The sequence below is a fragment of the Syngnathoides biaculeatus genome, chromosome 16 (genome assembly GCF_019802595.1).
Source record: "Syngnathoides biaculeatus isolate LvHL_M chromosome 16, ASM1980259v1, whole genome shotgun sequence".
Lineage (NCBI taxonomy): Eukaryota > Metazoa > Chordata > Actinopteri > Syngnathiformes > Syngnathidae > Syngnathoides > Syngnathoides biaculeatus.
In genome coordinates this window covers 20,221,841-20,366,019 of record NC_084655.1, presented here as the reverse complement: position 1 = coordinate 20,366,019, position 144,179 = coordinate 20,221,841, and the positions used below count along the sequence as shown (strand labels likewise).

Sequence of the window (144,179 nt, the reverse complement as noted above, 5' to 3'; positions counted from 1 at the left end):
CCTGAAAATGTATCTAATACCCTCAATGCCATAATTTACAAAAAAGCTCGAGCTTCTTTATTGAAATTCCCAAATGTGAGGCATTTGTGTTATTCAGGCTACCATGATATGTTGGAATGCAAAGCATTGTGGGTATTTAATTAGCAGGAAGTATGTCCCCTCAGGCAGCTACTTCTGTTTGACCCAGTTTTAAATCTGCTTTGTCTATAATTCACTAAGACCGCCATTTTACCGTCGATTAGTTGCCAACACTCACTACTTTTGAGGGTTTGTTACGTTGACAGCCATGCCGCAGCGGTCGGGGGAGGTCTTCGCTAGTGATGTAGGTAAGCCTGAGAAATTCCAATGACATGAGTTCAGGCCTCTGGGCAGAGAAACGTCTGGAGATCGGGAATGTGTGGATGATTTGATTTCATCTTTCATGTTTACTGAGGCACCATGTAGCCAATATAATATCACAAATACTAGGAAAAAGTTGATCTGTTGACATATCGGACCTTGAATACAATCGGCATTTTGTAAATTTTGGGCAAGGTTGTTTGTCAGTTCACAATGTTACCAACACGTTGTTTCAACAGCTCGAAAAAAAGACAGAATTTCTTTCCCTTCTTGAGTTATACGTTGCAGCACGGTGACGCAGCTGGTAAAGCGTTTGCCTCACAGTTCTGCGGTGCCGGGTTCAATCCTGGACCCTCCCCGTGTGGAGTTTGCATGTTCTCCCCATGCCTGCGTGGCTTTTCTCCGGGCACTCCGGTTTCCTCCCACATCCCAAAAACATGCAACATAAATTCCACACTCGAAATTGCCCCTAGGTGTGATTGTGAGTGTGGCTGTTTGTCTCAAGGTGCCCTGCGATTAACTGGGAACCAGTTCAGGGTTTCCTCCGCCTCCTGTCCGTTGACAGCTGGGATAGGCTCAAGCACTCCCCTCGACCCTCGTGAGGATAACCAGCAAAAAAAATGGATGGCATTATGGGTTTTATATATTTTTTTCCATTTATTTTTTTTCCCCTAAAGTTTGTACAGTATCTGTAGTTCAGTTTAAAAGAGTCTGAGTACGCACGTACCACAGCTCGGAGCTCACAATGAGCTGCAGTGGCTTGATGAATCGGGCCTGCCACGTGCCCCCACTCAAGTCAAAAGCGAGCAATGCCCCTATAATTACTTCTATCAAATATTTATGCATCGACTTTTGTAGGCACTTTACAGCCCATCACACTGATGCTCCTTCGGCCTTGCCACCGGCAGCGTTAGGGGCTCGAAATAATGGCGAAAAAAAACACATCCAAAGTTTCCCCTCATCTCCATTTATACTGTAAATTTATTTACTCTGGAAACAGTTTCTTGCTCCACGGGAGCATTTTAAGTATCGGCCTTGTCAAATAGCACCCTTTTAACGAAACTTTATTTTCAGCAAGAACACTCCGCAGCGCCAAAACCTTCACCAACGCCGAATTGTAGACAAAAAAAAAAAAAAAAAAATAGCTACATCTACCAACATGAATCGTTGATTTGTTCGGCTGAATTAACAACTATAAGGTAGTCAATCTTGTAAGGAAGGTTTAGGTACATGGAATATTACATTTTGAAATCTCTCCAAAATGTAATGTTTTCCTCCTTGGCCTGCAAGTGAACAGAAAAAAAGATTAGTAAATAAAATGAGAGGAAAGAAAGTCAATATCAAAAGAGTATTATGCACGTATGTGTACAATATATATAAAGTCTTGCAGCCGAGGTCTAGGAAATAGTGCATCTCTTGACCTGTGGCAAAGATTATGATGAAAGTTACATTTAATTGTGGGTAAGACTACTTTGGCACTGGAACTCAACTGGAAAATTAGAAAAATATCACCGGTGTTAAAAGTTTGGAATTGAAAATGCAAGTTGCATTGGAGAGCTAAATTGACTTTATTCTAAGGTCCGTTTATCTTTGTTTTTCTTTTATTTTGGTTTTAGAAAAGTAACTTTTACGTGATGATATTTGCCAAAGGGAGGATCCTATTTGCTTTCGTTCACCCCGTGATTTGTTCATCCTTTGCAACTTAATAAGGGCAACCGAGTCACAGATGAAGACAATTTTTTGAGAGAGAGAGAGAGAGAGAGAGAGAGAGAGAGAGAGAGAGAGAGAGAGAGAGAGAGAGACACATTTGTAGGCTGACATGATAACCAGCTGAGCTAACTGAGGGGGGGGGGGCTGACCTTCAACAATGCTTATCCAAAGCTGGTTCTCAGGGGCAGCCTCATGCTGCCATTGGATTATTGCTACATTCCTAATTAGTGCACGCAGGCGTCAGATGTGTTAACCGCGGAGGTGCAGTCATGCAAATATAATGATGGGAATCTAAACCTCGGTGGCAAGTACGCAAGAATGTTTCTCACTAAAAATGCATTTGGACAAACTATACCAGGTCATGTTTCCAGACGGCAGCAAAAATGAAATCACTCTTTGACATCCATCCATCCGTTTTCTTTGCGGCTTATCCTCACAAGGGTCGCGGGGAGTGCCGGAGCCTATCCTAGCTGTCAACGGACAGGAGGCAGGGTACACCCTGAAGTGGTTGCCAGCCAGTGGGATGTGGGAGGAAAGCGGATCGCCCGGAGAAAACCCACGCAACCACGGGGAGAAAATGCAAACTCCACACAGGGAGGGCCGGTGTGACGGTCTGAGTGCTCCCCTGTGCTGAGAAGTCTCCTTGTGATTAATGCGCATGCGTTACTAACAGGGGAACTCTGGGTACGTAGGTGACGCTTACTGGGAAATAGTCATAGTTCCCCTTCTTCTACATAGAGGGAGCGAACATACGTTATATCCTAACCCTAACCTAACCTTAAAACAAAAGTTGATAAAAAGATATACAGATATATATGTACGTTTCCCTAGCAAACATGAACACTCGGCGATAAGTTGTCGAATGGCACACGTTGAAGCATGGATGGGGATGTTTCAGAATGGCCGGAAGTTTACAAAATATAATCGCAGACCGTCACACCGGGATTGAACCCGGGTCCTCAGAACTGCAAGGTCAACGCTTTACCAGCTGATCCACGGTGCCGCCCTCTTTGATGTCATCCTGTTCATTTTTTTGTGTATTATTATTGACTGAATCAAGTGTCGCACATGTAGGTACATAGTCATTAATGGCCCAAATTCTTTCCTTTGGATAAAGGTCACCAAAGACCCAATTATGGGTTGTCCCTAAAAGATGATTCTGAGTGGCTTGGGATGTTCAGGTTTTTGTACGAGCAACAAAAATGGAAGTGGTTGTCATGTCTCACAAGTCGCTCATTTTCAGGCAGTCTGAATTCTTTGTGGGCAACATGTTGCTTCTCACAGTTGGAGATGTGGTTTTGTGTGTGCGTTGCTGAGCTCAAGAACATCACGCACTATAAGATCAGTTTGAAGTAGCAGCTGCAAAGCTCAGGTTTTCTTTTTTTTTTAAGTCGGTGCTAATTTGAGAAAAGTGTAGTAATAAATCATAAGAACACATGATTAAAAATGCAACGGACTATTACGCTGAGTATAGTGGTTGTAATTCATGTGAGTACTGCGCTTGGTTCTCTTCGAGTCAGTCGGTCGCATCTCGTTCCATTGCATAGCGTGCTAGCCCGGGTATATTAAGCATTAATCATATCTCTGTTTTTTCCCTTTTTGTATTTTGCTAGTACTTTTATTAGATTTGAGGATCAACTCGCATATTTTGAAAGTGACCGTAGTTCTGGTCTCTTTTTTTGGCCAAATGTTTTCACACATTTTTAGCACGTGGCCCGACAGTGTACAGCTACAGGTGTTACAAAATTAGCGCAAAACGACACAAATGTTGAGATATCGTTGCGTGTTGTATGATGAATAAAAGTCACGCTGGAAAATAGTCGTTGCCTGAGCATTATTGGATGTATCATTTTCTGTGAGGAAGATGGAGCTTCGCTTTACGCCACTGAATATTTTAAGACTAGACTCCCGTCGGACTAGCGCGAGCTGAAGCTAACGGCTACGCTCAGTATACTTTCACTTCAACACAGAAGTGTGAACACCCTCGGTCACACATACCAACGATTTACCATTCCGGCCGATTTAAATCACAGCAAAATCACGCAGTCGTTGCCTCGGACAAACTCAGTGTTGACCGCACACGGGATTTGGGATCATACACCGCAGGCTAATCGCTATATGGATAATCTTGCAGATACATCCGACGATGACAAGTTTGCTGACCTTGATGGCGAAGTGAGCAAAATGCTCAAAGTTGGCCTGATTATTGGTATGTACATACCCCACTTTCGAAATTAGACATGTGCATTGTCAAAATGGCTGCCTACACAGTGACATACTGCATGAAAGAGAGACGTTTTAATTTTCAAAGAATTTGCTGTGTCATCTTCGGATCAAACTTTTTGATCCCACGGCCGGTGATCCTCGGGGGCGTAGAGACTGCGATGTGAGCGGGGCCCGTGCTTTTGATCAATGTTTTTCCACATCGACTGAGTTAACAGCAGGCAGCAGTGTGCACCTGCGGCCCGGCGTTCAACCCAGCGCCCCCCCCCCCAACCCGACCCCCCCCCCCACTTCCTCATCAGCTCCCTCTTCTCAGCTGACAGCCTCGCAACTCATCATTTCGCTCACGTGTCTGCCGTACAGTCGGCCGCACACGCACATTAGAATTCCAATATCCTGCCCTGTCTCACACCGGGCACGGGGAATATTGTTCTGGGGGGGACGCTTTGCCACCCTCCCTCCGGCCGCTCTTGGCTTACTCGGTGACATCACAAGTGGAGCTGAGATGAAGTGGCTTAACGGCAGAGGAAGCATTTCTCATTGGGGGGTTGATGGAGCGTCTTTCAGACGTGGGTGTTGGGCCCTTCATGCACATTTGATTTGTTTTGAACGATTATTTTAAACACAAAAACAATAGATAAGCTCTTTAAAAAAAAAAAAAAAAAAAAAACAGCAATAGACCGACAGAGATTTGTTACTAAATACAGTGAAGAAAAAAAAGTATTTGAACACCCTGCTATATTGAGAGTTCTCACACTTAGAAATTATGGAGGGGTCTGAAATTTTCATCGTAGGTGCATGTCCACTGTGAGAGAGAGAATCTAAAAAGAAAAATCCAGAAATCACAATGTGTGATTCTTTTAACGATTTATTTGTGTGATACAGCCGCAAATAAGCATTTGGACACCTGAGAAAACCAATGTTAATATTTGGTATAGTAGCCTTTGTTTGCAATTACAGAGGTTAAACGTTTTCTGTAGTTGTTCAACAGGTTTGCACACACTGCAGGAGGGGTTTTGGCCCACTCCTCCACACAGATCTTCTCTAGATCAGACAGGTTTCTGGGCTGTCGCTGAGAAACACAGAGTTTCAGCTCCCTCTAAAGATTTTCTATTGGGTTTAGGTCTGAACGGCAGAACCTTGATTCTTGCTTCTTACGGAGCCCTTCCTTGGTTTTCCTGGCTGTGTACTTCGGGTCATCGTCATGTCAAAAGATCCACCCACGACCCATCTTCAATGCGCCGACTGAGGGAAAGAGGTTGTTCCCCAAAATCTCAAAATACATGGCCACGGTCATCCTCTCCTTAATACAGTGCCGTCGTCCTGTCCCATGTGCAGAAAAACACCCCCAAAGCATGATGCCCCCACCCCCATGCTTCACAGTAGGGATGGTGTTCTTGGGATGGAACTCATTATTTGTCTTCCTGCAAACATGGTCAGTGGAATTATGACCAAAAAGCTCCATTTTGGTCTCCTGTGACCACAAAACCTTCTCTCATGATTCCTGCTTTCTGTAGCCCTTTCCAGCCGTGTGGAGTTGTACAATTTTGTCTCTGTTGTCTTTAGAAAGCTCTTTGGTCTCGGCGCTGTTACAAGTTTGAGTCCTTCTGATTGTATGGGGTGGACACGTGTCTTTATCCAGCTAACAACCTTACACAGGTGGATCTGATTCAGGATGATACATGAAGTGGAGGTGGACTTTGAAAGGTGGAGTAACAGGTCTTTGAGGGTCAGAATTGTAGCTGATAGACAGGTGCTAAAATACTTATTTGCAGCTCTATCACACATAAATCGTTAAAAAAAAAATCAAACGTTGTGATTTCTGTATTTTTCTTTTTAGATTGTCTCTCTGACAGTGGACATGCACCTACGATGAAAATTTCAGACCCTTCCATGATTTCTAAGTGAGAGAAGGATAATGCCTGAAGACTGAAAACTATCTCGTTGTGAATTGGGAAGATAAAGTGTTCCTGTTCTTATACCCTTTCCTTTTTAGTTTTTTTGGGGGCATGGCTAAAACGACATGAAATCACCATCTGCATAAAAACTTATCTGGCACAGGTGTGATGTGCCGTTAGCCAGCTAGCTATGCCGACACTTTTCAGGTAGTCTGCTCACGCGGCAGCTTTAGAGCGCCGCGTTGTTCGTACGTGTTGTGCATGGACATGATAAAGAGAGATTTGGAAGCAAGAGTGAGAAGGGAAAAATTGCTGAAGTCAAACTTGACAGCCAATGTTTGGATCGTGGGTTCGGGCTGGTACGGCCGCTTCATAACGCCTTGTTGTCAAGCACTAGTGCATGCACGTCACAGAGCGAAGCCATCAGAGGCTTTGTGCGGATACAGTACGTGCTGCTCATGTAGTTATGTGCAGGCATATGAAAAATGCGAGACAGAGTAGTATCCATTTCAGGTAGTAGTACATATACGGTATTTGATTAATACTTGAGCGGGGCATGGTTTCAGCTCATTCAACGGACACTCTAACAGTATTTGAGACGAGGCAGAAAGAAGCGTGATTTTTCACAATTCTGAAAACCTCATTTTATATACTATATACTACAGTTTTTGTCTTTAAATCATTCAAATTCGGCAGGGTTGTTAACAATACTCTTGAGTGTTAACTTCAGAGGAGACTTTTCTTTTCACTTTACCGGGACTTTGAAACGAGTTGTCCGTGGCCAAAAAGGAGCGGAAAGTGGTCACGTTCACTTGCGGAAGCACGCACGAGTCCCTCTGCGTCTGTCTGATTGCGTTGCCTCCCCAAAGCTTGTGACTGATTGTGGTTTCACCCTTGGCTGCTCTGATTAAATGTTAACGCGCTCAATTAATTCATTTGTGTCTCTTACATAACACTGATTGCATACATGTCATGACTTGCAGTCGGGCAAGCGTAGATCTGTTATTACACCTAGACAAATATTGCCTTTTCATTATATCGCTTACACATGACTACGTAGCATGTGTACCCTCAATGCGGGCTAAAAAAGTGTAGTGTAGAGATGGCATGATTGATATTGATATTTTTTTTATAGTGCTTTTCCTGAGCTAATGTGGTTTGATTGTTTAGCGGCGGCATTTTAAAAGGTACATGATAGCAACCCACGCCATGTTTGTATATATGCCATATGGACAAAAGTATAGGGACATTGGCAATAGTTTTGTTTTTTAATCAATTTATCAATTGTTTTCTGGGACCTCCTCACACTGGAAAATCTTTTTCTTTTCCTATCGGCTTGTCCCATTAGGGGTCGCCACAGCGTGTCATCTTTTTCCATCTGAGCCTATCTCGTGCATCTTCCTCTCTAACACTCAGTTGTCTTCATGTCCTCCCTCACCAGATCCATCAACCTTTTCTTTGGTCTTCCTCTCACTCTTTTCCCTGGCAGCTCCATCCTCAGCACCCTTCTACCGATATACTCCCTCTCTCGCCTCTGAACTTGTCCAAACCATTTAAGTCTGCTCTCTCTCTAACCTTGTCTCCAAAACATCCAAATTTGGCTGTCCCTCTAATGAACTCATTTCTAATCCTATCCAGCCTGTTCACTCCGAGCGAAAACCTCAGCATCTTCATTTCTGGTACCTCCAGTTCTGCTTCCTGTTGTTTCTTCAGTGCCACCGCCAAAAGTCTTGACACCCTCTCCTTGAGCCGTCACCTTATCGTGGTGAAGGGGTTTGTGTGTCCCAGTGATCATGGAAGCTAAGGTGACTGAGGCTTAACGCCACTGGCAGGGTCACCCACGGCAAACAGATCCTGGGCGAGGGACCAGAGAAAGGGAGTCCTGTCGCGGGTTGGGGGGTGGGGGTGGGGGTGGGGGGAGGTGCTTGACAAGTATGGGGTACCAAAATCCTTTCCAGAGTAAGGATGAATTGGTTGGGACATCTGTTTAGAATGCCTCCCTGGTTGGGTGTTCCGCGCATGTCCCACCGAGAGGAGACCCCGAGGACAAACTAGGACACGCTGGAGAGACCATGTCTCTCTGCTGCCTGGGAACGCCTCTTGATCCCCTCGGAGAGAGATGGGAGTCTAGGCATCCCTGATAAAGTTACTGCCCCTGCCACCCGACGTCGAACAAGCGGAAGAAAATGAATGAATGGATGGATTTGATGTCTTGACAAAATAAAAAAATGAAGATTAAAGTGGAACTAAGACTCTTTGCTCACTGACTGTTGGCCACACTCTGCTCCTAACATGGGCAACAAGCACAAAATCAACCCGATGGAAGTAATTAAGTGCACTATTTGGCTGCGATCAAGCTTTAGAATTTTTTTTGCTGTCAGAAGAACATCACCTCAGTGATTGTAATTTGTGCATCCACATTTTGGCAGAAACATTATTTTCTGCTCAATATGATGCCGGCAGGTAAACTGGAGTGCAGAAAATGTTGAGAAATGTTCCCGCTGCCCGAAAGTAACCATTAGTTTGTCTTTTAATTGTGGATTTTTTGAAAGAACTTTGCAAACTCACTCGGGAAATAAGTCTAAATGGACCAGAATGTCGTCATGACTCATTGGCTCCAAACTCGTGGCCTGACAGCGAAGTAGCTTCCCTCCTGCATGAGCGCCGGTTAGTCCATTTCCTCGCGTCAGGCCCGCCTGCTCGTTTCTTTTTTTTTTTTTTTTTTTTTTAATGCGTCGACATCCAGTAGGGTGTCAAATAACGTCTCTGCATTCCGCCCGAGCAGTAAACTCCTAAGTGCTGCGACTGTGGTAATGTGCATCAAAGGAGCAGCTCTAAATAACCAAGCACTATTTTTTTGTGTCATTTTCACGTGATTTTCTTTTACTTAAGATGTACGCCACCAATAAAGGCGACGTCAACACGACTGATAGTGCTTATAAATACATAAAAGGGGGACCTTTGATTTACTCAATTAATTGTCTTTGTTCAGCATTAGATATGAGGAAATAAAGGTCAGGTGGCGTCCTCCGACGTCCTGCTTCTTAATCGTACATTTCCCTTTGAACGCACCACAGAGGATTGGGTTAATATTGCTTCTGCTGGTGCGGAACATTCCGTCGTATGCCCGATATTGCTAGTAAATCCCACTCCGTATACAAGAGTAAACCCGCTGTCGAAATGAGGAGATGAGAGCTCGGTGCGAAAGCACATGTCGTTTTTGCAGCTCTGTGGACTACCTATGACCTCCAGCGAATGTGGAGGGCCCCTCCCCCACCCACCCACTTCAGGCACTGTTCGCCTTTGGATCTAACTCATGTGAAATTGATATGTCGGCAGTCACTGATCCATTCCAGAATGTGACAGCACCCGAAAACATCCATCCATCCATCTTTCCCACCAGAGCCTGACCATTTCCTCCAGTCAACCTCTCCGAGCTGGCGAGGGGCGAGAGGTCATATTTTCGGTAGCGCATAACATTTATGGTGTATCATGTTAATCAGCATCTATCCATCCATCCATACATACATTTTCTTTGCCGTCCATCCTCACGAGGGTCGCGGGGAGTGCTGGAACCTATCCCAGATGTCAACGGGAAGGAGGCGGGGTACACTTTGAACTGGTTGCCATAAATCAGAAACTGCTAGAATTATATGACACAGTCAATATAATATTTTTTTCAATTGAGGAAACTAGCTTACAAAGTACATGACGTTTAAAAAGCACTAATACTCCTCACCCCGCGCTCACGTATGCCCCTATGAACTCTAGAGTGTAGACGCCAAGACCGTTGGTTGACCTGGTGTCAGTTTCAGTGCTGCCCACTGTCTGTTCATGTGACGCTGTTAGCTAAGTATCACATGATCTTTTATACCAATGTATACCAATGTAAATCCATCCTTCCGTTCATACATTTTCCATGTGGCTTATCCAGTTTAGGGGCACAGCAGGGACTGGAGTGCAGCTCACTTGTTTTTGTTTTCCTCTGTTGCTAGTTGCTCACATATAATTTGGGGACGTTGCCGGTTGTTTTAAGCCAGTTGCACACAAATTGACACATATCATTGAACATTTTATCCATAACCTGTGACAAAACACCTTCCACAAACCAAAAGATAAAGATTTGTGTCCCAATCTCTTGAAGTGACTGACTACTTCCTTATCAGACAGTGTTTTTGTACAACCACTTATGACATCCACTCAGTTTGTAGTCCTCACCCTCAGCTTCCTCTGCATTAATTTTCATTTTTTTTCTTTTTTGGAAGCAAACGAAAGAAAAAAAAAAAAAGCCAAAAGATCCTAAAGAATATCTGCTGGTGCAATCCCAAACCCAACACGTTTTTTTTTCCCCATTGTCTGTTCCTGGTCGACTGTAGTCACTCGGGTTCTGCTACCTGGAAGTGCAACGGTCCCTTTTATTTACAAACATGCTGAGAAAAGCTTGAATAAAAGATGGTTTCAAAACCTTCAATAAAGCGGGGTGGCGGTTGGGGGGCACCCTGTACAGCTTTGCAAGTCTACTGTCTTCGTAAGTCCCAGGGTCCTATCGTGAGTAACTTTCCAGTCATTTATATATAATGAACTAAATGTGAATCTTAATGATGGCTCTGATATTCAAGGCAAATAAGCGACATTGTTTGGGCAGAGAGAGAAGAAGAGAGAGGGCGGGGAGGCGGGGGTGAGGGACAGCTCTCTGTTGTGTTGAAACATTATCACTCGGCATCTTTTCGCATGGCCGACTTCTGTGATGAAGCCGCCGTTGCCCGAGAGCAGCGGTGCACTTTGCTGGAAAGCAGCCTTTTATGCCACCGCGCCTGTATCAGTAGGCAGCAACGGATGATAATCTTGCTGGAAGGATAATCAACTCGCTTACGGCCATCGCGAGAGGGGGAACAATGCACGTGCCGCCACGGCGAGGCCCTTTAATTATTGACGCTCCGGCAGCGGCCTCGTCTGCACGGACGACGCCGTTTACCGTCCGTCGGCGAGCGCCCATCGCAAGCTCTCGAGCTGGAAAAATGCAGACGGCTGAGAAAACGTATTTCCGTCATTATTACGAGAGGGCTCATACAAATTGGAGCAGGAGTAAATGAACCCTCCATTCGTGTTCACTCCCATCTGGCCTACTTGTAGCCAACCTACACAGTCAACTCATTTCAACTTCTTCCTTTGTTGTTGTTTTTTTTGTCTCGATACTTAACACATCCCCAAGTTGCAAGTCCAACGCGACGCTTTCCAACAGGCTTTAGGATTAGGTTTTGTCATCATTTTCACCAAACAAAACAAGCGACTTGGAACTTTTAGACAAGAAAACTTTTTTTTAAAGACCTTGTGGAGTGAGTTGAGAAAGTTGTCTCTAAATACAATACATTACACATGTTTGAAGAAAATGAAAAACTGAGAATTATGGAGTACTTTAATGTGAAGCTGTAGTGTTAAAGAAATTTGCAACATTTCAGTTTACCTGATTTCTCAAGGATGGCTAAAGTGTCGCCATGTTGCCCCTCCCTCACTGGATAAGAACTTGAACCCTTTTCGTCTTGCCTCATTCCTCGGAAAAACGAAGTAAATGCAAAACGCTGGCGACTAAAATATAGTCAGCAAAAACAGAAACTCACACTTAGTTTTCATGTTTTTCCAAGACTTTTCCAACGGTATACATATAAGACATTTAAGCACACCTCTGCACCAAGATTGGAGCGGTATTTTATTTCTCTTGGGACTTTTGCGAGAGTCGAAAGTTGCTAGAAGATGCAAACCGTCGTAAAATGAGTTCCCGCCGTGGAAAACAAAATTAACACAAAAGTATACCTTTTTACAACTCCTGAGGGCTCGATAGTGAATAAATGTTAAAGTAGAATAACAGACTTTGCTAAAATGTCTGCAAGAGGCCTCAACAGCCTCTACCAAACACACACGTTTTCCTTTTTCTGGTTTTCCTTGAACTAACCAGTATGCCATGCTATCGTTTCCCCTCTGGTCAATATTTGTGAAAGAATTTATAATCATTTTAAGTCTTTTCCCTCCTACAAAACTTCCAATTTGCGAGGATGTGACCTATGTTACCGTACATACAGTTTGTACATTTTCAGCAACGGCAAGATATGCGTTCCATTTCGTTACATACGTACACAAAAGCTGCATGATCAGAATGTCGTCCTCTGCATGGACTTACCAAATTGTGAGCCGATCTGGATTTCTTTTCTTTGTCATCGAGAACAACTTTTGGTCATTGCAAGGTTCTCTGATGGCTGCTGCCTGATTTTCATGTCAGCCACGGTGTACACAGGACTGAATGATTACACACACACACACACACACACACACACACACACACACACACACACACACACACACACACACACACACACACATATTCCTATAGCGCACTGTATTAGCAGGCTAGCTGCTACTTGCACTTTCGCTCAATATGCCAGCCCCCTTTCATTGACGAATTATTCAGATTAGTTTATATTCCAAAAATCACAATATTAATCCCAGTACCTGTCTTGACCAATTCAGACTCATTCAATGTCATTGAAAAAAAAACCCAAAAACAAACTGTATGTGCCATATAAAACAATATTGGGAGGTTTAGTTTCCCCTTACTACAGTTCTTGTTGTTGTGACTTGGCTTCTCAGTAATTACACTTTAACTACACTTTAATTACACCTTAAAGCACTTTATTTCTCTATATTCTCTTCTGATATGTTTTGTGTGTTTATAAAATATAATGTAGTTTTTCTGTAATAAAATCATACAACTCTTTATGTTGATGGGAGGGGAGAGTCTCAAAGAGTGACATTTCAGTTCATTTCAATGGGAAATACGGATTTGCTATACCTGTAAAGTTAGTTCAGCTTTGTCCTAAAACACATGAAACTATTATTCTCATTTTTTTGAACGGCTGCCTCAGAGGCCACCCTTGCAGGCTAGTCAGCCCGTGGGGCCGCCGTGGCGATCGCGGGACTTAGCAGCTCTCCATCTCCGTGACAGCTGTCTGACAGAATAATTCATAAATACACATCAGGATGTCCCTTTGTTGTTAGCGGCGTTCAAGTCAAATACAATACAATCTCAAAAGTCGGTGGGGGCAGAGCCGGAGGAGAAACATGAAAACCTCAGTGACAGCTCAATTATCCACACATCAATCAGTGTGGGGTGTGATTGCTTGTGTAAATGGAGTTGCTGTGGTGTGTTACGGCAGATCAATGGCCCAGCGCGACGTTTCTTAGACAAGTCCATTGCCGCCATCTTAGCCGAACCCCGCTGAGGTGCTCGCGTCCTCTTTCTCGGCATGCTGCTTTACCAGCCAATGATGTCGTTTGCGAGTCGTATCTAAATTAAACGTGCACCCCCACCGTTTGTGCCCAAACAAATGGACTAAGAGTCACACAAACTGCGATTTGCTCTGCATTTAGAATTCAATACAGAAAGAAATACGCGTGCAAATCCGGCTCATCTCATCACACCATTTGTATTCACATTCAGTTGCAGTTGTTGGAAGCGAAATGTAACATTTCCCATTATCTTCAAATACATATCTAAAAGGGACATCATGCACTTCTCAGGTGTGTTAATGTCTGTTCTTCTTTTTTTTTCCTATCGGCTTGTCCCGTTAGGGGTCGCCACAGCGTGTCCACTTTTTCCATCTAAGCCTATCTCGCGCATCTTCCTCTCGAACACTCATTTGTCCTCATGTCCTCCCTCACCAGATCCATCAACCTTTTCTTTAGTCTTCCTCTTGCTCTTTTGCCTTCTACCAATATACTCACTCTCTCGCCTCTCAACATGTCCAAACCATCGAAGTCCGCATTCTCTAACCTTGTCTCCAAAACATCCAACTTTGTCTGTCCCTCTAACGAGCTCATTTCTAATCATGTCCAACCTGCTCACTCCAAGCAAGAACCTCAACGTCTTCGTTTCTGCTACCTCAAGTTCTGCTTCCTGTTGTTTCTTCAGTGCCACCATCTCTAAACCATCCATCATGGCCGGCCTCACCACCGTTTTATAGACTTTGCCCTTCATCCTAGCGGGGACTCTTCTGTCACATAGAACACCAGACACCTTCCGCCAACTGTGTTAATGTCTGTTATGTCATCAAAATAGCCCAAGAGTGAATCATTACAGCACTTGCTGTCCACTTTTAATACCATTTCTTAAGTCACTTTCTCAGTCATGCAAATTTGCCACTTCTCATACCAGATCTCCCGTGGACCACTAGAGGCAGAGGTTAAATGCCGGCTACTTGTTGAGCCGGAACAAGTTCCGAATAGTACGTGGCATTGGCCCCCCAGTAGAAGGGCGCGGGGTGAGCAGGTCTGTCGGACACGCTGAGATTCACCCCGTAATCTTTGTCTTCGACTCAGAAGCTGTGCTGATCTCAGTTCCAAAAGCGACACAACTCTGCCATCTATCGGGAGACAACTGGGAAGCCGGGTGACACACAGTTCCTCGACTACTTGTTTAAAAGCAGTAATACTCACGTTTGGATTCCACTGAATGAATTTCAAAGTCAATGGCTGCGAACGTGTCAAAGGCTAGGTAGGCACGCCAAAGTCGCGACTATTTTTCATGTTATCACAAAGTACATTTTCCATCATACGACCACTTTAAAACCACTTTGACCACCTTGTTTTTCATCCACACGTAAAGTTTTTCAAAGTACAGTTCACACGACAGCTGGTGTCACGTAGCATCTGCAGTGTTGTTTTTCTCGTTTTTGTCGGCTGTTGTTTCCAAGCTTTCCAGCGCGTGTGATCTCATGGCAGGGGTGAGGGGTGATCAGCGCCGATGCCATTATCAATTGTGTTCGGAGGGCTCTCTCATATCAGCACCAGGCGGCTCCCTCTGAGCGCTCGGCGTCCTTCTGATGTCGCATTTCGCTGTGTGTCACACAAGAAACAAGGCGCTGCTTTTAAGGAGTCATTTGCAGTGCCAAACTAGATCTGGAAGCGAGGACCTGCTGGTTCTGCCACTCAAAAGTGTCTCTGATCAAAGCAGGGGGTGTTAAATCCACTTTTTTGTCACAACGCTTTGGATGTTAACGTACCGCCACTCTGGCGAGATGGGATGTGCAGAAAATAGTCTTCGTTCTGTCTTTGGACAAAAGTGCCTCAGGTTCATCGGATCGTTGTCTATAACGTTTTCAGACGAGGAACTTTCAGAAGTCTCAGTTTCCACCTTCGCCCGAGTAACAATCAAATACCGCAGGTGGCGAGGAAACACGAGTCTCGGCAATCATCTCCATTGATGTGTCTTAATAGCTCATCAGACTAAATTGTTCTAATAGTTGCTTTTGAAGAGTCGTGATTGTACCAACGTCTAATAAAAGACGCGCGTGTAATCCCTGAGCATCCACTCTGCAGTTTTCTAATCTCATGCAATAACACCGAGTGAAAAGTGAGAACCGTCGCGCCGTTACGGGTACCGCGTCGCGTTCCCTCCAAACGCAGCAGATGTACGCTGAAGTAGTGTGTTTTCATCCAACGCGATGGCTGTTGCACCAAGTCTGGCCGAAAGCTGCGAAACCTGGCTCGGGTTCCTTGGCCGGCAGCCTCGCGACGTGAGCCAGGGAGAGCAGAGCCAGATCATATTCTTCACTCGCTTGGAATGATCCCTTCGCTTTTTGCACAAAGTGGAGTATTTTAAGTCGATTTGCTGCACGCGTGTTTGGGAAGGGGACTGCAGAAGGTGCCTAGAACACGGAGGGGGCCATAAAAAAAACATCTACAAGTGAGAAGATTAAGTAAATTGCATAATCACATTACATGCGGGGGAAAAAAAAAAACGACAAAGGGCAGCAGCCGAGCGATTTTCTTTTTATATCACTGCGCAAGTGCTACAGGAACATGCTTATCTATAATAAATGAGAAATACCAGAAATGGGGACGTTAATAAGGTGTAGCGTGTACCCAGAAACATGAATCGTCCCTCATATATAATTTAATTCCTTATAATGAGTGAGTTCTCATTGGAGGTACTGTTTGTGGATATTCCCATCTTTTTTTAATGTTTATATTAAAAATAGATTATGGACAGTGTTGCCAGAAAGTGTTAATTTCATAGCCTACTCATTATCCACGACGCAGAGGTTGATGCAAAATTATGACTGTGAAGCTTTTGTGTTTTAAGGTTTGCTTAATTTCTGGGAAAGGAATACATTATTGTTTTTTAAATTCAGGCATATGGAGAGCATATCTATAAAGTTGGAGATTCAAATTTGATTTATCACTTCCCTAGGAGGATTTTGCACTGGCAGTATAGCAGGACATGTTTCTTCCTTGCGTGCAGATGCTGTGGGTTCGATTGCCAGCCGATGCACCAATACCCAGCCACTGCTGGTCCCAAGGCTGGATTAAAAAAATAAAAATAATAAAAAAATGGATGCGTTCAGTCAGGAAGGCATCTGGCATGCAAATTGAGCCAAACAAAACCGCCGAAAGTCACAACTTAATTAGGATGATTCCCTCCAAAACTTTGTCAACGTGTACGTCATGTGCCAAAACCAAAAGTTTCAGATCCATATGCAAGCATGTAGTAATTAGTTTTTCTTGATTCATTAATTGATGTATTGCAATTCATACAAAAATCCATAGGTAACATAAACATTTTTATAGATCCCTGAGACAAACTTAAAACATTTGGTTAGACTATAATCGAGCCATCCATCCATTTTCATTGTCGCTTATCCTCACGAGGGTCTCGGGGAGTGCTGGAGCCTATCCCAGGTGTCAACGGGCAGGAGGCGGGGTACACCCTGAACGGGTTGCCAGCCAATCGCAGGGCACATTGAGACAAACTTACAATCACACCTTGGGGCAATTTAGAGTGTCCAATTAATGTTGCATGTTTTTGGAATGTGGGAGGAAACCGGAGTGCCCGGAGGAAATCCACGCAGGCACGGGGAGAACACGCAAACTCCACACAGGCGGGTCGGTAATTGAATCCGGGACCTCAGGACTGTGAGGCCGACGTTTTACCAGCTGCTCCATCGTGCCGCCCAGACTATAATCATTACTTCAAATTAATTAGAGAAGAGAAATTCAAAATGGAAATTGATTCTTAATTAAGAATTTTACATACATTTTCAGCTAATTTTCATTGACACTTTTTGTTTTGTTTTTTTTATCTCATTTACAGATGACTTACATCTTGTCCTTTTTCAAAATCTAAACTGTCCCTTCTGCACAAGAGTTCGTCCACCCGATTCATATTTCATTCAGTCATTCATTCATTGATTCACGATTCACTGCCCATACCAAAATAACGAGGCTCCAGTCCTGTCCTATGAACGACGCGTACCTTTGACCCTCACGCATGAACAAACGCCTCCGGCTTTAACACCAAAGCAGATGAGCGTTTCCTCACATTTGGCACGTTTCCGTCCACTTGAATTCCTTCTCCTGTGGGGGCTACATGCAATCACACACAAATTCCCGTCTCCAGCTTCCCCAGCACGACATTTATTTTCGCGACAAGCCGTTCAACTCCCGAGCCTTTCTGCTTTCATTAAGACGGCGCGGCTCTCTCCGTCCGGCGGTAATTGACATGTGGGTGAGCAATAACTCATAGTGGCGAGTTCCACAGGCTCGCAAGCTTTGGGGAATATCAAGAACCGATCGATATCGATAGCAAACGGACAAAATTAGTAGAGCAGACGCTGTGGCAGGAGTGGTGGTGGGCGGTCGTGGGAGGGCGAAGTAGGGGTCCTGTTTAACAGTCTGCAGACGGGAAGACTCGGCGGGTGGGGCCGGGAGTTTGATGGTACCCAATGAGCGAGCAGGGCCCTCAATCCTTTTATATTCAAGTTATTAGTTGGCGTAATGAACAAAGAAAATGTGTCACGGCTGAGTTGTGGGCTTCCGCTAATCTAACCAGGCTCCATTTACCAGAGTGGAAAAAGGGCTCCGGCCTACTTTGTATTAATGCTCTGGAGCTGAGGGACCACCAGTCTCGCTGCCACTCGCTCTCCAGTTAGCTTCTGCAGATTTGCTTTTCAGTGAAAATGTTTGAAATCCACAGCCTCCGGTGTAAACCAGCACACAGCGACAAAATATCCAGCGGCGTCTCGTCGGCGCGTGAGCTCACAACAGGAAGCGAGCGTTCTCGTCTCCTCCGATGCCGCCAGGCTGACCATTACTCACCAAATGTTGTGATTTATGTGGACATCCGAGATCAAAATGAGGAGGCAGAAACCCGAGTTCATCATTCAATCGCCGCTTTATGGTGTCAGCCGGAGCAGAGCGGTGGGAATGCCGGCTGAAATATGGCCACTGACAGCTCGGCTAATAGAGCTATTGGCCTATAAACTTAAGAGACACACATCCAAGGTGGGGGGGGGCTCACTCTTTAAAGCGGCCTGCCGAGGGAAGACTGAGGCTGCCGAGTAAAGAAGCTCATCGATGTGTGTTTAACGAAGCCGGCGAACCCGTCGGCACGCGTTCATGGAGACGGATGTTCACTCTGACGCTAATGAAGAGGTTGATATTTAGAACATGCAGTTTGCTGACCGTCTTGATGCGCCCAAATGTTGTTGTCACATGAAGTTTTTGCACATAGGAATGTAAATGGTTATCTGCCTCGGTGCCCTGTGATTGAACGGCAACAAGTCCAAGATGTAGTCCGTCTTTCAACCGAAGACAGCTGGGATCGACTAGCTCTTCACAACCCAAAACAAGATAAGGACGAAAGAAATGGATGGATAGACGAATCCTTGATTTAGCTAAAAAAAAAAAAAAAACAGCCTCTCCGTGTCCACGCTGCGGTCAACTGCAGAGACGGGTTATCAATGTGATGGCGACACTGAAGTAGTCCAGACGACTCCACCGAGACGAAGCTTTCTGTGAAAAGAGTCACCAGTAGCCGAGCCTAAAGGGCAAGATGGATTTTGTTGTTGTTGTTTTTTTCAAATGAAGAAAGCGAAAGTCCGTTTTCATAAGCTCTAGCTCACCCTTGACCTGAATAAGGATAAAAAAGCACCTCGATAGTTGCCTTCCTTTCGGACAAAACCTGAAATACTTGATGTTTGACAATTGGTTGAAAACTGAGGTTGCTATAGCACTGTAAAATAAAGTGTTTGGAGTGTGACATCGGATAAAGCGGCTGTAGATAAGATGGATGCAATGAGCCCAAAAGTCTTGAACTGGAACTCGATACCAGCAGTAGGTCAAAAGAATCCTAGCGAGAATTGCTCGCCCCAAATAGAGTGCAGGCTCGGCCTGGCTTTGTGTAGCGAGAGCAGGTGTTTTCCGCTCTAACGGTGACCAGCTAAAAACAAACGGGCTCCGGTGGCTCGTCGGCTGGTTGCGTCAACACCCGTTGAGGTGAGAGAGCTTTCAGCGGGCGCATAAGAGTTCAAGTAGGGATTTTTAGAACAGAGTTTCAGCACAAATCAACGCTACTCTGCTTTGGGCAATATAATATAAATGTTTTTCATGGGGCGGTGGGTGAGGGGGAGATAAAAATGTCACGGATCTAACAAAAAAAAAAAAAAAAAAAAAGAAGTGGGCCAGCTGTGTGTCTTGTGTCTATTCGCGTTGTCAACATCGTTTTAGTAGCCCTCAAATGACATGAGAAGAAATTTATTGTGGATTGTTTTCCCTGTAGCAAAAGCTACAATGCGTGACACACACACAGAAGCCGGGATTTGTCTGATGTGCAACCTTTTGTGAATGAATAACATATTGTTGACTGTTTCTCACAAGCTTTGGAATTGGGTTCACTTCAGGTCAATACACACCCTGGGTGCAACATCTTTCAGGGCTGGAAGAAAAAAAAAATCAAGCTGACAGCAAAATACTTCATTTAAGACTCCCAGCACATCATGAGTCAAAAAAGCTTTTGGGTTTCTGAGATAATGATGTTACAATTTTGACAAAAAAAAAAAAAAAAAAACAAAAACATGGGACTTGTTACGTAAGGCAATTCAAACGTGTTTGACTTACTTTGACACGAGCAAGAAATGCAGCAGTTCTAAAGGGTCAAAAAGGTTGAACAGATGGGGCCACAAATATTTGACTCACTCTGGCAAAGGTTCATTCTCCTCCCAATATGATCAGTAAGGTTATCAAAATATCATTTGTTCGCGTCCATTTCAGGAAACCGCTCTTTGGCATCGCGAAAGCCATCAGTGCCGAGGGTTGAGAAGAACCTGACAAGCGTGTAAATTAGGCTTCGGCGTCGGTAGCTGTGCGTTCAGCAGAAAGCGCTGAAGCCGCATGATTCACGACGACAGGGTCATTATTTTACCGGACGAAACACAGACCGAGGTGACTCATCAAAGATCTACCGATCTGTTGTCATCTTCATGTAGATTGTGTCCTGCTCGGTTCTGACCGTTGATGGATGGTGATCGAGCTATGGAATCACAAATTGTATACATCGCAAACTCCTGGACAATCTATTGAGCGTTTTGATCCTATGGCGTCAACGGAACGCGTAGTCTAGTGGTTCTCAAACTGGGGCCCACTGACCCCTAGCTGCGAGTCCTGCAAAATAATATTTCTATAAGTTATGTTATGTCATTTGATGATGTCCATACCTAATTATGGGGACAAGCACCAATCAAACACCCCTGATTGAACAATTACTCCTCCCTACGTTCGATTTCAGTCAACTAAAGGCTCTAATATGATTGTGACGTTCCATCACATAAAGCTTTCGGCCACAAGCGACTTTATATGTCCTTTGCTAGTTGCCGTTGGGCTCCTTAGCGCAAATGGTTGCAATGCTAAATTGAATACGTTCTTTTCAGCTTTTCAAACGTCGTTTGATACACAGTTATTGATCATCCTGGCAGTTCCGTTGTAAATGTACCTTTTAACTGTCTTCTGACCTTGAACAGAATAAGCGGTATTAAAAATGTAAGGATTTGGTCACTTAGTTTGTTTCCCTGCTCATTTGCTAACTACCTAGTACTACCTAGTAGCTAAGTGCCAGTGCTGCACAGACAGTAAACGGTTGCCTTTACAACTTTTATTTGTGCTGTTGTTTGTTAATGGTGACATTGTTAGTGTCTCTTGAGCAATTAAGCTGAATGTTTGTTGGCAAACCTGCTTTGATTGAGCTAATAGCTAAGACTTGAGCGTTATTTGTTTCCGCTTGTTGAGGCTGCGTCAACACAATTACGTTCATAGTGTAGTTCGTGTTTTGTTAATGTTCTTACTTAACTTTTGGAGTCTTCTCTTGGCACGTCTGAATATCCGCCAGATACAATCCAAAAATCTTTTGTGCGAGTGCTGTTGGAGTGTAGCAAAACGCCTGGCACAGTTCCATTGCTCCAGCAGGACTTTTAGTAAACACCAGAAGATGAAACCATACTAACGATTCCCTCAGGTCTCCCCCCCATGTGATGTTTGCAAGCTATAAACCTGCGAGTCCAGCGGGGCATGAAATTAGACCCTTCCAATTTCCCAAACATGGTTAAAAATTAATGGAGGCAAATAACGTCTTGAGCGTGCGCACTAAGGTGATGCAATTAACGTGCCGGCGGACACAAACATAAGGGCGAGCTCATCACGACCAAGGTAATGTAAAATATAAACTGCGCTGTTTGTCGATGAGCTTGTCAGCGGGGATTTGGCGGTGAATTAGCGGCGGCAGTGTGCATTCAACAGCTTGTTCACAACGTAAGACCCCCCCCCCCCCCCAACCGCATATGACCTTACATCAAAGTCCACACACAAAACCTGGATGTTTTGAATTAAGAAAATGCCAGATAGCCAGACATACATTTGCACTTTAATGTTATTGTTCTCCATTGTATGTTTTTTTTCCGTCATTAACTTTCTGTTGTTTTCAGGGTATCGGAAATCCCGTTTACATATAGTAATAGGGCAATATCATTTCAATGACTCACGCCATTTGGGACCTCCCCCCACACCCCCAATCTATTTTTTCCCTCTTTTAAAAGCTCACTAAACTTCACCTTTAACTCCCTAGCGTAGCAGAAGATTAAATGTTAATGGCAAGGTTCGTGAGTTCACCACAATATTAGGAACAGCTCTGGTATGGCGCAGGGGCAGCCACTGCAAACTACAATTACAACAAAAAGTTTGGTTAACCCAACACACCGGCATTATATAGCAATAACATTGTGCGCATTAATTCTCATTGGACGGTGCAGTTGTACCTACCTTTGTACCGATCGGAAAAGGGTACCTAATTGACATTTAAAGACAGTGAACTGACTATGACTCGCTCAACCGTGAAATGAATCGGCGCCAGTTCCGGCACGGGCTTGTTGTTGTTTTTGTCGGGCGCTGATGCATCCACATTTATTCTTTTTTTTTTTTTTTTTCATTCCGAATCAAACGCACAACCACCTACAAGCTCATTTCGTAAGAATCGCGATCTCGGGGTGTGCCAGCGTTGCAAAATGAACGACGAGGCCCAATTTTGAGTCACAATCCATACTAATGCGTGCTTCCTTTAATGTGATGAGTCTCATTTTCTATGCAGGAGGACCATTGCTCTGTGAGACTCACAAAAAGGTCCAATTTTAGTGTTTTAATTTCAAAAGTTCTTTTCACCTAACTTGGAAATGTAGCCAACTGCTTTGGTAAAACTCCACACTTTCGTCCCAATACTCTACAGACTTTATCGTTTCTACAGTGCTGTTAAAAACTGTATGTCTGTGCTATGTAGTCAGGGTGGGATGAAATAAAAATATCAAAATACAGTAAAGCCTCAGTTTTCGAACGTCCCCGTTTTCGAACAAATCGGTTTTCGAATGAAAATACAGAGATTTTTTTTTTTTTTTTTGCTTCTCTGATCGAACGAAAATCGGTACTCGAATGCCCGGAAATAACATCGCGTGTGGCGCAAGCAGTTGACCCACCCAGGATGCATTTTGTTATTGTCTATTCGAATTTGTAAATTAAAAAAAGTTTACAAGGCTGGCGGCCGAGTCGCTACAGATACGGCAATGCACTCCCAGCCTGGGGTATCTACTACTAAAGCATACATTTTAAGCAAAAAATATAGATCTTAAATTATTTTATTATATAAAGTATTTAAACTATACATGTATTTCTACTATGCAGCTTATTATCAGGAAAAGCTAAAAAAAAAATGCTTTAAAAAGCTATTTTGTAGGCCTGGAACGCATTATTTCTTTTTCCATTCATTCTAATGGGAAACATCGAATCGGTTTTCGAACAATTCACCTTTCGAATCGTTTTCTGGAACGGATTGCGGTCAAGAACCGAGGCATCCCTGTATGGAGCACCCATCGCAATCACATTTGACATCATGTTGACATCATGCCAAGATTTTAATAAGCTGTGAATCCTACCTGCCATACATCATCTGTAAACCACTAACTGATTAAAAAGTGTTTTATTAAGGCACACTTTCAGTGATTGTTCCAGAAAACGAGGCAATTGTCAATACTTTGTGATGACGACTGCAGTGATGTTTCACAATTACTGTAACCTGAAATATGAAATGAGTCTCTCCGCGTGACGATGCTCGGGAAATGACAGAAAGCAAGGCTGCAGTCAATGATGTAAAGAAGAAATAGATGAGAAAATACAAAGAAAAAAATGTCCCAATTGTGAGCATATATAAAGGGGGCAGGCACACACAAATGCTCCCCCCCCCCCCCCAAAAAAAAAAAAAAATCCTCTCTTAAAGGGTTTTTGACTTAATTTGACTTTACAAAAGTACCGGCTCCTAAACAAAATGCTGTCTAAAAATTGACAAACGTAACACATAAAACAATTTAAACCAAATTGTAGTTATAAATAATAAAAATAAACCAATGTGCTCACCTGGGCCCTCTTCATGCCGGGACCAACCTCCGAACGAGCTTTTCACCCGTGAAGTTCGGAAAATGAACGTGACGATTTGAAGGTGCCGGTAAGTCATCCTCGGCACATGTTGTGCGTCGTTTCGCGGGGCCGTGCAGATGTTCCATTCACGTTCATTAGCGTCCTTATTCCCGCGCACTTGTTGCTATTTACCATCTGATGAACGCTTTCACTGGAAGAACAGCGCGAGCATGCGAGTGCACTTCCTTCCTTCGCTGCGCCGCAATTGTTCTCTCAAAAGATAAACTCATTTAGCAAAGTGTCAACCATTCAGAGGTCGCGCAAAACGCTTTTGGCGTTCTAAATTGCTGCCAATCCGAGCAATTTAAAACCTCGGAGAGTCATCCTGATTACGTGTTTTTTTTTTTTTTTTACGTGTCCCTATGCAGTCACTTTTCTCTGCAATGTCAACTATAACTCGTAGAGCGTCAGAACAAACCCTTGGGATCGACATTAGCGTTAACTACGTAATAATAAGAACAAACGTTCTGAGCCAACGATACGCAGCTAAAAAAGGGAATGTGTCAATCAAATGGTGCACATTCCCGCCCACACTGTCCTCAGGTATAATCGCTTCAAATAAGTGAAAACACCCGCGTGGGTGGACTGTATGTTTGTGGTGGAATAATGCCGTTCTGCACTTAAGTTGCACACGTTCAAATAGCGACCAGGTCATGATGTCCCCGCCCTGTAGCGATGACTGAAAAACTGCCTTTAATTGTTGTCATTTTGGTGGTGGACTTGGCAGCAGAAAGATCCAACGCGGCTGTTCAAAGGGAGCCTTAATCTGGGTACAGATTCTTTAAGTTGTTTATGTTTAAACATGAAACAGGCTTTCATGTTCAAAATGCCTTTCAGAGCACAACATACAGCCAGATGATTTCACTCATTTCAGCATTGAAAGTCAAAATAATATTTTTGTTCCGTGCACTGTAGACTCTCACCAATCTACTATGGTAACGCGGGCAAAGTCATTTTACAAGAAGTGTTTGAAAAGCACATGATAGATGGAAAAGAATCCAATGAAAAACAGCAAGAATGGCATAAAATAATCTTCTTTTGCCCTCACCACATCCATCAACCTTTTCTTTGGTCTTCCTCTCGCTCTTTTGCCTGGCAGCTCCGTCCTCAGTACCTTTCTACCAACATACTGAAGTATGTCTTATGCCCATATCTAGTCATGACGGCATAATTTCCTCACGTCCTCAGTGGGGCTCTGCTCTGAAGCCAGATGTGTCCTTGAGCAAGCGCATCTTTGCGCGTAGGCTAACCTTGATGAACTGCACAGTGGACACTTTGTAATAATCCATTGCCAGCTAGAACCGGTTGAGACAGAAACCCTTTGTCTAAGTGGAAAGCCCCGATGTCATGGCACAGGTTTGATACCACCCACGGTCCGCCCTTCTGACAAGATAAAGGACGTGTGCTTTCTCTGTATCTTCGCACTTGTGATCTGCTCTCCGGCCATTGTCTTGAACTCACAAGTGCCCGCAATATTCTGTAAGTAAATTCTTCAAAGAAACTGTTCATCATCTCCAGCCTTTATTTGGATAACCAACATTCATACCCGAAATTAAACGAACACGCGGACGAAGAAAGCGTCCTCCAACAATACTCACTCTCTCGCCTCTGGACATGTCCAAACCATCGAGGTCTGCTCTCTCTATCCTCGTCTCCAAAACATCCAACTTTTGCCATCCCTCTAATGAGCTCATTTCTAATCCTATCCAACCTGCTCATTCCGAGTGAGAACCTTCGACAAGAATCTTCATTTCTGCCACCTCCAGTTCTGCTTCCTGTTGTCTCTTCAGTGCCACCGTCTCTAATCTGTAAATCACGGCCGGCCTCACCACTGTTATATAAACTTTGCCCTTCATCCCAGCGGAAACTCTTTTGTCACATAGAACACCAGACAGCTTCCGTCAACTGTTCCACCCCGCCTGGACCCGTTTCTTCACTTCCTTACCACACTCTCCATTGCTCTGTATTCCATCTTGTGCCACCTGACCCCATTTTCTTACGCCAATGTGCGACCCAGTTCACTGTGCATGTTTCGTAACCTTGAAACATTTTATATCGATGATCTTCAGTAATTTTTTTCACGACCCATCCGTGTCCCACGAGCTGAGATTTGCCGTGCCAAATAATGATGCCGTAGTGCCAAAACTAACCTGTGAGGGGCAGCATTGTAGCTCTGAGCATCCAGACCGTTGGAAAATAAAAAGATCGGCAGAAGAAATACAAAAAGATCTGCTAACAGCAATATAGCAAATTGTCATTTGTATTGTGGAAAATCAGTTTTTCCCATTAGTCACTGATCGTGTAGTGGTACACACGGCTGCCTTTGGTGCGGGCAGCGTGGGATCGATTCCCGCTCGGTGATGGTGTCGATTATCTGCCCTGCGATGGACTAGTGACCAGTTCAGGATGTAATCTGCCTTTTGCCTGAAGCTAGCTGGGATAAGCTCCAGCTTTCCCACAACCTTGAATAATGTCACGAACAGTTTCTCCTTTTTTTTTTTTGTTTGGCAAGAGTGCTAGCTTCAGGGTGCTTCCTGATTGGCTGTCCTTCCGTTTTATATCGCCATGGAATCTGTGGCTCATCCCAAACTCACGTTATTGTTTGTCGGGAAAGAATATTGAACAGGTTTAACGTTTACGACGGTTATTGGCCTCGACGCGGGCCACACTGCTCAATCGTGTGGCTCTTTTTCAATAAAGGCCAGTCGGAGTAACCTTTAATATGACATTCAGTGTTCTGAATGCCTTTGCGGTTAAGTATAGCAGCTGGTGGTGTTTTATCGGGAATCCCTCGGGATTCTCGGATGAGAGTAGCAGCGGAGAGTAGCGTTGTCACGCTGTGACAAAGAGCGACAATCCCCAAAGATCAGTTGAGTTTCTGTCAGGTCCTCGGCCCATGACATTCAAGATAATAAACCACGCGTCTTGAACTAGTTTTTGCGGGAATGTTTGGTCACAAGAAGGCAAGCACAGTTACACCATTGTACTTGCTGTTTTTAATTTTTTTTTAATTTCATTACTTTGTATTCGTGGTGAATACGGTAATTATGGCTTTATTACTGTTTTAGTGTAGTTTACTGATACGTAAACCAGTATTTTGCTTTTTATAATCTGTATTGCTGTTTCTAAACAGTGGAGCGCTTTATGATCAATGTTATTTGTAGGGATTTGCGAGTTTGGACCCTACTCGTGTTCACGAGTCGAGGAAGATCTGACCAATGATTAGAAAAAGTTAACAGCAGATGGATTTATTACAAAGGAATGTGCAATACGGACGTCGGCTCTTATCTAGGTATCTGCCGCACACGAGATGTGTGTCTTCTGCCAGGATAGCCAAAGAAGAAGACAAGAGCTGCCCAGTAACACGAGGTTTTTATATGTATGGGTCCATGGTAAAAGTGGCTGCCCCCCACCCCGCAGTCTGATCCTGGGCTGGGATGGTAACTTTCCGCTCCTTATCTGGTGGCGTTGGTCTCCACGGCAACGCCTGGGATAGGAGGATGGCACCAGCCGGTTTTCTGCGTACAAAGATCAAGGACAACCACCGGCTCCACAGCACATCCTTGTCTGATTAGCAAATGGGCAACACTTTATCTGTTGATTAAATGTATAAGCAAATAATGAAAGTGCAATAAAAGTAAAATAGTCTTCATATTGTAAAAGGTGCGGTAGTCATCCACTATGAAGATTGTAATTGCCCCATGACTTATTTTTAAACATCCTCGTGTGTTTTGAAAAAGCGCAGTATAAATCTCGACGTACATTTTACCTTTAGTCTTATTTTGGCATCATCTTTCATTTCCCGGTCGTCTTGCGCCATCAGTCTTTCAAAACGAGTCGAGATTCTCACGATGGCGAAAAGGAACTCCTGCCGAAAACAATGTCAATGAAGAATGGTTGTTTAATTGTTTCATTCCGTCCCGTCGCAAAACACTCGATTAATAAGCCGAGTCCAGTAATGAGATGCTATTTTAAATGTGCCGGCAGGAAATGAACTGCCCTTTTGTCGCCGCGTTCAAGCGCACCCTTGTCTCTGAATGCTAAGTAAATTCATAAAAGGGAGGCGCGTGGGGTGAAATAATTAAAAGCTAAAAGCTTTTTATCTCGCCTGAATGGGAAGCGCTCTTGTTTTGGGCTCTCTAACACGAGGCGAGAGGTGACGTTTCGTTATTATCACCAAGGAACAAAAGTCACATGAACCTGCGTGGGCACATTTCCCCTCTTGCGATTGCGCTCTGGAGGCTTTCATTCCCCCCAAATGAGCCAATCAGGTGTCTCCAGCCCCGACGTGCTCTGCGCTCAGCATTTCTTCTCCCTGCGTGTCGACCGGAGCTCCTGATGACGAGTTCTGGAGGGCCGTGGGCTTGATCACGGCGGCGTATTTAATGAGCAGGGTCTGTTGTGCCGTTTGTGCTCGTCACAACCGTCCATCAGCGTAAATCTCCCCTAACGAGAGCGAAAGGCTTTCAGGCCGCCAACGTGGAGGCGCTCGTACATCACCCCCCCTTCCCCGAAAAGCCCCCCCCACTCAATCTTCTCTATGCGATCGTGATGGATTTCTAACCAAGGCTCCATCTTGAGGTTACATCGCATTGCAGGAAGCAAGTCAACGGAGTTACACGTGAATCATGTTGTACTGTACAATGGACCTTTCCGACCTGTCAATCACTCATACGATAACAGCCAATCAGATTGAGAGATCAATTGAGAGAATTTCAACATCCTTAGAGACGACCGGGTCTAAGATGTGACCTTGACCTATGTTGACAGAGGCCAACTGTGTCTACAATAGCAGAGAGTTCTTTGGAGTTTTATGTCCATGTTATTATTGTCAGTATGAGTCTTAAAGTCTACCGTTCGTCAGCACTTTTGAAAAATTCTCCCTAAATTTTCTGCTGCATCTAAAATGATCAAAACTGTGACCTTTGGGTCATCGAGATCAAAGCCTGAAGGGTCAGATGCAACTTCCATGAGTCTTGGCAAACTCTGGACCAAAATTCCAAGTCGTCATATTGATTAAACAATAATGTTGAGATCATTTGCATTTTCCTCCTTAACTTTTTACAGTAATTTGATCAATAGTTGAACACATTTTTTATCCTATGATTTAAAAACTAGTTTTGCCCTCGATTTGTTTATAAATGTTATAACAATGTAACGAAGTGATTGAAGTGCTCTGAGGTCAACTGTAACTGAAATGTCTCCCTCAGCAAAAATGATCTCAACACCCCAGTGTTCACACTTTTTGACTTCCAGTTAGTAGGCCCCAGCACTCCCGTGACCCTCGTGAGGATAAGCGGCTTGGAAGATGGACACGGACTACAGATATTTTTCCAAATCATTGGGATTTATTTTCCCAAGGTTTCGGAGAACCGATTGTCAAAAGGGAATGTTAAATAATAATAGATAAAATAGGTCCATCACTTCCTGAAGCCCTGCTGAAATTGTCTGGGTGGGGGTGAAGACCACCCCCGTCGAACCCCGATTTGACCTTCAACTCCCGCTGACCACCATTAGCAGATGAAATTCCAAATCACTCGGGTTCCTGCTCCCGAACGTTTGAAGGGGCAAGCTGTCGGACAACTGGAAGTCGTCACCCCGGTTCGAACTTTTGACGTTCGCAACCACACTCATCTTGTTTTATTCAAAATCAATCGATGATGGAGGAAAAAAAAAAAACGAGTGCAGACAAGAAACCCCTTGGTGCCATCCTTTTGGGGGTGAAAATGAGCTCCGTTGAAGAAGCTTTTTTTTTTTTTTGTTGTTGCTGCTGGTTTTCGTTTCCTCCTGGCTCGCGTTCAGACACACTTGGCGTCACTTATGGAGCGCTGACTAAACAATAACTCAAGCCGATTTTGCGTAAAGAGCGCGCTCGTAGCGGATGTCGCCCCGGCGTGCTGTGTCACCTCGACTTGACGCTTTGTCTCCTAATGGTGTCTTGAGAAAAATCACAAACTATTTCATGCGGGGAGCGGAAAAAAATGTAAAAAAAAAATAAATTCCAGATTGTGATAGATTGTGAGATGTCTGTTCTGGATTAACACAGAAAAACTGTATTTGAATTTATTTTCATGCAAAAATGTTTCATTTTTAACAGAGTGCTATTTTACTTTCTTTTAAAAAAAACATCAGAACTGTGGGTTTGACATATCCATCCATCCATTTTCTGACCCGCTTATCCTCACAAGGATCTCGGGGAGCGCTGTAGCCTATCCCAGCTGTCAACGGGCAGGAGGCGGGGTACACCCTGAACTGGTTGCCAGCCAATCGCGGGGCACCTTGAGACAAACAGCTGCACTCACAATCACACCAATTTAGGCAATTTGGAGCCTTCAATTGATGTTGCATGTTTTTGGGATGCGGGAGGAAACCGGGGCGCCCGGAGGAAACCCACGCAGGCACGGAGATAACATGCGAACTCCACACAGGCCGGGATTTGAACCCCTGTCCTCAGAGCTGTGAGGCCAGCTGCTCCACCATGCCGCCTCTTTGAAATACGACCATTTAATTCAGATATGTGAGGAATTAAACTTGTCTCACGCGGCATCCTTGTATATGTAAATTGAAATGACTTGCTCAAGGACATATTTCGGGATTCGATATCCTGTCCGACAATTGAATTATTTTTATTTTTCATGTAAAATGAGCATTTATATGAGCTGTAAAGTTAGCCACGCAAAATGAAGCAAGGTGCTTGTTATTATTCCGGATTTGCATTTTTTGTGGTGGTGGTGGTGGGGGGGGCACAATGATCATTTGCCAGGGAGCGCGGCACTGCATCGCGTGCGGCAGGTGTGTTGTGACTGCATTTAGCCTCCAGCGTCGAACTGTCATTGGAGGAAATAGATAAAGTAATTTGGGCTGTCGGGAAGTCGGGGGAAAAAAAGCGGCAAAATAAATCAAGGGGCGCACGGCCTTTCAAGCGACACCGGCAAAAAAATAAAAAAATTGGAGGAACTTTTCTTGACTCGGCTAATGAGCAACAACCTACTGTGGATTTTTATTTATATGCTTCCAGTAAGCAGATGCTTGACAAGGAAATGTTTTCTTTTTGTTTTTTTTTTTTCGTAAGATGAATTTCTTACGCAATGCCCTTCCGAAATACACAAAACCTCTGCTTGAAAGTGAGCCAGCGTCTCATGCCTTCTTCCCTGGCTGAAGCACCACCAAGCCCCAATGCTTCATTTAATTCAGTGACGCAGTTTTTGGTTGCTCCTGGTAACAAATATACCTCGCGATATCGTAACAATAATCCTCCATTTTTTAAAAACATTTCTAAAATAAGTCAGTGGGAGCGTATTGCAGAAAATGCGACTTTTCCGTGACCTGTATACTAATAGCTGGGTCTGCGGTTGCCTGATTCGAATCATCTGGCTGCGAGTCAGACGTGACATAATATGGCCCCCTCGCCGCACACACCCAATTTCTCTGCCCGGCGACGTGATCAGCTTGGTTGGGTGGAGATCCACAGCCCTTTTCAAGCGACTGTTGCATTCTAGCCGCTTGATTGCCCTTTTTGAAACGCTATCGGACATGAGAACCCACATTTCCCATCTGTGGCATGCCAAAGCCAATAGGTAAGCAGAGCTGCATTGAGATTTATTGGATGCACGCATTAGCTTTAGCTAAAAAGAATTAGGGCGGCGTGGTGGATCAGCTGGAAAGCATTGGCCTCACAATTCTGAGGTCCTGGGTTCAATCCCGGACCCGCCTGTGTGGAGTTTGCATGTTCTCCCCGTGCCTGCGTGGCTTTTCTCCGGGCACTCTGCTTTCTTCCCATATCCCAAAAACGTGCAACATTAATTGGACACTCTAAATTGCCCCTAGGTGGGATTGCAAGTGCGGTTGTTTGTCTTGATGTGCCATGCAATTGGCTGGCAACCAGATCAAGGTGCACCCCGCCTCCTGCCCGTTGACAACTGGGATAGGCTCGAGCACTTGCCGTGACCCTCGTGAGGATAAGCGGCAAAGAAAACGGATGGATGAATAAAAGCATTAGCGTCGATACGGGGCACATGGAAGCTTCACTTGCACTTTTTTTTCTCCCCTCATATTCGCAACTACAATACAGTATTCCCAAAAGCAGGAGCTCCTTGTTGTCATGGTAACAAAAGCTGGCCTTCCCATTGGCCCAGCAATGTCGTATAGAAAGCCTCATTTCAGTGAGACAAGAAATCGGGTGTGGAATGTGTTCAATGATTTTGTTGTTGTTGAAAGAATGTAACAGGCCCCCTTGGAACGGTTTTAAACTATGAAAACATGTCCAATTACCTCATGTAAAAATGTATTTTAAAGTGTTGACCCTCATGCTGAGGCCAGAGTCTTTATGCCTGTAATATGAGTCGCTCCATCTTTTGAACCAAAAAGCGTTTGATGAAAAGCCACAAATTAAGTTTGTACCCGGTCACAAATTGCAGTAGATCCACTGTACTCAAATGGAACATAATTAGCGGCTGCTTAAATTTCCAGGAGTAATAATGTCGGGCTTTACTGTGCACCCTTAACTTTATTTCACAGTACTTTGTCTGAAAGCAGATTACATAGTATTAATTAAAAAAAAAAAGGAAGAAAAAAATCCCACATTTTTGTGCTCTTGTTTGTTTTGATGCACTTGAACAACTGTTGACCACTTTAAACTCTTTATAATACACAAGTGCTACAATATGCAGTAGAAAAACACGTTTCTAAGTAGCTCCATGAACTAGAAATCTCCTGTAGCTCTCATTGTATACTGAAATAATTGGTTTTAAATTAAAAAAAGAAGAACCACAAAAAAAAACAAAAAAAGTCGAGTCATCAATGGTGGAAATCAAACAAATGAAATTTACAGTTGTACACACTATCTCAAAAATTCTTAAGGCGGTTGAAATATTAAGTCAGGCTAAACGTGTCACGAGGTGCTTACGTAAGACAACCACGTTGGGCTCATGGATGCTTCATTTCACACGAATGGGTAAAACACACACAAACATATCGCGGAATATGTCAACCAGTCATGAATTGGAGCGGTAATCCAAAACCTTTATCAGATTAAAATCTTCATCCCTCCGATCAATAATCCCAAACTATTGATTTTCTCTAAACATGTATGCACTCTCAAAAACAAGTCATACTTTAACATCTTTACAAATGTAGAGAACTTTTTATCAATTTATAAAGACAACTTTTAAAAGAAGTCCGGCCTAAATGACCCAATCGGTTGAAAATGTGAGCCCTAACGATGCAAATCACTTATTTCTTTGTTTTTATTTATTTCTTGCGTGGCCTTGGAGGGATGATATGAAGGTAAACTAAACTCTAGCGGACATTCATTTATCTATCGCTCATTCATAAAACGTACAATGAATCCCACCCCCATGAGCCCGTGTGGCGTGAGCTCTGTAAACATCCTTTTGACGTAAGTGTTCAAATTTACTGCCAAAAATTCATAATATACAAATTCACAGCCAGTAAGTCAGAGGAGTCTGTTTTTTTTTTTTTTTCATTTGTTTTTTTTTCACATTCTCAAGTGTGAACTCTAGCGTGTTCTTCGGCATCCGTCGGGGTAAGTAATACCTGCAAATGTACAAAAACACAAAACAGCCTTGCCGTTGAATCAAATGAAGACGTAACAAGGCCCGTTAGAGTCACCGACCGTACTTTTCCTCGCCTTCATCGGGTCGTAGTAGTACACCGGAAGCAAGGAAAACAAAAACGTTTCTTCACCACTATGAATAAATACTTCCTGTAAAATATACATAAAAGCTGCCATAGACACGTCAAAGTTTTTGTATGTTACATTCATCCATCAGGCTCACTTGTAGCAGGGAAACGCTTTCACAGTCCTTCCGCTTCCTCTTCAAATATCATCATTTCGTTTTCCAAAATATGTACGCTTCAATTGGATTTCCCCTGACCTCAATATGTTCTCTTCCAGGAGCAACTCTTTGCAAATATTTTAAAAATAAAATAAAATAAAATGCTCATACCATTCCCAGACCGTGCAGGAATATTGTAAACAGTTTCTCTACTTTGGTCATAAAAATAGAAATGCCTGATGAATGAGACCTTCGCACATGAAATGGCTGAAGATTGATGTATAAACGAACTTTATAAATACTGTTAAAAGGCTCAAAGAAAATGGAAAAAAATATGTAAAAAAAAAAAAAAAAAAAGATGTGATGTTATTAATATGGGCATGCTTATCCTTACTTACAGACTTTAAACCCCATTCAGTAAATCTCAGCAAAATGGCGTATCGGTATAAACGACCAAATCTGTACATGGTTTATGTCGGGTTTAAAATGAATATATGCATCGTCCAGATGAAGAAATTATTGAGGTTCCAGTAAACATAATTTCATAGAGTAGTTTCGTTTTACACAACAGCAAATCCACTGTCACAGGACTTGGCCATGCGATACCCAAAAACCGACAGTCCAATGTCACATATATATTATTTAGCAATATATTTTCTCACGGATGGATTAAAATTTCCCCACTCTGTGAATTCTTTACAGAAAATGAAAAATATTAAACAATCCCATTTACCCCTCACAGTCAAAAGAGAACGTGATACGGATGCTTTTGGGGGGCATGGAAAAAAAATCCATGAAAGATCGAAAGTCTGATGAGGTTCTCGTCATTTCTGTTAGGTGTGGTCTATTAAAAAAAAAAAAAAAGAAAAAATGAGGTTACGATTTATGTTGGGCTGACACACCTTTCCAGTAGTCCAAAATATCATGCAGGTCCTCATCTTTTGCAAACTGCACTTTCTTACGGAGCGCGTGGCCAGCCGCCATGTAGTCGTCGTCTTTGTGGCGTTTCCGGTGGAGTTTGAACCGCTCCCAGATGCTGTGTGAAGGTTTGCAGTAGTACTCCGGACTAGAAGAGTAGCTCAGATTGTGGTACTGAGCCGGCAGCTGGGAATAAGCCAAGTCTCTGGAGCGGGAGTGCGTGAGAGGCTCCAGCATGGCCGACTTCATGCCGTCGGGTCCCTCCAGCTCCTCGATCTGAGTGTCGGGGTAGGATTGGCGGTGGTCGCTGTACTGACGGATCTTCTCCGCCTCAGCCCTCAGGATGGCGGCGGCGGGCGTCACAGTGAGGATGCTGTCCCCTGTTGGGGAGGTTTTCTCAATGTACCTGGATTCGGTACGGTAAGGCCGGGGGCTTCGCATTCCTGAGGCGGTGCTGGGCCTTTTTGGCGAGACATCAGAAGACCGATGTCTCTGGAGAGAATGGTGGTAGCTGTCCTTGTACGGAGGGGACAGGAGGCCCGATTTATTCTGTGGCTGTTCTGATATGAGCACCAGCTGGGGCTCCGCATTGGACACGGCTCCAGATCTTACCCCTTGATAAGAAGTGGAGTCTGTCTTGAGAGCGTCGATGCAGTTGTTAATGATCTGATTGACTTTATCGACCTCCTTTGCGATGGTCGAAATCTCAGCCACGGAGCCCTGGCTGTTGCCTGCTATTCCCATGTCGCACTCCCTGCGTTCGTGGTGATCCAGACTTCGCACCTCCATGTAACTCCCCTTCATCATTTTAGGAGTATCGCTCATTTCTTTAAATTTGTACTGATCCATTTCACTCGCAGGCGGTAGGTAGGGCATGCGCGTCATGCTCTCCCCGGTCATCAGCTGTTTCTGGGACATGCGAGAAATCGTCCCACCCTCCAGTTCTTGTCCGTATTTCAGTTCCATTATGTTTTTCTTCAGGCTCCCTGCCTTTTTGTGCTTTTCGTCTTGCTGGCGCTTCCGTCGCAAGCAGTAATAAACCACCCCAAGAAAGATGACCATGCTAAAAAGGCAGCCCAAGATGGTCATGATGTAATGAGTGGCAGTCGCGTTGATTGCGTCCTTCGACTTCCCCTTCCAGGGTCCGGTGGTGATGGTCAGACAAGTGTGGTTGTGCCTCAGGGAGTTCCGAATGGAAGCCACACAATAAGTGTAGTTTGTGTGAGGTTTGAGGTTCTTAAGGTCAACGTCCTCCTTGATTTCTTTAAGGGTTTGGATATCTGTAAAAAAGCTGTTGTTGTACAGAACTAAGATGTACATCTTTTTGTAAGGATGAGGAATCTGAACGGTGATGGTGGCGCCTGTGTTGGACACTTGCTTCAGTTTCATCAGCGGATTTGCTTCCACCTCACTGTTGGTTGTACTGATATTGTGGGTAATGACGTCTTCTGGCTCTGTTCCTGATGGGCAATCCTCTAGCCCACATAGGGTGAAGTCTGGTGGGGGTGTTGTGGGCTCCAATGGCAATGGAAAAAATGGCGTGACGTAGTCATCGGTGCACACAGTGGTGAGCATATAAAGAGCGTTTCGATACGTGGGATTGTTTGGGTTCTGACTTAGAAGACTGTAGCCAGACACGCCGCTCGGGGAGTCGCAGACCATCCGCTCGTTTGTCCTGTTGGGGAACACTGAGAGCCACTTGACAAAACCGAACAGTTCACAGGAGCAGTTAAAAGGGTTTGTGTACAGCTCGCAGGTGGTCAGCTTAGTCAGACTAGTGAACGTGGAGCCGTCCAACTGTTGGATTCGGTTCATGGACAAGTCAATGTTCTCGATGTTGGGGCATTCCCAAAAGGCATTGGGTGTCACAGTCTCAATCAGGTTTGCCTGGAGGTAGAGGTACTGCAGCTTTCCAAGACCCCTGAGGATCCCCTCTGTTAGGTTCCGTAACTTGTTGAAGCCCATTTGAAGAACTTGTAAGTTGAATTGAGCTGAAAAGGCCCCGTCCTCGATGTAGGATATTTCATTCTTGGTCAGGTTCAGGTAGGTCAGGTTGGCAAAGCGACTCAGGGCAGAGTACTGAATACTTTTAATCTTGTTTTCATTCATGCGAAGGTCCACAATGGTGCTGTTAATGTGCTGCGGGATGGCCTCGTAAGGTGGTTGATTTTGGCTACAGATGGCCAGCCACACAAAGCCCTTTTCGCCTTCGATTAACCAGCAATCTCCGCTGACGTGACTGACATGGGTCAGATAAACGATGGCCGCGGACCAAAGCAGGGCACTGCTCGCCATGCTCCACCTGCAGGCCATTGGTGCCACCCTGTGAATCATGTCGTGGGGCCAAATTTAAAAAAAACAAAATAAAAAAGAGAAGGCTGCGTCGCTGTTGTTTTAATTTAGCTGGCGCAAACTTGTTTTAGGGACCAGGGGGAGCCCGTTCAGCCGTCGCCTCGTCATGGAGGGAGTCCCGTTCATTTAAATTTGCAGATGCTGAATTTATGAAGATTTCGCCATCTTGGGTTTGTTTGTGCTTTTCGCCTTAGATGAAAACATCGTTGAATGGTCTCATTTTAGTGTTTTTTTTCCAAAGGTTCTCCCCTTTGCATCACTTTCTGCTGAACGGAGAAATTGCCTGCAACACAGAGATATTGTAACCTCGATTAATCTTCATCATGGCGACAAATCCACGTTTATTAATCGTGAAATGCTCTGTTGTCCATATATGCTTTGCTTGTTTGCGCCCTGCCAATGATTCCTTCACGGCACGCGTGTGGCAGACTATTAAAACAAACTATTGGCCAATTACTACTTGACAGTTTGAGGAAAGGCAAAGTCCCGGTTGTCTCACCATTAACCTGCACACTGTCAGATGCAAGGCGGCCATTGTTTAGACGCCGCATTAAATCAATTATACAGCACAGTGTGCAACGGTGCGCTAGATCAATGTGTTTTGGGTTTCCATCTGACAAGCTCAATGCATAAAGGACGTATTTGTGTGCACAGGCTCACCCCAGTGAAAGGGAGCTTGCGCACAAGTCGGGTATTGTTGGCTTCTGTTAGCCTTTTGCAAACCAAATCACCAAAATAGCTCTGTAATGGATTAGTTCTCTCCAAATTAAACTCTTTCACACAGTATTTCCCTTCAAAGTTGAAGCTCCAAAAGCATTTTCTTATCAGTCCATTAATGTCTTCTATGAAATTGTTACTGGGGGTGTAGATACTAAGTTGTAGGGTCTAATATAGTTCACTTAACAAACACTGAACTGATTACAGACCGTACTGAACGATGTACGTTTTTACCAGTACCAGGCGACTTAACCCCTGCAGACTGAACTGCTACTGATACTTGGTCATGTTTCACATGAAAAAAATTGCTGGTATCGCTTGTCACGAGGGATGGTAATACGATTTTGATTGAAATACTGTTTTTCAAGCATTATTTTGAAAGGTTAGGGTTAGGGTTAGGTTCAAGTGCGTTGCGATGAATCCTTCTCCAGAAATGAAGAAGGGAGGTGCACGGGCCCAAATTTACTTCCTCTTCCCATCCTTTCAAATTTAGTAATAACCCCTTAATCTGTTCACACCCTTAATTTAAGACAAATTCAAATTTAAATCCATTCGATTTATAAAATTTGCGTGCCTGCCTCCATCCATTTTGTTGCGAATTATTTCCGGCCAACCTTCAGATTTAGATACTGCTATTTGAAAACATCGTAAGAGAGTGAGTCTTGTTGCGCAACGTTTCGGCTAATGTAAAGCCTTCGTCGGGCGCGTCCTCACTCCAAGTCTGTAAAGTCGTCAGTTGTGTCCCTTTGGACGTCGTAAGTCAAATGTGTCAATGTTTGTCGGTTCAAGAAAATTTAAATCGAATCTTAAGGTTAGGGTAAGGGTTTGGGATAGGGATAGTATAAGGAAAAAGGGAAGTGAATTTAGCTTGAGGGTAAGGGATAGGGTAAGGGATAGGAAAAGGGTTAGGGTAAGGATTACAAGGTATCCCTGAATGTTTTAAATTCTCAACTATCGTAATTTCTGGCCTATAGCCCGTGACTTTTTTCACACAGTTTCAACCCAGCAGCTTATGCGGTGATACGGCTAATTTGTGAATTTTTTTCTCACGGCCGCAAGGGCACTCGAACGGAAAAGGTAAGAGTGAGACCGGTGGAATATATGTGTCGAGGAGGTGACTCTTACTGGTATGTTTTTTTTTTTGTTTGTTTTAACTGGCCCTGTTAGCACTGCGTTAGTGCTGTTCTAGTGTTACTGCTGTGTTACTGCCGTGTCTCAGTGATTTTTACCTGTATATTTTTTTAACCGGCACTCTGCTAGCATGTTACTACTGTGTAACTGCCATGTCGCAGTGATCTTTACAGGTATGTTCGTGGGACTGTGTCGTTGCTATGCTAAACTAAGGTATGAAAACTTGGAAAACTCTTTCTGTGTGCCGTCTTTGTAAATATTTCATGTTTCAATGCGGGCACTTGCGGCTTTTACACAGGTGCGGCTCATGTATGTACCAAATGGTATTTCCTTTACAAATGTTCTGGGTGAGGCTTATAATCAGGTGCGCTCTGTAGGCCAGAAATGATGGTACTTAAATGGAACAATGCTGTCCTGAAGAGTCGTGCCACACCCCGAATTGTTGCTCAGCCACTCATATCGGCATTTCTTCAAGAAGCGAATTAGTTGAGACAGAATTTGCCTCTGCTGACAGGCTGCTGAAGGGGTGCATTCATTGATTACTCGCATTGACAGTAATTTTTCCAGTGATGATTCATGTAAGGTTTATCCCGAGTCCTAACGCCGGAAACGGCAACTGATGCGGGTCATTAAAACCGGAATCAACATACGTCTGCATGGACTGCTACATTAAATTGTATTGATTATTTTTTTCAGGTAAAAATAATTTTCTCTTTATATTAGCACATGTAACATCAGCAGACCACGTACTTCAACTGCCACTACTTCAATGAACAGTTCACGGGGTCAACAGGCTCTCGACAAAGTGTTCTGTTCTACCATGCATGCGGGCCTAAAATAATTACTTTGACTTGAAATTGCATTTGGGAGGAAATATTCATTTTTCACTTTTATGCTTTGAAATAATGGGAAAGGATGCTTTTGCCCGTTAAAGGACACGATTCCACGCAAAAGAGATAATGGCGCCGTTTTCGGAGCGTCGACGCGCCAGTGAAGTGTATCGCCATCTGTGCGGTTATCTGACCTTTTTCCCGTTGCGTAGTGACCACAACATTTCAATGAATCGCAGCCACAAATGCGTCTGAGCAGAATGTCCAGCAGGTCAGACTTCCACCATTTGACTGGAAATGTATCGTAACGACTTTAGCGGGCCGTCGTTTGTACGCTAATGCTACCACGAGTTTGACATTTTTACTTGAAATGACCGTAGGTGAATTGCTGTGGCATTTGGTTTCAAGTACAGTAAATGCATTACGGCTCCAACCGACTGAGGATACCGTGCGGTAGAATAATGGCTACAGCACATTGGCGGAATTAACTATTATTGTTCCGCAAAGATGATACACAGGATCATTGGCGTGATTATCTGAAGCTTAGCCGTGTGTTTAACACAGATTGGAATGAGCCTCGGGGGAGAGATTATACGTTCCGTCTATTTTTTGCTTTCATTTTCATAAATGTTGTCGTAAACTGTTTGCAGGAGTTCTCCGTCACAGGCTCTTTCCTCATTTTCATCTCTGCTTTTATGATATAGTGTATAATTAAGAAAGGAATGTGTGCTGCTCTGCACCTAAAGGACTGGAAAAACTGCAAAAATTGTGTTACAGTGGCAAAATATGAAGTCATACATTTTCTTTAGATTTGATGCAGATTGTCAGATCAAAAATTAACTTGGAAAATCACATTTAACCCCATTCTTTTCTTTCTTTTTTAAAAAAATGTATACAGAGCAAGCAACCCCAAGGCGAATTTTCTCATTGTAGATCATTGAACTTGAATACTGTCTGTCACCATCATAAATTGCACACGGTCATATTTTCACATACACTGTACAGTACTGTACTTGAATAGGTGTTTGCAATTTCCCATCCTCCCCAGAAATTCCCTTTTTTTTTTTAAATCATGATTATTAAAACTCTCAGTATGACGTGACGGTAATGCATTACTGAAATGATCTGTGAAAAAAAATATCAAATCACCAGAGGGGAAAAAACAACCACAACGCAAGACATAAGACTTGACTGATGAGGCGTCGCTCATTTGTCACGCGCTTGCTGCCAACCCGCTGCAGCCTTCCACTGACCCTGCTGCCTTGCGTTTCAGAAGCTTTGCCAAGACTGTGACAAAATATCCACCCCCAAGAAAAGACAAGAAAAAAAAAATTCCCCAACCTTCTTTTGCCAACAACTGGCCACTAGAATAGCAAACAGATGCAGAGAGAAGGGACCTTGGGTAACTGAGAGGATTCAGAAGCTTTGTGGAATGAGATTTATTTATTGATGTTATATAATATATATCTATATCTATAAATGTATGTATGTTTTTATGCCGATGCATCAGCTGGCTTATCTCTGGAATGCTTATGTGCAGTTTGAACAATTTAATTGAGGTAACGATTTCTTCTGGGTCCAAAGGGCCCAAATATACATATTTTTTTAATCTCTGATATGATTCGTATGAAGCGGGTTACAAGAGGCTCTGATTCATTATTTAATTTGTCCCAATTATGTCTACAAACTGGCATTTTATTTCAAAGATCTTTAGTAGCAACGTTTTTGACAAAGTTATTCTGTTACTGGCGGCACGGTGGCTCAGCTGGAATGCGTTGGCCTCACAGTTCTGAGGTCCCGGGTTCAATCACGGCCCCGCCCGTGTGGAGTTTGGATGTTCTCCCCGCTGCCGTGTGGGTTTTCTCCGGGCAGGGCACTCGGGTTTCCTCCCAAATCCCAAAAACGTGCGACATTAATTGGACACTCTAAATTTCCTCTAGCTGTGATTGTGAGCGCGGCTGTCTGTCTCCATGTGCCCGGCGATTGGCTGGCGACCAGTTCAAAGTGTACCCCGCCTCATGCCCGTAGACAGCTGGAATAGGTTCCCACACTACCGCGACCCTTGTGAGGATAAGTGGCTAAGACAATGGATGGATGGATGGATTCTGTTACTACAATTCGCATATAGTCCTGCTTTTCCTCTAGGCTGCCGCCTTATATCGCAAAGATCACCGGGTGCACCAAAGAAATGTTTTACAGAGAGGTGAGGTGCACTTCAATGTTTTTGTCTTTTTTTTTTTAGATACTGTATTTAGCATTGAGATGTAGGAATAAACACAGCGGTCAGCAGCATGCGGACAGATGGAAATGAAAAGCGAGAAGCGCAGTTATTGCGAGGGCGACGGTGCTGAAGGCTGCCATTTGAAAACACCTTCAGGATGACAAAAGAGCAGCGGTGGAGGAGAACTGACGGGGAAAATAGACCCTGAAAGACCCCGAGGGGAGACAAAAGGTTCAAATGAAATGTTCCATGAAATGAGTATGAAAAATACATCTCTGCAGAATATCTATCAAGGCAAAACATTTCTGACGGGGGGGGAGCGGCATCTTGTTATTAATGCAGAGTCTGCGACCTCTCCCCACAATTGGAGAGCGAATTGGCGGAGGCGACGCTCCGGCCGACCTGGTGGCGTCGAGATCTTTTCGTGTTTAAATGCTTTAAGTTGCACCTCAGATGTCTTTTTTGCTGATTCGGTGGTTGTCAGTTCGAAGCCACGCGTCAGTTGTGCTTGACTTTCCTCATTACAGACACTGGTAGCTTGTTTTGAAAGGTTTTGATATGCCATGGCATCAATTTATGACGCAAATATTGACAAAAGTCAATGTACACAAAGCGAAATCTTATCTTCAATTCATCTTCCAAAATATTTTTGCACAATGTATGTACACCATTAAAAGGCTGTAATGTACATACTCGCGGTTCAGGGCGTCCAAATATTCAGTCGCTTAATGTGGAGGGGTGATTTTATTTGATTTATATATTTTTTTTGGCGCTGGTTTTGTCTTGTCCAATCGGGTTTGTGTGTATCACGGGCTTTAGAACGCTGCGGAGATGCACTTATCGTCTTGTTGTGCTTGGACTGATGCAACTTTTTTTCTCCGTGGATGCACACTGGAGAAAAAGAATCTCCAAAGGTGGCATTTTTATTTCTTTCTTTCATAAAGAACACATTTGTATGAAGGAGAAAGCCTGGAAGCATAAAAAGAAGACTCAACAAACGGACGAAAACGAATGCAAGTGCCTCCGTGTGTCACGCGCATGTTGACGTGATTGTCGAATCCATTGGTCAGATGAGTCTTCTGCCTCGCCAGCGGTCTTTGCAGCCTTATGAGGGCTTATTTGCCACCAAAGACCCACTTTCCATAATGGCGGCAATCTGTACGGTCCAGTGCAGTCGGCCAGAACACCCGAGGCATCACAAGTGAGTGTATTCCCCTATCAGAAGCAGGCAGCCATTCCACAGGCTCGCTCTCGCCTATTCAGGCTTTATGCGCCGGGTAATGAAGGCCTTTCTTTTCTTCCTTTTTTTTCCACTTGTGTGGATAACCTATTGAAAGCCTGCCTTTGAAGAACCATTCAAATGCCGACTTGTACTTTTCTGTTGGGGCTGCTCAGGCTCCAGTTGGCTCTTTTATAGGGGAGGAGGGTGAAAGGTCCACGAAACATCACAGCGTGAGAGGTCTGTAAACGTAATACCATACGCTGGAAACAAAATTAGCTACTAGTGAGATTCTGCAGGGATTTGGAAATTGGAAAAAACAAAACTGTCAATCAAAAAGATCATCCAAACCATTATTAACCATCAGAAGTCATTGAAGGATTGTATTATTGTCTACAACAAGAGATTAACATAAAAAAAAAAATCGATTAGCGTAATTCCCGGCCTACAGAGCGCGCCTGGTTACAAGCCTCACCGAGTACATTTGTAAAGAAAATACCATTTGCTACATATACACGCTGCAGCTGTGTAAAAGCCGCAAGTGCCCACATTGAAACCTGAGATATTTACAAAGAAAGAGTTTAACGCTAGCGCTAACACTAGCGCGAAGGCCACCGCTGCGCTAAAGCTACCACTAACGCTAACATGGCCGGTTAAAATGAAATTTACCGGTAAATATCAATGAGATACGCCAGTAACACAGTAGCAACACGTTAGCAGAGCACTAACAGGGCTGGTAAAAGTCATTTCCTCGGCACATATATTCCACAGGTTCTCATTGTTACCTTTTTCGCTCGAGTGCCCCATTGCGGCCGTTAGAAAAAAAATTCACAAATTAGCCGCATCGCCGCATAAACTGCAGGGTTGAAAGCGTGTAGAAAAAAAATTTGTGGCTTGTAGGCCGGAAATTACGGTAATAAATTAGTATGTTAGGTGGAATTGAGACACATTCCGTTCCGACATTCTGTCTCGGTTAGTTTGATTTGAATCTGCTGCTCTGCTCAATACGAATTTGGGATCGAAACCTTAGTTAATGTTTATTGTGATGTCATCACTCCCAGTTCCTTTGTGAATCCTCAGAATAATTGTCAAACTTTGACCCCCATGCTCCGCCCACTTTAGATCTCGCAGGTGAACCAGGTTGTTTGATTTAGCGTGGTTGATCTATTTTGGTCACAGTCTTCCAGTTTGGGCACATTTGGGCAATGGACAAGTAAAAGTTGGTTGAACGCTGAAAATTGCCCAAAATGGTTACTTGAAACAAAATGGCCAACTTCCTGTTCCATATCAGACAACTGGTGTTCGGGAATCTTCCAGTGTTCACTACAGTGAGAAATAACCGATTCCTTGCTGACTTCCTGTTCAATTTCGGCCATGGGTCCTTGAGACTTTTTGTGTGTGTCCTTTTATGATGTACCAATTTTGTATTGATTGATGAAACTGGTTTTGTGGGCTCAATTTTTTTAAACTTTGGGCGATAATTTAAAGACACCTAAAATAAATACATTTTCAGCACGATACATGCGCTTGCCAATCCTGGTGAGGTTTAAAGCAACCAACACCGATTCCGACCGGGCCCGAGCACCAGGATGACAGGTCCGATCACAAGTGACCCTTGCGCAAGAGCTATCTATTCTGGAGCCACGTTGAAAACGGATGACCGTCTGATGGGGACAGTTTTACTGTGGAGGGGCGGAGTCCGTGTTGTAAAAGTGTCAGCCTGAGAGTTGGAAACCTTCTCGAAAATCTATGAATCACCTCCCGTGTTCACTTCTGCGGTATCACGATGACACCCCCCCTCCCCCTTTGCTCAGACATGAAACGAGCAGCCCAACACATCAGAATTCTGCAGCGTCTTTCTGCGCTAATGACAGGATTTCGCGTGCGCGTAGAGCGAGCGGCCTTCGTTTGTGCAACATTTTTTAGGGGCGTGAATACTCAATTCAAAATGTCCACTTGCGTCTCCCGATGCCGACAGAGGCTGATACTAAAGCATCTGTTCTTCTTTTTCTTTTCATTCTCTCACTTTTTTTTTTTTAATATAGTTGTAAACCCGGCCCATTCTTGTCGCGTCTGTTTCTTATCTTGCGCTTGGTGGCGGCGTAGGTGGCTCAATCTCTGCGGGCCCCTTCTCATCCATACCAATGACCCCCCCCCCCACCCCCCTTTATTTGATGTCATTGAAAATGCAGCCGCCTCTCGCCGGGCAGGAGAGATGGCTGAAGAATGGGGAAGCAGAAGTGGCCAATCAATTGAGCTGAAATGGACCTACGGCTCTCGGGGAAGGAAACGTTGCGCTCGTCGAGATCCTGAATTGCTTTTGGCGCGTGCCTCGGTTACATCGCCGCATATTAAACTAGTGCACGTGGCGCGGTGAGCGTGAGGCCTAAAAATAAACGACTGTTCAGGACTTACACTTGTTAGCAAATACTCGTGTTATTAAGTTGAATATTTTATCTTTTAGCTTACCACTTTTTTTTTTTTGTTTTATGAAACTGTCTCAAGGAAAGTCAATTGATTTGTGCCATGCTCGGGTCCTGTGACCCTGAAGTGGAAAGATGCTTTTAAAATCGTAACGATCATGATGCCACTTGTGTCACAGTCACAGCGAAGCGCCTACATAACGGGAAAAATTCAACCTTTTTTCCTCATAAAATACATCATGTCAATTTATTTCGCTGTAACCATGACAACCGTGTCACTCTTGGCCGAAAGTAGAACTCCACTGAGGTTGTACATGAATACATTTGTTAGAAATATTGAATAAAAATATCTCGAATGTCACATTTAGAACCTTAAAATGGGGATTCGCTTGGAATTCCAACAAAGGATTCATTCCGAGTACCGTAATTCCCGGCCTGCAGAGCGCACCTGGTTATAAGCCTCGGTACACAGTTTTTAACACTAGCGGGGTGCTAGTGTTAGTGCCGCGCTAGCGTTAAACTCTTTGTGTACCGAGGCTTATAACCAGGTGCGCTAACGCTAGCGCCCCACTAACGCTAGCGCCGCATCACCGCATAAACCCCCGGGGTTGAAAGCGTGTGAAGAAAGCTGCGGCATGGCAGACGGCAATTATGATACGTATTTTGTGATACACATTTTTAACATTTACAAAAAACGAATCGATGGGTAGACGGTTTGAAGGTTAAAATGTTAAAGGTTGTGTTTCTGATGGTGAAAAACAGATTTCAAAATGCAAACAAAAGCATTGTAGAACAGATTGTGTTCAATCTTGCACGATGATTCGATCGAAATGTTCAAACTTTGCATAACGTTGCAGTAGCTGGAACTTTAAAATCCATTGTAGTTATTGAATTCATTTCAGTTGTATTTAACTTGAAGCACAATACCATTTAAAAACGCCACTTGCATGCAATCCATTAGAACTGTATGTTTTTCGTATTGGCACAAACCTTATGAAACTTTTACCTGCAATACATTTTAAATGATTGATTTTCTGAAGTTCAAGCTGTGCATAAAGTAATGTTACAGTGGCTTACGAGAGTATTGAATATGTATAATTTTTTGGGGATTAAAACTGCTGATGTAGGAGGTTCCCCAAAACATTTTTGTTTTGCTTCTGTTTTTATATGCACTGCAATCAAGCGGCGGCACTCATACATCTTTTATTTATCTGGATCTTGTTAATGTAATGGCCTACTTTAACATTTGTGTGTGCCAAATAACACCTCACTGCTGCTAATTGGCACAGGTTGCTTGTAATTAGCGGTAAGTATTAGTCAGGCGTGGGGCTGATTTAATTTAATGCTGATGCTGCGTTCAAGCAGAATTTCTAGTGATGGAATTTTTTATTTTTTTTTTCTCCAGGGGGCGGGGTGGGGGATGAAGGCGTAATTAGAGTCTCGGGAGCAAAGGTTGGGCAGGAAACGTGCCTTTGCAACACGGGTCTGGTGCCAACCTCCCATCTGTGCGCTCGCTATTTGGTATTCCGCTTCGGCGTCATACTTTGTAAAACTTTAAATGACTTCGCACCTCGCGCCGTCCCTCTAGTGCTTTCCCAATATCTCACGCTATTGTTCTTCGCCGGCTAAGGAATCCTTCAGCAGCTGTTCGAGCTGAAAAACAAAGGCGAGGAGGAGAAAAAAAAAATCTCATCATGAAGACTTCGAGCGACACCTTTATCGAGAAAACAAGCCGCGGCAAATGGCGTCTGTCCGTACGCCGTCTATGAGGGACAAGGGCGCTTCGAGTGCACCCGTCCTCTCTTTCTCAATGGAAACAGACCCCCCCCCCAAAAAAAATGGACATTTTAATGGATTGTATACAAATGGTATGCGTGAGTCTTGAGTTTTTCCTGTAATAACATTTTCAGCAATGATTATTTGTACACAAAAAGGGGTAGAGACGGACAATACTCGCAGGAGTAAAAGAAAAATTAGCGTAATTTACTGAGTCCCACTTTACACTTCTTCTTCGTGTTTCTATGTCTGTATTATACTGCCCCCGGGTGGCCAAGGCGTGTGGGCCACAAGGAGCAGTACAATGTCAGTGGAATTGAAGGAAAGACAAAATGTGGCGTAAACACGCTTCATTCTTTACCTTCCTTTTTATTGTCTTTATTGTATGTATTTAGAAAATGCATTATTATGGAGTGCTGTTTTTTTGTTTTATTTGTATTTATTCTTCAATTTTTATTGTTTGTGCATCTGAACGGTTTAATTGCATTTCCATTCATTTCAATGGGGAAAGATGATTTGTGATACAAGTGTTTTGATTTAGGACAACCGGAGATGGAAGGAATTAAACTTGTATCTCAAGGCACCAAGATAAATTTTTTGTCATCTGCTGTTTTTCAGGAAATGCCTCCGTTGAGCGCCGCCAATCTAGGCAATGGGAGCCTTGTGCAAGCGTGATTCATTTGCAGTGGAATACGACATCAAAGCCAGAAGGTAAGCAGAGCTGCATTGAGTCATTCGTTATTAGCACCAGTAACGCCGTTGTGTTCCCTTGTGATAAAAAGTACTTTGCGATATCTGTGATGTGTTTGATAGCACGATGAATTATGCGATGGAGGGCGGGGCCCTGACAAATGAAAGCGAGTGTTAAGTTTATTCCCGTGGCAAAATCAAATAAAGCATCTATGAAAAATGTCTACATCTGCTCGAGGTACAGGATGTGGAACCACCACACCATCAACTAAATCCATCAAGAATTTCTAGCTACAAATATGTCCGTACTCAGATACGTTTTTATTGACCATATTAATGCTTGCTTTAACTTTTACACACTTTTAGGTAAACCATTTTCATCATTTTCAACCATCGGTTAATAACGGCCATAAAATTGCATTATGTTTTCATTCGAAACAAACAATGAACTCATACATTGTTTTACCCTCCAAAAAATAAATAAAATTTGGAAATGACCAATTGTCATGAGTAAGGCCTGGCCACTGCCAAAAGGGGCGCGGCCAGACCACTGCTCCGCATTTGACACCTGTCACAGCTGTTTCACATTTGGACTGGCATTTGCCAGTTTGTTGCCTTGCATTTACTGCATGTTGGATTCTCAGCTACTGTGCGTAGAAGTCTTGTGTTGTGCCTTTTTGTTTATCCACATCTTGTCAAGTCTTAATTTGTTTCATAGTTTTGGTCCTTGTTTCATGTTTTTGGATCTTGCTCACTTCTAAAGACTACAGTAATTTTACTCGTGATCTTTCCAAGTAAAAAGTACTCACCCTGCTTTACATGCGGAGTACGATTCCGCTATTTTATCCTGTTTGTGAGGCGTCAAACTTTTTTGCATCGATCACCAACGTTTCGCTGTCACTCTGACATTGCGTCCTGCTCCCCTCCAAAATCTTAATTCCGTGTACATATCCTTGCGTGAAATAGTTGACTGACGCATTTGGCAAAAAACATACTGCAATGTTATCTGTAATACGTGATAGAGAATCGACTTCAAACCTGTTCTGTTCGGTGGGTTGGATGTCCAGATGTGGTCAGTGTGGCATTTTGAGTTCTGTGGCGACAACAAATTGAAATAAATTCTCGGGTTCCTTGGCAACACAGACACGAACTAAGTAAAAAAAAAAAAAAAAAAAGTTCCTGAGCATTAGGTCGTGGAAAGTTTTTCATAATTCTCAACCCTTGGGGTGTTTTGGACGAAAGCGTGTCAAGGCACCTGGGAACTCAGTAAGTCTCATTTAAAGAAAAAAACAATGCTTTTCCAAAAACAGGACAAAACAAAACAAAATGAAAAAAACTGCATAGCACATACCGAAAGAGGACCCAAAGCAAGTGAGCTGCGCCGAGCGTTCATCAAGCAGACTGCAGCGCAACGCAGGAGTTTAATTTAATCCTGCACTTTGGAGACTTAAGATATGAGCGGCAATAACAGCCGAAGGTTTAAACGCAATTTTCCAGGCCATCAACTGACCATCAACTCTGTGCGTTCCTTTTTTTTTTTTTTTTTTTGCCTCTGAGCCAAAGCCACATGGCAACAATGAATTTGGCTGCTGACTCAGGCCAACGTTAAACTCCATCTCGGATCCAAGAGGCCGCCGTCTTCTGGCCAAACCGGAATCGAGTTGAACGTGGATTTGTTGGCCGCATCTTTTTGCTTGTGATGCAAAAGCCTAAAGAAAGTCATTTACATAAAGGCGAATCAGATGAGGCGATGCCGGTCTCGGTTTAATTCGGCAAAAACAACATTCCGAATGTCACGAAATTAAAACGTTCAAATAGAAAAAGTTGCGTGAAAAGTCACAATGCACGTACAGTGTATAAGCGGTGCCAACACACATGCATCAAGAGACATTCCTTGTTTTGTTCCCGCTTCTTGAATTAAACGGACTTTTGGAGGCAAATAAATGTCACGGAGCCATCCTTCTGGTTAATTAACGTGACATCAAATGACTGCTTCTCATTAATTATGCCTCATATAATGAGGGCCGCGCTCACCCTGCCTCAGTGCACACCGACAGACACGCTGTGTTCTTTTTGTCCAATTTTTTTTGTTTTTTTGTGCTTTGTTGTGTTTTTGTTTGAACGCTTGACCTTTATCTGAGTCTCTGTGAGTTGAGATACAGCGAGAATATGACAGAATTCTCTGACATTACAAGACTTTGGTATCGTTCAGGTCTAAATAAAATGTCGTCGGCGTCGGCGGCGGCTGACCTCGCGCAGGACTGACCGAGCCAATCGGCGATGAAAATAGGACGCGAGTCGGAACCGGCAGAAAGCTGACAAAAGCTCCTGCGACGCCACTTTCCTTCCAAATCAATCGAGATGTCTCGATGACACGGAGGAGGAAATCCTTGAAAGTTCTTCACGGCGGCCGTCACTCAGATTTCAGAGCGAGAACGTACGCTTTCTCCTCTGAGCAGATCGTTTTCGGGGGAGGAACAGCAAACAAATCGTATCGACGTCGGGCGAGACCAATGTCCGTTTGATGTCTTCCTCCCTCAGTGGGTGCACTTTGAAGATAATGCATATCTGTATTAAATACACGAGAAATAAGCGAGCTCCAGCGGTGCTCTGACTGGAGATTGAAATGTTTGCACCAAGCGCGAGTTGATGGCCGCCGGATGGAAAAGGAGCGCTGGACCGGATACGTGACAACCTCACCAGCTATTTTTCTCAACCGAAAAATACTTTTGTCTGATTTCATATATGAACATAGTCTCGTGGTAAACGTCTGGCTCACAGTTTAGAGGTTCACGTTTTAGTCCCACCATACAAAAACATGCATGCTGTAGGACCAGAGTGGCTCCAGCTACAGTGCACAAATTCTGTTTTTAACATAATTGTTGTCTTCACTAAGGACTCCAAACTGCCCATAGGTCAGCTAGCACGCTAGGTTTCCACGGTGAATCTCTGCCATATAACATCCATCCATCCAACCATTTTTCTTGCCGCTTATCCTCACAAGGGTCGCGGGGAGTGCCGGAGCCTATCCCAGCTGTCAACAGGCAGGAGGCGGGTTACACCCAGAAGAAAATTAACATGGGGATAACAAGCAAACCCCACAAAGGATGGCCCGGGCCCGGATTCTAACTGCGAGGCTTACGTTCCAACCACTAGGTCGCTGTGTCGACTCCTTTAGATAAACCGAGAGCCGTGTCAGAGGGAGAACGTGCCAGCGAATCAAATCACCCGTGGAGGTGAAATAAATAGCGCGAATGACGGGGAAACGCCAGCGCGCGAGTGCAAAAGCACGGAATAAACACGCCTCCATCTTCACACAACAGTTATTGTTTCTTACAAGGCGGCGTCCCTCAGGGGTCCAAAAAAGACATAATAGAGAGCTGCTACTTGAGTGTAAAATAGAAGTAAAAATTCTCGGGCTCCGGATCTCATCACGGGCCCGGTGATTCACCGCTGTGAGGACTTTTATCGCCGTTAGGGTGCAGAGTGCAACATAAATCCTCCAAATACTAATGGACTTTAGATGAGATCCTCTGACACGCGGGGCTCCGATCGCATTGAATCGGAATTAGCATTTTTATTGCCGCGTTTCCGTTCGAAACCTCCGGCGGCTCGCGCGGCGTTTGCTTTCTCGATTGCACAAAGAGGGAACGCGAGAAAACGTTACCCGGGGAGGACGCTCGCCCCGTTTGCGCCTCTCGCATTTAAACGGCCGCTCCGCACGTAAAGATGCAAACGAGCTACTTAATGACAGGTTTAATCAAGAGCTCGCGAGATGCAAAAGCGATAACGGCCCCTCTTTAACAGCTGCTCCTCGTTGACATCGCCTGTTGCTCGCTGTTATTTTAATAAATAGCACTTAATGAACACGCTCGGGCACTCTTAAAGATGCAATTAACAAGGACAAGGAAAAGAAACACTTGTTCCGAGGCGTATAAACCTTCGGTCCGGGTTCCCACCGGCATAATGGAATTAGGTGTCATCTTATGGTGGTTTTTCCTCGGGGCAGGTAGTTATGACATAAAGTTGTTGGGGGGAGTAATTTAAAACTCCCTGGTTCTTGTGTTCTGGTTCTACCTCAAATTTTGTGCAGCTCGGTGCGCTTCTAACGGAGCCGCAGGCCTGATTTTGGTTTTTCTTTGGCTTGTTTGTTTTTGTTTTTGCGTGACTTCGCCTGTGATGGGGAAGAGGAAACGTGCGATGTTGACCATATAAAAGTGAAATGAATTTCTAGTGAAGTGATTCTCAAAAATTGGATTCAAGAAACAATCAGTGAATCTTCAAACTGGATAATATATACATCCATCCATTTTCTTTTGACGCTTATCCTCACGAGGGTCGCGGGAGTGCCGGAGCCTATCCCAGCTGTCAACGGGGAGGAGGCAGGGTACACCCTGAACTATTTGCCAGCCAATCGCAAGGCACACAGAGACAAACAACCAATCACACTCACAATCACACCTAGGGGCAATTTAGAGTGTCCAATTAATGTTGCATGTTTTTGGGATGTGCGAGGAAACTGGAGCGCCCGGAGAAAACCGACGCAGGCACGGGGAGAACATGCAAACTCCACACAGGCGTGGCCGGGATCGAACCCGGGTCCTCAGAACTGTGAGGCCAACACTTTACCAGCTGATCCACCCACTGTGCCGCTAATAACAATATCGTGTCTTTTAAATCAGTGCTATACATTTAGTACGTTTAGTTGTATTTAATTTTAAAGTATCAGTCTTATTTCATTCATTTTCCAAACCGCTTATCCTCATAAGGGTCAGAGTAGTGCTGGGCCAAGGAATAGTTTTTTTTAAACAAGAGTTACTGTACTGTGCATAATAGAGTTATAGTTGCTGAGAATGATATTCAAAGTACAGTATTTATGAATAAATACTATGCTACTGCACTTTAATGTTGGTAGTATTTGTAGATATATGTTTTTTTCTTTTTGTTTTTTCACTCGGAGCAAAAGGGATGAGAACTACTCTTGTAATTGAACTTTTGACTTCCGCCATCTTGTGGGTTATAAACTACGACCTTCTACGTCAGAGGTGTCAAAGTCATTTTCCTCGCGGGCCACGTTGTAGTTCTGGTTTCCCTCAGAGGGCCGTCATGGCTGTGAAACAATAAAAATATTTAATCATCTCATCATGGACACATCATCAATTTATGAACTAGTTTTGGAATCAGTCATCAAGGGTAGCATGTTTTTCAACTATTTATGTTTGGGAACAAAAATGCTTGTAATATCTCAATGTTATCATTTTTGATATATGACAATTTGAAATTTTGGTACAGATTTTTACAAGAATCACAGAAATTGATACTCTAATTTTGGCTTCGCGGGCCACGTAAAATCATGTGGCGGGCCAGATCTGGCCCCCGAGCCTTGGGTTTGACACCCACGTTCTACACGAATTGGTTTGAAACAGCATCACAATAATCCCTGAAAGATTGAAGCGAGCGAAAAATGCGACACTTATGGGGTTGCAGGTGTTGTTCTCGATAGGTGGGCTCAGCTGGTCGCCCAGACCAGACCAGCAGGCTCAAAACAGGATCTTAAGAAGACCGTAAGAATTGAACTTGGCAGAAGGACTCATATGATGTCAGATTTTGGCTGTTTTTTATATTTATTTATGATGAAACAAATAAAATACACATTAATGGGCATTATCGGATCTACTTGCCATTATTTAATACTTTATTCAGTCTAATAGTCCACCAAACGCATCCCAGTTCAAAATTCGACGTGAACGGTATTTTAAAACCCGTCAGCGGAAACCCGGGCAGATGGTCCGAGATCCTTCTTCTTTAAAGGTGACCGACCTCACCTTTTCTAATCCTGCAGGCGATGGAGCAAAGCCTCAATTACCTTCCTTTTGTTATCGCTACGGAACACGCCCGAGTGTGTCCTCCAAAAAGGCCACGTGCACTTAACATGTCAGCACCGGCGCGCCGGGGGGGGGGGAGACGATGTCCCGCGGCGTCTCGAGGGAGGCGATAATGGGACGAGCGGGAGAACTCCCCTCGTCGTGACGCGTGCGCTTTCGCGGGCCCAGATGATTTTGGGAATTATTAATCGCCTTTATCTGCGATGGGGAAGTAAAAAAAAGAAAATCATCGGGGAGTCTGGAAACCAACGGCTAACGGCTGCCTAATCCGTGTCTATTCATGTCATTCAGGACTTCCTTTCTCATCGTTAATTGTAGAGAAGACATTATGGGATGTAGGCTTGCGTGTTCTCATTTATTTCCCCAACTTTATTGAAAATATTTGTACATTTATACAGTGCTGAGCATCACCGAGGTGTACTAGGAGTGATGCGGTGTAATTAACAGCAAGAAGAAGCGGGGAAGGTCCCCAACTACTGTCTTCTTCTTTTTCTTTCGGCTTGTCCCGTGAGGGGTCGCCACGGCGTGTCATCTTTTTCCATCTCAGCCCATCTCGTGCATCCTCCTCTCTAACACCCACGATCCTCATGTCTTCCCCCACCACATCCATCAACCTTTTCTTTGGTTTTCCTTTCACTCTTCTGCTCCATCCTCAGCACCCTTCTACCGATATATTCACTCTCTCGCCTCTGAACATGTCCAAACTATCGAAGTCCGCTCTCTCCAAAACCTCCAACTTTGGCTGTCCCTCTAATGCGCTCATTTCTACTCCTATCCAACCTGTTCAGTCCGAGCGAGAACCTCAGCATCTTCATTTCTGCTTCCTGTTGTCTCTTAAAGTGCCACCGTCTGTCACGAACGGGGCTCGAGGGTGGACCCAAATGCGCGACTCCAGAGACAAGCAGACAGTGCAGAGGAAACCTTTATTCGGTCCAAGGTCTGGGATCAGGCGGGCAGTCCAAACAATCAGAAGTACGAGGGTGGTCAGTGGACAGGCGTGGGCCGGCGCACGGAGAGCAGAAGTCAGGCAAAGTCAGGCAAACAGGAGTGCGGGAACGAGGCCTCAAGGACGACGATCTAGCGAAGGACAAGTCGTCCCCCACGTCCTATCTATACTGGGCGTCATCAACTGTAACACGGTGCAGGTGTGCTCTGACTGATTGGCTGGCCACGCCCGCCTGGGCAGGAAGCCAGGAGCACGACAGTCTCCATTCCGTACATCATGGCCTGCCTCACCACTGTTTTATAAACTTTTCCCTTCATCCAAGCGGAGACTCTTCTGTCACATAACACACCAGACACCTTCCACCAGCTGTTCCAACCTGCTTGCACGCATTTCTTCACTTCCTTACCCAACTACTCCAACTCCTGTAAAGACAAGTAATAGTTGCTGTTCCCACATATCAGAGAGAATTCATTCGTTTTGTGCTCTGTTTGTATGTGTGGTTGCGCTGCACATGTTAAAGGGACAGTTGTTTGAAGGTTTGTAATTGCCAATGCACTGATGTTAATTTCTGTTACCTCGTCTATGGCATTTTGTTTTGTATGTTATGCAGCCGCTTTTGGGAGATGGGATGACGTGGTTTGACGTTGTGGTGTTTAACCATACAATGTTTAAGTTGTGCTTTTTGTGTCAAGTTTGCACTGGAAGTGACAATTAAGCAGCTTGAGGCAAGCATGTGTTGCTTTTGAAAAACTGTTTTTCCTTTCTTCAAAGTGATGGGACGCGATAGTTCAGAGACCAACATTTTTTTTTAGCGTCTTCAACAACCTAATGTATGAATTTCGGCGTGTGGGAGGAAGTTGGGATATCGGAACAAAACCCGTACGAGAGAACGCCACGCAGGAAGGCCCCAGCCCAGATTCCGACTCGGAAACACATTTGAGAGCGGTGAGTCAGAGGCGCGAACCACGAGCACACTTGGCCTGTCCCCACTTCATTCCCCCTTCTGTTGATTTTAGCAAAACATTTTGGACAGCTTTATGCGTGCCTCTGACCTTGAGCCCATTAAGAGTTGATATGAATTACACAAAAAGATAAATAAATACACACTGTCCTCCATTTTCAGTTAAAGCTGTAATTTCCTCATGTACAGGAATCTTTCTTTGACGACGTAGACTATAGTTAGCAACCACGTCCATGTGTTCAACCTTCAATGAGGTCAAAACGTAGCAGCGGCGGCATAGATTCAGCGTTGGGTGATATGAAAGGACGCAGGCATGTCCCTAATGCAAGCTAATTAACCTTGCGAGGAATGATGCCTGTAACATAACGGCGGATCTCTTCAGAATAGAAATGGACGGGAGGGAGGGGGTATCTGTGCAAAATGCGCCACTTGGAAAGGTTTTCTCTTCAGGCGTACACATATGCGACGCGCAACCGTGACCCGTTCTGGGACGCCGGTCAGTCGACCTTCTATTTTCTGATATTTCTCGTGCGTTTTATTATGAAGAAGCATTTCTCAGACAAAACCCGAGAAACTGAAATATGCCCGCACGTCAAACTGTGGCCTTCGTCAAGCATTTTTTTCAACTGTGTTGACAAATCCAAGTAACATTTTGAGCCACGAACCATTTTCGGGTAGACATATATTCGACAGACCTGCGGGAAACAAAGTGAAATATTATGTTACTGAGCTGCCGGTCTCATTTTTAATAAAATCTGTCCACTAGCTTTTAGTATGCAGCGCCCATATAAAGTGACGTTAGTGTCGTAAAACCACCCTCGTGTCGTAAATTGCGGTCTGGTGTCGTTCATGCATCTTCTACGCTGAATAAAGTTTTCTTTATTATACAGTTGTTGTCCAAGTTTTACTGGGAATAAAATTTTGACGAAGATGGAGCTTCAGTTTGCACCGCTTCCCTTGTTCCTTCTCGCCACTCCCATGTTCCCACCGATATGAATATTTTAAGACCAAGGGCGATTGGAATAGTGGATGCTAGCGAGGCTAAGCGCTACTCTTATCGTCATCCATCTCATCTCCCATATCTCAAATGCGAGCAGATTTATGAAGACTGTATCGACTTGTCGACCGGACCCGGAGCGTTATAGTCCCGTGCCGACGGCGACTTCGAGCTTTACACGTCGATGCGGAGTTGTAAAGCCGACCAATTGATTTCAACCCCGGCTGTAAACCTTAAAAATGAAGCCGGTCTGCCGATGACCGTCCGCTGAGGAGTCTCGAACACGCGCGACGTGCATCAGGAGGCGAGTCACGAAAAACGGGGCGTCGATAGAAGGGGCCAACACGGACGACGGCTTCCGTTCCATTGATGAGCAATAATTGGCAAGCACGCTGATGTTTTGCAATCACTTTATGCGACCAATTTGAGTCCTCCCGCGGGAACCATCCATTCATGCTCCCTGCGCTAATCCATTCGGATGACTCTTCTTCTCTGGTGCAATCAGGTCGGCGTCCACAGGACCTCGTGCGCTTTCCTGCGCTCTGAAATATTAAAAGTTGCCTTCTGCTTGCACCACGGCGCAATTAACCAGCGGATGCCTTCACCGGTGACAGGCCGTGAAGAACCTCGCTGCATCCCAACAAGCCACGCCGTAACATTTCACTGGTCCAGTAACACTTTAATCAATGGGCGGTTATAAATGTGTATTAAATGCTTTACGACACACCAAAGTCCCGTTATGGCACGGTCATGTGTTTAATAATTCATCCCTCATTAGCGCGCACACTGTTTTCTTTAGACTTGGACGCATACTGATGGAAATAAATGTGCTTGTTTGCTCATCTGGTTACAGGCATCATTTGCATTCAGATTTCAAAAATCCTCTTGGCTGTATGAGTCAAACATTAAGATGAACAATTTAGGCTGCGTCATTTCTGTCTGAAAGGTGATGCTTTTACTTGTCATCCATGTACTACTAGTTTTACCGAACATTTCAGGGATTATTTCTTTAGTTTCCCGAGAGTTACAAATTTGGGGACAAAGTCACAGAAGACATTTAGATGAATATTTATAACCACAGACAGCAATAATTTAGCACAACTGACAGAAAAGTCTGTCGCACCAATAAAATAGTTTCAGTCAGCCAATAAAAACAAACTTGGCAACTTCTGCACTTTAAAGGGGAAATCCAGTGCTTTGCATGAACAATGTATTCAATAGGTCATAGCGGCCTCCGCCGGAGGCCGAAGCTCAGCTAGCGGTCTCCCCCGGACGCCGAAGCTCGGCTAACGGCCCGCCGCCGGAGCTCGCTCGTCAGACTCCGCGTCATTCCCGTCCGAAGAACCATCCGCGTCTGCCGGCCCACAACTCCGGGGGCCTTTGTTTACGCACTTACGTCCCGCGGGCAAGCCTCCGAGTAGTCGGACTCCGGTTTCATTTCGCCCGAAGAACCGTCCGAATATACAACATTATTTACAGCCACAGGTTCAAATCTGTGTGGAAGTATTCCTCCGTCTTCCCGATCAACCGATACTGCTGTTTCTTCATCAGATGAGCATAAATCCACGAAATCAGCGCTGGGCACAATGTAATCGACCCTTTGATGCGGCACCTTATACGTCACGTCCGCGCACGTAAGCCATGTGACTCGCGAAAATGGGAGCGCCACTGAAAATTCGTAATTATCGATAAAAATCTTCTCAAAACACTATTGAATGAGAGAGGATTTAACATCACGTTGTCAAAATAGGTTACATATTTCATGAACTATTGGATACACTGTTGATGCAAACCAGTGGATTTGCCCTTTAAGATCTCGACTGATACTGATCCAATATTATATTTGCATGTAACATTGTCAACATTTTGTGAATTGTTAAAAAAAAAAACGTGGAAATAACTGCACGTTTTACTTTGAACAGTGACGATAACGCTCTTAACTTTCAAAAATAGATTAATTTAATCACTAAATGGGAAAAAAAAAGCATTATTACTCTGCATTAAAATGCAGATCCGTTTCTGTTTGGAGCACTGCTCATTTCCATGATGACGACGACGATGATGATGATGATGATGATGATGAAGCAGCGCTTTCATTACAATGCAGAGTGAAAAGAGTCTTTATTATTCCAACACCGCTTGCTTAATCACACTTCCTCCGGCTCTCCGTTCTGCCGTTTTCCCTCCGTTTGTCGGCAAATTATACGCCGTATCCGCGCCCGCGGCCTCGCCGCGTCGCGCGACGACAGTCGCATCAGATAAAGTAAAGTTGGGGGGGACGATAAGATGCGCTGCGACTGATTAGCCGCGTAACGAGTGAGTCATTTGCGGAGAGAAGGTTGTTCCGGTTTTAAGAGTGAGTCAATGATGATTCATGCGCCGAGGCCGCGTCCCCCCCTTCCAATAAAGTTGCATTTGGATTGAACACCAGCCGTAACATTCTGGATTTTTATCTCTTTAACAAGACGATTATCCGCCTCTGTACAAGGGCTGGGCGGGAGGCGGCCGGATGTCAGCACGCTTTTATTCTCATCAGGCAAATGTGCTTTTATTTTACAGCGAGAAATTATGCATAACCTTCGCTTAAAAAAAAAAAAATTAAAAAAAACAGTTTTCATTTTTACCACTGCCTACAAATGGCATCAGTGATTCTCATGATTTTACACAGTCAAACTAATCTTGGATTAATGGGTTCCAATGCGCAGCTTTTTCGAATGTACATGCTATTTCTATGCTAACTACAGACTATAACTGTAAAAATTTCACTTTATGGGAGTAGTTTTGCAATCGGTAATTGTTGGTAAATAAAAGCACGTTTCTCTAAAAACTGCAAAAAGTACATTTAAATGTCTTTTCAGATGAGCAGATGCATGTTTTCCAAGTGCAGCATTTTTTGTAATGGTCAAATTCTTGTAACACCGATAACGTGCGAGCCACATAACGAGATGAGGCAAGCTAGCACTTGTACGTAAACATGCTAGCGTTCTGTTGATTCGTGCGCTAACATTTCGCTAAACATCGGTTTTGTATGTGTAACTAAATGCTGAAAATAGATGAAAAAGTTGGGTTATGTGCGGTTTCAAGTCACATTTACCGCAGTAGTATTTGTAGTCCGTAACAAAGACTTCATTTGGGAGTAGTACAGCTCGTGTTGGGCCCAAAAGTTGGTTGTGGATTATCTACAGGTTCTGTTGAGCCCAACAAAATATGTCAGACTAATAACGAGGGCTAAAATCCCGTAGTCTGACATCTCATAATAGTACATATCACATCTGAAAATCCATCCATCCATCCATCCATCTTCTTAGCCAGTTATCCTCACAATGGTCGTCTCCGGGAGTGCTGGAGCCTATCCCAGCTGTCAGCGGGCAGGAGGCGGGGCACACCCAGAACTTGCCAGCCAATCGCAGGGCACATCAAGACAATCACACTCACAATCACACCTAGGGTCAATTTAGAGTGTCCAATTAATGTTGCATGTTTTTTGGGATCTGGGAGGAAACTGGAGTGCCCGGAGAGAACATGCAAACTCCACACAAGCGGGTCCGGGATTGAACCCGGGACCTCAGAACTGTGATGCCAACGCTTTCCAGTCTAGGCACCGTGCCGCCCCATCTGAAAATCGTCACATCCAAGTTATGTGAGGGAGTTCTAATGATGAGAAATGAAAATTTTTCAGAACTTAATAAATATCTAAATAAATAAAAAAAACAAATGACCAATTTGAATGTAGAAGCTTTTTGCCCAAAAAGTGTCTGAGGATTTACTGTAATTTCCGTCTCGGCGTTCTTTATTACGATGCGGAGGACATAAAACCGAGTGATGATAGTTCATTGTTTGTGTTTATCCTTCTCCGGAATACATAATTTGGGCGAACATTCCGGGGAGAGCAGTTAATTTCTCCAAAATGGGTATTTTGTTTCCTTTTTATTCATCCTTTGGGTCGGAAACTCAATACATTTTTTATGGTATTGCCTCTTTGTCATTAAGTTTAATTATTCTTGCAAGTGCACACGGAGATTGCTGCGGCCGCCGTGAATGTAAACGGGACACAACGGCAATAATCCGCACACACACACACACGCACGCACACACACGGTGAGTGAGTGATATTCAGGATGACGCGTCCTTTTGAGACTTGTCTTTGCCACTGTACTTATCATGCGCATTGACCGGCGGATTAGCCGCGGATTCTCTGTGATCCTCTTAGAGGGGAGGGGAGCAAAGCCGGAGGTGGACAGTGGGTGTGAACTGAGGAGGGGGGTGGGGGTTGTTTTTGCTCATTGCAAATCTGCAGGTGACTCAAGCCGCAGCTAGCGAAATACTCACATTTACCTGGCTAATCTGCTCGGGAGTCCGCCACGACGCTGGGCATCCCAGATGTTTCGCGCCTCCGTCGCTGGACTCTGCAACACGATAATGACACGGCGAGCGTTTCAATATAATATTTTGGCATAATGTCTGACGGGTATGCGGCAGTTCATTTTACTCCTAGCCCTTGGGAGTACACAATAGCACAAACAGAACAGGCTAAATATTCGTTTCCACCAAGGATGAGCAAACTTTTTCCACTTTAGACTGCATAAACAAAAGGCGATGGAGGGTTCAGGGGGGTTCATTTCATTTTGTAGTTATGAAACATAAAAAAAAACAAGATGCAGGTCAATGGTAAACGGTTAATCATGCATCCACCCATCCATTTTCTTAGCCGGTTATCCTCACAAGGGTCGCGGGGAGTGCGGCAGCCTATCCAAGCTGTCGATGGGCAGGAGGCAGGGTACATTCTGAACTGGTTGGCAGCTAATCGCAGGGCACAAAGAGACAAATAGACGCACTCACAATCACACCTACGGGCAATACCCGAGTGGACGCAGGATTGCACTCTAAATAGGAAGTACCATGTACTACTACGTGGTGAAAAGTAACGGGACATGCAGTATTTCTTAATCAGTGAAACGATGATCCTGAGTGATGATCATGTGGGGATTTTTCCTCCCTGATTTCATTCCCCCCATCATCTGCCAGATCTCTCACATTTCACAAATCTTTCAGACGGTTAAAAACCATCATATCCGTACAAAATGAAAGTACTCCCAACTTTTGGGTACCTGTCAGGGTAAGAGCCTTTTCCGTTCCCGATCCAAGGGCCACAAAGGCAGGATTGGTTGGCTTTTGTCTGGGCCCACCCCTAAGCTAGAACCAGAATGGCGTTGGTGGGCAAATGCTCCAAAAGTCTAAAATCTCGATGGGAAGGGACTGATGTTTTGCATCAAACCGAGCCACCTTATTAAACTTCTCTTCGACGAGCAAGTTTGGCTAACGAATCCAATCTCAGTCCCTCTGTTATCTTTTTCTGTGTGGTGCTGAAGAACATTTCTATACATTTTCATTTGCGAAATCGTAGTCACAAGAGAAAACTCCCGAGCTTTGTTTCGCTGAAATTAATGTACGTGATTATCCCCCTCCCCACCCGCCCACCTTCCCTCCCCTCCTCCTATTTGCTTCTGTACTTCACCGTGGGAGGGATCTGAAGAAGGGTGCAATTTTCCCGCCTACGTGCATATTAACGGCCTCACAAGACAAACCAGAGATTACGGCGCAATCGGTATTCGTGTCGCTGCTCTGCGTTCTTACGGACGGACGCCGCGTCGTGCGCCCCTCGTGACTCGCGGGGTAGAACGTGTTGAATCGAATGGAAGGCTCGGGCAAAATTCAATCTCGACGCTCAGTAATTGGAATCTGCAAACTGCAGAGATTATCAGCAAATGAGCAGACAATGGATACCGCGGTTCAATTGTCTGCTCGGGCTGCTCCTGTATCGGCGTGCCAGGGAAAGGGCAGGCCCGAGACCACACGGAACTGCGGCAGGGAGTCGTGGAGACGTCTGCGGTATTGTTTTAATTACACGTCATGATGAGTCCATTTAGCCGTTCAATGACCCGTTTTACGAAGCCGAACAACCGTGGGAAGCGCGGGCGCCCTTGGCGGGGTCCTTCCCGCGGCCCCCGGCCCCGTAGGGGGAAGCCTCTCGGCGAAGGGGGAACGTTTTGGCTTTAGCGCACGGCCTGGCCCGAGAAAAGTCACCGACGCGGTCCACATGTCGTCACAGTGCCCAAAACATCCTCGCGGACCTTAGACACCATCATTGTGTTGATGACAACATTTATAGTGAATCGCGTCTCACGAGGCAGACGCGCCGGAGCCTCTTTATATGCTAAGAACTTAAATCCATCACCATAAACGTCAGGATTAACAGCGTGTTATACGTTGACAGGAAGAGGGCTATAACAAAAGTCCATTCCGATGCTCCTTATTAATAGCACGCCGGATCGGACCTTTTCCAGGTCCCAAAATGGGACTGGCTTGTTTCCAAGCTTGTGAAAATCACGTTTCAACAGAACAAAAGCAGAACCACTGAGGGTACCGCCTCACTCACAAAGCCAGTATATGCTTGAACTTCAATTAGATCTGGAGGGTGGTTGTTCGGCTGTTTGTACCACAAATTTATTGGTACAGTCCTAAGCAATCTTCACTGTATTTGACTAATTCTTGGGTTGCACTATTTACCGAAATGGCAAAAGTCAAGTCCTCCGACGATGTAGTCCGTAGGACTAATTCTTGGAGTCCAAGACAACTTCACTCTACGCGTTCTAGTGACTGCGATCCACCGTGCCGCCCCTAGAGATAATTCTTTCTAGAAAAAAAAAGTAAATGTCTTTATATTGTGTATATATATATATATTATATTGTAACATATTGTCACATTCTAGTCATCGTATCCTTTTCCTAAAACCATTTGAAGCTTGTTCGTATGCAGTGTGCTGCATGTGTAGTGCTTCCTGTCCTTTGTCTACGATGACGTACAAGACCACAAAGCAGCTGGATGGAAGCGAGCCAAGCCCGATAAAGCTCGCAGGTAAACTTGCTGAGAATTGAAAGCGGGTCAGGTGGCAGCCTGAGGAGGGAGGATGAAGGGGGGGACCGAGCCGGCCGGCCGGACCACATGTGTTTCCCGAGGAGCTGGCATCACGCCAGGACGATGACCCGGAGCGAGGCGGGGTCATCTTGGCATCGAGCTAACGGATTGTGCTGGGCCGCTGACGTGCGACACAGCCGGCACGCACACATGTGAGGCCCGAAATAGCCGGAAAACGCCGCAGCGCCGCTGACCTGCCACTTAACACTCGGGATAGGAAATCAGCGGCGGCCTAATCTGCCCCCGAAAACTTTCGAGGACTTAACTTGTGACACAGGGTGGGATGTATACATCGTGCAGGACTGTATATCATCAGACGATCAGATCGCAACGCCAAACAAGTCATTAGTCGTTAGAAACCCATGTCATTTGTACTTAATAACTATATTTAGTTGCAATTTTGATTTGGGGGTCATTCTAAGATACCAAGCAGATGGCACTGTGCTGAAAAAAAAAAAAAAACCAACACAAAAAAAAAAACGCTCATTATGGTATAGACTGTATAAATGTGATGTATAAAATTATTAATTTATTCCAGCTGTTCATTTAAAATAAAAATCTGTATTTTGATGAAAATTGCAGGTAGTTACGTAGGGCTTCGTAGGATCGATCAAGTCTTTTTCAAATCAGTTACTACACCCCCTGGGCTCTTTTTTTTTTTTTTTTTTTTTACATACATATTTTATTCTCATTTATGAGGGCTGTGGTTTTATTATTCAACACCATTAGTTGGTTTTGATTATATGGTATAAACTCAGATCAAAATTAGCCAAGCGCCGTGTGTGACCATTCACAATTAACAGTAGCGTGCTAGCTGTTAGAATTTTAGGTTAAAAAAAAAAAAAAACACTGTCGCTTACACCAGTGGTTCTCGGAGGAGTCGCATCTTAAGGGGTGCGCAAAATAATGCGAATGCAACACTTTATTTGATTTTTTGCTTTCATCTTTCACGAGAAGAACAGAGATATTTTTGATGGCTCACACAAAAGGCCCGTTTCTTGCACGTATTGTTCACAAATAGCGAGCGCTTTCCCTTTGCCGAGATCATCTGCGGCATATTCTGACGCTGAGTTGAAAGCATGATTATTGGACGGGGGGGCCTCAAGCTACCCGCAATAACACGTCACTCTGAAATGTGTACTTTGTTTAGAGTGGCCTTTTATTGTGGACAGCCTAAGGCACACCGGTGCAAATAAATGTGCGCTAAATTGTGGTCACAGCTGATGCTGATTGGTTTTTTGACCTATCTCCCTGCCCCCTTCCAAATACAAAACTGCGCATTTTAATATGGCCTTTTATTGTGGACAGCCTAAGGCAAAACAAGCTGGTTGTTACACAAAACTACTGTGGAAAAATGCAATTTTAATCTCGTAAAAATCTGACTTTTATCCCGACAAACGATTTACCAGACATGATTTTTCTTTCTTTCCAAAATACAAGCAACTGTTAAAGGATATACATGGCGCTTGTGTTTAATTCTCATTAGAATTTTGAGGGGGTCCTTGGAAAAAAATCCTCCGTCTTCCAAACTGACATCTCCTGCACTTAACAACGGATACATGTGACTGTGCAGAATCTGAGAAGCCGGCACGGCAGCCGAGGCCGATTCAGATCAGTTGATTAGACGGCTCCTCGGTCTGCAGCGCTTGTCAATCACGCTCGCTGTTAATCAAATTAATGACATGGTTGGCATGCACCAGCCAATCGCCCGGCTGGCTTTTTGATACACTCGTTTCCGCCGGTGTAATCGCGATAATAAACATGTACATGCGCTGTCGGGGAAAGGGACGTTTTGTCATTAAAGTGTTACGTGGACCTTGGCGGTGGTCTGCGCTCTCCTCGTGCTCGTCTGGTGTTAAATTAGTTTTTGCTGTGCTTAGTTATGTACTTAAATGGTAATGCGCTGTCAATCAAGGGGTGCCTCCGCAAGCCTTAGTTCACATGTACCTGAGTATTTAGGACATTTTTTTCCAAAAGTATCTCCACTCCAGGGTCTAAAAATATATCACTCCACAGTGATGATAAACAAATAGCTATCTGATTTAGAGTTGGGATTGGGTTTAAAACCGGGACTGGGATAAAAACCGTTTTGATTTCAATCCATTGCTTTTCTGTAGCACTTTTCCTCATTAAATTGCAAGTCAACTGAAGGCTATCCCAGTTACTTCAAGGAAAATTCCGGTGGTTTGGTGTAACAATGTATCCAATAGGTCACGTAATATGTACTCTATTTTGCCAATGTAATGTTAAATCCTCTCTCATTTAATAGTGTTTTGACAATTTCGCAAGTCACATGACCTACGTGCGCGGATGTGACGTGTACCGTGCCGCAACAAAGGCTCGATTACATGGGACAGCATTTATGCCCAGCGCTGATTTCTCAGATTTATCCTCATCTGATGAAGAAATAGCGGTATCGGTTGTTCGGGAAGACGGAGGAATACTTCCATACACAGCCGTGAGTGGCACAGTCGTGAGTGGCTGTACGGCTGTGTATGGAAGTATTCCTCCGTCTTCCCGATCAACCGAGCGGCCGAGCCGTGAGCTCCCTCCCCGAGCCTTGGAGCTCGCTCGCCGGGGAGCGAGCTCACAGCTCCCCAGAGCCCTGGAGCCTCGCCGCTCACGACAGTGTATGGACGTATTCCTCCGTCTTCCCGATCAAGCCAGCGGCTGAGACGCTCATGGCTGTGCCGCTAACGGCTCTGTATGGAAGTATTCCTCCGTCTTCCTGATCAACCGATACTGCTATTTATTCATCAAATGATGATAAATCAGAGAAATCAGCGCTGGCCATAATGATGTCCCATGTAATCCAGCGTTCGGAATGGATTACAACAGGTCGCATCCGCGCACGTAGGTCATGTGAATGGCGAAAATGGCGGCGCACCTGAAAATTCATAATTGTCGATAAAAAAATCTTCTCAAAACACTATTAAATGAGAGAGGATTTAACATCACATTATCAAGATAGAGTACATATTACATGATCTATTGGATACATTGTTACTCCAAACCACCGGAATTTTCCTTTAAAGAGAAACAAGCTCGAGGTTTGGGGAAACGCTGTGTACTGTGTACAGAGAGAGGTCATCCCACAGTGGAGTCCAGAACCACAATACTGGACGATCGTACCGACTTGGACATCTGTTATCATCGCTCGAGTAGAGTCGGGAGGGGATGCTTTCTAAAAGTTAGACCAAGGGGACAGTGTTCCATTTGCATAATACGCTATTTGCGTCTCAACACGGTAAATTCCTCAGAACTGGAAACTCGGAGCCCGTCGCAAACGGCTCCCATTTCCCGATTAAAGCGTGCGAGTAGCCCGTTGAAGCTGGAAACGGCAAACCAGAAGGCACATGCACGGACGTGTTTATGTACAACATTGAAATTGCCTTTCTAAAAATAGACGTAATACTCGTATGCCGCACACAAACGGCACGAGCGCCATCGGAGACGGAGGAGGCGGCGGTGTGGCGCGGAGACGCTGGTGCTCATCAAGTATGAAAGTCGCCCCGGCGTGCTTTTTAGAGCACACTTAATGAGCGAAATGGAACACGGCCAAAGTGCAAGACAACTGCCACCGTCACAGCACGTGCTCACAAAAGACGCCAATTACATTTTCATTTTTCCCCAAATACAGCAAAATACGTCAAATATTCGGCTTTATTTTTGTTTTTTGTGAATTGTTAATTGTGCCAGTCTTTTAACAAATCACTATATTTAAGCTCTATTTAATTCTGTAAATCCAAGAATTAATGGATTAAAAGAAACGATAATACTACATCAACCTCGCCCCTCCCCCCAAAAAATGGGCTCTTAATCCAATTTCAAATGTTTTACACACAAAGCTAATCTTATTATGTATTTATTACATATTTCAGTTTTTATCTTTTTGTTTTAAATTTCTATAATATTTTTAAATCAGAAGTGTGAAACTGGCTTTATTTTTTTCATTTTTACAATATTTACTGTCATTAAAAAATATATTTTTGTTACAAAATGTTTTTACAATTGAATTTTGTGATGTATTTTACTCTTAGTATAAACATGAATAATTCTACATATATTTATGTATTTATTTAGATTTATGTATTATATTTGCACCTTTAAAATGAACTTTTATTTGTATTTGTATTTTTCATTAAGAATATCATGTAAAGGGTTGACCTCAACAGTAAGAAGCTTCGCCGACTGGAGACAGTTGGCGCGTCTCCAAGCACCAACACTTTTTCCATCTCGAATTACGTAAGCATATTATTTAGTCGGCGAACTATCTAGCGTCTCATCTTTGTCTCCCTCCTTTCTCGCGGCCGCCGCGTACTGTAAGAATGGCGGCGGAAGTACCCAAAGTGTCCCAGCGCACATGCCGGCGACAAAGCCGTTCACGTCTGTCTCGCCGCTCTCCTCGATTATGCTTAAAGAACATCTTGCGAGCTCTTTTATACTCGCTCCGCGTCGGCCGCCTTGAGTGACGCGGCTGGTAATTTGCTATTATCTGCGAGAAGTAGGGTAGAAGGCGAAGGATGACAAGTGGAACTCGGCCGTACTTTATTGCTCTTAGCAGGTTTTTCTTCGGGGCAGTCAGGCGGGAGCGTCTCATTCTAAAGGAAGGCGTTGTGGGCTTCTGAGGCCTGCGGGACTCGGCGAGGAGCGCCAGGCAGCCCTCTTTTCAAGAAAAGAAAAGATTCTTGCTATGTTAAGCTCATTTTGTCCAATAACGCAGCATCGACAACACATTAGTTCATTTTTACGACCTGCATTAGTAGAGGGGCCCTCAGCTTTCAACGATGTCGACATTTTGTGGTTTGGGGGTTACCAACGGCATAGTGAACGGCGTGAAAATTCGCGGTCACGCTCAGTTATAGCCCTCCTTCTTCTTTTCCTTTCGGCTTGTCCCGTTCGAGGTCGCCACAGCGTGTCATCTTTTTCCACCTAAGCCCATCTCGTGCATCCTCCTCTCTCACACCCACAGTCCTCATGTTCTCCCTCACCACATCCATCAACCTTTTATTTGGTCTTCCTCTGGATCTATTCCCTCGCAGCTCCATCCTCAGCACCCTTCTGCCAACATACTCACTCTCTCGCCTCTGGACATGTCGGAACCATCGAAGTCTGCTCTCTCTAACCTTGTCTCCAAAACATCCAACGTCGGCTGTCCCTGTAATGAGCTCATTTTTAATCCTATCCAACCTGCTCATTCCGAGTGAGAACCTTCGACAAGAATCTTCATTTCTGCTACCTCCAGTTCTGCTTCCTGTTGTCTCTTCAGTGCCACCGTCTCTAATCTGTAAATCATGGCCGGCCTCACCACTGTTTTATAAACTTTGCCCTTCATCCTCGTGGAGACACTTCTGTCACATAGAACACCAGCCACCTTCCGGCAACTGTTCCACCCTGCTTGGACCCGTTTCTTTACTTCCTTACCACACTCACCATTGCTCCATATTGTTGACCCTGAGTATTTGAAGTCATCCACCCTCGCTATCGCCGGAGTTAGTCATTTATCGCCCTACTTACTGCATTTCATTTGTTTTCTATTAGTCAGGAAAACATGCGTAGAGTGAATCCCCTTGTATTCGCGGTTCAGCATTACATATTTACCTCTTGTAGATTTTTTGGGGGGAACCATATCTTCCCTCATTTGCTGTTTTGGCGATAGTGCAGAAGCCAGGTCAATCTTGGCTAAGGATCTATGTTGTAGTGAAGAGAGTCACTTCATTTAGTCAGGCCGTAGCCTTTTGTCGTGCCGTAACTTTGCTATATCGAAAGTCAATTATTAAACTTTTAGGGTGGGCGATTGGACTTGGTGATTTTTGCTGTTTGGGGTGGGGTGGGGGTGGAAGTACAGTGTTGGCATGGCGCTGCCCCCCTCCTCCCCCAATACCAATAACCACCATTGCCCCAGATGACCATACTGTATGTCCATTGATAATCAGAACCATAAATATTGACCAGGATCAACATTTCCGCTCAAATCTGGCCCAGTTGTCAGATTCGAGTGTAAATTTGCGAAACCCGACATTTCCCTTCCATCAATATAAAATCCATTGATGGCGGAGATTGATAGCGGCCGTATTGGACGACGTGAAAGTCAAATGAAATCGGCATCCAATGACAAAGCAAATACAGACGTAATAGCAGCCGTCAAAGTCGGCCCAGCCGCTCCCTCAAAGATTCAATTAAGAGGCGAAGCGCGCCATCCTTCATTCCCGAGCAGCGCTGTCATCAGCGCCGGCGGCGGCGGACCTGAATGCAAACAGTGATTTGGACTTTTCCCGAGCATCCTGTGGCCAGATTACAGTGCCCCGGTTTGAGGAGAATGGCCCAAGGCTCCCCTCCAAACTTTTATCCAAGGACAACAACCAAATGTCTAAATTCACACGAAGCAATTTTGGACCAACTTTTTCCCTTAATTAGTTTTCCTCATGATAAAAACAACGGTAAACAATGAAATGAGATAAAATAAATGATGCATAATTTGTTTTGTCATCCACAATTTCTCAACAGCACAGTCTTGAAGTCATATGTTATCACATGACTGCAATAGGATAATATGTTTTTATGGCAAAATATACATTTGCAGTACCACCCTTAGTTTTCATATGAACTCATTTTCAAATATTTTTATTCATACCAGGTTTTCATACATTTGCTCAGTTTTCATACAGTTGAAAATTATCCGCACCAAATGCGTCGGTCACTAATTTCGTGGTGTCCAGTACACCACAAGGCGTCCCATGCGCTTCCAGAACTTTGACGCTTTTCATGAGTGAGCATCACCCCGCACATTTATCGAAAGCATTTCAAGAGTTTACATTTTTTTTTACAATTTATTTATTCAGTGTAACTGATCAGTAAGCCAATGTGGGATCAAAGAAAGTTTTCAGTGGTGGTCTGTTGATAAAGAAGATGAACAGCACCAAAAAATTTAAAGACAGAACTTGTAGCATATTACGAAAATGTTGGAGTCCCCTTTCAAACACTTTACACCATCGAGATTATTTTTTCACACATTTCAGTGTGTTAAAATGTATTTTTTGTTATTATTTTTGTGTGTCTGGAACGGATTATATGGATTTACATTTTTTTCCTATGAGAAATATTGCTTCAGTTTTTGTACAATGTATTTATTTATTTTGGGGGGGGATGATGAAACTAAGGTTCCCTGTCACCCTTGTCCATATTAGCATTAGCATGGTGAGATGTGGGTCGTAATTTGTTACATTTTCTTAATTTTTTTGCGACAAATTGTCCTCGTCAGGGTAGTTTTTATCCATCGTACGTTTCACTTTTCCTGGAGTGTTTTTGTTTGTAAAGGCTACTTTGACTCTGAGCTACGTTCTCCTCACTATGTTTTTTTTTTTTTTTTTTGTGTGTGTGACTTGGGGTATTTGTGCTTTTGCTATCTTTTTGTTGTGATTTTTCAACAGAGTTTTTCCTGGGGCGCTGTCATCGCAGACAATTTCTCGTGGGTGATTTTGCCATGATTCGTGTTATTTCATAAAGATTTCATGCTTGTATTATTCTTTCAGGTGAACTGATACTGTCTCAAATACAGAATTTTTTTTTTACACTCATTCTTGGATTACAAAAGAAAATCTGAAGGTACGAATTGGTTCCTCAGTTCTTGATTTTTAGCACTCCTGTGAGTAGAACCTTTGACTGATTGCCATCTTTGTGCACTGCACATGTCAAGGAATTATTGACGTTGATCGGGACAATCCGGTCTTAAATAGGAGCGAACATGCAAAATCCTCACTGGAAGGCCGGAGCCGAGATTCGAACGCCGTAACATCATAACTACGAGGCAGAGGTTCCAACCACTAGCTTAGTGCGCTGCCCTTTTCTCCTCTTTTTTTTGGGCGAATATGTCATTTCCTTTTTTCCCCCAGCTGAATCATTTATTGTACATACTGTAGCTCTGACTCAGTGCCCGTCAAAGCAGAACAGACGCGCCGTTAGTTATCTTTTTGGCTTCGATCCCGAGCGAAGTCACCGCGGTGTTAGGCGGATATGGCCTAAAAGGGCTTGTGCCGCGGAAAGGACAAGAGGCGTAAGCCCTCCACCGCGCTCCAATCGATGGAATCAGGGGAGAGTTGGAGGACTGCGAGGCCCGCCGAGCGCCCTTTTAAGCCCCGGGAGTTGTTTGCAGAGCTTGTCAAGATGACTGAGTGCCGTGAAAGACCTTCTATTTAAGTTTGCTATTATGCCCCCCAAAACTGGCCGGGATTAAAATTTCACCGGTGTCGGAACCTCGAGGTGTGCCGAGTGAGATGAGGCGAAATAAGCGGCGCATTTCCGCGACTGCCGGATGATTCTTATCCGGAGGGACGCGAAGGGATGTGAAAAATGGCCCGACGTGAGTGTCGCGCCGCGCAGCCGACGAAGTTTAACGGCCGCTGCGGAAAACGAGAGGTGCTCGGTCATGCCGGGATCGGAAATAGAACGACATGCAAAGGAAAGTTGACTTTCCCTTGGGATTTAACGGAGAAATAGCATTTTTACAATAAACAGCAATACGCATGCTTATTCGTAATATGTTTGTGACGCGCTTTTGTCAAAATACCACAAGGATCAAGTATTATATTGCACTTTCTTTGGCTGCTTTGCAGGCGGGCCCTTGTCTCATGCAAGATGGCCCTTCATCCCAGCCATATGTTGCTGGATCACAGATGAGTCCGGCTTTCCCCCCTGTGAAAACCGGGGAATAAAACCCCGTGTTTTACGATTAGTGAGGCCTTGCAGTCTCCTCATTCTGGTTGGCCATCTGGGGGTAGCATAAGAAGAAAGATATACCAGAAACACTGTACTGGAAATTAAGCTCCTCGACAGATTCTCAGTACGGCAGTAATATTAGTTGTTCTTTACAGAGGATGAAGTCTATAATCCTCTGTGTATTGTTATATTATCTGGCTACTTAAGTTGCTGCACTCTTTGTGTTCAGATATCTGTTGCTTAAAGGCTAACAACACCTCCACGTAGATGCTAATTGATTACCCGTCTTCCTGTGGAGTTCGCCATTGTAAATACAAATCATTTGTCTTTTAGTTTGATGCAACCTAGAGATGAGAAAGTCAATGAATAGTTTTAAACGTCTTTAAAAAAATACTGATCATATTTGCAAAACCACAACTCGTTTTGAAGCAAATTGAGTCACCTGCCATCATACAGTGCTTGTATCTCAAGGTTGCACAGAAAATCGTCCGATCGACAGCTCGAAAACCTCAAAAGTCGGGTAAATTGTATGTCGGGCCGCCAACGTATCCGCTGCTGATGGACGTTCGGCCCTTTTTCTGCTGCACACACAATCGCCGTAAACGTGACTTTAATCCTCTCCCGAATGTGGAATTGTTCCTTCGGCGCTTAACGTGATGTGCTGGCCCCCGCCCTTCTCTTCCACGGGGGGCGCCGAGTCTCAATCTTCAGGTGATTGCGCCTTATTCTCGCAGCAGTGAACCCGCTCCATAACAGTTTAGATTTTAGTGATGAAGTGTCATGACTCGGCAAACGCTAAGCGTTTTTTGGATGCTAAGTCATGTGAATGGGAATAGAAAATGACATGCCGTGAATGGAAATGGCTACTTTGAATGGATGTTGCTGTAAAGATTACATGCTGATGCATAATTTTTGTATTCTTTCTCCTCAGTGTTTCCTTATGTATTTCATCATTCAGTATTACATGTCACTCTGCTTGATGGGAAGTCAGCCAGGCTAATGGCGCCGACTTGTATGTTGAGTTTGACGTCGTTTTTCTCTCAGCGAGCCCGTGCGGGAGGCCGAGCGTCAGCAGAGCAGTGGCGGAGCGTGCGGCAGTGTGCATTACTCAAGCGTCCCCGTACAGGTTCATCTTACCGGAGTTGATTCATTAGAGGTGTGGCGCTAATGCAACAGAGGGGTGGGGGCTAGAGCACAGGGCAACGCTCGCACACCATGTGTCTCGACGTAAAAAGAATGATTACAACAGAAAGCAATGCTATGTCGAATTGAATAATTCATGTGATGAACCTCCCCTCCCCACCCCCCCTAAGGAACTGATACAAATTCCCATCAATATTGAACAATGAATGTCGGGGTCTATTTCGATGGAAATGGACAATAACCAGCAAGCCGGTGGATCTAAATGAAGCAATTTTCTGTCTTTGCAGAGAGTAACGTCGTCTGAGGGGAAACGTCCGACGTTAATTCTCTGCAGCAATCAGTCAGACGCAGCTTGTTTTTCAGCTATTTAGTTACGAAACGACACCAAACTCATTATAATGCCGCACAGACAAGCGGCAGAACCAAATGACCCAATAAAAAATAAATAAATAAAAATCTTGTGGGTTGGCTTTACTGCTTAATAACTTGCCCTGAAAAAATGACTTTTGGCGAAGTCAAATGAGGGGAAAACTCAGAAAAAAGAAATTCATCAGAGCTAATCAACAGTTGAGGTTTAAACTTTGGAGAAAATCAATATCCATCTTAACAAGGCAAAAATGCCTCGCCTTCCATTTCTCATCATTTATTGCTGTTGTTCATGCACGATTGTTAAAAGTGTTAACCGTTGAGCTCATTTGATCTCTGTCGCCAACCAAAACATCGGCACTCGAAGCACAGAAGATGTGATGGAAGAATTGTTTGTGCGTCACGATTTATTGCTGCAATCCAACAAATTGTGCTGCTCCTTTGATGTTTTCTGCCTTGGCCACCGGGTGGCAGTGTAATACTGTAGAAGACTTCTTCTGCTGCTAATGTAAGCGACTATGTAAGATGTAATATTGGTGATTTTTCGTAGAGAACCTCGGAGTATTATTATACTATCTATGTAAATGTGTTGCTCTATTGTTTGTATTCAAAGGGCTGTTGCTTTTAAAACCGCAAATATCGACGTTAAATATTATGTCAGTGGTGTTTTGCAATGTTTGTTAGCATTAAGCTAAGCGGCCTTTTCAACCCAAAGCTGTGCTGTTTTAAACACACGCGTAATCGTCTTTCATTTATGTTTTAGTTCCGCTGTAAACTTCAACTGGGCGTGGCAATAAGTGCCCTTTTTTTTCCGATGAACTGTTCAGTATTGGCCAAACTGCTGCCCATCGTGAGCTGAATTCGGTTCACCGCCGCCGCACAGCGCATATAACTCAAGTTTGCGCTCGCAAGTCAAAGCAAAAAAATCTTCCAAATGACTGCTCGCATCTCAAGACGCCACTTTATTCCCAAAAAATCCATTTACACAGGGGAAAAAAAAAGGCCTCAGGTCGCCAATACACACCACTTCTTAATATTTACAACTAGAAGATGCATAGTTTTATTCATAATTTATGTTTTGAATTTAAATTTGTGCTGCTGTGCAACAATTGACAGAAGACTGGGTTTTCATTTCTTTTTGAAAGCTCCTTTAAATCCACGCAACTGCAAGCGTCACTCTAAATTGTTTCCGACACTTCTTCGTATTCACGATCCCATGAAATCTTTATCGCCCGCATTAGGATGGCGGCAATACCTTGACTGTGAAGTAATAAATTCCGTGTTGTTAGCTTCGTCCAGACTCCCCAGCGAGGAGGGTTTTATTAACCAGGTGAGAGCGCACGTGGGTACGCTATTTATTAATTATTACTGCGACATAATCCATCAAGGCGTTTGTTGACACATTGGACTGTAGCCACCGCACAAACCGCATTATGCAAAGGGTCAAAGGGATGGATAATGTCGGCGACGTGGGCCCAACCGTGGGGCTTTGTTTATTTGCTTTTCCCTGCAGGTTGGGATTGCCGGTGTGAAGGTGAGTTCGAGGCGAGCGAGGGGAGATTTAGTGACTCCGGATCCCGGAAAAAAAAAAAGATGGTAATACTGCGAGAGCGCTGCTGTCTGATCGCATTGTCTCCGTGCATGCGCGCAGCCTGTAGTGGAGCAGCATGTGGCGCGTATTGTTGAGGAGCTTGCAACAGGATTTGCCAGAATCCACTTGGGACCGGGATGACGGCTCATTTGCCACCGATGGAAATTATTATAGTTTTTTTTTTTAATCCGGCGGGTTAGCAGAGCAGCTTGCTTCTGCACGTGTGATCTGTGCGTATCATTTTTATCACGGTTAACCCACTGACGGCGGTAAACGGTGCATATTCATTCGGGTGCCGTGCCTCCATTTTGTCCATTTCAGATTTAAACAACTCCCGGGAATCCGATTTGAAGTCAACCGATTTTGTGAGCAGTTTTGCTTAAAGTTAGACTTCCCACGTTATGATTAACACAATACAACAGAATCACAATATATCATACACACCTAATGAGTTTATGCATCCTTAATTATACAACAGTAGTGCTCAGCTGGTGAAGCGTTGGCCTCACAGTTCTGAGGTCCCGGGTTCAATCCCGGCCCCGCCTGTGTGGAGTTTGCATGTTCTCCTGCGTGGCTTTTCTCCGTGCACTCCAGTTTCCTCCCACATCCCAAAAAACATGCAACATGAATTGGACACTCTAAATTGCCCCTAGGTGTGATTGTGAGTGCGGATGTTTGTCTCCATGTGCCCTGCGATTGGCTGGCAACCGGTTCAGGGTGTACCCTTCCTCCTGCCTGTTGACAGCTGGGATAGACTCCAGCACTCCCGTGCCCCATGTGAGGATAAGCAGCTACGAAAATGGATGGATGGAGAGTGCTCAACTGATACATTTATATTTAGTTGTTGTTTGAAAACGCTGTATGTCCAAATTTGGCCAATGTCTTTTTTTTTTAACAATTAAAAAAAATAAAATGAAAAAAAAAATTGCTACTATTGGTTACTTGTATTGGTCTATTTGTTTATAATTTATAAAGTGTTAATAATAATGGTTTAAGGCAAAAACAACGCTTTTACCTCTACTGGACAATTCAACAATACAACTTTTCTTGATGCCACCAGAGCATTACGCGACTTTAACATTGAAAGGATATGTTTTATGTCAATAACAAGTGAAAACACTTCTGAAATTGGGAAATGTGACGTGAGCAAAGTACTGTAATAATTCAGTTTTATGCAGTTTGTGGTTGGCTGCTGACCAGTCGGGGGTGTATCCCGCCAATCGAACCGAGCCAATACTCCAGCCTAACCCGGGTGGTTAGGTTAGGGTGAGGTTAGCCTACCGTAACCCTAACCCTTATGAGGATAAGTAGTGAAGAAAACGAACAAGTACATGCACTTGTTGCTTGGCAGAGTTCACGGGGAGCTCAAGCACAACTGCCAATTTCATAATGCCAAATGCGAGTTTCTGCCACTTGGCTAATTGAATGCCAAATGTATCTAATAAAAAGCTGCTGACACTGTCTGTATCAGTTCTCTGGTCCGCAGTCACGCCGCCTTTGTGGACGCCGCGTTTCCCCACTTCCTGCGACGCGGCGCTCTCGGACCGCTCGCATTAGCAAAGTAGGATAATAAATGACACGTTCCCCTGAACGGCCATTAGTAAAGCATATTTTTTCACAGCCTCGGCTGTCACACACACACACACACACACACTCAAGCGCACACACAAAAACTCCCATGATGCCTCGCTGCCCCCCCCCCCCCCCGCTTCACATTTGTCTCCGTCCTCTCCCGTTTGCTCTGCCGTTCACGTTGTGACTTGTTTATAACAAGACGCGTACGCAACGGCAATGAAAGGCATCACACCCATAGGGGTCGGGCATTTTTTTTTCGAGATCGGATTGGATTCGAGTTGATTCTACGGTAGCTGCGATGCTTCATCATATTTGGCTACAAAAATGCAAAATATTAGAAACAGCTGTCAGCAAGAAGGCGGGCACATCAACACCATTGCAAACTGGAGCAGTGCACTTTACAGATTATTATGTACAAAATAATATCGTAATGAAAACTGAGCATTACTATCTTATTTAAGGTCTAATATTTACTTGGGGTGTGTGGGTGCTCTAATATTGTGGCGAGTATTTACATGTATTTTTATGTCAAAGGTTCTGAAACTCTTTGGGTCCGAGGACCCCTAACAACGGACAACTTTCCATCAAGAACCCTACCTCATAACGCCAAATGAATCGAGTTTTTATAGTATTACTCTCCTCAATCCCAAGAAAATATTCACAGCCTGTTTGAAAGAAAGAAAGTTAACCAAATTGAATTAAATGGCATTCAACATTTTCCCATGCCGTTTCTTGCACTACCAACACAGCTGCAAACCGAGCACAGCTTGTTTACACCTGAAGAAACTGTGAGTGGCTCATTAAATTGGTCATGATTCCTTGTGATCGCTCTGTCATTACTGGCATAGTTGTGGGAATTCTTTCTGACCTAACGTTGGAGTCTGGAAAATAATGTATTTAAAATGATATTTCGGACCCCACCCAATATTACGCCTCTTGGATTCTGGGCACCCCGGTTTGGTGAACCACTATTTTTCACAACACGACAGGTACTGTTCACTCAATCTACAGGTGAAGCCAGAAGTTTACATACACTGTGCAAAAATGCATTTCAGTTTTTGTCTCATTGTCTGAAGTAAAACCCAACTAAAATTTCTCCGTTTCAGATCAGTGAGGATGACCAAAATTATTTAATTTTGGTAAATGCCCCGATAATGACAGAGATAATTTCTTAGAAAATGTTATATTTTCGTCAAAGGTCAAAAGTTTACACATGCAAAAAGTACTGTCCCTTTAAGCCAAGATGATGAGGTCGTGGCTATGGAAGTTCCTGATAGGTTAACTGACAATATTGACAGCACACTTGAGGCTGTATTTAAGACCACACCTGAAGACACTCTGCTTCCTTGTGCTAAATCGGAACATCAAAAGAAATCTCCCAGGAAATCAGTGAAAGAATCGTGGAGGTCCACGTCTCGATCATCCTTGGGTGCAATTTCCAAATGCTGTTCAAACAAGTATACACAAGTATATACATCGTGGGACTCTCCAGCCATCACACCGCTCAGGAAGGAGGAAGGCTCAGTGTCCCAGAAATGAACGTGTTTTGGTACGAAATGTACAAATAAAGACCAGAACAAAACCTAGAGACCTTGTTAAGATGCTGGATGACTTCAGACAAAAAATGAAATCTGTTTTTGTACAATGTAAACTTCTGGCTTCAAATGTATGTTTGTAGCAATGGAATATTATTCATGGATCACAACATAGCAGTATTTTACTTCAAGACTTTTTCTGTCTTGATCTTTCGGCCGTGACCAAATGGCCATCAGACTTTGAATTTAGGCCCTGTGCCATCCAAAGGGTCCTGGAAGACTCGTCCCCGTTCTACAGAAGGCAAAACAAACCCATAAAAACCAATCTCTCACCTCAGTTGTGCGGCCACGGCATCATGTCGGGGTGTTGCTTTAAATGGTAATCCGAAAAGATTTTCGTGAAGATTACTTGTGGCCTCTCCGGACGTGGAATAATTTTAGATGCTCTTTTTCGTTCTATTTTTTGTGTGCTAATGTATCACCTGAAACTCGTCGCACTCGCGTGAATACGTGTGAGCGCTTTCTTGTATCACATCCACTAGAAAACTGACACGCGAATCATGTAATAATCGCTTGTTAATGTCAGTCTGTCTCGACATTTTCTTCCTTTTTTAATTTTTTTTAACAAATTACCCAACAAAGATCGGGTAATGCCAATTGCGAGTTCACATGATGACGGCGACATGTCCTTTCAACGTAACAGGCGTAAAATAGCTGCTTTGACTTTGTGCGGTGACACGGCGAAAACGACAACCACAAGAAGTGTAAATATCCCGGAGCCCTCGTTTATGGCGTTGTAACAAATAATGACCCCCCCCCACCCCCACCCCTTCCAACAATTGCACTTTCAAACAGAATCTTAACGACGACTTGTCACTTCTTGCAGGAGAATCCAAATGTACTCTTTTTTTTTTTTTTCTCGTGGATGAATTATTTATAACGCCGAAAGTGAAGGCCGAGATTGTTTTTAGAAGCGGGGTCGGATTTTTTGCAAGCGCATTGTTCATGCCTCCTCGCCGTATGTCCTTCTACCTGGAGGCTCGCCAGCCGCCTGAAAACCGGATTGCTGACATCATCCTTCTCCCCGGCGGGGGGGGGGGGGGGGGGGGGATCTCAAGCGGAGTGTCCCGTCGTCTCCATCGCGAGCCTGAGAAACATTTCCTCCGCTAGTCACAACTGCGGGCTCGTATATCACTCAGTAGCATCATTTTTTTTTTTTTTTTTTAGAATCATGCCGCATAGTAGTACTGTAGTACAACACGAGCTGCAGTGGTCGTCGCGAGCAAAGCGTCTCCGAGCAATTAAGGAAAACGGAAAATGATTCAAGGCCAGAATCCCCCCCGAGCGTTTCTTCGAATATATTCATTTATCCTGGCAATTAGTCTTTATTGATTAAAAAAAAAAAAAAGAAAACGTGTGATGGGGAAACTGCTTCAGTACTAGCTAGAGATCCGCTACTAATGCCACCGAAGTCAGCACAATGCAATCTTCCATTAATTTAGTCAGCTGAAGCAGCAGTGATGTATTGCAGGCGAGTTTTTGAGGTTATATCGTCGTGACTGTTTCCATTATTATTATTATTTGCACTGCGACCAAAATACGCACACGCCTGTGGCGATCACTTCATTTCAAGTAGGAATTATTCTTCTCGATCTCAAATTCCCAAGAAGTATTTATAATGCCGAGTTGGCTCATTTGAGAACAATGCGTACGAAAAAAAAAAAAAACTGTCTGCCGCAGAGGTTTACGGAGGTTTAAGTGTGGCCGCAATCGCTTCCGTGTACGTTCCGTGGAGATGACTCCCTCCTCTTTTTTTTTTTTTTTCAATCATAGATAATGAATGCGACTTTGTGGAAAACCAGGGGTCATTTATTTAAATATTGGTATTTGCCTTGAATACTAGCTGAAAAAATTCATGGATTCGTTCACGAGCCGTCAGAACCGTCACTATGTGGGATTTGTTCCTGATGAGAACAGCTCCAGAAGCTTCGTTTGCTTTTGTGACCAGACTTTCCTACGCTTTCAAACATTTCCGTGTAAATCTCGACGACTTACTCACCAGATCCATGTGTAGATCCAGTTGTCCAAGACAAGCGAAAGCGAATTAACAGTCCAACGTCTTATAGGCGAAAACATCGATTTCACCAATAAATGCGGGTCTCATTTTTCCACGTACCTTTGTTTATTTTCACCTTCCTAATGTCTAACGCTATTGGACAAGACTCTGGGCGTCGTGCTATAAGACATATTTTCTAGCATAAAACAACACTTTGTTAGACCGGCAATATGGTGACGTTAACAAAAGTCACGTGATTTTATGTCGTAGGTGCACGAGCTCTATACAAACGTACTGAGCAAACTGGGGCGTTGAATTCCATCGTCAACCGAAGAATTGAACATCCCATCGGGGGGCTGATGTCACATCTGGCTATTCCTGATTGGCTTTCAGGTCAGTCAGGCTTTGGTTGCTCGCTTGGTATAATCCGTCTTTCTGGAAAGTGTGGTTATTTTCTTTTCTTTACATTTTTGCAGAATATTGGTCCGATAGTATCACCAGGATTTTGTCATTACCTCACAAAATGAAAATGTAGCAATGCAAGTTACCTTACTTTTGGGGTTTTTCATTTCATATTTTGTTTTGATTGATCATATACAGTAGGATAGAGTCCCTATGGCATTTGTTCTAAACACTGTTTGTACTCACTTCATGACACAACACCGTCGTCTTGGAACTTTCCTTTGTAACTTTGAGCTTAATTTGCACAGTTGTGGTTATTCTAAAAGATCTTCAAAAAAAAAAAAAAAAACATGTTCAAAAAATGAATTAATCTCCATATAAATTGCAAGAATTTTGATTTATGAAGGAATTTTGATGGAAAAAAAGCTGCTCAATTTAAAAGAAGGAAAGTATTACATGAGCAAACAACAAATCCTGCAGTTAATATGAACATACCTGTTTTTTTTTCTTGCAATATTAATAAAATAGTATATTAACCTCATGCTGTAGCTGTTTTGCTACATTGAATATTATATCACTCTCTTTTATTGTAAACGTCATGCTAATAATCTTTCATACATTGAAGCTAGGCGGCAGTTATTAATAACTGGCGTGAACTCTACTGTGTATATTTTCGCGCCGTATGTTTAACAAAAGTCAAAGCTCATATAAGAGTCCAACAAATCAGTGTTCAAAGCACGTACAGCGGTGGGCGTAGCCCCAACGTGCCCCCCCTCACCCGCGCCCCTTGTCACCGCCTTTCAAACTAATGGGATACACGCACCCTGCATACATATGAACATATACATGTATACTTGTATATAATGAATCCGGGCGCATAAGCATGGCAGCGACGGCGGCGGGGCTCGTGTTACCATGGCGACATTCAATCACGGCAGAACGTTTTCTCTATTTATAGGTCTAATTTGTTAAGTATTATCACAGCTATCGAGACAGACGCAAATACGGTTGCCATGTAATGCGAGCCTGTCAAAACAAGTCCATAAATAACAGCAAACGGTGTGTTTACTTGACATTGAGTTGTGTTCGCGTTCAGGATGAGATTATTTTCCCTCTCTTTTTCGGAGTCAAACAGAATATGATTGATTTTGGCGCAATATCAAACTCGAGATGACAATTCAAAGATGATATTCTCGCTTTTAGCCATTTTTCCCCACTTAGCCCAAAGAATGCAGATGATTTCCAAGCGGTATGAGATACAAGACGACGAATGTACCTGAAGGCCACCGCCAAATGTGCACTGATGGTATCATTTACTTCGCCCACAAGTGTCACCCGCTGTTATTGAAACATAGACGGGCAATTTAAGCAGACGTATTAGCTGCAAAATAACAGGGGAGGTTTGCTTTACATGAGATTTGACGCAGGATTTAGCAGAAGATGACTTTAAACATTTGGCTCACTGGAATCATTTGTTTTCAGTCGGTACAGGAACCGTATCGATTCGGAACGGCGATGATACAAAGCGCAAGATGGCCGAGTTCTCTGAGGCAATGCATCACAAACGCAGGCTGGCCTTTTTGTTGTCCTTTTTCACCGGCGTTAATTGCTAAATCCATCTCCACAGTATTGAAGGATCACTTCTGCAATCGGAGCGAGGACGCCGATCCGAGACGGACACGCGAGCAAAGATGTTACTCGTCGGCGGCGTGGCGGTCGAATATTTTAAGCGGATCTTCTTCAAACTTTAAAGCATCAGTGAGCCACGGCGGAGCGAGAAACTCGTTGATTTATAGCCTCCCCTTCGCTGATTTGGTTACAAAAATATACGTCGGTGAAAGAAAGTATTTTCAAAGAACTGAAAAACAAAAGTAAACAGCCAGAACGCTTGAGCAGGGTGGTGGAGGAGTACAAGAGAGCGTTTTGAGAAATGGAAGCTTTCATTTCACAGCCGGAAGACGCGAACGAGCGACTGTCGCCTTTGTGAGTTAAACAGCCGATCCGGAGGCCGACGTCTGTCTCCGGGAGAGAAAGTGGCTCCGGCGCAACGCTTTTTTTTTTTTTTTTCCCCTTGCACGAGCGGTGACTGCTGTCAGCGACGTCTCCGCGTCGGCTGACACGCGTCCGTCAAGGCCGCTCGGTGATTGACTCGCGGTTCAGCGCGGGGGGGAAACGGCTCCTCCGGGCCCGAAGAAACATAACGGGAGCGTCGCATTATCTCGGGGTTGCAGCTTAATATGTCAACTGCGGCCTCAAGAACATAACTGTCGGACAGACATTGCCAGAGGAGAACATGTGCTGACACATAATTGGATAAGGTGGGATTTGCACGGTCCAATTTTGACCGATTGTAAATTTGGAACAGTTATTATATTCATGATTGTTTTCTGAGCGGAACAGGGAGGGGGGAAACAATTACGTATAACGCACTGCACACTACAAAATCATAACTAATGAATATTATTTTAAGACGTCTGAATATCGAGCCTTTGCTGATTTTGAACAGAAACGTGCTAAAATCGGGTCCGATTATCGAGATGTGTGGATCCTGCTTCACACCTTTTTCTATCACCCAGGATTTTTTTTTTTTCACATTTCTGATAATCACGCTTTTGCTGACTTGGATTGGAATACTCAGATTACACGAAATTATCGGAATGTGTGTACCCTGATTAGCGTTTATGATTGTTAGCCCGAAGCATTTTCCAAGCATATTGGGCTGGAAAAATTAGTTGTAACACATCTTTCTCTCGGGGTAATGTATGAGAGATGATGATAATGACGTTTTTGCTAACTTTTATCGTAAAAAATACTCAAATGACACCAAGTTGTTGGTATATGTGTACAAACATTTACGATTGTCAGCGACTGACTATTTTCTGAGCAGAGCAGGGAGAAAAATTCCTTATAAAAGCCAACCCACACGAGAGGATAATCACTAAGGATAATCTTTTAGATACATTCAATAATCGCCCACTCGCTGGCTGGCTACGATCGTAAGGCGGGGTATAAATGATCAAATTAGGCCCAATTACTGACGTTGACATTTGCGATTGTCCGCCGTGATGGATTTTGAAGCAGACAAGGAGGAAAACAATCAATTTGCGCACCCCACACAACAGGCTAATCACTCAGGATAATCCTATAAAGGCATCCAGTAATCAAGGCCTTAACGAACTTTGATCAGAAAGAAGAGAAATGCTTAAAACTAGCTTGATTCATTTGATTTTTTTTCAACAGAATGTTTAGTGGAGTGTCGCGCTGTTACATTTATTCTGTAACAGGATTGAAATGGTGTATGTGCTAAATCCTGCATGCGATATTTTGTGCTTGTGTTTGTAAGGTCCATCTGGATCATTTTAATAAATAATAATTTGTGTTTCATCAGCCCGGTGAGCTGAACAGTTCTCAGGTTACGAGAGTTGAGGCCTAAAATTGGCTCTGGCACGGAGAGTTTCGCAGAGTCCTTATATTTTACTAAATTATTCAAACACGTCCCGACTGGATAAGCCTGGCGCCTATTGTGTAAAAACAGTACGAAAAGGTTTATAATAAAAATGAGAATGTGTGGAACGCCCAAAGCAAACTGTTGTAAGCAAAAGCGGTGGTAGAAAAAGTGCACGGATGATAAAACAGGCAAAGCGTTGAACCTCCAGCAGAGAGAAGTGTGTTTTGCTTCAGAGGCTCAGCACGTGGCGCATGTAGCAGACTATTAAAGCTGCCCTCAGTCTGTTGTGGTCAGTGCTCCTCGCTCAGCGGGGGGAGGTGCCGGGCTGGTATACAAGCAGAGGAAGCGACTGCAGATGTGATGCACGTCCCTCCGGCGGCGGGACGCCAGCCACGCCAGAGCCTTCGGCCTCGGGCGCCTCGCGCCGAGGTGCGGCACGACGCCGTCCGAGGGCGCCGGCGGCGCTTCGCCGCGTCCGGCCCGTCGGTATTGCTTGGCTGCGATGCCTTTGTTTACAACTCTGCTTGTTAAATCTTGCCTGTAAAAAACACCCCAGGTGACTTCGGGGGATGCAATGCTCGACAGAGGCACCTCGACGCTGTGCAGCTTTCTCGCTAATGCTCGACATAAAATACGTACGTGAAATAGTTTGGGCCGCTCGAAACACAACATTAGGTACACCTGCGCCCTCTTAAAGATAGGAAATGAAACGTCAGTAGCCAGGAAACGCTGAATTTATTAGATTCATTTAGTCATTGGATTTCATGTGGACATAGGAATACATAAATACATAAATGTTAATTTGTTGGCGGCATGGTGGATCAGCCGGAAAAGCGTTGGCCTCACAGTTCTGAGGACCCTGGTTCGATCTCGGCCTTGCCTGTGATGAGTTTGCATGTTCTCCCCGTGCCTGCGTGGCTTTTCTCCGGGCACTCCAATTTCCTCCCACATCCCCAAAACATTAATTGGACACTCTAAATTGCCCCAAGGTGTGATCGTGAGTGCGGCTGTTTGTCTCTACAATATATGCCCTGCGATTGGCTGGCAACCAGTTCAGGGTGTACCCCGCCTCCTGCCCGTTGACAGCTGGGATAGGCTCCAGTACTCCCTGTGACCCTCGTGAGGATAAGCAGATGGATGGATGTTAATTTGTGCAATATGTGGGTTTGGGGGCCGCCGTGAAGCCTTCAGAAGCCTGCGTTATGTTTTTTTACAAAAACAAAGTTGTAGTTTGGTGTGATTTAATGACCCTCCAAATGTGTTAACTTAGGGCTACTTCTTCTGTACATATTGTGTTGACATTCATATTCTTTATAATTTCATTTTTCTTAAGGCGGTGTCTTACCCCGCCCTCCCTTATAATGTAATATAATAATTAAGATTATTTTCAAAATGTCCTCAGCCACTGATAGAGAGGGCCACTCCTGTGCAGAAAAAGGATTGTAAAAATAAAATTTTTTTCAGCTCATGTTTTTCAAATTCGCGTACGTACCTAATGAAGTGAATGTTCTGGCGTACATGCAAGTAGTGACCCCGGGAGGTCTCTTGCGCAGAGCGACTGAGGTTTGAGGCCACGGGCAGTTGCGCCACGAGTGCGTCTGACACGTAAGATCCAAGATGGCCTAAAGGGAATGAAGTAAATCTCGGAGTAGCATGTCCCCCCCGGCGCTGTTGACAATTGTCTGATAACGATAGCCTCGCTGCACCCCCCCCCCCCACATCATGTTATCTTTTTTTTCTTGCACTTTCCTCCCTCCACACCAGTATCACTTGATCCCGCTGATGTTCAAAAACGTGGAGCATATCCTCGGCACGACAAATAATGGATTAAAGGGATTAGAGGCGAGCAAACATGGGGTGGGGGCTTGGGGGGGGGGGGACTCATGTTTTGGATATTACATAGGAAGCGATAAAGCTCAGCGCGTGACGTGTGGCGGAGGCGACGGGCTGAGGCGAACGGAGAATTTCTCCACGTATGTGACCGGCAAAAATCAATTTACTGGAGGTAATTGTTCATTTCCGAAGGTGGAGGAGGGGGCAGCGGAAGATGGAGTCGACTCGATTGCACGCAAATGATGCTAATGGGGACAATGATCCTTCCCCACTGGAGCCAATTATAAGCTTGTTGTTCTCACTATTCATAATGCTTTGTGTCTTGGTGAGGGCCAAATAATAATCCCCCCCCCCACCCCCCGCCCCGTACCAAAGGTGATTAGAAAAGGTGAGCACATCGCCCTCGCGCTAATAAACTTGTCCAAGCCTTTTTGAGTCCAGCTTTAAAGGTTGTCAATTCCCATTTTCGTGACCCATGCATGAGGTGCAAAAGCCACATTGTCAATACTCATTTTAATAGGGACAAAACACATTTTTAAGTAAACCACAGTTTGTTTGTTTGTTTTTTTTTTGGGGGGGGGGCTGTCCAATACAGTACTAAAAAACTGAACAGATTTCATGTTTATCCTGCTTAAGATTTATGTTTCGTGAGAGTTGCAGGTGTATCCTTATTAGAAATGGCTCCTGTAATTATCTGAAAATTACTCTGATGAAGCCAATTTCAATCAGCTACAGCATGAAAATCGGTAAGAATGTCCGTCATGAGTAGATCCACAAAAGGGTCTCAAAAACTAAAGCCTCAGTGTCATGAGCAAGACCTGGCCACTGCCAAGAGTGGCGTGGCCACACCACAGCTCTGGGCAGGGACGCCTGTCACCGCTAACAACTGTTTCACGTCGGGACTGTGATTAGGTTAAGTTGGAGTTTTGGTCACTGGCATTTGCCAGTTCGTTGCTTTCTGTTAGTGAGTTGCATTCACTGCCTGTGGGACTCGTAAGTTAGAGTATCCCTAGTCAAAGCGATTCTGTGCCCTTTTGTTTGTTCCTGTCCTGTTGAATTGTTAGTTTGCCCCATAGTCATCGGACCTTGCTGTATGTCTTTTGGATCCCGCCTCGCCGAGCGTTTCTGTACCTCTGCCTTGTCAGACTGCGACACGGTGTATGACCCAGTTTCCGGCATAAACCGCATTGAACATTATGCCTCTGCCTCGAAGTCCCGCATTTGGGTCGCCCCCGTACCGGAGGTTCGTGACCCTCAGTATACACAGCAAGTCAGCCAATCTTTGCAAACCACCATTTTAGGGTCATTCTGGAAGACAGTGGTTCCCAAAGTGGGGTCCATGGAACTCCAGGGGGTGAAAAACATCTTTCCAGGGGGTCCGTGATGTGAAGACGAAAAAACGAAATCGTCTGGAAGCTAATCATGATGTGAGAATTGCCCTTTCCATTTTTGAACCACGTTTTCATTTATTGTGCAAAAATAAAAAGCAAGAGCACGAGAGCTACTAAAATTGAGTATTTCTTTGTACCAGAATTGCATACCTGTGTCCAGCACTACATTATTGGCGAAAGTTGAGGTTGGGGGTCCGGGAGTTTTTTGAACGACTCGCTGGGGGGGTCCGGGCCCAGGTTGGCTTTGGGAACCACTGTTCTAAGATGAACTTGTACTTCCAAGTTTCTCTACTCGACACAAATATTTAACAGACAGAAGGCCGCTTATAAATTGGAAAATATATTGAGTTTTGGGGATTTTTTGACCACCATCTTTTATGGTATGACTACTATTTAATCAGTAATCGCTGTAACAAAAAAACTCGAGAATATTCTTTGCATTTTCAAGAACAGTGCGAATGTATAAATTGTAGTTATTAAAGCAGTATGAAATAAATCTGAAAAAAACAGATGAGTGGTAAGATAGTGATTGCTATTTGTGTGGAAAGGTGGCTAGAGACTCATTTCGTTATTATAATAATTAAAAAAAAATGTTGTATGAGGTTATCTTCGCTGATGACCCCCCCCCCCCCCCACCGGCCCCCCAACATGATATTTTTTTTAAAGGCACTTAAGAGGTTTGTTAAGAGGCAGAGACATGAAGTTGCCGATGTCAAAGAAACTAATTTACTAGAAAAACGTAACCGTGTAATCCCTTCCGGCCATAGCAGACATTTGGGAGTTCGGAAGAAAGTCGTTTCAGGAAAAGGCACAATAACACTGAATTGAAGTGAAGGGGAATCACACGTGGAATGGAATTAAATCAAAATATTCACTCAGTATATACAATACTGTACTAAACTATACAAATGCACACGGTTACAAGAATGGCAATAAAGTAGGAAATCCGTCCACCTTTGCCAAGCCTGTCAGCAAACAGAAATGTTGATTAAAGAGCGATCTCCTGTAACAAATTCCATCAAAGTTCATTTTACACTTAATTACGCTTGCAGTTTACTCGCCCGCGACATTGAAGCTGTTTGTTTCTGACTTTCACTTGCACTTCTTCAGTCTTGCGCGGTCCTTGTTGTTTTCTCGCCTAATTGCTCCCTCTTGGTCCTCTCGAATAATCCCATTTTGTGCTCAATTTGAGAGGTTCTTTCTTTTTCGGGAAAAGCTGTGCTCCAGTTTTCAGACCTCCTGCCTTGCCTGCCACTCGGGTGTTGCTGATTAGAAGAACAGTCAAGATCAGCAACCATATAATCTTTTTCTTATTACATTACGAAGGAACAAGGCAAAAAAAAAAAAAAAAAACTAGCAAATGGGAGGTGGTAGCTAGTCTTATTAGCTAAATTATCTAGGTTTATGAGTGCCACATTCTATATAACTAGGTTTCATGTTAGGATCATATTTGGTTAACAAGCTAACAGCATCATAGCATTGTTTTATAACTGATACTCATTCACTGCCATTGACGGATATAGAAGTCAAATATTCATTTAGATGGGGAGAGCTGGCAGTGGTTATTTGATTCATCTGACTGTCGCTGACTGCCGAGGTCTACCCCAAATCTGCCCTTATCTGGTTTAGTTTTGACGTTTGAATGATCCAACTGATTATGCGAACAATCGCATAATTTTTTCCAAAGATTGCATTTATCTGGGTTAGTTTTTTATTGGGGTGATCCAAGTGGGTTATGCAGAAGACCCGATAGCTTTACCCAAAGTTGGACTTTATCAGGGCTTTCTTTGACATTCGAGTAATCCAACTGACTATTACGAGAGTTCTTTTTACAGAGTCAAAATACATCTCTAATTTTGATTTCGGAGTGATCCAACTAATTGAATAGACGACTGAATAGTTTTATCCAAAAACTGCATTTATCTGGGTGAGTTTATGGGCTATATGTTGGTCAATGTGAAAGCAACGGATGACTGCATAGAGTCACCTTTCACATGTCAGCAAAATATGGGGCAGAATTTCATTCGAAAATCCATTAAGAACGATCTCACCTAGACATTTTTGGGGCAGGGATTTCCTCAGCACTCGTTCCACCTGCAGTCGTACATTTCCAGGAAAGTGTGTACCAGGAAACTATAGCAGAAGTTGATGGGATTACATGAGGGATTAGTATCTGTTAGCATAGTAACAACATGGTTTGACGAGCAAACAATTTTTGCACTGTTTAGGGCGCACGACAAAAGGGATGAGATATCGTCGAGGTTTAATATTACGAATCATTAGCTGTGCGTTCCCCTGCCCCTGCCCCCTTTCCCCCCCGATGATGAAATCGTATTTACAACAGCCACATCTCATTTCCTGGGGCGCCGAAAAGACCCATTAGTATTTGCGAAAATTGAAATACCCGAGAAGAAACCCGCAAATATATTTTCCCCCGTCTCCACTTAAGCCCGCCGCATTGAAAAGCCTTCGCCATCTAGTGTTAATCAGCCTTCAGTTGCAATGATACCAGACTCATCAAGTCAACATTAAGCTCAGAGCCAGGCGAATTAAAGCGAGTGTTGATTTTTCAGGGCTGACATCGATGGCATGATAGCATTTTTTTGTTTGTTTTTTTTCCTGGGGTGCGTCAGAAATTCCAATCAGGATGAAAAAAAAAAAAAAAAGTTGCCGGCAGTGTCTGAGAAAGCGCTGCTTAGCAGCTGTGTCATGTTGATGCATCACCTGGAGCTCCCACGTTGATAATGAATAGGAAACTGTCTGGGCTGACTCATAAATAGTTTGTTGAAATTCAGCTCAAGGAGATTTACATTAGTCTGGCCGTTAAAAAAAAAGAGAGAGAGAATTGATCTGGGAGCCAAGAATAGACTATTCCCCAAACCCCAGCGGTGACCTCCGTGCTTATTTGAATCAATCAATAACTTCTTTCAAGCTTTAGGGGATCATAGAGTACACGAACTTAGATCAGAGGTCAGAAATCGCCTGATGGATCTGGCCAATAAAGTCAAAGGAAATGTTGAATAAATTACGGATAATGGAACGTGACGGGAGCGATGAAAATCAGTTGGGCATGCAGAATTTGCGGCATTGATGTGTTTCGGTGTAAACCATATCTTGCAGTGAGTAGGAAGAATAATAAAAATGGATCTTGGATTTCTTTTTGGGGGGGGGAAACAAGACCTTGCCAGTAGCGCCTTGGATGCAATATTGACACATACGCATGACACAACAGCTAGCGCCTCTCGTGCCAATTCTCTGACCGCCTGACATATTTTCTAGCTAGAAAAATAGAACCTCACTCCGACCCAACAACTTCAACAGTGAGCTAGAATTAAATGCATAAAACATTATGATAATAGTCTGTTGAGTAAACATTTTAAAAAGTATTCCTCATATCCCAGTTTATGCCATCATGACTGTTGATCACTAGAAGGCAGCACATTGCTCCGTGCAGATTTCGTACTCAGAACCAGGGCGGGGAGGTGAGAATGAATGGGTGGAACGAGCCATATTTTGGGATAGGGTGTGTGTGTGTGTGTGTGTGTGTGTGTGTGTGTGTACTATTTTTGTCACAATATTGTGTTTCAACCAACAACTATATGGTTATACATGTTTTTAAAAAAACTTCCAGTCACAATAAATCAGTAAATGAACTTTGGATATTTAGGGGGGCTCGAGGACACCCCAAAACGAGCGAGAAACGCCTGTGTGCTACTCGAAGGATTGCCCTTCAAACTCGTTCACTGCCATCGACGACCGTTGAATTTCAAATATGTATCTTAACATGGAGGACTGCCAGTAAACAAGCATTTGCTGCTGTTTTTCAGCTGAGGCGCAATTGTTGGAATAAACAAGCCTTTCTTTCTTTTTTTTCAACTCCTGGAAGGTGTTTGAGATGGTTTATTTATATAACAAATATGTAAATGTATGTAAATATAATGTAGCAGAAGTGGAGCCTTCAAAGAGTTAAAACAACAGGGGGTACGCAGTACGCTTACGTGGGATGCATTATTCTGATACGAATCTGATTTATGCTGCCGTCACGTTGAGCGCCATTTTCTGTTTAGCTTTCTCCAAACGAGGTCACTGTACGCATTCATTAAATATGATCCTTAACCGCGTTATTGACATTCAAATATGCGACCAAATCATAGGGAGTACACAGAATCCATCAAGGCCGTTGATGACGCATACTAAAGAGTGTTTACGTCCCGCCTGTCTACCTGTGTAGATATCGGAGGTGATGCAAGACAGTGCAAGCGGAGTATCACAGAGACGCAGTCCATTTACCCCTCCGAGGTGCACGGCGTGGCGCGGCGCCCGCTAACTAACAGGAAATGGCACCCTCCGGTGTACATATTTCCAATTTCCCGGGACGTAACAAGGCGAATGTTTTATCTGCGCTTGAATAGCGAGAGAAATGGGACATTCTCTTTTTGGAATTTGCCGTCAATGAAGTGTGTCGAGAGAGCGACGGGGCTGAAAAAAAAGCAAAGACGGATGAGCCGAGAGCTGGAAGGGGAAAAAAAAAAAAAAAAAGGAACGAGAGGTGGAGGCAAAGGTTGGGGGATACCGAGATGGAGTGCATGTCACCAGCCACAATATTAGGGACACGTGTCAGGTATCCAGTGTTACCTCCTCAAAGACCGTCCAGTACATATGCGACGCCGGTTGAATTTCAAGTAGTTCATTCAAAACAGTCTAATGAAAGTCGCGAGCGGCAATCAACGGGTTTTCGTAGAATATCTTCAAAATGATCATCAAACTTTGACACCACGGTCAAATTCCCGAGTTAGAGGTTGTTAAAGTACGAGCCATAAAAATGTGTCTAAAGTAACTGCTTCAAACCAAAATGGCCAATTTCCTGTTCAATATCAGACATTTGGTCCTTGAGACTTCTTCACGTATCCTGTTAGTCATCCATCCATCCATTTTCTTTGCCGCTTGTCCTCACCAGGGTCGCGGGGAGTGCTGGAGTTTATCCCAGCTGTCAACAGGCCTGAGGTGGGGCACACCCTGAACTGGTTGCCAGCCAATCGTAGGGCACATCGAGACAGACAAACAGCCGCACTCACATTCACACCTAGGGGCAATTTAGAGTGTCCAATTCATGTTGCGTGTTTTTGGGATGTGGGAGGAAAAAACGGACTCCACACAGGTGGACCCGGAATCGAACCCGGGTCCTCAGAACTGTGAGGCCAACGCTTTACTAACTACACACTGTGCCGCCTGACTTAAACAGTCATCCAAATTTTGTGTCGATCAGTGAACTAATCAACCGTAGACTAGGATTTTCTGTAGCCTCATTTCCAGCAAAAGCTCCTGGAAGTTTTGGTTCAGGGTTCTTTGGGTTACAGGATCCACAAGCCCCCCCCCCCCCCCCCCCCTCAAAAAAAAAAAAAAAAGTATCCTCACTATTTCCTCTCAAAGTTCCCAGACATTTTGCGTGTGGAAATTTCCAAATTTGAGCACCAAAAGAGTCTTGAAAAAGAAAGTACTCATTTTGTTCCGTTCCCACAGTTCCTCCAAAGGTAAACTTTCGGTTTTGGATACCCAAACAGTCCCTAGAAATCAAAGTGGTCGCAGTGCAAGTTCTTGGGAAATGTTGACTCTGGGTATATTGGTTTCAATTACCTAAAAAGGTCCCAGAAATTAAATTACCCATTTTATTCCCACCCAAAATTAAGAGAAATTTTGTTTCCTTGTACTTGGGTTCTAGGGACTAAAGGGTTCCCAGAACCAAAATGTATCCGTTCTTGGAATATTTGGTTCTGACCATGTTGCGTACCGGAGATTAAAAGGATCCTGGAACTAAAAATCCGCATCATATTTCCACCTAATGTACAGGCGACAGCTTCTCTTTCTGGGTACTTTGGAGAATGTTTTTCAAAACAAACAAAAAGCCAAAGAAAATTGATTCGGTATCACAAAGGATGATGATTTAAACTTTTTTGGGGCATATTTTTCTCCAAAATGACCAAAGTGTCCGACTTTTGTAAGGTGTTCAATGATCATTTTTGACATTGTCAATGGAGGTGTTAATGTAACCCAATCGTGCACCGCGTTGTATGTCAACAATGCAGTTCTTGGACTGGATCGCGTGTACCTAATGTTGAGTGTAGTGCCACAGCGGTACAACACGCGCAAATGCACATCTCCTGTCCCACTCCGCAGGTGGGTCAACAGGGGGCATCTCAAGCAGGCAGGCGGGAAGCTTATCTTAATTCTCGGCGAGAGAAAATCCGAGATCCCGTCCACGCTGACTGCGTGTAATCGATGCTGACAGGTAATTCAGGGGAGTACATGAGGGAGCTCGCGAGACGTTTGTGTGCCCTCGCTAGCCAAACTTTCAGCAATCAAAGTGTTTGACGGCTCAAACGGCTGTCCAGATAAACTCGCATTTTATAAAAAAAGGAAAAAAAAAATAGCAACAGAGCGCAAATGATGACGGACAAGAAAGGAAATTGAAATGTTGGGTATTTTGCATGCGACTGCTAACAGATTAGCTCAGATATGTGTGTGAGAGTAATGTGGTCAAAAAATCTATATATAAGGCTCATCTGTATGGAATCTTTATACCCAAACCAAAGGAATTTTTAGAGGGTTTTTAATCTTCATTTTTCTCGAGCTGCCGCAGCTTCACACTCGATCTAGGATTCTACACGCCGAAGTCGTTGACTGCAGGCTACGGAGGGCAAAGCCCCCCGAGGAGAGCATATGTAGGCTAGCAGGCGAATGACATTGCTCGTGGCCGCATATCCAGAGCACATTAAAAAGAGACGAAGAGCCGAAGCTCCGGCCCGGGCCGGGTCCCTCAAAGCTGCCGCTGGCGCTGCTCCAGTTTTGTGAGAGCCCTTGTTATGTCATCCCGCAAGATCCCGTTTTCTTCGTGAGTTAAAATCACACGATAATTAAACTGCAACAAAAAAAGACCGACGAACGAATGACTGCCAGTACATTTTTACAAATATTGGCCAGTTTGTGATGGGAAAGGACAAACTATGTGACAATTCTCATTTTTTTGCGTTGCTTCCCCACTTTAATGTCCAAAATCATCAAGCAAATGTAAGCACCCGACACAGATCACCCAAGTCAACGTAAAATGCGCTTTTTCAATGGTAATTGCATTTATTAAGGGAACAAAAACTATTCAAAGCCACCTGGCCCCGTGTCAAAAGATAATTAGCCCCTAATGCTAATAACTGGCTTTGCCACCCTCAGCAGCAACAACTGAAATCAAGCACCTTCTGTTTCTGGCAATGAGTCGTTCACATCCATGTGGAGATATTTTCGCCCACTCTTGCTTGCAGAATTATTTTTTTTAATTCAGCAAAAATGGAGGGTACTTGAGCATTTACAGCCTTTTTAAGGTCATGCCACGACATTTCAATCAGATTCTCCACTCCAAAATGTAGTTTTTGTATTTAAGCCATTCAGAAGTGGACTTACTGGTGTGTTTTGGGTTGTTATCTTGGAGCAGAACCGAAGTGAGGTCACAAACATTGGCTAAACATTTTTCTTCAGGATCTTTTGGTAAAAAGCAGAATTCATGATTTCAGCAATTGCTGCAAGTCGTCCAGGTCCTGAAGAAGAAAAGCAGCCCCAGCTCGTCACACTACCACCACCATTTTTGACTGTTGGTATGATAATCTTTTTCTGAAATGCTCGCTACATTTATGACAAATGTAACAAGACACACCCCCTCCCAAATAGTTAGATTTTTGTCTCGTCAGTCCATAGTATATACTACCCAAAGTCTTGGGAATCATTCAGATGTTGTTTTACTAAAGTAAGACAAGGCTATGTTCTTTGGTCAAGCAGTTTCCACCTTGAACTCTGCCGTGGATGCCATAACGTGTGAAAATACTACAAGAAACATGAATATATGTTTAAGAAAAACAATAAACATCCTCCAATTTTTTTTTGTGAGGGGAAAAAAATCTAGATACAACGCAATCACTGTATAGGGATCGGCTTCATTTAGGTTTTTTTTGGGGGTTGTTTTACTAAATCCTTCATGAAAAATAATGGCAGCATCACTTTTTCTTTTTTGTGCGAAATCCTACTAAATATGTCCACTAAATATTTACTGGGAAGCCTTGTGTGGTTGAGGCTTGGATTGTTTGTGATTAATATGAATGCAAATGAATGGTGGCAGGCTCTTTAAGCGGCGGCACAGGCGGATAAAAGGATTCAATTGAAGCAGAAATAAGAATTGTTACCTTATTATAATGATAAGTGAGAATGCATCCCTCAGTAATAACCCCTAATATTACATTTGAGTTGAAAAAAAAAAAGTTTTAGTAGCTAATAGATGCTTTTTTTTTTTTTTTTTTTTTTTTTTTAATTGAGCTGGATGCTTTTAACATCGTACCATGACAAATTGTTTAACTTGGATGAAGAAACTTTATATTTTTATTCTCCTATCTTGGAGGAAAAGGTAATAAGGTCACAAAAAGACAGTAATAAAAGGTCAAGTGTCAAGTGCAACTCGGTGGTCCTTAATATCCCACGCAGACCCATTAAGCCAAGTAAATCCATTTGCAGGAGTTAGCACTCTAAAACCAAACCCAGACCACCCGAGTCACTCGGAGCTTGCCGGCATCCACTTGTTTGGTTACGATGAGCTCGTCTGACTGTTAACTTGTAGCTGGAATTGCGAGCAGATATTTAATCAGCGGTGGGAGGATGCTGCCTGTCTGCCGAGACCACCTGCAGCACCTGCTCAAACTTTAGTAGCTTTGAAGTCAAAGATATAGTCAAAGCACTAACGCGCAACTTCAACACGGCGGTATTTTTAGTATGAGCTCAGAAGCGCCGTGTTGCTGCTTTGAACACGCTTCTTCTTCTTCTTCTACTTCTTCTTCTTCTTCCTTATATCCATCCAGTGTGGCAATTAAGTTGAAGGAAGGTTGGTCTTTGATTTAATCTTGGACGGGTGCAGTTCATTTTGAATTCTCGTTGGGAAAATGTTTATTTAGAGATGTATTTTTTTAAGGGGGTGTGGAGGAAGCTTGCCTGCTCTTTCTGGCTAACACGAGAAACAATAATTAACATATTGCGTATGTATTATACCATTTTGTTTGTGACAAGCAATAGTGAGCATTTAAAAATCAAAATTTCTTATTCTTTAATTTAAAAAAAACATTTTTATTAATAAAACACTAAATAAAATTATGATTATTTACTATGTATAATAATTTGATTATTTTTAAATTATATTTTAATAATTGTATTTCTTTTTTGTGTAATTTGAGTTATTTTTTTATCATTTTACTTTTCCAAGTACTTTTTTTCACTTACACATTTAGTCTTTCTTAGTTGTATTTTTTTATTTTTAAACTGATTTCTACTGTTGTATTTTTTAAACTTATTTTAATTGTAAAAATATATATTTTTTACATTTTATTTTGTAATTGTTCCCATTTAATTCATAAAACATTTTTATATCCATGTATTCAAATACGTAAAGTTCACTCATGATTGTTTTATATATTGCTTAATATATAGAATATAGTAATAGTCGTGATTATTCTCATTCTTATACTTATTATTATTATTATCATCATATCTTTGTACGGGACACAGCTCTCATATTGTTTTATTTGAGTGTACTGTAAAAAGTACTTTACTGTCGTGTATATCAAGACATCAATGCTTTTCTAATAATTATTATCACTCAAATTCGTTCTAAATATGATTTAATCACATGAACACAATTCAAAGCCAGTTGCCGGAGCACGAGCAGCGAGGTTGCATTAAGTCTTGGGAAATTCTCACCACGCTCAGCGTATATTGGCACTATCTTTGGCATCGGAGCAGAGGGGATTGCCGGAATCCTTCAAGAGAGCCAAAGAGAGATTATGGGGGAAAAAAAAAAAAAAGGGGGGGGGGGTAACTCAATTTTTAATTAAAAGTGGAGCGACGGGGGCTCGTCACGTCGGGCGTTTAGCTGGAAATCAGATTAAGCGGAGAACGATACAGTGAGTCAAACTCGCACCTTCTATAATGAGACTGCATTTTACCATCGTCGGAAATGCAATCACGTGTATTGGCAAGGAGGTCAAAGATCAATTATACTTTTTAATCAGGCTCATATCGCACGCTAACGACGACTACTAGTCAGGGACACTAAATGAAATTCTTCCCGCTTTCAGGCACCGATAATGTCATTATTATGAAGTTAATTTAACATGACACGGCTAACAGGATGTTGAGGAATTTTCCCGGGAATGTTCTTTGAGGAATACGCGTAATGGATGTACAAAGTGTGCGCAAGGTTTTTTTTTTTTTTTTTTTTTTTTAAAGTGGATATTTCGAAGGCAATTGATGAGATATTCAGAACATTTGTGTATTTTAATGGAATCAGTTGGAAAGCGTTGGCCTCACAGTTCTGAGGACCCGTGTCCAATCCCGGCCCCGCCTGTGTGGAGTTTGCATGTTCTTCCCGTGTTTGTGTGGGTTTTCTCCGGGCACTCCTGTTTCCTCCCACATTCGAAAAATATGCAAAATTAATTGGACACTCTAAATTGCCCCTGGGTGTGATTGGGAGTGCGGCTGTTTGTCTCTACGTGCCCTGCGATTGGCTGGTGACCTGTTCAGGATGTACCCCGCCTCCTTCCCGTTGACAGCTGGGATAGGCTCCAGCATTCCCTGCGACCCTTGTGAGGATAAGCGGCAAAGAAAATGGACGGATTGATGAATGGATGGCATATTCTTTTGTTTCACCATACGCAATGTTAGATTGTAAATCGAGACTGCACGGACACCCGAAGGCAAAAGAATAAATAAATAAATCCCCTTTGTCGTGATTGGCATGACTTTTAACGGCAGACGTGCCCCCGGAGGAGGCACCGCGGGGACTTTGCCCCCCACGCCCCCCTCGGCTCTGACAACTGGAGCGTGAGCCGGCGCACCTGCAGGCCTCGAATAGCGAGACGGAACACGCACGGCCCCACCGGCGATTTGCTGTCCTCCGGCATCAAACGTACGCAGAGAGCTTCTACTGTAGGAGAGGAGATGGGCGCTGCCGGGCGCTACTTTTAAAGGCAAGACGCCGTTACACGAGCTCAATCCGCTTGCTGATGGTACGCCGAAGACACTTCGCTGCACTGTGAAATGAGAGTCGCTTGTGCTCAGTCTTGTATTCAGTACCTCAAAGCGCTATTTAATTAAACCTGCGGGGGGGGGGTCTTAACAGAAAATAGCTAAGCATCTCGTGAGATGAAAATAAAAATTTAAAAATTATAGAAATACTGATATCACTCGGGGGAGACTTTTTTTTAATTTTTACAAAAAGCTGAACGACTTTTGCAAAATATTTAAACTTTTCTTTCTTTCTGGTGACTACCATCCATTCATTATCTTTTGGCGCTTATCCTCACGAGGGTCGCGGGGAGTACTGGAGCCTATCCCAGCTATCAACGGGCAGGAAGGCGCGATACACCTTGAACTGGTTGCCAGCCAATCGCAGAGCACATAGAGACAAACAACCGCATACACAAATCACACCTTGGGGCAATTTATAGTGTCCAATTAATATTGCATGTTTTTGGGATGTGGGAGGAAACTGGAGTGCCCGGAGAAAACCCACAAAGGAACAGGGAGAACATGCAAACGCCACACAGGCGGGGCTGGGATTGAACCCGGGACCTCAGAACTGTGAGGCCAACGCTATTCCAGCTGAACCACCGTGCCACCCCAAACTGAACTACTTTTGCAAAATATTGAAACTTTTTTTTTTTCCATTCTCGTGATTACCATAATTTCCAGCCTACAAGTCGTGACTTTTTTCACACGCTTTCAACCCTGTGGCTTATGCGATGATGCGGCACTAGCATTAGCGCGGCGCTAGCGTTAGCGCACCTATTTCTAAGCCGCGGTACACAGAAAGAATTTAATGCTAGCATCGCGCTAACTCTTTCTGTGTACCGAGGCTTATAACCAGGTGCTCTCCGTAGCCCGGGAATTACTGTACCTTCTCTCCAAATTTGTGTTTTTTTTTTTCTTTCATTTGTGGCTAAATAAAATAAAATACAAAAAAAAGTAACTGACCAGGATTCCATATTTTCAAAAAAAGACGTGCCACTCAGGCTTTTGTTTTTCTAAATTAAAGCTGTCAGAGAAACGGAACTGTTTCCGCAAAGTACCGCACAAAGCATTGCATCTTTTTCCATTTCTTTCATTTTTATCTAGAATACACCTTTTTCCCCAAAAAGTAACCATTTTCTCAAAACATTGCAACTTTTTTCTCATGATTTATAATAGATTCTATCTCCTGTAGTTGCGTATAGTCCACTGACTCCAAATTTCGATCAACAGCAGCTCTTGGAATGGTTCCAGACTCCAGCAAATTCGAGTTTGAAAATTCGAAGCAAAATCAAAACAAAGAGTCCTACATCTTCACAAAAACTGGAGTAGACGAGATGAAACCTGTGTTTTCTCTATTTTCCTTGTTTTCCTTTTGTCAGTTTATACTAACAACGGCATCAATCATAAACAGATTGCTGGACAGACAGAGGCTCCTTTTGATTTTCTTTCAGCTTCGCAATTTTAAAGCAGGCGCTATTAGTTTCCGATAAGTGGCTGCTGACATCACGTGTTGACGGATGGCTTGAAATGAGCCGTGTGTTTTCCAAACAATTCTTCCTCGACACGCAAGTGTGACGAGGAGCCATCTGCTCAAACAAAACGCACGCCGACATTTATGTCGACGCCGTTGTCGCCGTGCGTGTACGCGTATAATTCATTTCCCGGGGTAACGGCCCTTTTATGCAACAGCCAGGCGAGCTGAACGAAGAAGAGTCGTTTGCGTTTCCGCTATATTTCCGGAAAGAACATTTTGCTTGAAATTGCTTTTATGAGATGGAGACCAAGACAAGAGGAAAAGTCCAAGAGAGGTTTTTCTGAATGTGGCCTTGGAAAGATGAAGTCTGGTTTCCGGAGTGAAGCTGGATACCAAAACGCGGCAGAATGAGACACGCAGATGAGATCTCGGTGTCTCTGCCTCACTTCACTTAGAATTCTCAGCGCTCCCGCTCCAAGAAAGCTGGACCGCAATCAGCATGCAGACTTTTCCCACGTAATCTTGGTATTTATTGGAGGAATAACACCTCGCAGGCCCGACAATCCGCCGGGGCGGATCCTCCCTCTCTCCGCCGCTCTCCCAGCGGGCAATCGCCGGGTTGCGATGATTCGCCCTGAAAGGCGGCGCCTTCTGACGAGCGAGCCGGCGAGGTGACAACAGGTGGCGCGTCGGATTGAGGCTCAGCAGCTGGGGATGGACGGGGCACCTCTCGCGCCAGCTGTCGCTTCCCGTGAGGATCATTAAAAGGACAAGGGTTATATTCTTGTGTGCTCGGAGCTTTGGCCAAGATTCCAGCAGCGATGCTGTTGAAATTTTGGAATGAAATAGAAATGGGCACTAATGAATTGCTAAAATCCTGAGAGAATCTCTCTTTCGGTGTTCTGAAACCTAGCCGGGACCGAGCGGACTAGTATTGTGGTTGTTGTCATCAATTTGAAGTTCTACGGCTGTTGTCGAGCTCCGTTGTCCTCTCGTCACGTTAATCTAAAAGGTTGACTAAGTCGACTTCGAAAACAGGTTGATGCAAAATTACTCCCTGGAAGCCCCGCTGGAACCCAAAAAGCTTCAGAACCTTGTTTGCCCCGCCAGAATCCATGTTTTTGACACGGATGTTTTCGAACGATGCTGTGTTGGGCTCATGATAAACGCTGCCAAAAACAACAGGAGGAGTGTCTGTTTTTTGGAAAGACACTGATGGCTAATCTGCATATCTGATGTATGGGTGATCTTAATTATTATTTTTTTTTTTTTTACCCAATATGGTAATCGCTAGGGTGGCACGGTGGCCTCACAGTTCTGAGAACCCGGGTTCGATCCCGATCCCGGCCCTGCCTGTGTGGATTTTCCATGCTCTCCCTGCGCTTGCGTGGGTTTCCTCCCACATCCCAAAAAATATGCAACATTAATCGGACACTCTAAATTGCCCCTAGGTGTGATTGTGAGTGTGACTGTTTGTCTCTCTGTGGCCTGCGATTGGCTGGCGACCAGTTCAGGGTGTACACCGCCTCCTCCCTGCTGACAGCTGGGGCAGGCTCCAGCACTCCCCGTCACCCTCGTGAGGATAAGCGGCAAAGAAAATGGATGGATGGTAATTGCTAGCACGCTAATGCTAATCACGATAAGCATTTAGCATCCAGCATTTGTCGTAATTGTTAAGTGATTAGCATTCAGCATTTTATTCAAATTCTGTACACCAAATTCATAGAATACGCTTTGTACCGACATATACAATTAGAGGATGGACAGTCAATCGGTCGTAAATCAGAATAGAACGCAGGTTCGTAGATTCTAAAAAGATTGGATAGTGAACCTACACCGTATCCACTGTAGACATAATGCTAATTTAATGCAAAATCTCAACATCACCCTTGAAATGTTTTTTGTCTCGTATTGCGCAGAAGCATCTTATCAAGTAAGACGTGAGCGCAAGAAGGTCTCTCATTGTGCGGCACAGAGCCGCCTCCGTTGGACTCTTGTGAATAGAAATGAATAATCTGCATCATATTGAAACCTCGTGCCAGTGTCAAGCATTCAGAAAAGTGCCCCAGCGTGAATGTCATGGTACACGGTGGTCTACTCATGGTGTGAATGCTGACACGTTTTTTTTTTTTTTTTTTTTTTTTTATAAGACACCGCAAGCATGGCTCCAAGTTTGGAGGCAGTTTCCATGGCGACAATGTCCTATCAACACACTCAGCCTCACTTGACGGTGTTGTAGATGTGGCCGCCGCCGGCGGTGAAAAATGAAGCCATTACGTCGGAGCCCGGAGGAAAGTGAATTGCGAGCGGGACGTTTGCGATAAGCGCTCGTGATTAAGAGACGAACCTTAAACGTGGGCAGGAAAAAAAGGAAGCTTGATGGAAAAATCTTTGAAGGCGACATGTTCACTTTTTTATTATTATATATATAATATATATATTGTATGCATATGGGTGAGAGCGCCTGGCCACCTGGAAAGTGTAAAATTACAGTGAATATTTTGTCAGGTGGCTTTTTCTCAAAATGGGTCTGTGAAAACACAATGTGCTGTTTTTGTGGGGGCTCGAATGTATTTTGCAGTTTGTATTTGTTTTGTTTTTTTTAAGATTATATTTAATAATTCTTTATTTCCGTAATTTACTGTTATAGCGACACACAGCAGATTGTTAAACATTTAAAACGACAACAACCGGTTTGTTTGCACAACAGAAGACGTTTGTGTATTTATTATTTTTGTTTATTTATTATTATCATTATTATTGGCGGCACAGTGGACGACCGGTTGGCTCGTCTGCCTCACTGTTCTGAGATCTGTGGTGGAAATCCTCGCCCCGCCTGTGTACATGTTCTGTCCGTGCCTATGTGGGGTTTCTCCGGGCACTCCGGTTTCCTCCCACATCCCAAAAACATCCAACATGAATTGGACACTCTAAATTGCCCCCCGAGTGTGATTGTGATTGCAACTGTGTGTGTCTATGTGCCCTGTGATTGGCTGGCAACGAGTTCAGGGTGTGCCCCGACTTCTGCCCGTTGACAGCTGGGATAGGCTCCGGCACTCCTCGCGACCCTCGTGAGGATAAGCAGCAAAGAAAACGGCTGGATGCATCATTAATTGGACACTCTAAATTGCCTGCAGGTGTGAATATGAGTGCAAATGGATGGTCGTTTATATGTGTCCTGCAAGTGGCTAGAAACCTGTTCAGGGTGTGCCCAACCTCCTGCCCAAATACAGCTGGGATTTTCTCCTGTGACCCTTGTGAGGATAAGTGGCTCAGATAATGGATGGGTGGATCATTATTACTGTTTTGGATCCTTTGAACTCGGCATTGACGTCATGCTGGCTGACAAAAGCGAGCGTATTTTATATGGCCCCCGTCCCCCCACCCACCCCAAAAAAAAAAAGAAAGTTCACTTTGATGACCACAAAGCGAGTCGTCAGCGGGTTTTTGCAAAGACCGGACATATGGCCGCCCAAATTATTGATGAGTCAGCCTGTGGTGTCCCGCCTGCTCTTTAAAAGCGCTCATCTCCTCATTAAACGTGTCTCGGTTCGGTGCGTCCTCTCTGATGTTCTCGCCGCCACTGATGAGGGCCCAGAGGTGCTTCAATAATGCAGGCGACCGTCTCTCATGGGTTCGCCGTTTGCTAAACTGTCAGACGCTCCCCAAATTGGGAGGAAGAGAATGAAATGGTACGGTCCTGCCCATCTCACCCGAACATTTCCACAAATCGGAAAGCGACATCCGGGCAGAAAAACAAACCCAAAATGCATTCTTAGTTTTTCTTTTCACTTGGACTAAGGCTGTGTTCATATCGCAGGTAAATTCCATTTTTTTATGTCAATGTGAACAATACAATTCTTTTTTTTTTTTTTTTTTTTGACCCAGGACTCTTTCATACGTGGATGTCAATCGGATACATGCATGTGGTGTGGGGGCTCATCCGGCCTGTACGTCGTCAAAAGGCGACAAACGTCACAATCACGGGAGAAAGCGGGCACGCGGCTAAAGCAAACAGCAGAAAAAGGAGCAGAAAACAGTCAGTGGTAAAAAGAAAATAGTATAGAAGTAGTAAATGGAAGAAAATATTGCCTCCATTTGCGCAAAATCTTTGAAATTAGTACTTAAGGATCATGACCAGATCTCTGTGAGGGGCCGTATGGACTTGAACGAGGCCGTCCGCACGAGTGCGGCACCGCGGGGCCGTTATGCCCTCAGCGCAAGTCGTATTCGTTTTTGTAATGTGAACATAAAAAGATCGGATTTCTCAATAAAATTGGAATAGGGCAGCGTGCCCCGCGGTGCGAATGTAAACGTAGAGAACGTAAGAAATGATAGAGTCCACTTTGTTTTATGCTAACGTCTTACGTCATTCACCAGAAGAAGAAAATCATCCAAGCAAAGAAAGAAAAATACAGTACTCCACTCTACAATTGTCTTTTTTTTTAAACTGCAGTTTCGCTTTCCCCCCTCCCCCCGCCCCTGAACCAAAAATGGTATGATCCACCCGTGGCCCTCTCCAACACGTGCTACACGTTGCAATTAAGTCCGGCCTACGCTGACGTTTGTGGCCTTCCCCGTTATTGTCAGAGGTCGCGATCGATCGCGCCACACGCCACCCGCCAAATTTGGCGACTCTCGGATCACCGGGCGGGCTGAGATCCACCCGTTTAGGAGGGAAACAGATGCTTCTGGAAAAAGGCTTCTGGTATGACAGCAGCAGCCTCGCACCGACTCGACACTATTATGACATCATAGGTAATAAAAGTCGTCTGGATGCAGTGCTACATATAGTACAGTAAAATATGTCTCCTGAAAGTGCTGAAAAATCTCTTTAGGTGAGGTTGAGAAAGACCTTGAATGTTCCGGATTGTCGTCAAGTGTCGAAGCAAATAATTTATTGAATTTTGAAAGCAAGACCATCTAATGGTGTTTGCTAGTATACATTTTGCCCATCATCAACATGTTCCAGTCCCAAGTTTAACAAAGGTAGCCAGTCTGGTGTCGGTCTAGCTTCTTCTCTGTTGATAACAACTTTCAATTCTGATGCTGTCGGGGATTTTTGTTCTGTCGACCCGAGACCTCTATCGATTTTATATTATACACTATCGAAGAGGCAGATGATAGCTCGAGTCAAAAATCAAACAGCGCTATTATGCACTTTTGTCCTCGACAAATCACAATTTTCAACCCACCGTCTAAAGGTGTGTTTCTCCCACCTTATTGATCCGCGTTTCTGTCTTGACACCATGTTGGAAAAGTTCAGAACCAAAAATGCACTCCTTGCGTCTGGCATCATCACTCATTTGTAACGTTTGAGGAACTAATAAACAGAGTTCTCAAGCTATGAAATAAATGATTCTCAGATATAGATTGGAATAGTATTTCAATGCTCCGCTTGTCATGGTACATCAAGTGAGACAAATAACTAATATTTGTCAAAAATTTTCAGACCAATTAAGTGACTTCTTGTCAGTCTGATAGGAAAGACTGCCTACCTGTTAGCCAATCATATTGTAGAAAGCCAATTTCTCAACCAATCACGTTCTGCTAGCGAAAATCAGCTACACTGCAATCAGTGCCAGCGTATCAGACTTCACGTAAGACGTTACTACACAAACCAGTTAGAGTTTAGTCTTATCACGTTTGCTTGATCCCGTCCCAGTGGCTCTTTGGGATTCTGCTCCAAAGTCACCAAGGTGTGACTTTCCCTGTCGCTCAAGGATTAAGACGCATTTCCTGACCTGCTATCTGTGGATTGCGGAGCATTGCCCCACTTTGGCCAAGCGATCTTCAATGCCTGACCAACTCTCGACTGGGAACTAAACTGATGTACATCGTGGCTTCGAATTGCCGTGTAGCGATAGATTTCGAGTTGATTATATTGCAGTGCGCTGCATTTGGGTCCAAAAGTCCCACACGCCATGTCACTTCTCATGGCACACTTATTAGGAATCATCGGTCCCAAGATTGTTTTCTCCAAACGCAAAGCAAGAGCCCTTTTTATGTTTTATCCTTCCACTTTATGTCCATCTTTTTCCGTGTTCTATTACTCGTATCTTTCATCTCATTTTCCTTCATCGGAGCAATGCTCGCCAGTTGTTTACTTGTGGATGCATTCTACTGTCCATCAAGCTGTACTGTATATTGAGACCTGGCTGGACTCAAAGCAATCACTCAGAGTTCACGCTGTGCGACAACGCATGGCGCGCACGCCGTGAGGGAAGATTACAGGATGACCTTCAGTCAGCATCGGAAGCGTAGTCCGAGCCCGCTCTTCTGATTGCGCCTCGTACTCTTGACTTTTACTTCAGAGCCGTGTACACTTAGAGGAGCGTTTGTTCACTCGCTGAGGGGCTAAGTGAGCGAGTGGAGGCGAAGCTGCATCCCAATCATCTCCTTGGCGCGTAAAAAGTGCTGGCGGCTTTGAGTAAATCTGTGAGGTGAATGCCTGAAAAGGTTTGGACTGAATATTGACCGTGCCTCTGCTATATGTCCATTTCAACACTGTGAATCCTCCTATATTTTATTAAATGTGTATGACATGGCGGCACGGTAGAGCGTTGGCCCGACAGTTCTGAGGACCAGGATTCAAATGCCGGCCCGGCTGTGTGGAGTTTGCATGTTCTCCCCTGTGCCTGCGTGGGTTTTCTCTGGGCACTCCGGTTTCCTCCCACATTCCAAAAACATGCAACATTAATTGGACACTCTAAATTGCCCATAGGTGTGATTGTGTGACTGTTTGTCTCTGTGTGCCCTGCGATTGGCTGGTGACCAGTTCAGGGTGTACCCTCCCTCCTGCCCGATGATAGCTGGGATAGGCTCCAGCACTACTGCAACCCTTGTAAGGATGAGCGGCAAAGAAAATGGATGGATGGATGGATGGATGGATGACGGCATGCTGGAGCAGCTGTAGAGCATTGGTCTCAGAGTTCTGAGGACCAGGATTCAAATCCCGGCCCGACTGTGTGGAGTTTGCATGTTCTCCCCCGTGCCAGCGTGGGTTTTCTCCGGGCAGTCTGGTTTCCTTCCACATCCCAAAAACATCCATTCGTTGGAGACTCCAAATTGCCCATAAGTGTGATTGGGAGTGCGACAGTCATGTGGCCTGCGATTGGCTGGTGACCAGTTCAGGGCGTATCCTACCTCATTCCCGATGATAGCTGGGATAGGCTCCAGCACCACCGCGACCCACGTGAGGATAAGCAAGGTATGGATGTGTACTACAGCCTGCGTTTGTTGTCCTTCTGAACATCCCCCACTACTATACCGAAGAAACCCACTCTACAAACTCTCTGTCCACTTCTACTATCGCATCTCGTCTGTGGAGTTCACCACAATCTTTTATATTTGCAATCCTTTTTTTCTTTAATTGGGTCAGTGTTGCAATATTTAGCCTTTCTTTCAACAGCAGATATGATTTCTCAATAAATGTCAGCCTTACAGATACCACGTCTGCTCCGCAAGGTGGTGAACGTCGTGGCAGATCATCTTTATCCGGCAAGTACGCAGGAAACACGCAAGGAATTTGTCTCCAGTAGTCGGAGCCGCTCTATTGATTTCCGTGAAAAAGTCGCCGATTGACCTTGAACTGTAAATATTCCCAGCCGTCGACTTTAAAGGCAGATTATGTTCAGTAGCTCCCGGGGTGCGGAACGCGTATCTCCTCCTTTTGCGCCCCAAATGTATCAAAAGCATCCCTTTCAAGCGCGCCGGTAATCTCTCCATGTGTCCTTAGGTGTTGGACTTTGTAGCCAGCTGCTCTGTTTGTGTTTCTCGCGTTTCATGTTGACGGTTTCACGGGAGTCTAAATTAAACGGCCTTAAAGCGAGAGGAGATAATCGCCCACATTCGCCAAATGCAAATCGCTTGCCAATCGCGGCACATTTGGATGTTTGCGCGCCTCGGCCCGCTAATTCGTTCATATGCCCTTTGCTCTTACATGAATGAATAATTGATGGTCCTATTTTGATTGACCAGATCAGATGACGCCATTGATGCTGAAAAGTGTGGTATTAATGTCACGCTAATCTTTGAGTGACAGCCCAGTCGCACAGCGGTAGACGGAGCATTTGACACGTAGAAGTTTAAGTAACGCAGTTGTGTACAAAAATTCCACGTGTAGTACTTGCCATAACTGTTGAACACAGCTAGACCAGAATACATTGTGGAAAAAAAGTGTTAATTCTTCTACAAGATCCCTTTGTATACTAGTCTTGGCGCTAATTAATCACCTTTTTGGGAGCCTCAGCATTCCAGAAAGTAAACTCACAAGTTTTAAAAAATAATGTTCAACTCACTCAGTAGCACCCCTCAGGAAAGTTGAAAGGGAAATTAGCCACCGGCTCTTACTTTCATCAGTCAAAATGAAATTGAATGAACATATTTATTGTAACCTAACGCAGGGGGTGGGGGAAATCAAAATACTATGCTGGAAATTGAACGGGAAGTCAGCCATTTTGGACAAAATCCATGGCTGGTAATTTGATGGACTCCAGATGTTCTATGAGGAGGTTTCCAAAAGTACTTTGCAGCGTCTGAATACTTTTGTTCATATCATGTCCAAATGTGCCAATACTTATTATAATACGTATTTTTTTTTTGTCTTTGACAGTGCTTGACTTATTTTTCCACTTGTACAAATTGATATTACAGCTCTGGTGCTGTTAGTTTGATTAGTTCCACGATTAAAAATCATAAATAAAAGAAATCAAATCCAGTATGTATGGTAGAGGTTTTTCTCTGTAGCGACTCACTGACAAGAGCCCGTCGACACGCCGCCGCCGCGATCCTTTTCCATGTTTATATTTGCTGTTATTATTAGCAATACGAACGCGCCCGCCATAGCAGCATTCAATAAACTCTGCGACACTGTTTTGTTTTCTGGGATGAAGCCAAGCGGGAGGTGCTGATTCATTGTGAACTTTTGAGGAACGACTATAGGGGGCAAAGTAAAGTAAGAAAATAAGAGCATACCTCTCTTTTTTTGGAGCTTTGTTTGGGGTTTCTTCTTTTATCTACAGGCTGCAGACTATATTAGAAAATGCAAAGCCTCTGCCTTTGTTGCGCCTCCTGCATTGTTAAAAGTCGCAGTCGATGGTGGCTCACGCGCGGCCTCGACAGGCAAAAGTGTGGGCAGCATTATTGATAACGCCGTCCTTCACCTTTCAGACTTAATTTTTTTTACTTCAATTTTAACATGCGTCAAACCAGCGCATCTTTTCATTTGTGCCCTGCCTTTCGAATGTGTGGTTAGTGTTTAAAACAGAGCTGTTAGTTCAGTTGCACAATTGATTGGCAAGGTTGAACCTTGTGAACTTTGCCAAGCATCAAGAGACCAGATAAAAGAAATTCAACAATTTTGCTCAGGTTGTTACATAGCAACAAATTGGGATCAGACTGAGATTTTCTTAGTATGGTGCAAATTGGAGTACCTACATGGTGATAATTGGGCTGTACTTGAGCGTTTTACCAGCTTCTTATTCAAATTAGCAAAGGAAAGGCCCAATTATCAGATCTTGCTAAAAAGTCATCTTGCATGATTATCCTGTGGTGATGTGGGTGTGTGTGTGTGTCTGTGTGTGTGTTCAGAGTGTTTTATTCACCCCCCCCCCCCATCTGATCTGCTCAGAAAAGGGTCACAGCCGACAATTCTGAATGTTAAACCTTTCATTCAGTGGCAGTCAATGACAAGAAAAAGACTTGGCAACCTCAATGTCCTGACTAACTAACAAAAAATTACCAAATCAGTATTATGTGTAACCTACTTCAGCCGCCATACTCAAAGGAGGCACATCCATGAGGTTGCTGCACCTTAACTCCCCCTAGTGGTCATTTGAGGAACTGAAACAATGGCTGCGATCACAGGTAGCACCTGAACACCCAAAGAATGTGCTGCCTTTAATCAGATGATCATTCATCTATTTGTTTACAGCGCTTACTTTCATAAGGGACCCTTGCCCCTAGAAAATATCACTTTAACCACTTGAACTACCGTGCTGCCCCTGAACATTACCAATCCAAACTCTCTGAATGAGAAGCTCCGTCTTATTCTCCCTCTGTGGCTCATTTCTAGACTTTGCCATCCTTGCCTGAGTGAGGCAAAGAAAACAAAAAAAAAAACAACAAAAAAAGCTCAATCAAGCGGACGCGCATCACATGGGACACCGGAGGTGAGGCAACACCAGCTTTGTCGAGCAGCGCAGTGAAGTTTTACGCTTTGCAGTGCGTATGTGTGTGTACGTTTGTGAGTGTGCGCCGTGCTGTCGTTCCATATGTCTCACAGCACGGGTCCCTTTCCACATTGTTAGCCGTAGAACAACAACCTTCACGCTCTAACTACGTTGGCAGTCGTTAGTCAACAAGTAGAGTAAGAATAAGACAGTCTTTGTTGCCACTGGAACGGGCAAAGGAAAGTAAAGCGGGGGCGAATGAACAATTAGCGTTATTGAGTACAGGATGTACAGTTGGGGCCCCCGGGTGTCCCAATAATTTTGGCTCGACCTTGTTCAGAAAGCAGTGTGAGGATTATTGTGATTTTACGCAACAGTATGCAACAACGTGGCCTCGGAATCACAGTTTGTGACGCAGCACAAGCTCATAATAGTTGAATTGCGTCTGAGAAGTTGCCACTGCCCACGGGTTGTCGACTTTAGCGTCACCTTCCTTGTGGTGTTCATGTTGGTATTGGTTTTTTTTTGTTGTCGTTGTTAATATTGGTGGACAAGCCAGGACAGCTCATGCGTTGTTATTGTTGACTCGTCGCTGGTTTGCTTTGTATATACAGCATTCAGACACATTTTTTTTTCGAGATACGAGTCCTCCTTTGCCAGATTCTTTGCTTTGACTTGTGAGCAAAGACAGTAGCTGTGAAACTCTTCTTGGTTTGTGTCTGCATGACTTTTATACTGCCTACTATAACAGCGGTGGACCATCCAGAACACTTTTAAATTCGTGTTTACACTAGCACTGTTGCTAACAGTACCGTTCAAAGTTGTACGCAACTGTTAGCATTTAGCGTCCTATGAGTTTTTCATCGTTAGATTCTCAACAGGTTTTGACACGTCAACTCTAGGGTTGGGTAATTAGCATACTAGTACTAGCACTATTGCTAACTTTCCTCTTAAGCGGTGTGCGGTGCGCCTTGCCATAATTTGTCTAAGTTTCAATTTGATAAGACGATGATAGTGTCTTGAGAAATTCTGTTTGCGTGCATTGTTCCCTTAGCTTAGCATCATTAGCTTCTAACCACTTCAACTTACAGTATGTAGTCTATTGAACAAACACTTGTACAACTACCACTACTGCCAGCTTGTTGGCTTAGCTAATAAGGCATAATTAGTATTTTAACAGTTTCTGTTTTTTAAACGGAGCTCTGTTAGCATTTAGCATTGCAATAGCTTAGAGTCATAAGCTTCTAGCCACGATTTGTCACTTCATCACCGATTAGCATGACTTGAGTGCCAATCTAATGTCAATTTTTATCCTGGGTGGCTTGTGAACAAACGCGTTCACCAATTTTTGTATTTTTAATACGAGGATTTAAGCAGGGAGCGGCCCGGGGCCAAACATAATTGTTCCTTACAGTTGCTTTTGACCATTTTGTCACGCTGTGTTTGGAATCGCTGCCTCACTGTGCTTTTTGTCTCTCTCTGTCAGACGAACAAAGAGTTTTGGATGATCCCGTCCAGGTCGTCCAAAGAAATGTGTCATGCACGATTGCTATTTCCACTTAATAAGGTTGGCCACGCTTCCCTAATAAGTGCCGTCCCCTCAGGATATCAGTCTCCCTCAAACAGCAATTTATCCAGCGGGGGCAGGCTCCTCATCTTTCTTTTTTCTTTTTTTTCCCCAAACACTCACGAGAAGCTGTAATTCTCTGTCGGTATCCTTGGCACGATCTCGCTCTCTCTCCTTTCACAAAGGAGCGAGCCGCTCAGGCAAGTTGCATACAAAATAGCTGACTCAATCATCCAGCTGCATAATCAAGATAAGGGGGGTTGCGGAGGGGGGAGGGCAGGGTTTGTGTGCGAAGTTGGCAAAAAGTTGCAAGCGCGTTGTGACTCATCATCATTCTCATCTGCGAAGATTTTGTCCTGCTACTTGTCGAGTCCACCTTAAAATGTTCTGAAAACAAAACTGGAACATCAATCCGTTTCAAGTTGTTTTTTTTGTTTTTTTTTTATGGTAGCGGGGCCCCTCCAGTGTGCATTTCAAAAGACAGATGGCACAGAGGCTGCGAAATCCTCAGCTTAACTGCGAGTCAGCTCCGCGCACGGCCGACTCAAGTGACCGCACAGTCTACGAGACTAGATTAAGGCCACGTAGGCAATGGCTAATCATTGTGTTTGTTCCCCGCAGTCACAGCATGCATAGTTTGATTAAAGACGGCGGCATAATAATTATAATTTAAAAAAAAATACTCCTTTGCGAGTTCATGAAATCGTAAACCAACTTTTTATCCTCCGCTGGAAGCAGTGGAAAGCATATCGAAGAGGGGAGCTGTCCGTGGTGCTGAATGCAAAGTTATGCCTCCTTTTCTGTCTCCAAATAAGCACTTCATTGTGCAAAGATGTGCAATTTTTTTCTTACTGCCTCACTCACAATCCACCCCCCCCCCCCCAAAAAAAGCCACGATTTGTCCAAGCAAAGAAGAAGCACGCTTGTTGCATTCAAGTCCCAAAACCAGAACAGTTTTTTTTTCTTACCTGCGCTCCACAAGACCAGCAGCTCACTTCGGAGTCATCATGCTTGAAAAGAAGCTTGCAGGTTCCCTGGTGGGTGGTGGGGAGGTGGGGTCCAACATCCACGTTTATGATAATGCGTAGTCGTGTTAATTATTATTCATAAGAAAAATGAGTTTTTAACTGTGAGTGTTCAGCGTAGCTGGAGCTCCATCAGCGCTCCTCGCTTACAGCTGAGCGAAGCTGCTCGCTCGGGCTGCTTTTTTCTATCCGCCGAGACAGCCGGCGAGGGAGGGGACACAGGGGGAGGAGGGCCGGAAAGGCGGGCTAAAGGAGGAAGTGTGTGTATGTGGGGGGTGGCGGATGAAGGGTGGAAAAGAGGAAGGGAGCGGGCTGTCGGCGAGAGAGCGAGAGGGAGACGAAGACGAGCGAGCGGTCGGAGCCGGCGCGGAGTTGGAAAGCTCGTAACGGGATTCCGCCCGCCGTTCCGGTGGCCATGCCCATTTGTCTTGAGACAAGAGACAAAACTATGGAGTTTTATGTTCATGAGCAAGTCTTGAAAATACACTTTTTTAATCAACAAAATTTCTTTATCAGTGTTCATACTGGTAGTAGGATTTTTATTATCATTATTAATATCTATTTAAATACATTTTAATTGTGTAAGGTGATATTTTTTATTCTTGTTAATCGCTGTATTTGTACGCAGGTTCAAAAAAATTATCATTGTGCCAAAATAAAGCTATATTCAAACAGTAATTGCCAAAAAATAATATGAACAAGAAGAAACAAAAAATCCAATTTTAACTTTTAATTAAGGTAGGTGCCGAATTAAAGAATAAAAATAATTGTTTTTAAAACTAATAATATAAAAGTGATTAATATGGAATATGGAATAACCTTCCATAAGAATGTAAAGACGAACTAACAAGATTTGTTGAACACGTCACAGTTGTGAGGGTGCGTGACTTTGCTTGGAACATTGCAAAAATGTTATCAAAGGACAAGTATTTGCTTGTACTTAGATACAGCAAGCACTTGAAGGCATCACGCTTTTAAGCTTTAAAAAGAAAAAAAAATCCTCCTGCTTTGATTCCTAACAGCCTCCAACGACAAAGTCTGAGGGATGGCCTGAGAAGATCTGGAAGCGGATGCTCTTCTTTGAGGGGGGCGGATGAGCGTGCAAGCTTGCCCGTGTACCCTGTGTGTTTGTGCGTGTGTGTTGTAGTTGTCGTTGTGCAAAAAACTTGGCAGTCGCCGGTTCTGCAGACGGCGGCGTCGAGGAAGTAAATGTGTGAAGCATGGACAAGGACGCGCACAGTCAAAGCAACCCAGCAGTCGCGCTAAATGTACCAGATTTTCTAATTTCCTCGTCGTTGATACTGTAAAGCCTCTCACTATTGAGCGCTGCATTAAGAGATAACCTGGGGATGGAAATGCTAAAGGTCTTGACTCGGGAGGTCAAGAAAATAATATGTCTGCATCGGCTCACTGATGAAAAATTTATTGTTGGCCTACGCTCCTGCCGGCGGCGAAGAACCAGTACAAAAGCTTCCGGTCTCTGTTTTGACCCTCACATATTGCGGAATTAGGTCACCAAAATACGAGAAACAGCTCAAAATATGATGCGGACACTGCGCACCACAGCTAGTTGAACATTCGAAGGAGACATATCGGACATTTTTTTTTTAACACAATTAAAACACTTTCCAAAATGTCTTAATGAAAGTTGAAATAGTCAAAAGATAAAGAATTACTTAACATTAGCTTGTCACAGTCCGGTTGAAATGGTTCTCTTTTGTCCTGTCCTGTCCTGACCTATTTGCCATCTTTTCATCCCTTCCTCATAGAAGTAGTCGACCCGAATTAATTCCACTTTGAAAAAAAGCAGCAGTTATACAAATCATAAACAACCCAGCATTCAAGAAAGCAGCGGATATTTAATCAGAAACTGTGGACCAGCACGTGTAGACGAATAATACAGCAATCCTCGCAGGGATATGTTTATCACCTTCTCTGAAAACTGACCAATATTACAGCATATTGAATTATTTACAGTACGAGTACAAAAAGTAATACTCTTGGTTTGTGTCTGCATGACTCTTTTATGTTGTCTCGGGTAGCCAAGGCGGCCACACCAGCCGGACCAGCACAATGAAATGAACTGCATCACTAAATCATGATAACTGTTTAAATCTTTATATTCTATTTTCTTATGTCATGACTCTTTTACATTATTATAGGGCTCAATTTATCCTGGGCATTTTCATTTAATTTCAGTCAGATGTTTTGAGATGTGAGCGTTTTTCGGTTGCCCGTGCGATTGGGCGGCGGCCATTTCAGGGCGTGCCCGCCTCTCACCCGGTCGGCTCCGACTGTCCTACGACAATAGTGAGGATAAGCCATATTGTCAATAGGTGGATGAAGTATAAATAACTACGGAGGGAGTATGAAACTCCCGAGACTGTTAGGGCATAGCAAGGCAAACAGATCCTCAATTATGCATGACCAAGCAGAAGAACAGGAGAGGTTAAAAAAAAAAAAGTGTCGAGCAACAAATCTATTGACTTTTTGTGTTGTTATTGGAGACTTCTGGAGATTATCTGATTTTCTCTCGAGAAGGTGATCTTCCCCCCTCCGTGTTCAGACTGCAAATGAATCGGTTTCACAAAACCTCTTCCGCTAAGCAGAATAATACAAGTCTATTAATGCAGCAGATCCGTTCATGTGGCGCATGCAGCAGACACACATTCCCGTCCTCTTATGAGCAGAACATTCAAGTACATCCCACGGTAACAATGGCAGCACTGTTAGCTAGCACTAATTTCTTTTGGTTTTACATACATGCAAAAAAAAAAAAAAAAATATTGGGGATAGGTATTTAATTGTGATGACTGGAGAGTTATGCTGTAATTAACACAGCAACTATTTGTACGCAAGCATTTAAAAAGCCCATTTTTAATGGTAAAGCGTTGGCCTCACAGTTCTGAGGACCCGGGTTCGATCCTGACCCCACCTGTGAGGTGTTTGGATGATCTCCCTGTGCCTGCGTGGGTTTCCTCCCACATCCCAAAAAACATGCAACATTAATTGGACACTCTAAATTGCCCCTCGGTGTGATTGTGAGTGTGGCTATTGTTTGTCTCAATGTGCCCTGTGATTGGCCCGCCTCTCCTGCCCGTTGACAGCTGGGATAGACTCCAGCAATCCCCGCGTCCCTAATGAGGATAAGCGTCAAAAGAAAATGGATGGATGGATTTACCTTAATGGCGCATCTCTGTATCAAAATTGAGGTTTCTTAACAAATCATATTTAATTCCAGTATGGAATTTCATCCTCACGTGTTCCAAATGACGTGACCATCACAGACCGGCGTTTGAACCGAGCCCGCTCGTCGGTCCGGCTCGTCGGACCCGACTCTCGGGATGAAAATTGCAATAATGCGACTAAATGAAGTCCGAGCGGGTCGGGGCGCGGGGAAGAAAAGGCGAGGCAGATAGGCGGGATGAAATATTGAAATCCTTCATTTAGTGCCTAAGCCAATTTGGGTAGCAGAGGGGAGGTAACGGCGCTGACAATAATTCAGGGGCGGAGACGGGGGCGAGCGCAGGCCTGATTTAATGGAATATATGCTGTCAATGAATTGCTGCACATTCATCTTGCCGGAGGAGGAAGAGGGGGAGGAGGAGGAGGAGGAGGAGGTGGGGAGCCAAATGGGGAAGATTGGAGGCTTCCTTAGTGCTCCACTCATTTTTCCTACTGTCCAACTCATGGAACGTTCCAAGCATTCTGTTGTAAAGACCCACTAGCGTGTTACCAAGAAATCGATAAAAAAAAAACGTGCAACAATACTGAAGCTGCTCCATTACTGACGTTTAAGTACAAAAGGTGGACTAAAAGAAATCGAAAATTAGGAAATGATGGCTATGGTTTTTTTTCCACCCGGTTTTGTTTTGGCAGTGGACGATTGTGTTGGGTCGGCGGTATTATATGCTAATACACAAACGTGACATGATTTCGTGCCAGTGAGTCAGACTTCAACAAGCTAGCTTTCGAAAATGCTAACGTGGTTCATTCAATGATGGCAGGCACTTGTGGAATAAAAGAGCCAAAAACTTTCAATGCATGTTCGGAGTCCTTCTATGACATTTGTGCAACTGTACGCAGCACAATGCGCAGGCATCCTTGTAATTTTGACCAGCCGTCCACAAATATGGACTCTGCCGACACTTTGCCCCCGCTAGCTTAGTTACATTGAATTAATCGATACTTTGCCCCACTAGCTTAGCGTTGTCGGAGGAACGCAGATTTAACGGTACTGTCGTAGCTACGATGTTGATGTTCAATGCGCTGACTTTACTTTTGCTTTCGTGTTTTCCGTGTTCGGCCTTTTTGTGATCAGCTGTCGCTAACTTTAGAAGGTTTTGATAGCACCGTGCTAATTTTCACAATATGAGATGAGATTACTGATATTTGTGTTTTAAAAGTAAGGTGTAAAAGTATCCATCCATCCGTTTTCTTTGCCGCTTATCCTCATGAGGGTCGCAGGGACTGGTGGAGCCTATCCCAGCTGTCAACGGGCAGTAGGCGGGGTACACCCTGAACTCTGAGGGCACATCGAGATAAACAGCAACACTCACAATCACACCTAGGGGCAATTTAGAGTGTCCAATTAATGTTGCATGTTTTTGGAGTAAACGGGAGTGCCGGGATGAAAACCCACACGGGCACCGCGAGGACATGCAAACTCCACACAGGCGCGGCCAGGATCGAACCCGGCTCCTCAGAACTGTGAGGCGAACGCTTTACCAGCAGAGCCATCGTGCCACCATAAAATTAGTCACCAGAAAAAGAGATACTCAAGTGAAGTGCAGATACTGAAAAATGATCAACTTAAGTACAGTAACAAAGTACAAGTACTTCATTACTCCTCACTTATGATCAGGATTTTTCCCTTAAACATATACACCGTGCGGGAGGGGTACAGTAAGGTTTGAACTAAACTACATACAGTATTTTAAAAAATGGGTCTCTCTGTTTTAAAGATTTTCATGTGTGACTCACGGATCCTGACTTCCGTGATCGAAGCGGATCACTGTTGATACAGCAGCCGCAATCTGAAGCCATTGTGTCAAAATAGGGCCGGGAGAAGAAGGAATCGCGGAAGGGAGGATCCGCGCAACCCGCGGCGTAATTACTGAAGATGCGTCTGAGTTGAAGGGATCATTTGCATAAATGCCAGGGTAGAGCGCAGCGCCCGATTAGGTTACGACACGGATCTCACACCGTCAACCTCGGCGGAAGCGCAATTTGCATGCATTTGAATATGTTGACAGCGTGGAATGCGCTGACGATTTGTCTCGTGCTTTCCCACTGAAAGGTCTTCAAAAAGGCCACGAAATAGACGCCCAGCTAAGTGATTGTCTGAAAGCTCGGCTAAACTGTGCGAACGCTGAGAGACGAGCGTTGAATTAATGCCTCCGACCTGAATGTTGTGAATTCCTCCGGGACCGTATTGGCGCGTTTGCATTTGGACAGGCGACGCCATTTTGCTGCATTCAAGTGATCTTACATTGAAGTACATTTCAATGCATGTTTGAACTACTATTTGCTTCGTTTGCAGATAAAAAGTAAAAACCACCAATAGCGTTCAGATCATCTACAAGCCTAGATGGGATAATCCCTTTTATAAAATGGATGGATTGACTTTATTATGATGAATCAGTGGTCGTCACTGCCTTTAAATGTCATTTTTTTTTTTACTTTTTTGGTTCAATCAGTTTTCAGCCTCACTGGGTTGTCATGTCAATCAGCCCAAAACCTGTCCGATATCATTCCAATTTATTAGCAATGGAACGAATATTTCCTCAAACCAATTCCTGTTCAGATTCATCCTCACACAGCCAGAGCGCTGGCCCTTGATGACATCACCATTTTTCTGTCCTCCAATTGGTTGGTCACAGCAAAACTGGAATTAGTTCTAATTGTTATTTTATCATCCATCCATCCATTTTCTTTGCCGTTTATCCTCACGTGGGTCGCGGGGAGTGCTGGAGCCTATCCCAGCTGTCGACGGGCAGGAGGCGGGGTACACCCTGAACTGGTTGCACATCGAGACAAATAGCTGCACTCACAATCACACCTATGGGCAATTTAGAGCGTCCAATTAATGTCACGTGTTTTTGGAATGTGTGAGGAAACCGAAGTGCCCGGAAAAAATCCACGCAGGCACGGAGAGAACATGCAAACTCCACAAAGGCGGGGCCGGGATCGAACCCAGGTCCTCAGAAGTGTGAGGCCAACGCTTTACCAGCTGCTCCACCGTGCCACCTTATATTATCATGATTATAATTATTTAATAACTATTACATTCAATGCCATTGACGACTATAGAAGTCAAACATCCATATTAACTGGGAGGGCTGGCGAGAGGAAGAGATCAGGAATTTGAGGACTCAAGGAGACCCTTTGAAGAGTTTTTGGAAAAAAATTTGAATAGGGTTAGGGTTAATAAATATATGGTTTAAAAAAACTGCGAGGGCTGGCAATGAATGAGCCGCGTTTAACTGAATAATTGTTTTTTTTTATGAATTCAATTTTAATTGAGAAGCAAAAAAAATTTACTGACATGATGACTCAATTACTCGATCATTTTTGCTGGACACTCAAATGCTGTAACATTCGATAGCTGCAGCTAATTCGTTTTGTCGTGTTGTGAGAGAAATATGAATTCATCACTGCTCCGGTTGATGTACAGTTGCTCGCCAGATGGTTTCTATAATTGCGACGGGAGAGTGGCGGTATTAAGAGTTGGATACATCAGGGAGGCGACCAAATGCACGAGTGTGACAAAATGTTACTGTCACGTGCGAGTGAACGTGGTCTTGCAGTCAAAGGCTATCGCAGCAGGACAGCGTTGAGGGTTCGGGGCCGGTCCTCCTCCGTCATACATCCCGCGAAGTTATCTGACGGCGGCAGCAAAGCAATGAAATTCGAGCGTGGGCTGAGTCAGTCCGCCGTGCGGCGCCTAACGGTGGCGGTCTCAGCGTGACCGTTGGGAATAACACACCACCTACACTAAAAGCCTCACAAAAGAGACGCCGGGCGCATTCCAGCCGCCGTGACCCTCGCGGCAACCTCGCTGTTCTCTCGCTACTGCCAGATGAGCAACGCAAAAGCTATGGAGGGTCTGAAAATAGCCTACGTTGGTGCTTTCAGCGCTCCCCAATGAGACTTTCCAGTTTGGGGTCAGTCCCCCTTCTTCCCCTTGCCTTGAAATAACACACAACATGTATTGATACATTTGCCACAGAATATACACCGGAGCTATATGGACGGCCATGCACCTTATGTATAATTTAAAAAAAAAAAAAAAACCCAAGTGGATGTTTGTCTGACTTTTTTTTTTTTTTTTTTTTGGAGTGTAGTACTACTTCTAAATCCATTAACTGTTAGCCAAGAGGCGGTGAAGGGATGCACCTATACATTTTACACACCGTCTTAAAAATATGCATAATTCACAAGCTTGCACAACCTTGTTGTTGGTGCTTTCTATCGGGAAGAGCAGTTTAAATGCTTGTAAGTGGCACTTGTTCATAAATAAGTCGACTTTCTCCATGTGATGTCACCTGCTGACATCACGGCACTCCTTTTAGTTCCTAAAAATAAAAACTAATTACGTCTGTCATAAAGGATCCTTTCATTTAACTCCTACTTTATGTACAGTGATCCCTCGTTTATCGGAGAGGTTAAATTACGGACCACTCTCGTAATAGGTGAAATCCACAAAGTGGCGGTCATTCTTTATTTCAATTTGCCAGACCGGTCTGGGCTAAGCTGCTGGCGCAACAAAGGTGCGTCCTTTCACATGAACTTGCCAGATTGGCTGGAAGTTTTGCACCTGCTCAGCCCGCGTCTGAATCCTGGTGCAAGGTAGACTGCTAGTCTAACGTGATTTGGGTGACTTTGATCACGGCACAAGCAGACAGATTTTGAGATTTGCAGTCATGTGTAGTGTATGTCAGATGTATTCTACTCATCAATACTGTGTGGACAGTTGGCATCAAACCCTCTGAATCATTGTAGAAGTCAATTTATTGAAGACATTACTACTATCATGAACATATTTTTAAAATTATCCTACTGGCTGGCATGAGGGGTCACACGGAGATACATGAGGACATATAGTATTTTAGTCACCAGTGGTAATCAACCTCCCTGGTCAGAAGAATTCAAGATGGAGGTGGGACTGCATCAGGGATCCGCGCTGAGCCCCTTCCTGTTTGCTTGGATTGCCAGTGAGTTCAATCTGCTGTGTCCTTTACCCACAACAGTCCAGAACACTTTTTTTTTTCTTTTTTATTTTGAATACGCAGACTCGTGGGCATCTGCAAAATTACGAAAACCCAGTCTCGTGCACTTCCACGCAGATGTAGGCTGGAAATTTACCTCCATACTGTTTCCCACTTTCTGACGTGAAACCCATTCCCCTAAACACGTGTAAGCTACTTCCTGTAACCGTACAATACCTCTCGATTGACATTCTTCCTACTTTTTTGACACACTCTCAAAGCAAAATCTCTGACTTTTTAATAACAAGCTTGGCCGCGCACCTGTTCAGTCATGAGATCCTCTGACTCATTGCCAACATTGACTCAGTCGGCAATCCTCTCACCTGTCCGCCGGGCCACTTCTGGCCACAGAACGGGCAAAAAAGAACTAGTTAATAATTCATCCGGCGGAACTGACGCACACCTTTTGTCCGGCAAAATGTCTCTCGATATAACTCGGTTAGAAATAGACGACCTTCGGAGTGTAACAACGGGAAAGAGGGGAGGGTTTTAAGATGAGAATAGCATAGACGGTGATCATTCAGAAGAAGAAAAATGTACTCCTGATGATGTTAAAATGAATTAGTCAAAAATCACAATCTGGAGCAGGTAAACCTCATGTATTTATCCGACGCATCTACAGCGGTAATTTCTAACCCATCTGGGTGGAGATATCATCTGCGGTGCCCCAGGAAATTACCCAATTTCACTTAATTTGACAGATTTTTTTTTCTTTACAAAAATATGTTTATCTGTATATACCAGTGGTGCGCAGTGATAGGCAGAACAATTTAATTTTCTTTACTTAGATGGCAAAAGATTTGATAAATGTGTCCAACTGTTGTCAATTTGTAAGTAAATCATTGGCTGAGGCTGGGCCGCAGCCTCGCCGCACATGCACACAATTTCAAAGAAATGCTTTAAAAAAACCATCATTTTAAATTTTTTTTTAGCACTAAAGATAAGCAAGGAAGCTGGTCTAAACAAGTTGGATGCAAAACTACGCATGGAACTCTCCATGGCAACTCCACTCTCAATGAAAAATGTTTCTGTTCTAGCATCAAGCCTGGTCGCTGTCACGCCCCCAGAGAGCCACAACCCCAACGTGATTGGTAGGTTCGTCAGCTCTGCACACAACACTGTAAAAGTGGCATTCATATAAAATTTCAAGGCCGCACTATTATTTAACTTTCCTAGTAAGGTGGGGGCCACAAAATATCGTCTCGGGTGCCAGAAATGGCCCGTGGGCCACAAGTTTGAGACCCATGTTTTAAACATTGCCTGGACAGTACGGTACACTAAATAGTTGTCAGGATGTACGTAAGGTATGTGTTGCATTGAGGACTGCAGATGAACAATAACCGAAATCCTGCCACTTCATAAATTTTGAGAGTAAATAACAGCAGACACACCACGAGAAAAGAAGAATGCAAATGAAACCGTCCCCTTCCCACGCAGTATTTTTCGATGCAGAAGTCTGACTCATCACGTAGGATGTAAACGAAGCAAAATGACAGATCAAAGATCAGGGTAATGGACTCGGGCACACACGCGAAGGGCAACAACACGTCGCCACGGTCGCTCGTTGCGGTTCTCTCCGTGTCTTCTGCGGTCCAGTTAGGCGGCGAGGCGCCCACCAAGTCTGCGCGCGGCTTCGACGAGAGCCGGGCCCGCCCGGCGTTTCCGTGGCCGATCCGGCAACCTGCAGCTGGCCCACGCGGATCCCGACCGGAGGGCAGGGCCCTCCGCCTACGTTGTTGTCTCAATGATGCGGCAGCTCACGTAATGATTGAAACGGCACCGCGGATTGAGAAATGTGTGATCGGCGGAGGCTTGAAGGTGTTCACGCAGATGTTTGCCGCAGCAACTTTAGCTCATCTATTTGATTTTTTTTTTTTTTTTTTTGAACCCAAAAACCGAGGGGTCGTGTGTGTCCTGTGTCAAGGAGAGGGACGCTTTTGATGAAGCGGCCGTTAAAAATGCTTCCTTTCTTTGAACGCAACCCCGAAGGTGAGAGGAGAGAAAAACAAATGTGCTTACACCACTGATCTTAAAAAAAAAAAAAAAAAAAAAAAAAAACTGGCTAGCGCAAAACATCGAGCGGTATGTCGATTGGTTGTAGCCAGTTGGCCGCCATCTTGGTACTCCTAAAACGTGTGGAGGACATGGTTTACAGGTTGGATTATGGCGGTGTTTTTCTCAAAGTTTGGCAGGTAAAATTAAAACTGGTCGTGTGAGCTTGACATTTTTTCAGTTCTGGTAACATGAAGGATTTTTAATTGGACTTGGTAAAGCTGAAAAAGGCGAAGTGGAAAGGAAAGACATAGAACGCCGTGACTACCAAGAAACCTTGCATACTACTAAGGGCTCAATCTCTGTGACATGTTAACTTTTCAGAAAATATGCTGTGAAGCACTATCATCATCACATAGCAAAAATCTCAGCATTTTTTTGTCATTAAAAACATGAAATTTGAAGTCAATCAGTTAGATATATTTTTGGAAATAAGGACTCGCAATGGGGAAATACATCCTAAACGTATTGTTCATTTGTTGCCTCTGCGACGTCCTACTTCAGACAGAAAATTGAAACTTGTTTCCTCGCATTTGAAAATCTAATTTAATTTGCAGAGTTCTGTATTGTGAATTTCATCAAAAGTTTCACAGAAAATGTGCTTTCTTGCTTATCCACTGATGAAGTTTGGGAAAATATTTGCATCGCTTTTTTGCGAAAAACCATCAGCCTGTAAGGGTGAAGCAGAGAGTGAACAATGACAACCGTAAACAAAACTTTAAGTGAATTAAGCTCATCAGAAAATAAAAAAAAGATCTTTATAAACAAAGTAAATCTTTCTAATTTACCTGTGGAATGTTTTCTCACACCCACAAAACTGACGCATAAACGCAGTAGCTGCACAGGTCGGCATGGTTGTTTTGGGAGTATCAAGATGGCAGACGGTCACATCGGTTTTGGTGGCCAGTATCTTTTTTTTTTTTTTTTTTTTTTAGATCAGTGGCTGTTCTTTTGTTGCTGCCGTTGATAGCCCCACTTTGGGCAATAAAGCGCACGGTCACATTCACTCATAAAATAAGTGAGAATCAAGGATTTGGTCATCTAAATAAGATGGTAATAAGTGAGTTTGAGCGATACAGTTGGGGAAGTTATGCAAGCTGTTTTGACGGTTGTAGGTAGCTGAGGTAGAGCAGAAGGTGATGGGTGCATGCATTCACGCTCTCTCAGACATGAACATCTTGGCTGCCACTGAATGAAAGTGCACACGCTCCCAGTGAAGCAGACAGCAAGCATCCCGCTCCATTCAGCATTTTTTTTTTTTTTTTTTTTTGCACTGCAGATGTGTCTCTCTTACTCCGGCCAATTCGTCTAAATATGACTAATCGCTTTGTATAATGTTCCTCCCCTGAGGTTGCCAAGTTCTTAGAGCAGAGAATTGTTGGGAGAAATGAGTTCCTGTTCCTCTCTGTATGGAGTCAAGAAAAAAAAAAATAAATAAAGAATGGTGATGGCTCTGCAAGGCAGCGAAATAGCGCTTAAATATAGAATTCAACACATTTGCTAAATTACCTTCTGCCCTATTGCAAATGTGATGTGAACGCTTAGGACTTCCTGTCAGCACCTTACTTGTCCAAACCTCTGTTGACCCCATTACTCAGCATATGATTTTCCCTCCATGAAAGCAGAGTGATTATCTTCATTTTTCATCAAATTGAGACATTTGGAAAACAATGATCAATATTTTTCCCCATTTTCTGACATGTTCCAAACCAAACCAATAACTGAGTCCTTGTGTACTGGATATATATACATACATATATATATATATATATATATATATATATATACATATGTACATATTTTGTTTTTGGTTTTTTCGTTAATAGAATATAGGCGGAATAGTGGATCAGCTGGAAAGCGTTGGCCTCACAGTTCTGAGGTCCCGGGTTCAATCCCGCCTGTGTGGAGTTTGTATGTTCTCCCCGTGCCTGCGTGCGTTTCATCCGGGCACTCCGTTTTCCTCCCACGTCCCAAAAACATGCAACATTAATTGGACGCTCTAAATTGCCCCTAGGTGTGATTGTGAGTGTGGCTGTTTCTCTCGGTGTGCCCTGCAATTGGCTGGCAACCAGTTGAGGGTGTGCGCCGCCTCCTGCCCGTTGACAGCTGGGATACGCTCCAGCGCTCCCCGCGGCCCTTGTGAGGATAAGCGACTAAGAAAATGGACGGATGGATAATAGAATATCCAGTACATTGCGAGGTAACCTGACATTTGACATCACAAATGCAAAGTGGAGCAGCTGAGACTCAAGTCAGCGCACAAGTATCGTACAGACCAGTGAGAAGTGCCGCCGCCGCCTGTGGCTTTCATGTGTGAAGAATCCAACATATGGAGGCAGTGAGCCGAGCAGCCCACCAGCTCTTTCTAACAGCATGTCGTGGCACACAAGCGGCAATGGTTTCTTTCGCTTAATGCTTTTTCTTTGCTCTGCTTTACTGTAAAAAAAAAGGAACCATTTGCAGCTACGTTCAAATTATTCTTGCATTTTGAAAACTTGCATATTCTTCACCACAGCGCGTCTATGTAACTTTGTGAACATGGACTTTGGAAAATTTTAAGACATTGTAAAAGAAAAATAAATATCACAGTACAACCTCAGTTCAATCGGATCCAGAAGATTTGTTCGAAATACGAATCGATATTTCCCATTGCAATTAATGGAAAAAGAAATAATGTGTTCCATGCCTAAAAAAATGTGCTTTTTTTAAAGCATTTTTTGAGTTTTTCCTGACAATAAACTGCATGGTCAAAAAAAAAAAAAATATATATATATATAATTTAAATATTTTTTATAATGATAATGGGTTTTTTTGCTTAAAATGTATGCTTTGGTAGTAGAGTAGGCGAGTGCATTGCTATATCTGTAGGGACTTGGCCCCCAGCCTAGTAAACTTTTTTTTTTACTCACAAAAATGCAGAATAACTTTAAACAAGCAGTAATGACGGGGAAAAAGCAAAGTTTTTTTTTTATTTTTTTAGAAAAAGTAACACACAAAATCTTTAACTCGTAACTCGAGTTAACGAAATCTTTGAATCAAAACAAAAATAATGTTAACAGCTAGAGTCAGATGATCACAGGCAACGGTGGGCGTAGTCCGTCAGCTTTCTGAAAACCTGAACCGGCCGGATAGGTGTAGTAAAGAAAATAGATGTATAGACGAATGCGTATTGTCAATTCCCGTGTTGTCATGTCCCTTGTTTCTTTGCATTTGACAGCTTTTATTGCACGTTGCTGCCACAGACAGGACTGGAGGCGAACTTTGTTCCACTCTTAAATGATGACAGTTTGAATTTACAGCTGGGCTTAAACTATCTTTCTCATATGAATTCACTATCATATGACAATAATATTTGTACCACAATGCCACATGCTGCTGCATTTGATTCCTGCCCACTAAGCACAGTTAAAAAAATGTGCCACGCCCAAAAATGACTGCAACACCAACAACGTACGGTATGATAGAACAAAGGAACATACAAGAAATTAAGCCAAAATATTCCTTTTTAAGATTTAGTTGTGCTTGACTATCTGACTGACTTTCATTTGAATAATTATTACGTTCACTGCCATTGACGGCTTTCGAAGTCAAATATCCGTGTTAAGTGGTAGGGCTGGCATTGAGTGACCAAAATGTGTCACGACGATGAGCCTTGGCCACGGGCACATTATCCAGCCAGAGCTTTGTACCAATACCAGCTGGTGCCCTTATCGTCTCTGATTTGCCCATTTGACACCTTCATAAATACTGCACCAGGGAGCATTCATAAGTCTTCCTGCCACTCTGAATAGAGGTATGGTAAATTAAAAATGAGTCCCACTCTCTACTGTATGCTTCTGGAGCCTCTTTCATGGAGGGCTTTTGGCTTTACCCCACCTCCCCCACCTCCCCCACTCGGTTCCTTTAAGGGACCCCCCAGCGATGTCGTCAAAGTGTTTTCCTGCAAAAGAGCGTCGCTTTCAGGAAGCCATGTGCGATTATCTCCACTCATCACACTCTTAATCAAAGCCCGAATCAGAAGCGCCGCCGCGCCATCTTGGCGGGGGGGCGCCGGCGTTTCACATGGAAATAATCAGGTGTGACTTCCATTCCGCTCCGAGCAAACAACACCGTGAGCGTAAAGCGAGAGGGAGCAAGAATGGATGCGGCGGGGGCATGTTGGAAATTTGTTTCAACTCTTTAAAATGGTGACGTTACCAATGTCATCAAAAATAATGCAACCTGAGGTCCTTGATATAGCGAGACCTCCTTTATGAAGGCCCCGGATCGGGTACTGAGGTAGCCCACCTGTCTGACATTCTTATTCCTCACAGTTAGAAAGTGCCCATTAGACTTTATATTGGATGTTCACCGCATTTTATCGACTATGAAAATGATTCACAGCGTCAGACGTCTGCTTTCTACCCACCTAAAGCGATCTACATGCATTCAAACATCCAGCAAAGTGTGTGCGCGTGTGTGTGTGTGTGTGTGTGCTTATGTTTGTGTGTAAGTCAAGGGCAAAAAAAAAAAAAAACACGCCAACACGGTGAGTAAGACACACACCGTCCAATGCTGCACATACTGAGCAGGAATTCTCTCTGTTTTGAAACGAATAAGTGTTGTTTTTTTTTTCATTATTATTATTCATCTAATAGACATTCAGGTGCATTTTAAAATTTGTTCCTGCTGATTGAATGTCATTCCACACCGCTCGATAAACCAATGTGTTTTCTCGGCACATTAAGACTCCGTAATGTGTGTGTGTGTTTTTTTTTAAATCATTATTATTCTCTTGCTTTCTTAAAGAACAAAAATCCATTCTAAAGTCTTTTCATGTCTGTTCTCGGAACTCACTGCTCAGAAATGGCCGACAAGCTAAACTAACAATTGTTGTTGTTTTTTTTTTTATTTACTTCATAAAAACAATCGTTAATGAAAAGAAAACTCCTGAAATATGGCATTTTATTTAAAAAAAATAAGGGATTTCTGCTAGTACACACTCCTTAAACATGGCAGAAGTGCTACCACTGAACTTCTAGAGATCGAGATACATACAAATATGAAAAAAAGTAGCACTTTATTGCCTTTGTTTAACATCTGTCGTGTGATAGGTCATTTGAAATAGCTTGAAAATGAAGTAGAATGACTCAGTGGAGATTCTTTCCCGCGATGAAGAGACGCCATAAAAGCATCATTATTTTTAACAGGGCTGCTAACGGACTTGGGCTTCATTTAATGACAACCATCATTCACGTGTTTCCATCTTTAAAGAAGGAGAAAAAAAAGATAAACAAGAGAATAAGGTTATTACTGGCCTCTCGTTGGGGTCACCTTCAGTGTAGTGATTTATAGATCCCATCGCCGGAATTCCAAGGAGCCAGCGAGGCGATGCTTACGCGGGTCCACTCAAGGTTGCCGTCCCGTCCAATTTGTGTGCCGGAGTCCCATCAGCGCAACACGGCCGTGCGCATTAGTGCCGTTTGTTGCTCCTTCAGCGAGAGGTGTTTTTCAACCGGGCGTCCCTTCCTGGCATTGGAATGGAGAAGAGAGAGGAATATGGAAGAGGCGGATTGCAAAACAATCACTAGATAGGCTCCAGTACTCTCGTGACCCTTGTGAGGATAAGCGGCTAAGAAACTAGACGGATGGATGGACAGTAAAATGACGGAAGTCGATTGATCAATGGCGTCACTGATATTTCTCAGCACAGTACAGCAGTCCCTGAGTTTTTTTTTTTCCATTATGCATTTTTTAAGTTGTCACGGTGGGTCAGATGGTAAAGGGTTGGCCTCACAGTTCTGAGCTCCCTGGTTCAATCCCGGACCGGCCTGTGTGGATTTTGCATGTTCTCCCCGTGCCTCCGTGTGTTTTCTCCCACATCCCCAAAACATGCAACATTAATTGGACACTAGAAATTGCCCCTAGGTGCGATTGTGAGTGCGGCTGTTCGTCGGTATGTGCCCTGCGATTGGCTGGCGACCAGTTCAGGGCCTCCTGTCCGTTGAAAGTTGGGATAGGCTCCAGCGCTCCCTGCGACCCTTGTGAGGATAAGCGGCTAAGAAAAAAGATGGATGGATGGATGGACTGTAAATTGACGGACGTCGAAGTCGATCGATCAATGGCGTTACTGATATTTCTCAGCACACTATAGCAGTTCCTGAATTTTTTTTTTCATTATGCATTTTATAAGTCGGGACGGTGGCTCAGCTGGTAAAGCGTTGGCCTGACAGTTCTGAGCTCCCCGGTTCAATCCCGCACCCGCCTGTGTGGAGTTTGCGTGCCCACATGGGTTTTCTCTGGGCACTCCCGTTTCCTCCAAAATCCAAAAACATGCATTAATAGGAGACCCTAAATTGACCCTAGGTGTGATTGTGAGTGCGGCTGTTTGTCTCCCTGTGCCCTGCAATTGGCTTGCAACCAGTTCAACGTGTACCCCGTCTCCTGCCCGTTGACAGCTGGGATAGGCTCCAGTGCTCCCGCGACCCTTGTGAGGATAAGCGGCTAAGAAAATGGATGGATGGATGAACTGTAAAATGATGAAAGTCAAAGTCGATTGATTAATGGCGTCACTGATATTTCTCAGCGCAGTACAGCAGTCCCCAGTCTCCAGTTTTATTTTTTAGGAAAACTTTTTTTTTTTTAATATGCATTTTAATAACATAACTCCACGCACAAGGGGTTATAGATGCACATGTTGCTTGGTCACAGATGCTCCAGCCTTGAAATGTGTTGTTGGTTTGGGAATTACTTCTGCCCTTTGTGGAACTGAGTTCTGTCAGGCTTCTGATTGGCTAAAATGGCTTAATCTTTAAAACTGTGATGAGTCGATAACAGAAAATGGTTTTGGGGGAGTGTAAGAAAATAAATGAAAAAAAAAAAACCACCTACGGTTTTGGAAACTGGACTTATTGGACACCAATGTGACCCTGAAGCGATACATAAAAAAAAAAGAAAAAAAAGCCACAGACAGCTCATCTCCTCTTCGAGCAAATCCCCTGCCCAGAGTAAAAAAGATCTGAGGTCTGAAGTGCTATGATCCCGCCACTCTTCATCGCCGCGTGGAAGCCGAGCGTCTCGGAACAATATCTCGAGCTCGTTGAAAGAAAGTTCCCCATGAGTGCTCTTAATGGTGTCCTGAAACACGTCTGATCCTGCGCCGATGCGCAGGCGGGATGAGAGATGACACGCCGGCCGTCATGTTTAATAGCTTCATCTACACCAGCTTGTCCATTTTTATTTTATTTTATTTATTTAGACGCCCCGCGCACACGTCTAATCTCAAACGCCAAGAACATATTGATCAGTGGAACTTTTGAGTGTTGACTAATTAAAATCAAGCATAGTGCAGCCGTCTAATTAAATAAACCAACTGCAATTTACTCATTAAAAAAAAAAAAGTCAAACCCTAGGAAATGAAAAATTTTGGAGTAAATTTCTTTTTCAAGATTCTTTTAAATTTAAGATTACATAATAAATCAGGATGGGATGAGACAGGATAATCATCGTTACAAGATTACATTTTATCACGGGAGGAGATGAGACTAGCTCTTATTAAAACCATATAACACAAGCGGCAACAAAATTATTTTCCACAATTTTAAAAAGGTGCCCAGGTGTCCTACTAAAAGCTATCTTACGTTCTCGGGTCAAACTACACAAAGGATAAAGAATTGTGGAAAGCTTGACGTCAGACTGCGATCAAGTTTACTCTGCATCTGTTTCATGCCATCAATATGACGATAACCAAGGGGGCGGAGCTACTGTGTTGCTGCAAAGCCAATCGCAGAAGTGTTGTCAACTTAGATGTAGACCTTCGCAACCCCTCTAGCAACTGTGCAGGAAATTCGAAATTATAATTCGAAATTCCCATCAATCGCTTCTTCCACCTAAATACGGTTGTGAAAGGAACCACGCCACGTATTTCCCCTGTACGGACTTGGGCAGCTCGATTTCTTTGAGTCGGTCCAGCTCCAAGTTCTGAAAATTACCCTTAAATTCATCCATGTCAATACTTGAAATTTGGATGGTCTGGTAGTCCAAAGGAGTGATTGTCAAACCTTTTATACACTTGAACTGAAATTTAAAGGGCCACTGTCATGAAATGCGTGATTTTTAGTATGTTATTCATGAAAAAACCATCAGCCGGTATAGACCCATCCGTTTTTTTCACCACAAAACATGGTTTTGACATATGGCTTTTTGCAACTCCCGCCATGAAAATCCTCTCGCGGGATTTGTTTTCGAGAAGAAGCAGGAAGTGACGTACACGGCAGTAGCGCACTCAAGCGGTCTCGTCTGTTTATGCTAGTTTTACCTGCTGGAAGGTAGCTCGTTGTCCCTTCATGTTAGCCAAATCCCAGCTCGTTGTATTCCTTTATATTGCGCAAACGCTCGGGAGGATGGACACTTGACCTTTAAGCGGCTCATATGCACAGTTTGAACATGAATTTAGTGATAATTTGATCTACAACTAGAGGGAGCTAATCTACAAGTCGTGGAACGTGTGTCAGACTTTGATTAGCACTGGTCCAATGCTAGCTTACTAGACCCCACTTATCCCTTTGGTTAAAACCACAAGACTACACCATCGTTGACATTTCACTCACATATTTTTGTCGTGAGCTGTGTAAGAATCCTTTTCCCACTGGTGTTACTGAATGAAAAAGTTTGGTCAAGAGCAGAAAGCTCGTTAATAGTACCATGGATGGAAACACTGAACTTCAAGAGCAGGCGTGTTTGTAAAGATGTGAAAAAGAGCTCCACTGGAACTCGTTATCAACAAAATTTGATTCCCCCGATGCTTCAGAGAGGCACAAATGTTTGATCCTTCCCGACTTCGCGTTTCTCAAAGGTTTCAAGCGGAAGACTGCGACGCTCAGCAATCAGAAATCAATTGTGCAACGCATCGGCGCGGTGTGATGGCCGTAAAGCTTTTCAAACTGGCGCTGAACTGCAGTCGGCGACAAAGATTTGTTGTTGCCAGGCGGCAATTTTGCCATAAGCGCGGAATGATATGCTTATAAAAAGTGCAAAGCCGAAGCTGCCCAATGGCGATGGCCTGAGTAATACTTGAAACAGAATTGAAGAAAGGAGTCGTGGAGTGACTTTTGGGACCGATGTGAAACTGGAAGGCCGTATGTATTTACGGCTTACAGTACGTAGTCTTTGCTGACTGGGTTCTACTCTCTCGTAGTGAGAGACGAGTCCCATTTTTAGCACCTACTTATGTCACCAAATAGGTTTCCTTGCCACTTTTGCAGCATGAAAAGATCTCGGGAATAAAATACATCCCTATTAACCTTTTATGATCGTGACTCAGTGAATGAGCCCCAGAAAAAAAAGAAAAAAACCCTTGATGGGCTTCGTAGCACTCAAGCGCCGGATGTGAGACCCCGCAGAGCTCGCAAGAACTCGTTTCATCATGTGTGGGATCAAGCAAAGCTCAGAAACTATTGAACGCATATTGGGCGTGTGTGCGCGTGGGTGTGTTGTGTGTCCAAAGTCATTAGAAAAATGGACACTCAAGTAAAGTACAGCTATCCAACAAATCTAATTAAGTACAGTAACAAAGTACTTGTACTTTGTTAGCTCCCACCGCTCGCTGCTTGTCAGTGGGCTTCATCCGAGCCAGGAAGCAAAACTTCCGTGGGAAGACGACACGGAGAACGGCGAAGGGAAGACGGATCATTTCCTCGTAAGAGACAAACAGACTCATTATTTTGATGAGAAACAGCTGGCGTGCAGCCAATTAGGTGCAGACTTTAGATTATTACAGAAATTAGCTGCTGGCACCGGTCGTGTGCGTGAGCGTGTTCATTTATTGCTCACAGGCTTCCTCGTGTGCTCTGTACCACGGATGCACATTTCCTCGGCAAAACAATTAAACTAACTCGCTTCCCGGACACAACATTAGGTACATCTGCACAGTCTAATGACGTCCAGCACAAGAAATTTAATGCAATAAAATGGAGGGGGATATTAAATTCAGATCACCTTGTGCAAAAAAAAAAAAAACAACTAAATGTATGCCTGACTAGTTTTAATCGTGAAGAAATAAACAGAATGTTTGCACTCCACTCCCGAAGATGGCAGTAATGTACTCTCAAATACAATGTGTTACAATTTGTCATGAACTTCTGGTGTGGTGGCGAACCCAGATGCAGGACTTCGAGGCAGAGGCATAATGTTCAATGTGATTTGTTCCGGAAACTGGGTCATGCACAGTGTAGCAGTCCGACAAGGCAGAGGCAGAGAAACGCTAGGCTAGGAGAGATCCAAAAGACATGCAGCGAGGTCCGATGACTATGGGGCAAACTATCAAACTCAACAAGCATAAAATCAATGTGACTAGGGTTGCTTTATCTTACACGTAGAAGTGGAGAGTCCAACAGGCAGTGAATGCAACACACTAAAGCGAGGCAACGAACTGGCAAATGCGAATGACAAAAACTCCAACTTAAATGCCCGTCTAATTCCAGTCTGAATGTGAAACAGCTGTGACCGGTGATAGGTGACACCCCTCTTGGCAGTGGCCTTGCTCATGACACTATTATTTAATCTTTATGTATTGTTCAATCAATAGTACTAGTGACAGTGGTAATAGTAGTGAACCAGGCTGAGCTTGTGAAAATTTGTAGGATTTTGCATGAGAATAGTGGGGGGTAAAATCTGTTGCGACAATTTAGTGGAATTTCATACGCAAATAGTCATCACAGTTGCAATAATGGGAACTGAAACAGACTGGCCTTGCAGGAATTTGGCACAATATCATATTAAAATGTTGGGAATGGTTATAACAGTAACGGAAGCTGAGAAAATTTTTCAGGTAGGATGTTAGATTTTGTACCCTGAAAAATGTCATAGTTGCAACAATAACAAGAGCTAAAAAGGATGGTTTTGAAATGATTTAAAGTCGGAATGGTAATAAGGTAATGGAGCCTTAAACAGCCTGTTCTCACAATCATTTTATAGCATTTATTTAAAAAAGAAAAAAAAAACAGGTTACAAATATAGCAAGAATTGTCACAAGAATTTCATAGTATTTAGTAGGATTTTGCACCGCAACAGTAGGATTTTTTTACAACATTAGCAAGTGCTGAAACAGCCGGTTCTCGCAATAGTTTCGTATAACTTGTTGACATTTGGCCTACGTCACTAGATAAGAGACAACAACAACCAAAACTGTGAAACCCTGTGATTGTGTCGGTTCATCCAATTGGTCAATAAATCAAAACAGTTTCAGTGAACTTTCACTCTCTATTCCCAACAGCTCAAACATCGCAATAAACACTCGACGCCTGAAGCGTCGCCACTTCGGTCGTCGCAATCGCGCCGTCGTCGGTGATTTAACATTCAGACGACATTTTCAGTGCGCGCAGGGGTCGCCGGGGTGCGATCAATATTGAACAGGGAGGCTTTTGGTATGATAATTACTATATGTGCTTTGGCCCATTCGCGTCATCAGCGTTGATAAACTTTGCCCGATTAACATTCACCGTGCACTACAGTACAGTGAACGTATGCTTGTTTTCATAGCAATGATCCCCCCCAGAAATTTTCATTTTTTTTGCATTGCTGTCTTATCATAAGTAATGCACATATATAATTTCACATTTTGAATGTGGAAAAGTTGGGAAATGGGTAAGAGTTCGACAGCAGTTTCATTTGATGTTTTGGGCCTATTAGGTATTAATGTTGTTATTAAAAAAAAGCCTCTTTAATATCTTTGCAGTACTTCCTGCATGTGGTACCCTTTGTCATCATTGCTACTTGCACTGATCTTAGTCTAATTACCGCAACGTGTTGAATTCCCAAAATAATATATTCATCGGGCATTCCCACCTTTGTAGTAAACACAGTGTGCATTTTTAAGTCTGTAATTAATATTTATATTCTTTAGGGTTATTTTTTTGTGCAGTATGATCTTTTACTCTTGTGTAAGTGAAGTCATTTTTCCTTAACGCTCACTGAGATGCGTCACGTACATGCCACAGCGAGAGCTTGCATTTCTGGTTTGAAAGAAATGATGAGGAAAAATTATGTATAGGTTGTCATGGCTACAACAATGACAGGATGTCAGTACGATTCCATGACAAAAATGGTTGTCATTTTTACAAGAACAGGAACTGCCACTTTTCGCAGGAATTGAAGTGGGATTTTTTTTTTTAACAATAAAAAAAAATTGGAGGACCTGGATCATCCCATTCAAACGGGAATTTTGGCATTTTTACAAAATAAGTGGGAGTGGTTCCAAATTTAACAGCATCTGAAATTGCTGAATCTCGCAAAGATTTTTGTGGGACTTTGCGACGTGTTAGCGAAAATGCCCGTGGTAGTCGCCAGGGCGGTCGAGAGGTGAAACGACCTCGAAGACGAGCGGAACATTCCGTCTGATTTCGATTCAATGCCCTGTGAATGGAATGAAGGATATCCGGGGCTTGTTGTCATGGTTACAACAACAGAAACAGCGCGTGTTGGATTTTTTTTACGAAAAGGGTTGTCATGGTGACTTGGTTGCTGTTAAAATTTCACCTGAAAATAAATGTTGTATGGAACACATGACAGATTGATGTAGTGCACCACAGAACCGTTGACACTGACATCAAACTTTATGACGCTTAATTAAACGGAAAGGATTCTCGATTGAAATTTGATGTGTCATCCAGCTTCTCTTGTGATCGTGCGACAAATCCAGCAATTAGATAACACACAACAACAACAACAAACAAGCAAATGAAGCACCTTGTCAGAACGCTTCTGACAGCGCTCTGTGATTTGGACACCAGAACTTTAAAAAAAAAAGAAATGGACAAGAAAATCCCTCCTCTCCGCCGGTAATTAGACGCCCGTCTCGGGCCTGTCCAAGCAAGCGAATTTAATTAAAAAACACTTATGTGCAGTCAATGATGATTACTGTCAGCGGCAGTCAAAAGAACGCCGCCGCTTTCCGAGTAGCGAGATTTTGAATAATGAATGTCGTACGCGCGTGTAGCCAATCCTCCGTAGACAAAGTCCAAACGTGGGGGAAAGAAAGGAGATCTTTGAGAGCTTCCTTTCGCATCTGTTCGCGTCGCCTTTGTGCGGCTACGTACGCAGGGCGGCATCTGCACATAGTTGGAAATAATATAAATACAATGCAAGAGCGAAACTGCCGCCGCCTCTTGCTGCATTATCTCCCCGAAATAGTTCACCTTTAATACCTTTCCGATGTTCCATTGTTCAACCAGCATTTATGTAACGGATCCACAAGCAGGTATGCTTTGAAAGGTTATTATATTTCCCAGCAAAAAAAAAAAAAAAAAGCTGTGTTGAAGTAACTGCACAGATGGTTTCATATAAAGTTTGAGCATTAATGCTTACTCAGTGTGCCTGAGTCCCGGGCCAGAATTTTTAAAAAATGCATGCTCCGGTCACTCGGCTTTGCCAATAAAGAACAAAGTTGATGCAGATTCGTGCGAGTTAATGCAGTCGGCCCATATGTTGCTTTTCTCTCTCGCTTTTCATCACAGCAAAAATGGACCTGCAGGAGTGAATTGAATGCTGAGTGGACAAAAAAAAAACCAAAAAAAAAAACGCACTCACGGATGGGACTCAACGCCAATGAATCTCGCTTATGGTCCAAAACAGCGAGCCGGGGAATCAAAAGTAATTTGGCCGCATTTTTGCAGTTACAAGATTGGGTATTATTAAAAGAGGATGGGATTATTGTTCTTAATACCGTTGATAATCCCTCAAGTTTGAAAATGATTGAAAAGCATTTGCCTGTTTGACCTCTCAATTCACACAAAGTTGACCGGACAAGAATATTGGTTCAAATTAAATTGGGGTCCAAAATGAGTTTCCTCCGCAGGGTGTCCGGACTCTCCCTTAGAGAAAGGGTGAGAAGCTCGGTCATCCGGGAGGGAGGGGCTCAGTGTCGAGCCGCTGCTCCTCCGCATTGCGAGGACCCAGACGAGGTGGCTGGGGCACCTGATTCGGATGCTTCCCGGACGCCTCCCTAGTGAAGTGTTCTGGGCATGTTCCACCGGAAAGAGACCCCGAGGACGACCCAGGACACGCTGGAGAGACTATGTCTCTCGGCTGGTTCGGGAACGCCTCGGGATCCCTCCGGAGGAGCTGGAAGAAGCGGCTGGGGAAAGGGAAGTCTGGGGATCCAGATACAGAAAAGCAGTAGAAAATGGATGGATGGATAAATCGCCAAGCCGACCGATTACCGATTGATGTGGTTGAAAGTGAACGACCACTGCAAAAATATTCCATTCAGTGCAGCTATGGAAAAACATTTTTTGGGGGGACACTGGAATGGATTGAAAATGTGTGAGACCATTACATCAGGCAAAATCGATTTTAATGAGATGAAGTTGAGTTAAAAACCTGTTCATAGAAAAAAAATAAACTTGTAAATCAAGGTACTATGGCCTTACAAGGGCTGTTTATGTGCACAATCCTGTTGGACAGGAGCTTCTAGACTTTTTCCTACATGCGCCACTTTGACATTACTGAATTCAATATTTTAGACATGCTAAAACCGCTACATTAATAAATGACATATCATGCTGTAAGTAAAAAGGTGTTAAGCATTTTTTTAGGATTTTGGGGTGGCCCGCTTCCCCCATCCACGAGAACAGAGCTGCCCTGGCAAACACCAGCAACAGAATCTCACCCCTACAATCATGTCATTATCCAAGCCGCTTATCCTCACAAGGGTTGCGAGAAAGCTGGAGCCTATCCCAGCTAGCTTCGAGCTACACCCCAAACTGGTCGCCAATCAGTCGCAGGGCAGATAGCGACACCGTCACTGAGCGGGAATCGATCCCACGGTCCTCACACCAAAGGCAGGCGTGTGTACAACTACACGATCAGTGACCACTACCCCTACAGTAAGAACCAAAAACAGCAACAAACAAAAAAACAAAAAAAGTTATTTGAGGATCATTCATAAAATTTCACAAATTGGACCTCGACATAGTGCAGAAATTCGGAGGGAAAACACCTTTTGCTTCCTGACAGAAATATCTCGACTCACCAGAATGCTACGAAAACAAATCTAAAATTAAAACCTACGTTTAGTCGTGAAGTTATTTGCGTCTTTGCATATCTAGAAAGCTCGATATAAGACCAGGGGGGCAACACCAATTAGCTAAATTAGCGTAAATGCTAATTGCTTCTTTAGCCCAACTTCTTGAGGAATTATGGTAGTTTAGATATATATATCCATTTTCTGAGCCGATATATATGTGTGGATGTGTGTGTGGTGAGCAAGGCGGAGTGAACATGCTTTCTCATCATCATCATCATCGGCAGCAGCACAATGTGTCTTTGGGCAGCCGCTGATAAAATGGCCACCTCAGACACCTTGATGTGCCTTTTGTCATTCTCTTAAATGGCCCTTTTGGAAAAGAGCCCAAGAATGTGGCTGCAGCAACAGCTCAAGTACATTCCGAGTGCAGCTTTTTAACCCTTTGGCAAGCGCTACGGCTTATGCAAGAGCTAATCACCGGGAGTGCAAAGGAGTTTATTAGGACGTTTATACACTTCAAGTGACATGACGACTCCACGTTTTGTTTTTTTTTCGGGGACTGCCCGAGCGCCCCGCGCCATCGGGCCGCTGTGATTTGTGTCGGACCACCGGAATCCGGATTTTCGGGAGAAAAGTTCAAAATGGAAGAACTTGCCAAATGACTAAATGCGGTGGCGCTACACCGACGGTTTTAAATTATTTACATCCGGATCATTCCAAGAGCCCGTCACACTTTTGCGAGGGACGGAAATTACACGTCCGATTACTCCCGCAGGCGCCGGCAAATCAATTAAAGTGGCCGAGAACCTGCGTCACGCCGCTGGAAGGCAGCCATTGCTCAGCGTTCATTCTCTTCTACAATATTTGCACACATGTGCTGGAACTTTTCTTTAGTTTTTTTTTTTTTTTTGTCTTGCTGATGGACGGCGGCAACTGTATTAACGCGCCACTGAACATGTAATTAATATACACGATCAGCCGCAAATTCCATATTTGATGCGCCTCCTACCCTAATGCGACTTTTGTCAAATGCCAGCACTTTGTGTAACATCATATTGACATGAACATTAACTTTTATCCAGCTTTATGTGAGCTTCGGGCCTCAAGATATTAATTAATTAGAGATTCCTAATGATAAAAGTTTAGTGTAAGTGAATAAACCCGCTGACGTGGCCTCGTGGGGGATCAGCAAGCAGGTTTATCGACATTATTATCAAACTTGCTGATGTTTAATTATTTCACATGCCTCTCTTATACGCCATTCATTCTTCACAGTCTCCCAAAAAATGCTAACAATAAATATGTTTGGACTAAGAACTCGATACTGTTGTAAAAAGATATAGTAAAAAAGTAATTAAATGGAAAGTGACGCGTTCAGCACATTTTTGGCTTCAATTCAATGCACAATGCGGCACTCTTAATTCAAACATTAGGGACTTTTTTTTCTCACAAAGAATTAAGAACATGCTGGTACGTATTCTTGTCTGTCTATATGTGCTGCTCTTCCGGTTGTGTTCCAAGTATCTTCAAAAACAAAACAAAACAAAAAAAAAACGTCTGAAAATCCGAAAAAATATCATGTCACTCTCGATTAAAATACAGGCTAAAAATGCACATTTTATTTGAAAAATATACACAAATTAAAATAGGGTGAAAAAAAAGCTGCAAAACAAGTTTTGTAATTTTTTATTCATATAAAATATATTATTTAATAGATTTTCAGATACTTCAAATTGGACCATAACTATTTTTACTTTTTTGTCCACATACAGAAATATTATGATAAAATATCTGGAACATCTTCTGCCTTTTTATTTTTTTTATATGCTATCCAGCCATTTTCTGAGCCGCTTATCCTCACAAGGGTCGCGGTAGTGCTGAAGCCTATCCCAGCTGTCAACACCGAGGGACAATTTTAGAGTGTCCAATTGATGTTGCATGTTTTTGGGACGTGGGAGGAAACTGGAAAGCCCGGAGAAAACCCACACAGGCACGGGGAAAACATGAAAACTCCAACAAGTGGGGCCGGGATTTGAACCCCAGTCCTAAGAACTGTCAGGCAGACGCTGAAACCAGTCGTACAGCGTTCCACCCTATTTATGTTCTACATTTTAAAAATAATTTTCAATTTTTGTATTTTATTGATGTTCATGTGACCTGCTGAACATTTCATCATCCAAAAGATCCATTTATATTGGCAAAAACGGAGGGGAAATATTAAGGCCACCCGAAAGAGTTGAGTTCAATTTTTTTTTAATAGGTTTTCAAGCGGGTCAATTTGACCCGCTCGGGGTCATCATTTCCTGTCTGCCTCCTCTTTGACGGGCCTCACTCAAAGGCTTCATTTCATTGGCCGTTCACTCGCAACCCGACGACAAGCCTCCTCGAGTTGTCATCTTTCAAATATATGAATGCTGAGTCGATGTGAGTCTTAATTCGCAAATGTTTCATTTCACACCTTCGCTGCGGCATCACGGGAGGGATTACAGCTGCTGAGTCATGTGTGGGCAGAGCAGGTAAGCGGCAAGCGTTGCTATGGCGTCGAGCTTGAAAGGATTCAAAGTGTATGTTAGATGTCAGATTTGGAAGGGAAAAAAAAAAAGTCTGTCGCCCTGGGCAACGTTTTGAGTCCTTCATTTCTCGCTTTTTTTTTTTTTTTTTTAATTTAAAATGTTGTTTTGCAGAGGCCAGGGCAGAGTTCATATCGTAGTTCAAGGCTTTGCGGCTGTTGTGCTGAAAAAATAATCACCTTTTTTTTTGTAGGTGGGCGAGGGTGCTGACATGTCCGTAAATATAATGTAAATGTACTTCAAGGATAGCAACAAACACCCCTCGTCCCCAAACTCAGTCAAAAGTACCACCTGTAAAAATAAGAAAAACACCAGATGAGAGAATTTGGAAATGTTGATTATAACGGGGGTGCATAAAAAGTGGATGGACTGACAGACGGAGGGACCAATGGATGGATGTGTGCAACACCCATCTTTTTATATCCATCCATCTTCTTAGCTGCTTATCCCCACAGGGGTCGCGGGGAGACCTGGAGCCTATCTCAGCTGTCAAGGGGCAGGAGTGGGGGTACACCCTGAACTGGTCGCCAGCCAATCGCAGGGCACATCGAGACAAACAGCTGCACTCACAATCACACCTAGGGGCAATTTAGAGTGGCCAATTAATGTTGCATGTTTTTGGGACGTGGGAGGAAACCGGAGTGCCCGGAGAAAAGCCACGCAAGCACGGGGAGAACATGCAAACTCCACACAGGAAGGTCCGGGATTTTTACCAGCTGAGCAGACTGCGGGCTCTCTGATTTCCTCCCACATTTCCAAAAACATGCAACATTAATTGGACACTCCAAATTGCCCTTAGGTGTGATTGTAAGTGCGGCTGTTTGTCTCCATGTTCCCTGTGATTGGCTGGCAACCAGTTCAGGGCGTCCGTTGACAGCTGGGATAGGCTCCAGTACTCCCCGCGACCCTTGTGAGGATCAGCAGCTAAAACTAAACTCACCCTCCTCAACCCATCCTAGGTTTGTTTCCTATATTCTGGCATCCTTCATTTGAATAATTTAATAACAAAAAGGACTTTTCTTTTAGTGAGAAGCAAATTAAATTGGTCAAAGTATACATCCACGGGGCAGATAAAAGTCAAACGTAATGTTCTGCTTCAGGAAGCGCGTACACAACGGCGCTGCACTCGGTACACGAAGCCTTTTGTCTTCTGGGCTCTCGGTTAAAGCAAAATAACGACCCCGGTGGGGAAACGCGACGCCCCCCCCGACGCATTGGCGACAAGACTGACACTCTTCGCACTCTCGCCGATAATGCTCGACAGCTGCGACTGGACTTCCTTTCGAGAAATAACACCACTTGGTTTACACAGCTCTCAATTTAGTCTTGGGAGGACCCCGAAACAAGAGAATGGCCTTCACACATATACCAAGTCGCCGCAGCGTTAAAGCTGTGACCTGTGGCGTTCTAGCCGGGAAACAGAACTGTACAGTATTATTTTCTTGCATCAAAACACAAAACAGCAATGCTGTGATTTCAGCTATGGCATAATAACGCACAAACAGGAAACAGGTGGGAAATAAAAGGGGAGAGTGTTGATATTGTAGAGGCTGGTGGCAATGACCGTGCATTCAGTGACTGCACTTGGGCATCTCTGTGACAGAGACTCTCCACGCTTTGCTTTTAAGCCACAGGTACATATGTCAGGTTATGCCGTGTCGCTCGGTGTGCAGCGGACCTTTGGTTTATTGTTTTGAGCAGTGATGTCATGACTGTGGAAGTAAATTAGGATTCCAAGAAAAAGCCCACGTCATCAACAGCTGAACCTTCCAGTATGTGCCGGTTATCGGAAGCTCAGGTTTGTCATGGCGCAGCTCCGCTTACCTGCTGGCTTCTATGCACTTGGACAGCTCTTTGGACAACCTAGCTGGCCGCGTAATGGGCAGAGGAACTCAGTGTGGGGGCAGATAATATGTAAATGAACCGCGCAACACAATTCATTAAAATTCAGAACAGCTCACTCACCGACACATTTCTGTGTCTATTTTTTTTCCTTTTATCTCGGTTATTTAATTTCACACTTAGTGGGTGGGCAGGCCCTTTTGAGCCAAGAGCCAAGACCCCGCTGTTCGTCTACTAACATTTAAAAAGTCCAATGTCACCTTTGACCTTTTCTCTGAATGCTTTTGTGGGGTTGAAACACGATACCCTCAACTCGCAGGACTTCACTCATATTTATGAACGTCTTTAGAAACATCCCGAGCGCTATTTCATGTCGGCAAGTGGAGGACAGCAGATCGAAGGGTACAAAAATTCTGCTACTCTGTCAGAGCCCCCCACTCTGAGCCACATAACATATTGCGCTAACAGTCCTCACAGATGAGGTGGGAGAGAGGTAATTTTCCGCGGCCCTCCATTTTTCCTCGCTGACCTTTTTCGCCAGGTGCGTGCAATGTATCTGCCGTTGCCTGCTGTTGTTCTAAATAACGCCCGGGCCGGATCGCGGACCCGCCACACAAGCTGCACTCGGCGGCGCCAAAATGCCAGCCAGGCATCACACACCCCCAGCCAGACTGACGGATGACTTTCGGCTGATCCGCCTGCAAATACCTCAGGGTAAAATATTCTGCCCATTATGTCTCATGCATAACAATACTCCAAATCTTTCATCTGTATGTCAAACAGCAAACTAAATAGCAGTCAAATTTGCGATTTTCCTGCTAATCGTTGAGAATGTCTGTAAAAAAAAAAAGGCAATAAGTGTGTTTTTTTCTTACCGCCCTAAAGTTATGCAGCAAACTCTCAATTAAAATTCAGGCTAAAAAAAAAAAGCGCAAATCAAATTCATCCAAAGAAATCGCGCTGAAAAACAGTGTACATTGTGAACTGGTCGGCAGCCAATTGCAGGGCACACGTAGACAAGCGTTCGCACTCACTTTCGCACCTTTGGAAGAAAAATAGAAAAGACGAGGAGAAAAACAAGCATGCAAACGCCTCACAGCGAGACTAAGGCCGAGACACAAACCTAGAACCTCAGCAATGTGAGGCGGACGCATGTACCACTACGGCGAAGTGCTGCCCAAGGAGTTTTCCTAGTAAATGACCACTCGTATCCTGA

The 144,179-nt window shown here is 43.8% G+C and overlaps 1 protein-coding gene and 1 long non-coding RNA gene across 2 annotated transcripts; one reads left to right on the top strand and one right to left on the bottom strand.

The window, feature by feature from the left end:
- Nucleotides 1-34,678: 34,678 nt before the first annotated feature.
- Nucleotides 34,679-37,054, bottom strand: elfn1a (extracellular leucine-rich repeat and fibronectin type III domain containing 1a). Its single transcript, XM_061846670.1, has one exon. It carries the CDS (start codon nt 37,052-37,054, stop codon nt 34,679-34,681), a length of 2,376 nt encoding a protein of 791 aa, XP_061702654.1.
- A 10,950-nt stretch (nt 37,055-48,004) lies between these two features.
- LOC133514430 (uncharacterized) lies at nt 48,005-123,405 on the top strand. Its single transcript, XR_009798805.1, has 3 exons — nt 48,005-48,100; nt 81,096-81,218; nt 122,536-123,405. It is a non-coding gene; the product is annotated as an uncharacterized LOC133514430 (long non-coding RNA).
- The last annotated feature ends 20,774 nt before the right edge of the window (nt 123,406-144,179 follow it).

Bases quoted from the DNA above. Each gene is read 5' to 3' on its own strand.
- elfn1a (XM_061846670.1), bottom strand. From the start codon at position 37,054: ATGATTCACAGGGTGGCACCAATGGCCTGCAGGTGGAGCATGGCGAGC.